This window comes from Microchirus variegatus (assembly GCF_963457635.1).
Source record: "Microchirus variegatus genome assembly, chromosome: 16".
NCBI classification, from domain to species: Eukaryota; Metazoa; Chordata; class Actinopteri; order Pleuronectiformes; family Soleidae; genus Microchirus; species Microchirus variegatus.
Window position 1 is genome coordinate 6770993 of NC_139817.1, and position 114682 is coordinate 6885674.

At 41.1% G+C, this 114682-nt stretch overlaps 10 protein-coding genes across 13 annotated transcripts in view; 6 read left to right on the plus strand and 4 right to left on the minus strand.

The window, feature by feature from the left end:
* The window catches only part of slc40a1 (solute carrier family 40 member 1), a 9467-nt gene extending 2226 nt beyond the window's left edge, over positions 1-7241 (plus strand). Inside the window, exons 3-8 of the mRNA XM_083903049.1 lie at positions 265-424; positions 688-803; positions 3136-3262; positions 3584-3829; positions 3915-4541; positions 5287-7241. Of these exons, the coding sequence (XP_083759175.1) occupies positions 265-424; positions 688-803; positions 3136-3262; positions 3584-3829; positions 3915-4541; positions 5287-5603 (1593 nt within the window). The 3' untranslated portion in view covers positions 5604-7241. The remainder of the gene's footprint in view (positions 1-264; positions 425-687; positions 804-3135; positions 3263-3583; positions 3830-3914; positions 4542-5286) is intronic.
* Positions 7242-11010: 3769 nt separating this feature from the next.
* On the minus strand, positions 11011-22498 carry wdr75 (WD repeat domain 75). Its single transcript, XM_083902429.1, has 21 exons — positions 22390-22498; positions 21720-21849; positions 21463-21528; positions 21053-21152; positions 20735-20859; positions 19981-20051; positions 19718-19834; positions 19471-19559; positions 19216-19374; positions 19042-19101; positions 18452-18567; positions 18134-18309; positions 17858-18015; positions 16840-17020; positions 14695-14789; positions 14475-14570; positions 14019-14188; positions 13495-13554; positions 13050-13193; positions 12852-12943; positions 11011-11414 (listed from the first exon to the last, which is right to left on the minus strand). Exons 1-21 carry the CDS (start codon positions 22473-22475, stop codon positions 11189-11191), a joined length of 2517 nt encoding a protein of 838 aa, XP_083758555.1. The 5' UTR covers positions 22476-22498; the 3' UTR covers positions 11011-11188.
* Positions 22499-23223: 725 nt separating this feature from the next.
* Positions 23224-49764, plus strand: stat4 (signal transducer and activator of transcription 4; the record flags this gene model as incomplete). Its single annotated transcript, XM_083902931.1, has 45 exons — positions 23224-23351; positions 23989-24124; positions 28284-28382; positions 29497-29589; positions 29674-29752; positions 29865-29950; positions 30031-30182; positions 31044-31202; positions 32213-32305; positions 32832-32891; positions 33002-33022; positions 33825-33918; positions 34081-34125; positions 34235-34318; positions 34408-34506; positions 35158-35293; positions 35480-35532; positions 35653-35747; positions 36435-36571; positions 36684-36875; positions 36961-37006; positions 37082-37187; positions 40292-40416; positions 41076-41220; positions 41329-41424; positions 41795-41872; positions 41980-42058; positions 42147-42229; positions 42568-42719; positions 42932-43084; positions 43180-43272; positions 43631-43690; positions 43797-43826; positions 43940-44030; positions 44127-44168; positions 44519-44596; positions 44718-44819; positions 44941-45076; positions 45325-45362; positions 45934-46010; positions 46112-46251; positions 47029-47205; positions 47343-47406; positions 47496-47553; positions 47646-49764. The coding sequence occupies 45 exons, from the start codon at positions 23224-23226 to the stop codon at positions 47799-47801; spliced, it is 4446 nt and encodes a 1481-aa protein (XP_083759057.1). The 3' UTR covers positions 47802-49764.
* Positions 49765-51035: 1271 nt separating this feature from the next.
* Positions 51036-78062, minus strand: glsb (glutaminase b). 3 transcript variants are annotated; one of them, XM_083902426.1, is made up of 18 exons: positions 77677-78062; positions 73860-73953; positions 73648-73769; positions 72771-72900; positions 70674-70753; positions 69420-69583; positions 67737-67795; positions 64464-64496; positions 63750-63808; positions 63177-63243; positions 62563-62613; positions 61857-62033; positions 61584-61715; positions 61106-61198; positions 53301-53362; positions 52507-52583; positions 52238-52301; positions 51036-52141 (listed from the first exon to the last, which is right to left on the minus strand). In XM_083902426.1, exons 1-18 carry the CDS (start codon positions 77982-77984, stop codon positions 51994-51996), a joined length of 1920 nt encoding a protein of 639 aa, XP_083758552.1. In that variant the 5' UTR covers positions 77985-78062; the 3' UTR covers positions 51036-51993. The 3 variants fall into 3 exon arrangements, with proteins under 3 accessions (XP_083758552.1, XP_083758554.1, XP_083758553.1); XM_083902428.1 differs by lacking the exons at positions 51036-52141; positions 52238-52301; positions 52507-52583; positions 53301-53362 and adding an exon at positions 54470-56487; XM_083902427.1 differs by lacking the exons at positions 51036-52141; positions 52238-52301; positions 52507-52583; positions 53301-53362 and adding an exon at positions 54470-60048.
* Positions 78063-78593: 531 nt separating this feature from the next.
* fkbp7 (FKBP prolyl isomerase 7) lies at positions 78594-81836 on the plus strand (the record flags this gene model as incomplete). Its single annotated transcript, XM_083902932.1, has 4 exons — positions 78594-78808; positions 79627-79778; positions 80785-80912; positions 81675-81836. 4 exons carry the CDS (start codon positions 78594-78596, stop codon positions 81834-81836), a joined length of 657 nt encoding a protein of 218 aa, XP_083759058.1.
* A 586-nt stretch (positions 81837-82422) lies between these two features.
* On the minus strand, positions 82423-85729 carry osgepl1 (O-sialoglycoprotein endopeptidase-like 1). Its single transcript, XM_083902126.1, has 7 exons — positions 85391-85729; positions 84411-84798; positions 84131-84335; positions 83785-83933; positions 82937-83067; positions 82776-82847; positions 82423-82539 (listed from the first exon to the last, which is right to left on the minus strand). Exons 1-7 carry the CDS (start codon positions 85600-85602, stop codon positions 82455-82457), a joined length of 1242 nt encoding a protein of 413 aa, XP_083758252.1. The 5' UTR covers positions 85603-85729; the 3' UTR covers positions 82423-82454.
* A 307-nt stretch (positions 85730-86036) lies between these two features.
* alkbh6 (alkB homolog 6) lies at positions 86037-87692 on the plus strand. Its single transcript, XM_083902799.1, has 2 exons — positions 86037-86093; positions 86781-87692. Exon 2 carries the CDS (start codon positions 86786-86788, stop codon positions 87488-87490), a length of 705 nt encoding a protein of 234 aa, XP_083758925.1. The 5' UTR covers positions 86037-86093; positions 86781-86785; the 3' UTR covers positions 87491-87692.
* Positions 87693-88229: 537 nt separating this feature from the next.
* On the plus strand, positions 88230-89258 carry adat3 (adenosine deaminase tRNA specific 3; the record flags this gene model as incomplete). Its single annotated transcript, XM_083902933.1, has 1 exon — positions 88230-89258. One exon carries the CDS (start codon positions 88230-88232, stop codon positions 89256-89258), a length of 1029 nt encoding a protein of 342 aa, XP_083759059.1.
* A 128-nt stretch (positions 89259-89386) lies between these two features.
* Positions 89387-93922, minus strand: ormdl1 (ORMDL sphingolipid biosynthesis regulator 1). 2 transcript variants are annotated; one of them, XM_083902944.1, is made up of 4 exons: positions 93821-93922; positions 92584-92763; positions 91461-91612; positions 89387-90595 (listed from the first exon to the last, which is right to left on the minus strand). In XM_083902944.1, exons 2-4 carry the CDS (start codon positions 92755-92757, stop codon positions 90460-90462), a joined length of 462 nt encoding a protein of 153 aa, XP_083759070.1. In that variant the 5' UTR covers positions 92758-92763; positions 93821-93922; the 3' UTR covers positions 89387-90459. The 2 variants fall into 2 exon arrangements, with proteins under 2 accessions (XP_083759070.1, XP_083759069.1); XM_083902943.1 differs by lacking the exon at positions 93821-93922 and adding an exon at positions 92978-93015.
* Positions 93923-94325: 403 nt separating this feature from the next.
* pms1 (PMS1 homolog 1, mismatch repair system component) lies at positions 94326-110243 on the plus strand (the record flags this gene model as incomplete). Its single annotated transcript, XM_083903273.1, has 13 exons — positions 94326-94378; positions 94991-95134; positions 95223-95405; positions 95490-95592; positions 95788-95951; positions 98533-98649; positions 101552-101674; positions 101770-101916; positions 102090-102850; positions 106372-106836; positions 107359-107489; positions 109804-109964; positions 110043-110243. The coding sequence occupies exons 2-13, from the start codon at positions 95003-95005 to the stop codon at positions 110241-110243; spliced, it is 2688 nt and encodes an 895-aa protein (XP_083759399.1). The 5' UTR covers positions 94326-94378; positions 94991-95002.
* Between the last annotated feature and the right edge of the window lie 4439 nt (positions 110244-114682).

Consider the following 114682-nt stretch of genomic DNA (forward strand, 5'->3'; position numbering starts at 1 on the left):
AACTATCAACATTGATCGCTGAATGAGTCCCATCGTCAAGGAATTCCATGAATTCTATTAAAATAACAACTATCTAATAAATAATTAGTTTGTTGGCATCTCTGGCTGAGAGGCACTATCCATGGTACTGAAACGGCATTTTCATTCATATATAAAGTATATGCTATGGTTCGTATTTTTTTCAGGGCATGCAGCCCAAGAAAGGTCCTTTTTTATTATTATTATTATTATTAATTAAATAATTCAAATTATTTTAATCCTTAGGGCGACCGGATGTGGAACTTTGCCGTGGCCGTTTTCCTGGTGGAGTTGTACGGGAACAGCCTGCTGCTCACGGCCGTGTACGGACTGGTGGTGGCCGGCTCTGTGCTGCTGCTGGGCGCCATCATCGGCGACTGGGTGGACAGAAACCCGAGACTCAAAGGTAACGGTTACACCCCCCCCCCCCCGTTCAGACTGCTAAACAGGTTTTCAAAAGCCGGGGTCAAAGGTTTTTGGCTCTGATCAGCGACACAAAAACCTTCGTCTTCTTCATTTTTAGCAGCGAATCCCTGCATCCTGATGAGATGTTAGCATGTGACAAGCCACTAACAGCTTCAATCCTTTAACTTTTACTCGCAAATACTCTTGTGGAAGAGCTCTAATGAACTAGTTTTTCATAAACGCTCCATCACTGTACTCCCACAGTGGCCCAGACTTCACTGCTCGTCCAGAACAGCTGCGTCATCGCCTGTGGGGTCCTCCTGATGGTTGTGTTCCAGTACAAAGAACAGCTCGCCAGTCTCTACAGTGGATGGATTCTGGTGAGTAATCTCCCCCACCCTTAGTCATGTTTGAGGATAAAGACACACCTCCAGGGCAAGAATGAATGCATTGTTGGCAACTGTTGCGGAGTCCTGAAAGTGCCCAGGTGAGTGTGTGCGGTTTGACGAGGGGTGCGGTCTGACCCATGAGCGCTGATAATGTCCTGACGGATACTGGGAAACTCGTGAAACGCGGCCGTTCCGAGTATCCGCAGGTAAAGTGTTTTTTACGAGCGTCACGGGGTTGGCATCGAGTTTATTAGTGAGCTCACTGTGGAAAAAAAAAAGATCGTAAACAGTTTTGATTTCTTGATCTTGGCGTTATGTTTTCAAGGTTTCTTTGCACAGTAGGAAGTGCCGGTGCTCGACTGGAAATCGCCACTGACAGGAAGTAGATAAAGCAGATATAACCCAAAAAATACTGCCCTGTGATTGGCCAAAACCTCTTGTGACACAGCAGATTTAGTTGTTAGGTTGCACACACAACATAAACGGAGGTGTTATTATGTCAATAGTACAGTTATATAGTATTTTATAGTTTGATTTAATGGTTTAATGTTAACTATCTATCAAAACAAACCCTTTTACTTTGAAATTGTGTGCCATATCATCCTAAATATTTTCAAAATCACTAAAGAGTTAATTTTCTCCCCCCAAACCGTCACTTTTGTTCAAGTTCACTGGCCTCCAGGGTCATTCTGAGTTTAAAAAGAAGTTTGCTCGGTCACGTGGGCCGGGACAGTAAACCTGCAGTGTCCAATCACGAGGCAGATTTGTACAAAGAGGCGTTTCCTCTCTGAAAAAACCCTTGACAGCAGCTTCATCACAAGGAAACAAAGCTCGAGCGTAACTTACTCGCGTCCGTGTCGGGGTTAACAACGGGACTTGCTTAAACTTGTTGACTTGCGCAACCCCGAATACGACTCTCCCTCAGCGCCCGAGCACCGAGCCCAACTGGCGAGGTCGGGCGTCCATCACAGGGTAGAAGTCAAGTTAAAAAACACAAAGGCTTTCTGTTGATGGGGAATGTGTCCAGAGCGCTGCCCTCTGCTCATGTGGGAAGGCGTTGGGTTCCCAGAGAAGGGGGTAGAGGAAAGTGTCGAGGTGTTCTTTGGAGGAGGAGATTGAGTTTCTTTGCTCGAAGAGAAGTGAGAAGTCAGCAGGTTGTTCAAGGCCCGTCGTCACATGACACGGCGCAGAGTTAGAGAGGAATGTGACTCGGCTTGTTGGAGAATGTTTCTGTGTGCAGCTGCATTATTACAGTGTGTGTCGCCGCCCGAGACCCTGTCCTGTGTCTCATAATCGGGTCACTTGTAGTCAAAATGATGTATGGGTTACAGTTGAAGTCACATGACGAGCGTCACATGTATAAGCAGCTACTTTTCACAGAATGCTATAGATTTTTTTTTTCCCCCACAAGAACTTGATTGATATTTTTTTGTTTGCACAAGATGACATGTGATTTTTTTTCTTTTTTTTTTTTTTACTTTTGGCAAAAACATTTGTGTGGAAACAAGTTTAAAACTGTATTGTTTTTAAATGTTACAGTTAGAACTCATATTCCATGGGAATAATACACTCCAACAACTGTGACCGTATAGATCGATTTAGAAACTGTCCCTGTATCATGACTGGTTTTGATCTTTATCCTGTATTTTATTGGTTGGATGCTGTGTTTAAAGTAGACATATTATACCCTATTTCTCCAAGTTAACCTAGTTCCCTAGTGTCCTAATGAACATGTCTGTGACATGCTTTGCTCAAAAATCTGTTCGGAATGCTCTGTTTAGTAGTATCTCTTTAGGTCCACCTTAAAAAAAAAGTAAAACGAAACTTAAGGGACAGGAAATGACATCAGCCACAGAGGCTACTGGGAGCTAACAGCAGATAGCATTTGGAAAAGTGATCATTTGCAGTCTCTAACTGGCACAATGCCGTCATATATAACATGTCTCGACTGGACAGTTAAATCCTCTGAGGCTGGAAGTTTGTGTAGAACTCTGCGCTGCACTGTGCAGCCAAGAATAGGAATTTTTGCGCACTTCCGGTTTGCGTGTTTCGCGGACAAGTGGAGCTCCGCGAGACAACAATTCCAGGAATTTAGGGCATTGTGACGTCCCAATGAGTGCGGAAGTCAACATCGCGTGTTTTATCTCCTGTACTTAGACTGAGGCGGACCACAAAAACATCATCTTTTAGGGTAGGGCCTCCAGAGTCCCAAATATAAGGATTTAAATGTTGATTTTGCATAATATGTCCCCTTTAAATCATTTTATGTGTTTAAAATGGTACCAGAACCTGAACAGGCATGTTTGTTTTTATTTTCTTTTAGACCATTTGCTACATTCTGGTCATCACGATCGCCAACATCGCCAACCTTGCCAGCACGGCGACGTCCATCACCATCCAGAGGGACTGGGTGGTGGTCGTGGCCGGTCAGGACAGCAGCAAGTTGGCAGGTTAGTCTGCACGGATTTCTTGGCCACATGTGACCTGTTATCTGAAAGTGTTTCAGTGGAGCAGACTTTGAATCCTGGACGCTGACTCACTCTCATTTTTAACCTCTTATATGGCTACAGTTTCCCCTGATTGTAAGCCATTTAAAAGATTTGCCCTCATGGTGTAACACATTCTCAGCAGTTATGAAGCCGGTCGATCCTTATCAGTCTTTTAAGTACTGTTGTTCCAGGAAAAAGTGCTCCAATATGATTGTGTTTAACTGTGACAAATTAGGAGGACCCATTCATTTAATACTGTCCTGTATCCTTTGTATCAAACAGACATGAATGCCACTGTGAGGATTATTGACCAGTTGACCAACATCCTGGCTCCAATGCTGGTGGGTCAGATAATGGCCTTTGGCTCACATTTCGTTGGCTGTGGTTTCATCTCTGGATGGAACCTGTGCTCCATGTGTTTGGAGTACACACTGCTGTGGAAGGTCTACCAGAAGACGCCGGCGTTGGCCGTGAAGGGTGGACAGAAGGAGTCGGAGCAGGAGATGAAACAGCTCAATATCCAAAAAGGTAGCTACTAAAAACCTGCATCTTAACTTGGATATGGAGGGAGGTTGCTGACTTCCTCATTGATTTGTCTCTCTGTCATTTGCAGACTTGGAGAACGGCCAGAATCCAGAGGAATCTTCTCAGCCTCTGATGAACGAAGCCTCAATGGTGGAGAAGCCCGACTCTTCCAAAGAGCCGACTTGTTGCTACCAGGTGACCGAGCCCCTGCGCACTCTCAAGAACGGCTGGGTGGCTTACTACAATCAGAACATCTTTCTGGCTGGGATGTCCCTGGCTTGCCTCTACATGACGGTGCTGGGGTTCGACTGCATCACCACCGGCTACGCCTACACACAGGGGCTCAACAGCTCAGTGCTCAGCCTGCTCATGGGAGCTTCGGCTGTCTTCGGTATCTGCGGCACCGTCGCCTTCACTTGGATTCGCAAGAAGTTTGGCTTGATCCGCACCGGCTTCATCTCGGGCGTGGCTCAGCTGTCCTGCCTCATGCTGTGCGTCGCCTCCGTGTTCGCGCCGGGCACCCCTTTGAACCTGAATGTGTCGCCTTTCAAGGACCTCTACACTCACTTAATGGGAGAGACAACCCTGCCTGACCACAACATTCATGTGGGTGTCAATGCCACCAGTTCTTCCCCGTCTGAAGAGCTGTCAGTACTTCCGGAGTCCTACATATCCGTCAGTCTGTTGTTTGCTGGCGTCATCACCGCGAGACTTGGTGAGTGAAAAGGTTTTGTTGTCTAGATCTTGTGGTAGCAGTGGTTGTCCAAATACCTGTTGGACTTGATGTAATTATACTTTGATGATCCACACTCTTAGAAATAAGGGTTCCAAAAGTGTTCTTCTACAAGGGCTGAGGTTCTGCCTGGAACCATTTGCTTCTTTCCTGAAGAAAGGGTTTTTCAAGGGTTCTTGGTAACACTTATGGTTCCAGTAAGAACCATTTTGATCCAGAGAACCCTTTAAAACCCCTTTCCCGAATAAAGGACTTTAAAAGGGTTCTTGGTGGAACCCTCCAACAGGGTTCCAGGTGGAACCTTTATAAAAAGGTTCTACATGGATCCAAAAAGGGTTCTCCTATGAGGACAAGCCGAATAACCTTGTATGGTTGCACTTTTATTTCTAAGACTGCATTTCCTAGAAAGTGAAGTCAAAAAGTTGCGGTTTGTTAGTTTTATCTGAATCGAGATTGTGACGTTTTCACGTCCTCTCATAAGATCGTAAAGGTTTGTCTTCCAAATGATGTTCTTGAGGGAAGTCAAGCAGGTTCAAGCAGGTTGAACTTTTTAACAAGTCATCGGAATTTCACTCCACATCTGTGGATCCGCCAGAGCAATATCTGCGACCTTTGGCGCCGGTTATATGGCCTGATATTTCCTGTGACACCGTTCTGTTGAGTTCCAGTCATTTTAATGTGGCTGTAAAACTGTCATCAACGCTGACTGTTGATCTCTGTCCTGCAGGACTGTGGTCCTTTGACCTGACGGTGACCCAGCTCATCCAGGAGAACGTAATCGAGTCGGAGCGAGGTATCATCAACGGTGTCCAAAACTCCATGAATTACCTCTTAGACCTGCTGCACTTCATCATGGTGATTCTGGCTCCAAACTCCGAGGCCTTCGGCCTGCTGGTCATCATCTCCGTCTCCTTTGTGGCCATTGGTCACGCCATGTACTTCAGGTTTGCTTTCAAGAGCCTGGGTAGCCGCCTCTTCTTCTGCTGCTCACCAGAACAGAAGGTGGAGACGGTGGAAAGCCCCTCACTTCCTACCACCGTCTAACCCCGTTAAAGAGACTCTGTCCAGGGTACATATTTCACGAAGCCTTAGCCAAACCTTGCATCTTATTTATCCTACTAACACCATCGCTTGTAGCTGGCAGAATGCTAATGCTAATGCTAATGCTAATGCTAATGCTAACGCAAACCAGAACTTGACATGTTCTGCACTAACAAAGCATTAATCGTGAGCAGGCGGCGAGTAGAGGTTACAGTCCGAAAGGAAAAATAATCTGTAGACATTTTTCTAGACGCAGCAGGGGTTTCGCCAACTTTCAGCCTCCGCCTTTTATCTGTCACTCCATGCTACGTAGCAGCACATACGTCCACAAAGGGTCCGGTCTGAGGTTTGTCGATGGATTCTTCCGCGAACAACAGTTGCAAGACGAGGGAGCTAGCTAGAGCTAGCGCGTGCTAGCGGCTAGCCTGCGTCAGCTAACGTGTCCATGCGTGAAGAGCAGGTTGTGGACGTCTCTTTATGCGAGCGAACACAAAGCTGGGATTCAGTCTCTTTAATGCGTGGTTATAAGGGTTATGCAATTAACTGTATTTATTCAGGAAGAGCGAACGGTGGTTGCTGTTTCTTTTATTCGTTTTATTCTTTTTTTCTATATATATATAGTAACTGTATCATCAGTATTGCCGCGCGCGCTCATGATTGTGCCATAAGAATGCAAAAAAAAAAAAATCCTATGCACCCTTATCACATTTTATCTCACTTACCAAAGTCTATGTGGCATAAAAGGCAGTGAAAGGAAAACCAGTTATCTGTCTGAAGCATTCCAAATATATCAATATATCAGGGGAAAGACGTGCAAGTTCAATAATGCTTCCATATAACCCTCGGAATTACGTTAACCCACTCTGAGATTGTACTCCCTGGTAGTTTATATCAGTAGTTTAATTTTTATCACCCTTTTATGATTTGTTTCTTTTGAGTTTTGTTTGAAAAAAAAAAAAAAAATCATGATTGTTGTTACACAGGCACTTTAAGTGATTGACGCGTGTCATTACACCCACTGCATGATCAGGTATTTGATCAATGTTTTTGCACAAGGCAGAAGTCCTGACCCACCCACCCGTTTCAGTCATTCATCGTTTTTATTCTCCAGTCTGTATTCAAAAAAAGGCACATAGTGGAACACTCTGCACCACACAGAAAACAGAAAAACTGCCCCTATGCCTCAGGAAGTTGTTATTTTTTATTTAAAGTAGTTTTTTTTAACGTTGCATGAGGTAAAAGCTGATTTTAGACGCTCAACAACAGACATCCGCTTACGTTTGAAGCTCAATTAACATAGTATTTGTTGTTTAAACTCACCGTTTTGACAGTCAGACCCCTCCACACCAAAGCCCATGGACAAAACCGGTGATTTTACATCACGGCACCGAGGGGGTTTTGTTGCTCCACCGCTGCCTCCGTCTGTGAATTAAAACAGAGTTCTTTTGTCACTTTAGCGTTTGAAATACTTTTTAATTTTATCCAAGTGACACAAACTTACCTAACGAGGCAGCAGTGGACCGGCACCTCCTGTTTCCCTCGAGGGAAAAAAAACGCTGATTTTTTTGCTTGGGCTTTGGTGCGGGAGAGTTACACAGGGGATATATATATATATATATATACACATATATATATATATATATATATACATATACATTTACATATTATAAATATATATATGTATATATGTGCATATATTCGTATATATATACATAAAAACATATATACATTTGATATATAGTGAAATGGTGCCAGATATCTTAAATATATTCATATATATATATATATACACACATATATGCATATATATATATGCATATATGTATATATAGGTGTGTGCATATATACACATACGTGTATATATGTATATACATATACATGTGTGTGTATATATGTATTTACACATACATGTGTGTGTGTATATATATATACACACACACATGTATGTACATGTATATATTATATATATATATATATTCACATGTGATGTAAAAAAATGTAAAAGAGTATATAAAAATATGTTGAAAAATAATAACCATACCTCAAGAAGAGAAGTGCATTGAAGCGATGGGATTTAACCGATCAGACGTCGCTGTAGTAGCCCCGAAAAATTGCCGACGCGGGGAATTATTGTAATTATAAGCTCGGTTTGACGGCTGTCGAACGCACACACACGCACACGCACACACACATAAGTGGATACTTCCAAGAATGAACAGCCACACCCCGAGTCTCTGTAGGGAATATTTGGGGGGAAATGGCCATGTTTGGTTTGGACACGGATGGAGCGGCAGCAGGTGTAGGGAAACAGAGGGGCTACTTTTTTTAGCCGCTCATTCTCACTGGTGAAAAAGTGGTGGGAGACGTGGTGCTGAGTCAGGAGTTTCATGTTTTTTTTTTCCTGGCGTGAGAACAATGCCATACAGTTAAAGTCGGCTGATTCAGGAATATCACACACACACACATATATATATATGGCCTTACATACAGGTTTAATGTAAATAAATGTCAGTTTGAAATTACATGAATATACATTTGTAAAGAAAAAAAAAAAATGTCATGTGTTTTTTTGTACGCGTTTTATATACTTAGAGTTAACATGTTCTGGAAATTGTTTGAAATGTGTGTATATCTGTTCTCGCACACACATCAGTGTTATAGCTAAATCACGAAAGAAATCAAATTCATATTTTGACAGTAATCGCACTCCACTCGATATAAGGATGTCGGCTCTGCTTGTACATTTCCTTTTCTTTTTTTTTTTTTGAATAAAGACAACCTTCACAATCACCTGTGTGTGTGTGCGTGTCACGTTTCATGTTCTCACTTTGTCTGCTGACAAAGACGTTCGTTTTTAATTCCTCTTTCGATTTTTATCATTGTAATAGTGGACGTAATGTTTGTATGTTTTTTAGATGCATCATCACAACTTAGTTAATTGTATTCCTACACAATGGCAATAAAGACTTTATCAGGATTCATATTCATGCATAATAAGTCTTGTTTTCATTATGTTATGGCTAGTGGGATTGGTGTTTTTTTGCGCAGGAAAATTGATTTATGGACAGATCTGTACGATTTTCTGCTCAGATACTCGTACTTTTACTAAGGATTCTAAAAATATATATATATAATTTAAGCCAAAATTGCAAGAAGGAAGTTGAGAAAAGGAGACTTTGGGGTGTTTAATGAGGAGAGCGTTTGAAGTGATGCGCAGAGGATAAGGGGTTTCAGAATGACTCGCAGTACATGTGGGTTCGTCTTTGTCGTATCGATTGTGATGACAACTTACTTACTGTGTATTTTACTGCTTCTTTTATCTTTATTTCAGTATCTATGTAAAGCACTTTTTGGCGGCAACAGAGGTTATGTTTTCACCGGAGTTTGTCGGCCAGTTAGCAACATAGCTTGAAAAGTCACAGACGGATTTGGATGGAATCTTCAGGAAACGTCCGCAATAGGACCAGGAACAAGTCATTCAATTTTAGGCGTGATCCGTAGACGCAATCCCTAGTTTTAATCGCTATTTTGTAGGCACTGAGCTGCCTTGTGTGGAGGTCTGTGCTCTCCGAAGCCTAAAAAAAAACATTATCCTTGACGACTCCTTTAACCTGACCACAATTCAAATCTCAGCCCTTAGAAACTAGCTTCTTCCCCATCAGGACCAGGTTTCGGTCTCCATGCGGACTCATGTCAGTGACCTTAGCGAAAGTCCAATGTCCACAGACGGGGAACTGGGACCAAAGATAAGTGCTTACAGTCGAGATATCACTTCTGCAGCATGTAAAAGACAGAGAGAGACACGGAGGGAGCGTGAAGTCCAACAGTGAATGTGCAAGTTTGCTCTGAGGTCGCTCAATTCCAAAGTGTCCAAGCTTAAGAGTAGTCGAGTTTTTTGACCGCAAGTGAAACGAGAAGATTCCGACCGGAGCTGGACGTGATACGAGCAGGAGTTCCATAAAAGTGGAGACAGATAAAGAGCCGAGGTGATAAGGACATACAGTTACAGGTTGACCCAGATAGGTCACCAAAGCCCCCACGAGGCTGAGATTATGGAGAAAAAAAAAAAAAAAAAAAAAAAAGAAATCAGCAGTAATCTAGTCCTGCTGACGGAAGAAAGGAAGTGAACCGTCTCGTCCGAAACACGTGGGACAAACGAGACCTTCTCAATTCTCTCGCAGCTGACTCAAGAGTTCACGAGTCAGGAGTTACTAAAGACTTTTATAAACTTCAAATAAACATAATGAAGTCCTGCATGTTCTCAAATTCACATTTACAAAAAAATCCAGATTCTGTGTGAAAAAGCGGTTACATGCGTGTCATAGTTCAACAGCAGCTTATACAACCATCACCCATATACAGTGTGTGTGTGTGTGTGTGACCTTAACTGGTTTACACTTTGGTTTAATTGCGTCACACGGCACCGACGGTGGAAAAAAAAAGAAGAAACGCAGAGCGTGGACTCTGGAAGACAAAGAGGTACGTGATGAGTACATAAAATCTGATTGCTTTCTGGTTTCTTTGCTTCCTAGAAAAAAAGAGAAATCATTAAAACGGAACAGTTGCGGACAAAACGATGACTTGATTAATCAGAAAACAATTAACAGGTTAATTAAGTCGTTAGTCGCTGCCCTACTGCGTAACATTCAACTATTTTTCATTCATCGTTTCTATATGGAAACAGAAGCTTGTGTCGTTTTGGAAACAGCTCACTCTTCCACACCAAAGTCCATGCATAAAAACATTGATTTTCAGAACGTGAGCCTTTTTGTTTGTCTGTTTTTTTCCCTGATGTTTTCACCGAGCGTGTGCACATGCACTTTATACAACCCTCACAAGACAAACCCTCCGTTCAGCGACGGAAACATCTGCGGTGAAGTCACACAAGGTCGATCGCGTATATATGTGTGCGTAATAAAGAGTTGGCTCAAGGTCATTTGTCTGAAAGATTCAGGCGAGGTTGTGTTTTCTTTTTTTGTTGTCAAACGTTTTAAGATAAACTGTCTGGTTTTTTTTTTAATAATTTTTCTGACAAAATAAGTAATCCCTTAACCCTTGGAACACGGAGCATTTAGGCTGCTTTATACAGTATATACATAGGCTATAAGAATGTGCAATATAGTGTCTTAAATCCTTTTTTTGCAGCACAACCGAAGCAATCTGATGACATTTTTGAGCAAAAAGTTATTGCTTTTTTATATCAACAACAACATAAGACAAAAAACAACATTTTTTAAGCCTGAACATGTGACCTAGTTTTTTCTCCAAATTCTGGCTTTTTTCGGGCCACATGTAAAAAAAAAAAAAAATAGAATTTAAGAAAGAACGTCTACAGTCGAGAAGACAAACTGCTGCTCACACACGATCGCTGTGCAACAGTTTTACAGAGAACTCTGAGTTTATTGTTTACATCTGTAAAACAATTATTTGTACAGTGATTTTTGTACTAATTGCTTGTTTTGTCCTGGCAGATTTGTTTACACTGATGTTTCTTCATTTGGAAAATCACTCAAATGGTACAAAAAGAATAGAGAATATGGGTATGGACACCGTGTCTGTGTTGTTTTTTGTTTAGTTCGTGGTCACATTCACGTGTCCATGATGCCCGCGAGCCAGCTGTAGTCGAGTTTCTTCACTCTCCTCAGCTCCCTAACCTGGGCTTTGGTCAGAGACGGAGCGGCGGCCTCTGCTGACCCGGCTGCCTGTGGATGAAGTGACGCCGTCTCAGGTCTCGAGGTGCTGGATTCCATTTCCCCCTCCGAATCGTCTTCCTCTTTCTCGCTCTCCATTTCCTCAACGTGTTTGTCTTCCTCCCTTCGGCCATGAGAACAAACATGGGAGAGAACGAGAGAGAGAGAGAGAGAGAGCGAGAAAAACATGTTAACATGACTCGGCACATTTTTCCAGAGATAAACAATAGCAGAAGTTCTAGTTTCAACCAGGATCTCAGGAGTCATAACAGACGAGGTGCAGCAGTGTTTTTTGGCCGAGTCAACAGTGACGAGACATTTTATTTGAATTCCTTTACCCTGCTTCTTCATGACAAGTAGAGATAGAACAAACGTTGATTAAATGTTACTTAAAATTGACTTTTTCCATTATTTGTTGTTTGTTGATGACCTGTTTAAGGTATTCAGTATTTAATTTACACATTATTTGTACTGGAAATACAGCATTGGACAGGCAGAGAGACCATTCGTGTTTTATTTGGCTGCGTTCCCCGATCTCTAAAAACAAACCCATATCAGTCTTTTTTGATTAAACAGATAATCACTTCATCTCTCCAGTCAAACAATGGTCCTCGTTAAAAGCAGGAAACGACCGGATCAGGCGTGTTTCTGCTGTGCTGTTATTTTTTTTTTTTTGATATGTTATGTTCTTTTTTTATCTACTGTTGTGTGCAGTGGTTTGCTGATGTGAAACCATTGTTATTTTGATTCAAATCCCCCCTCCCCTTTTTCCTGTCTGATACTGAACTGGCTCTGAACACAGATAAGACGGAATCAGCTGACCTGCAACAACAGCTAATGGAAAGTTAAGCTTAAAATTTGTGGTGACGGCCAGTAAATACGGTGCATTCTCGCTGTGGTGTTGTTAACAGTAGCTAGCCCTAGATACGTTAGCATCCATGTTTTATTCTGACTTCTCAATCGATGGAAACGTCACTCTCGGTTTCTGACTTCCAAAGCGAATGGAGCACACCATTAATCATGTGTACAAAATGCTTTAAAGAGTACATTTTATGCTTTTTCTACTCATTTTATTATTTTTATATTATTTTATTATGTTATACAAGTGTTGTTGAGTATGTAAATAAAGAACATGTCACAGATAACCACAATAATTCTCAATGACGATAACTTTGTGAGCCCCCTAGACTATCTAGTATCCATATACGAGTAATGGGGCATGAAACTTCCAACACCAGGAAGTGGTTGACCAATCACAGTTCAGTTTCCGACTGGCCAATCAGAGCAAAGTAGCCGTTCAAGAGCCCTCTGCTGAAGAAGATGAGAACGCTGATGCTGGTGTTTCATCTCGTGACCTAAATAAAGTATAAACTCGAATTGGGCGCAAAATAGGACCTCTTTAAAACCACACTTTGCCTTTTCTAACGATATAATTGGGTAAAAATTGAGTTTCAAAAGAGCGGATACAGCTTTGTTTTCACACTCGACTCTTCACGTTACATTAATCCAACCATCTGACATTAACAGAGGACATTTATTGATGCCTCTGTGCACGACTGACCTGGGCTCTGCAGTGGAGATGAGCAGAGACTTCACAAACATGGAGCAGAGGAAAGCGGTGGAGGGCAGCACGTGGGCTGGAGTCTGCAGAAGCTGTGAGAACGAGAAAGAAAAGTGTCAAACACGGAGGTAAAAAACTGACAAAAGTCTGAAACCCCTTAAAACGTAACTTCTTAAACATGCAAAATTGCCAACTGACCTCCTTAACAGCAGCAGAGGCCTGTGGCAGAGGTGTCCTCTCTGCAGACAGGCCGCTCAGTGTGTCTTGATTTTCCTGCTGCTGCTGGCGTTTCCCCAGCAACAGGCTGAACGGCGTCATGGCGACACTGTCATTGATCACAAGCTTGAAGAAGGGGGGAGAGAAAAAAAAAATTAACGCCAAAGACAAGAGGAAACGTCGCACATTAATAGCCGAGCTGGGCGTTCACGGTCATTCGCCCTCTTTGCTCCTTTCAGGGGGAAACGCATGAGGCGACTGGATACAGGCCTCAGTCCAGCTCACTGTTTGTTCATTGGTGATCACGTGGAAGTGCTGGCTCACTATTATTAACTTGGTCAGTTGAGTTCAGAAAACTGCTGCAAACATCCTCGTTAAAAAATGTATGTTTCATTATGGTATCTCTCGGAGGCCGAGCTGACTGTACCTGTTTGCTGGACGCCATCAGTCTGTCCTCTTCTGCTTTGGTGGTAAACGTCAGTAAGTCCTGCAGGGAGAGGACACAGACGTCAACACCAACAACAACATAAAAAAGTATAACAGTGACATTTAGATTGTATGACACTTAAAGCCAACACAAGACCAGCTATTTAGTGTAGGCTGAAGTTATGTTCACTTAAAGACATAAATACTGATAAGACGATGAGGTTGCCCTTTACTAGCAGATTAATAATACATTGATAGACCTGTAAATGAAGCGGGCACTTTGAAACAGAGGTGTGACATTGAATTGAATAGGTGTTTTTGAGGACATTTGATTTGATCTGGACACCAAACAACATCTGTGTGACCGATTAAAAACCAGTGGGTTATAATTTTGGCCGTGGAGTTTGCAACATAACAGCCACCAGCCTCGCGGTGCAGTCCATGTCACCTAAGGACAAATACATACTGCCGTTTATGACAGCATCATAAAATCTTTACTGTCAGCCAGGTGAATCTTGTGTTTACCATGTACTGCGTGAGGAAGTAGAGCTGGGAGCGGTTTAGCCACTGGGTGCTCTCCTCGCAGCCCTCCAGCATCTCCTCTCTCGGGGCGAAGACGGCTCGAGTGACCCTCCCCGAACACACGGCCTTATGGGAAAACAGCGGCCGAGGCTCGTTGGGCTTAAAGACAAACACTGAAAGAGAAGGGGTAAAAAAAATACAATTAGCAAAAGGAAACATATTAATTCCACAAGACGCACCCTCAACACCTATATATGTACATATACAGATGTATACATATACGCACATATATATATATATACACATATACGCACATATATACATATACACATACATACACATATACATATATGCATACATACACATATACATATATATACACACACATATACACACACACACATATATATATATACACACACACACACATAGAATTTGGACACGAGGTCTGAAACTTACAGTCTGTGCATTTATCCTGACAGCAGAAGGCAACCATGTTCTCAGAGAGAGGGTCGGCCAACAGCAAGCTGATGTCCATGACGGTGCTCCATTCCACTGATAGAGACGACAGGTGACAGAGGAAAACAGACAGACACAAAGTGAGTTAAGTATCATTATATTTATAGGAAAAAAAATCAACTTTAAGTGGAAAAAAATATATATGTCAAAGTGTCCTCACAGGAGCAGGTGAGGAGGTTCCAGCAGCAGAGCAGGCCGTTTTCAGTGGTTCCCAGGAGATACTTGGAACAGCTTAGTCGCCCAAAACAAAGATCCCTGAGAGAGAGAAACAATGTCTCTTTATTTTCCCTGTGACTGTAGAAAAAAAAAACCTCAACTACTTCCCATCCACCCAGCTCCGCACACCACACATATTTCACAGGATTAGCTTTCCTTTTTCTTCTTTTTGCTTTGGTGGTTGGGAACATGTAAGCACAGCCTGGACTCCACAAAGACCCAGTGACAGATGATGCAGTAATCCACTCTTCAAGACTTCAAATAGCTAAAAAAAAAAAAAACTATAACTATAAGAACGCTATAAAGAAAAGGAATTATAATGTGTTAATATAAACTGTTACTATTGCACCAAATTTCGTTTCACGCAATACAACAACAATAAAGCCTATTCTTCATAAGCGTTTTGGCCAAGCAATCCTGTGAAAAATGCATGAATGACTGATTCAGGTCCAATTCATCAGCCTTCATTGTGTGAAGAGTGGAATGCTGGTGAGGTTGAAGGTGAAGTACTTGACCCTGCTCTTCACACATCCATATGTGGTAGTTACAGTATATAATCGTGGGCACAAGGCACCTGTCAAAACAGCTGCATTTTCCAGTTTTTCCCTCCCACCGTCGACGAAAAAAAAAAAAATTCACGTTCAGCTCCCAAACTACACAGGAAACGTCTGCTCCTTTGAAGACTGAGTTTTCAGGTTGAGGCAGACTGTTGGTTTTGACGCTTTATTACGACGAGCTTACATTTATTCAAGAGGTAAAGCAAATAAAATTCTGATTTCCAGGAGACTTCTGTTACCTTGAGGAGAAGTTTCCATCTTTATTCTAAAATCTTAACATGATGAGTCACGGCCTCGATTGCAACTCGTCACGTTTTGCTTGCCCACACACTTAATAAGGAAGACCCTGTGTTCCAGTGCTTGTTTTGGAGAAGTGGTAAAGAAACTAACAGCAGCAGTTTTGTGTCCTCGTTGACCTGACCGGCCCCCGGAGGGAGAGTGGTTGACATTTTTGCAACATTGCGAAACTGCAGCACTTCTACATATCCTTTTTTGTTGTGAAAAAAACAACAAAAAAAAACAGCACATTCCCACACCTCTGCCAGCGTAGCTTCTCATTCACACAGGTCACAGATATCCAAACGTTACTGAATCAGTAGCAGCAGATGTACACAAAATCTACAAGTCCAGTTGATACGGATTCAAAAAAACATTTGACATCCGTCACTGAGAAACCTCGACAGCAAATACACAAACTCTGAATCATCTGGCTGATTGCTCAATCTCTCCCTCTGTGCTTCATCACTACTATTTGAACATAATGAGTTGTTATGTCTTTAAAAATAAAAACAATTGCAGGAAATGAGAGGAAAACATTTACAAAAAAAAAAAAAAGGGACAGTGATCACTAAACAAACCATATTTACATCACAAATTACATGTGAGAGTACATTTTCACACAGCCATCATTTATGAGGCTGTTTACAACACATTTGTGCCGAGTCATTTCAAAGTTCTCTAACTGTGTAACAAATATTGTTCTCCCAAAAAAGGAGAATTAACAAGCACAACCATGAATCAGCTAAAATGCTTTTGCTGCCTTTTTGCTGCATTTTTGCAGTCTGTGCATAGTGAATAATGCTGGGTTTTTGGATTGTACATATTTATTGATACTGACTAGAGCGATTCATTGAGAAAATAATCAGCAGATTAATCGCTTACAGAAATAATCGTTAGTTTCAGCTTTAATACTGACCGATACCGATTCCCATGCCTAATGCCTCACTATCATGAACATGGGCTTTGGTACAAGGAGTGAGCAGTTTTCAAAGCAACAGAAACTTCCCAGTTGGAAAAGACTGTCTTACGACAAGATAAAGTGGCAAACATGTTCTTAAGATAGCATGTACTGAAACCGGCGTAGAATTTACATGGTGAACCTTCTGATAATTGGCTATCAGAGGTTTTTCTGAACTTAAAATACAGTGAAGATAAATTTGGCCCCCTATGTACAGACACTACAAAAAAGCTATGGCACCCTTCTTCTGATGTTGATGTTTGTGTACAGTATGTGTGCCTGTTTATGCTCTGACCTGATTGCTCCAGGCGGCTGAGACAGTGTCGTCAGGAGCTCCCAGGAGGACGGGCTCCACACAGTCACCACCTCCTTGAAGCTGACTGCCAACAGAGAGCCGTCGGTTGAGAAACAGCAGCGCTGCGGCACCAGCCCATGATAGGATCCGACAAAATCGCACGCCCAGGACGGACCTTCATCTGCCGGGCCCGTTCAAAGGGAGGGAGAGGGGGAGACAAGTTAGGATTGAGAGAAAGAATTTGGTTAAATCCTAAAAAAAATCCACTGTTGGTGTTGAAAAACTAAAATGTGCTAAATCATTGTTCTTCAAAGCACTTTGGGTAGAAGCTTCCACCGTGTGACACGAATGGCAGGCTGTGATTAATATGGAGTATTCAAAGCAGGGTTCCCACACCTTGGTGGACATCAAATTCAAGGACCAAATGTGCTGACACACTTAGGATGGGAGGACAACTTGTGTCCAAGTGCTCTGCAGATTCTTGGGGTCTTGGACAAGCAAGTCTTTGTAATTTTCTTTGGTAAGACGGAGACCTTGGAATTTGCATTTCCGAGACATCACGTAATTTACGCTCTTGCTTAACGTTAGCCGCTCATTGTTATGCATGGAATCTCATGTAAATGCAGAGAGAGAGGGAGAGAGAGAGAGAGAGTGGACAGTGCCCACAACACCGCTAGTAATTATGACTCGATGTTTGTCTTGTGTAGGCCTAGTCTACGTACATCAAGCAACGCAGGGCATGGAAACAGTAGGTGGCGTCGTGACACACAAGGGAGACATTTAACTAAATATCTACTTAACTTCTAAAAACTAAAAGTAACAAAGCTTATATAAGAGTGCCCCCTCTCTCTCTGAATTACCCTGTGTCTATTGTCATGGGCAAGATTGTGAACAGAACCCAAAAGGAGAAGCAGAAGTTAATTCTCTCTCAGATCACTTTTTCTGATTATTATGGAATTATTGGCCAAAAAAAAACATGTGATCGACCACAGCTTTAAGGAGATGCAAGCGTTTTTACCCTCTGTGTGGGCTGCTGCGGCAACCTGCCAGGCTTTGAAGTGCCCATCCTTACTGGTGGAAACCAGCATGGTGGTCTGGCTGTCGGCGACGTGGCATAAGCACATGTCTGTAATCTGAGCCTCGTGGGGGGCCGAGATGGTCGTGTTCAGCATAAAACTGTAAATGGTTCGGGAAGCAGAGTTCAAGGTGGTGGGTTCAGGTTCAATAACAAAAAAGAAAATGACGACTAAAACCTCTTATGATTATTATTATTACTGGGCTGAAGTGTCTGTACCTCTGTGTTTGTTCATCAAATGCCCACAGTTTCAAATTAACCTCCAGCTCATCACTCTTCTGTTTTCTTTCTTCGACTGTTGCTAGCCACTTTCCAGAGCCATCGAAGGCCGCTTTGGCCACCTCAAACTGCTGCAGGCCGACCTCATGAATGTACTCCTGCTGCACGATGTCCAGCTGCACAAAACACACACAAACGCTCTCTAAATAAGATGATTTAATGCAATCACAAGAGTCTGAATTAGCCGAAAAATAGCATTTAGTCTATAAAAATGTGTGATTATCTTAATCTCAGCTCATAGAGCAGATTAATGCTTACGTTGTACAGCAGTTTGTCTCTCTGGAGAGAGTAAAACTGCAGGTGTCCCGGCTTCCCGTTCAACACCATGGCTTTGCTGCGTGGGTCCACCATCAAGTCTGTTTTGACACAGTCTCCTGCACCAGAACAGAGTCACAATGAATTATTATTTATGCATGGTAAATGCAGCCGACTACTGTCATTATCCACCGTATTAACATCCACCCATGAATTAACAAAGATTAAGTGACTTTCTTTCAATGCAAAGTATGATTCTACTTAGTGACAGAATGATGATAAAACCAAATAAACACAATTTCCTTTCAAGCTCATGGCTCTCATTCGTTAGTGAAACACATTTTTGTTGAAATCCTCCACAAGTCCAGACAAACCAGGAACAAATATTAAAATTATGGCTTTTTATTCGTGATCCTTCCGTAGCTGTGTAAACATGACATGAAAATCCACCACCGCAGGATTGTTTGAGTTCCTTAATCTGTCTGATGTCGTTTAGTCATGTGTGATTTTTGTATTTTTCCACTCTCATATAATTTGCCGGTACTTAAATTTAAATTGAAAGCTTCTTTTATTATAATCAAGATTTTCCTCACCTTTGACCAGGCCCTGAATGATCGCCGATACTTTAACACAACTCTGGATGATGGTGATCTCTGCAACAAGGAACACACTGGCGTGAGAATCAAATACCCATAATGTGTATGGCAAAGGCCTAATTTATAATGTGTGCCATCTTAGTGCATATTACAGGAAGATATGGTCCTTACTGTTGTCACTGTGTGAGGTACAGAACAGAGCTCCATCAGGCGAGACAGTAACGTGTGTGATGGCAGCTCCCAGGCGGGGCAGGAAGTCCTTATCGTTCTCTTGGGTGTATCGCCACTGGACGAGCACCGCCTCCACGCCGCCGCTCAGCAAGTTAGTGCCTTGATAAAACAGAAATACGACAGTAAAACACAAATCTAGGCTTTTTCAGTAATGAAATGAAACAGAAGATAAGGTGTTGGACAAAGCGGGAGTACCCTCTGGAGTGAAGCACAGTGAGTTGACAGCGTTGTGATGCCAGTGTAGAGTCGAGTATGTGTACTCCTTCTTCTGATTGAAGTTTCTCCTGAAACAGAATTCCGTCAGAATAATACAATTTCACCCTCACCAAACATCCAAAAGACTGCAGATGTTTAGTCCAAAAAAATACTGTGCAAAATCATCAACGCGTGGCTTTGCGAGTTTACGCAAGTCAAGGTCATTCTCGTCTCGCCCCACACTCACCACAAGCGAATCTTGCCATCTTCATGCCCCGTGGCGATGCAGTCATCTTTGGGGTGACAGGCAAGACACGTGAATGTGTTCTTTCCTCCCTTCTTGTTGTCTTCTTTGAGGGGAAACCTAGCAAACCACACGAGAACAGCATGAATCTCTTCGTCAAATCTCTTCAAAAAAAATTTCCCTTGTTCACATAGTTTTAAGTTGAAAAAGAAGAATATATAGTGAGCATCCACTTCTAATGATTGGTCGGTGATGCTCTGGCTCACCTGTATATCTTCTGCTTCTTGAAGAAGTAGACCTCCAGCAGCAAACCTTTAGCTGAAGCAATATGCTGCCCCTATGAGGATGAGAACATTCGATGAACATCACATTCAATTTAGAGACTGATGCAAGTGCGTTGAAAGTCAGTGACAGTCTTAAATGGAAGCTGTCCTATTATATATCACGCAAATAGAAGTAACTGAGTTTAGGGCCAACAAAAAAGTATGTTTTTCTGTTTTTGTCCGTCTGTGAGCAGTACAACTCAAAAAATTAACAATGCATCTGAAAATGTGTATTCTGGATTTTTTTAAGATTCATTAATGGCACTCCCTGTGTTCCATGTACATTTATTCTACCAACATATTTTACTGGTACTTTGAGGACCATATTTATCATATATTGGCTATGGTACAGTTTTAGTTTAACACAGCAGAGGGAGAGCTTTCAAACCAATTTCCCTCTGATACTAGGGGTGTGCACAAGTGTGGTTTTGTGTTGTATTTAATCCTCTGACCACTAGTTAAGCACCAGGCATTTGGCCTCCCCCAACTCCTCTTACTAGACAAATACTGTATGGTGTTTATACATTGCGGTTTTAAAATATTTTCTTCTTTTAACCATATAGTATCCCAATACTTAATATTGTCATCCTTGTATCAGTACCAGTACAGCCCTGTTTGATAACTTCACCAACACTATGCAGGGGATAAATTTCAGCTTTAGGAGTGTAACAGTTGAACATGGTGTGTTGGTTCATACCCCTCTGCCGAAGGCAATGGTTGCTGGGTTGGAGCTGACATCACTGAGAACAGCAGACAGCTCTCCGGCCTCGACCAGCTGTTCTCCGCTCTGCGGCAGATGTAGAGCAACCAGCTGGAACAACTCTGTGTGCACACACACACACAAATCTATCAGTTACACAGTCTTACCCAATGACCTACAACCCAGTTTCTCGTATGCTGAAGCCATAGTGGGCGATTTGTATTTGGATCTGCTGCCCCCTACAGGTAGAGTTTAAAAACAATAGTTCCAACTTAAATAAACAACAGACTCAATCAATTATACAACTTCACATACCAGATCTTTGGTCACCAAGTGGGGGTGTCACAATAAAGATGATCCCTTCATGGTGTGCAGATGCATAGAGGGAGTAAATGGGGCATCCGATGACATAAGTCTGGAAGAAATCATGTTTTGACATGTCACAGAAACAGTTGCAAGGGGTCATACATATTTTCAACAACTTTTGAGTGACTACGTGAATTTTTATCATGTAGTCTCTAGAATGTCTGCATTAAACAATAATAAAAGTGTATGTCAACAAGGGGAAAATTACCTAATGTAATGTATAGTTGTGATCCATTATTATACTGTATGTGAATCAGATCGGCATGTGGCTTTTTCATGACCGCAGGAATGACACTTATTCACTGCTGAGTTAGCAACAATGAAATGCCTCGTGTCTACCGAGCAGTAAAGCGCTGTACCTTAATGAGGATACCATCCGTGAAGTCCCAGAGTCTGACAGTGCCATCTGTTGAACAGGAGTAGAGCTGCAAACACAACAAAAACACATTAGCTCAGTCTGGAATGAGAGGAATGGGTGCTGCAGAACAGAGCGTCCAAAAACAAAAATGTATGGAAAACCTTCAGGGAACCCCATGGCGTAAACAATAAGATTTGTAAATTCTACCTGGTAAACTTCTGGAGTGTGGTGTCAGGTGTACGTATATTTAGTGCGTACCTGCAGGTGGTTGGTGGGTTTGAGCAGTAACCCTGTCACCAGGTCGGTGTGTCCGCACAGGTCGTGGAGACACTCTTCTGTGGAGGTGCTGAACACTTTCACACATTCTCCCGAGGCGCACAGGAGGAATCTGCCATGATGTCAAAACACATTTACACTTAATAATAATAATAATATGTATTAATGATTTTACTCCACTACATTTCACATAGGTAATGGTCTGCATTTATATAGAGCTTTTATCGTCTTGATGAGCTGCTTTACACTATAGTTTTGACATTCACCCATTCAAACATCTTTGATACCATTCACATACTTCAACATGGGGTTAAGTGTCTTGCTCAAGGACACATGCAGTCTATCAGAGCCAGGAATTGAACCTGCAACCTTCGGCTCAATCACAACTCTACACTTTGTAATACTTTTACATATCAGAAAATTACTTTAATGTCATACACTTTCATGTTCTGGTAAGATACTTGTACTTTTACTCAAGTATCTCTTTAAAGTAATAAGACTGCTAAACAGTCTGGGTGACCAGGGCAACAGCCTTGTGTTGCTAATGCTAACAGCTAACACTCCCATCTTTAGCTCATAAAAAACCTCCAAAGGCCGCGAAAACGTCTACCACCCAAAACTGAATATTAGCGGTTGGAAAACACACACTCACCTGGAGTCGTTGCTTATGACCGGCTCTCTAAAGTTTAATTTACTGCCACCACGGGGAACCACGCGGATTCCTGCGTGCTCAACCATGTTTTCACTGAAGCCACCTTTCAACTGCGACCTCACAGACGGAGAGTCAGAGGTTTACTGCCCCCTGCTGGACTGGAGGCGCAGTGCGCTCAGGCTCTTCTGTGTTGTGTTGTTACCACATTTCTCCACCAGGTGAAGCTGTTCGTCAAACAGCAGTGGATTACCAGATATTTTACTATTTTAACTAGTTTATAAGAGTTTTGGAAGACAAAACATTGTATTAGTTTAAATAATAAATCAAAACGGATGATATAATGTTTGTTTTTTATTGCAAATGTATTAGTTTGACTAATTCTGTCAAAGTTGTTGTTTTTTGTATTATATTATATATTGTATTATGTGGTCTGTTTTGTTGTGTGTTTTTTTTTTTGCTGATAAAATTATAAATTGCACATGTAGATCAATCTATTGGTTCAAACTCTCAAACCACAATCACCCCCCCCCCCCTCCCTCACTGTGTGTGTGTCTCCACCTCTTTCCTGCAGAGCTTGTTGAAAAACGAAAGTCACACAGAGAAATTTATAAGTGCACATGTTGAGTGTGAGTAAGACACAAAGAGAGAGCGTGAGTGAGAGAGAGACACACACAGACACACTGAGAGAGAGAAAGCAGCACTCAGGTAAAAACAATCAAACTATTTATTACAGTGAATGAATAACTAAATTTGTATATTTTCCCATACATAAGACACTTATTATTTCAGGTGATAACAGTCTCTCTGTGTGTGTGTGTGTGTGTGAGATGCAGCATGAGTCAGTGGAAGCAGATTCAGCAGTTGGAGATCAGACTCCTGGAACATGTGGACTATCTATACGACGATAACTTCCCCATGGACATCAGACAGGGACTTGCCAGCTGGCTCGAGGCTGAGGACTGGTGAGTGTTTCCCTCCTTTCACAAAAGCCTGATATGGTTTTTAGTAGAACATATGTTTAAAAAAAACAAAAAAAACATCACTCCTCACTTCTGGTTTAGGGTCAGATTTATGAAAATATGGACATGAAACTCTCAAACTGTGCAAAATATGTGAGGTATGAATGATTATATCTTATATAAGTAAGGGAATGTAAGTTATGTTATCATCATTGTTGTCACAACTTCCCACATTCATTAAAAAAACAGTCAATGCTGAACAATAACTTTGCCTTTAACTTAACCACTTCCTCTGAAATGAGGTTCTGCCTCACTGGGACCAGGTTTTGGTCTCCATGAGGTCTGCTGGTCCTGAAACGGTCAGCGTTTTATCTTGCTTTAATAATGAAAAATGCAGGTGTTCATCAGTCTAATTTCTGAAAAGCTCGGCCAAATTGATTGAATTGAACTGAATTAATACAAAGTTAATATACAGTTATTATCTTATTTAATTTATACTGTGCCTGCTGTCTCTTGTACCTCGTTGCACTGATCATTGTACTTTCCACTTCCAAGTGGCAGCGCTGCACCATGTACTGTATGTGAAACCATGGATCTTCTCCTTGGCTTTCCTTGCTCATCTTTCTGTGTGTGTTTTCAGGGACACGGCAGCCAACGAAGAGTCAATGGCGGCCACGCTCTTCTCCAGCCTGCTGTCCCAGCTGGAGAGGGTGCGCTCGCAAGAGCAGAACTTCCTGCAGAGGCACAACATGAAGATCATACACCAACAGCTGCAGGTGCTTCCATTTGTCTTCTCACCATCGTGTCTTTTTCCCTCATCAGCTTTCACTTCACAATGCAGGAAAAAATGTCAAAATACAACTGCAGCCACAGACACTCGCCCATGAAACACACCCGTGAAAAGACACGCCCTCTGGGAGGAGACTGAAACATTAGGGGTCAGGGTCAAGGTCAAGGTAAGGGTCAGAGTTACGGTTAGTGGGCATGTTTTCCAAAGTGGAAATCTTTCCCTTCTCGGACTCAACGCGTACACATCGCTGACATATAAGTCCCGCCCCCTGTTAATAGCTCTGCCCACTTCTAATCCCACCCCTTCTTTTGCAGTTTGCGTAATTGAGACCTAGCCCAAAATATAACCCTAATGACGTAATATCTATTTTTTTAAGTCTTTAATTTTCCCGACTTCTCGTGTGGTTCTGCGACGCGATGCTTTTTTAAAAAAAATCTTTAGTTTAGCTAACTTCTCGCGTGGTTCTGTGCAGTTTGGACAACTTGAAGTCCCGCCTACTTGTAGCCCCGCCCCCTACTTTGCAGTTTGCTGTTCAGTTTTTGCCAATAAAATCCACCAAATGTCACACAATCGATTGCCTGAACAACTTGCACTGCAGAATAATTGGTTTTACTAATCACTAATGACTAATAGCTGACAATAACATTTTGCACCTTTGGGGGGGGGGGCAATATATGACCACTCATTCATTCTGTAATACACAAATGACGCAAAACAGCTTTCACTCCAATAATCTCAGTATGAGAAAGCAGTGTGCTTAGACAGAAGAGAGCCAACTGAGGACGTGACAACATATGAATGCAAAAACACTAATAAGATTAAAAATAATTATATTCATCAATAGCGTGATGGAACTATCACCTTTTGCAGCAGCACATTTAAAACCTCTTCAATAAGGAGAAGTAGTTTTGTGGCGTGTACTCGAGTTGACGGGGAAGTTAAAAGAGAAGTCGTGGGTGTGAGTGTGGCTTCTATTATTTGTTGTGTTGTTTTCCTCGCTACGGCCTCAAGTGTCAACACGTAACATGTCACAGAGGATAAAAAAAAGTACATTAAAACGCTTAAAGTACATGCAAAGCACAAGCTTTTTCCTCTGTATTTATTTGGGCGCGTCTGCATGTTATTTAGCCGGAGCAGACGTCAGAGCTGGTTGACGTGGCAACCCTCACAATCAATGTGAACCTTTGCACATGTGAGGCGTGTGCTGCTGTTTCCTGTGCATCCGAATATGTGTGTGTGGGTGTGTGTGTGTGTGTGTGTGTGTGTGTGTGTGTGTGTGTGTGTGTGTGTGTGTGTGTGTGTGTGTGTGCCAAAGTCTACTCTTCGACAGAGGAAGTACTGTAGTCACTGTTTGTTGTGCGGCTCCTTGTTGTCGTTGTTGTGATGCAGCGTATGAACGGAGATGCGTGGAAGTCCGTCTTAGACTTTTCTGACTGCAAACTGTAGTCTGTGTCACTTTATCGCCCGCTCGCTCACGCCCCCTGCACCAAAGTCCATTCAAAAAATCATCTATTTTTACATCTCGGCGCACAACGAGGTTTTTGATTTTAAGTTTATTTTATTTGATAGGGACAATGCTCATTAATCAACAGACAAATTACTTGCTGTAAACAAGCCAGAGTCAGCTACAAGTGCTAGTTTCCATCTGTTGTCCCTAGCCAAATCTTAAAAGGCACAATAAAATGCCAAAAAAAAGCTTTATTTAAGTCCACGTTTCTCAAACTGTGGCGCGAGCTTCCTCTTGTGGTAAAAAACCTGTTCTACTGTACACTACCGTTCAAAAGTTTGGGGTCACTTAGCAATGTCCTATTTTTTGACGGAAAAACACTTTTTTTCAAATGAATATAACACTAAATGAATCAGAAATACACTCTATACATTGTTAATGTGGTAAACGACTATTAGCTAGCTGCAAACTTCTGTTTTTTAATGGAATATGTACATAGGTGTATAGAGGCCCATTTCCAGTGTTTGCTAATGTTAGCTAATGCTACGTTAGCATGGCTGAACACAGTTTTGCTGGTTCTTTGACGAAAGCAAAGCTTGAAGGGCAACATTTTGAATAAAAATCATTATTTCTAATCTTGTCAATGTCTTGACTATATTTTCTAATAATTTTTGCAACTCTTTTGATGAATAAAAGTGTGACTTTTAATAGAAAACACAACAAAATTGTATAGGTGACCCCAAACTTGTGAACGGTAGTGTATATACGTACACCAAGGTATAATAATTAGTCAGATTATCTCAATAGGAGAACCTTTACTACAATCAATTAAAATTACAATTATATTGTGATAATCACTGTTATTTTTGCTGTTTCATGGGAAATACCCTCATTTGTGTTTGACCTTCACTGGTTGTCAGCAGAAATGTTTAACCCTTTAAGGCACGCACCAAGAAAAAAGCAAAATTATTTATTTGCATTTTTTATTATTTTATTATTTTACTTACTTATGATAATCATAATGACAATCAATTTTTTATTTTTATTTTTGTGAAATTAGACCCTACAGTATTTCAGATAACGGTTGAGACGTCTGTTCATAATAAACCTGCTTTGCATAATTCATAATGTACAACATTCACAAGTCACATTAAGTGTTCGTGAGTTCAGCTCGATGCATTTTTCAATGAGATTTAGTGACTTAAAATGTGGTCGACCAAATGGTTGAGTAGTGCCTTAAAGGGTTAAAAGCAGGTGTCTTCAGCAGTCTGTTGAATAAATCGATGTAAAGATCTGTGCGCTTTGTGTTGGCCGCTGTGATGAAAGTGACTGTGTAGGCGCGTGTAAATGCGTCCTCAGTCGTCAGTCTGGCAGCGATGCTGACGCATGATAACTTTTAGTCAGACCTGGAGGCGAGACAGTGAGCGAAAGAGAGAAAAAAAAATCCTCTCTCTTCCCACAGCAGAACTGGTTGCACTATTCAAAGAAGGAGAGGATTTGAATTTAGCAAAAATAAATAAATAAGAGTCTGCGTCAGGGAAAGATGAAGCAGTCTGTGTTTATATGCATACATTAATGTGTAAGACGGGATAAATGAGTGGTTTTTGGGGGGATGTGGGGGAACTCCACTGAATTTACACAAAAAGGTCAGTTTGCCAGTCACAGGAAGTGGAAGGAACTGTGCACTATCTGTGTAAAATGTCTTCCTTCTGTCAGTCACACCTATGACATCTTCGCGAAAGAAAAAAAATATTTAGACGAAATTAACGTTATGGCTACAGGCGATAACGCCTTTTGGAAACGAAAGCGCTTGCTTTCACCTTTGATTTCCACGCTCTTCGTCACTGGAACCAGAATCAGGATGGACCACATTCCTTTTTGCCGAGTCAACGCATTAAAGCGATTCCCGTAAAGAAAGAAGAGATCCTATCGTTAAGGCCGTGATTTTACGGGAAACCTGATCAGGTTCTTCTAAAAAACCATTTGATAACAATTTAGATTAGGGAACACATATTCACCATTAACTAGGTGCTTACTAACATGCATATAAGTCGCATACTAGCCCTTTATTAGTAAATATTAAGCACATACACTCTTATGTCTTCTTATCTTATCTTAAATAAAAGTGCTAAGTAGAACCATATAAGGTTCTTCGGCTTGTCCTCATAGGAGAACCCTTTTTGTTCCAGGTAGAACCCAATAACCCTTTTAAAACCCTTTATTTAGGAAAGGGGTTTTAAAGGGTTCTCTGGATCAAAATGGTTCTTACTGGAACCATTAGTGTTACCAAGAACCCTTGAAAAACCCTTTCTTCGGGGAAAGGGTTTTTCACAAGCAAATGGTTCCAGGTAGAACCTCAGCCCTTGTAGAAGAACCCTTTTGGAACCCTTATTTCTAAGAGTGTATTAACACCTTATGTAGGAAACATCTTAATTCATGTCATAATAGAGGTAGAATAAGGTTAGATAGAATAAGGTTTTAATAGGTGCTTAATGATTACTAATAAAGGGCTAGTATGCTTATATACGTTAGTAAGCACCTAGTTAATGGTGAATATGTGTTGCCTAATCTAAACCTATTTATCCAAACTCTAATTGCAAAGGTTCTTCTTCTTCTTCTTTGTGTGATCTACCTATGCTGATTTAATGTTTTTGTAACGTGGAGTTTTTCTAATTGTTGTGTGTGTGTGTGCACACAGATGAAGTACGCGTCCAACCCTGCAGTCATGGCCAGAGTGATCTCCACCTGCCTGAGGGAGGAGCGACGCATCCTCTCCAGCGCGTGCGCGCAGGAACAGGTTTGTGTCACACACACACACACACACACACACACACACACACACGCTCGCTTTCGTGCCTCAGAGGGAAATTCCCTGTTGTTGTTGATCAGTGCTACCTGCTGCTGGTAAATCAGGCCACTACCAGGAAGAGTGCGCCGCTCAACATCCACCCCCACATTCCCAGTCACTTCAACGTATTCCCAAAGAAGCTGTGAGGAATGGAAAACTACAGTCACACCTGTCACTTACAGGAACTGTTGAAGTGTTGCACAAGACTTTTTTTTCACTTTCCCCGGCTTACACACATAATACAAACACCCTATTATTATTTTTAACCCTTAGAACACAGAGTATTTTGGCTGCTTCTTCATTACTACTTCATTACTATGTTTAAACGTACAGTTTATAAGTATGTCATTTTGTGACAAATGAATCATAACTTTGACTCGACGACGCATGAGAAGACGAAAAAATAACACATTTTAAAGCCTGTATATGTGACCTACAAACAACCCCCTTCAGAGATTAGAGTCAGAATTCTGAGATTAAAGTCAGAATTCTGAAAAAAAAGTCAGAATTCTGAGATTAAAGTTAGAATTCTGAGATTAAATTCTGACTTTTTCAGATTCTTAATTTGATCTCAGAGACTTTAATTTCGGAATCCTGAGATTTAAGTCTCTGAGATTAAATTCAGATTTTTTTCTTCTTTAATCACAGAATTCAGAAAAGTCAGAATTCTGAGTTTTTCTTTATTTTTTTATTCAGAATTCAAAAGTCAGAATTCTGAGATTGAATTCTGACTTTTTTCGGGCCACGTAAAAAAAAAACAGAAAGGCAGAAAACAGCATGAATTCTGAGATTAATTAATTCTGTTTTTATGAGCTAATTTTGTGACTTCTGCACAACTATCGGTACTATATATCACAACTAAAAATGCACTATAAAATGAATCATAATTTTGACTTAACGACAGACGAAAAGACAAATTTTTTTTTATTTTTAAAGCCTGTATATGCGACCTATAAACCCCCCCAGCATGTCCATATAAGGAGTTGTGAGCACGAAGGGTTAACTGACAAAGTACATAAATATAAGAGAATAAGAGAATTAAAAACTTGTCGTTTCTGAACAGGGTCCACTGGAGAAATCGATGCAGGATTCTGTGGCCTTTGAGCGGCAGAAGAACATGGACAACAGACTCGGGCTCATCAGAGGCAGCGTGCAGGTAACTGGAACACACCTCCACAACAGTATCGTTACACTTCATTCTGTTAAAATCAGTTCACAAAAAGACTCCGTCTGTGTCTAGTTGATGGACCAGGCTGTGAAATACATCGAGGACATGCAAGACGACTTTGATTTCCGTTACAAGACCCTTCAGTCCCGAGGTGAGACCTGGTGAAAACAAACACGTTCTTATCCCTGTGGAAAAAGAACTTGTCAGTGCTCAAAGGTGTGTGTGTGTGTGGGGGTGTGTGTGTGTGTGTGTACTTGTGTCAGACTCATCAGATAGGAACTCCGAGATGATGAAACAGGAAGTGACAAGGCTGCAGGAAATCCTCAACAGGCTCGACTTCAAGAGAAAGGTACGCGCGCGAGATGTTCGGAGATGTTTAGCGGAAAAACAGAAACCTTGCGGCTGTCGCTTATGCCTCTGTCTGCGTAGGAGATCCTGTCCAAGATGGACATCGTGGTGAAGGAGATCGACGACCTGGTCACCTCTCAGCTCAACCCCGAGCTGCAGGACTGGAAGCGCAGGCAGCAGATCGCGGCCATCGGCGGTCCACTGCTCACCGGACTGGACCAGCTGCAGGGCTGGTAACAGACCACATAATCGTACCATAAATGTCCAAAACATGTAGATATTATAACGTACTGCGGGATTTCAGCGGGCAATGGTTATGGACTTGCATAGACGTTGGGGGTCAAAGGTCAGCGTCAGGGTGACCACACATACATGTTTTTGTGGAAAAGGGGTCAAACTGAAATGTCCTGTGGACCAATGAGCATCTAGTCTGGTCAATAGGAGGCCAGTATAACACAATATTCCATCTTGATATCACAATTAAGTAGTGCTGGGCACGTTAACCGCGTCAAGGCTAACGCACATTGCGTTTCCATGACAACGGACTGGAAAAAGACGTACGTGGCGTCATGTCCAGGCACCGTTTACCAGTTAGCTCCGTTAGTTACGTTAGCTGCATTAGCGCCGTTAGCGTGCCTACAGTGGAACTGGAGCGGTCTGTTTATGAATCGAAAAACCGCAGCGCTACAAAATACCTGTTTACTGCGTATGTGCGCCTCTGTTTTTAAAGTTTAGCGTTACTTTAGAGACTAATTTTAACAATCGGGAATCACGTAAACATGACAGTTGTCATGGAAACGCGCCGCGCGTTAATGTGCGTTAGCGTTAACGCGCCCAGCACTACAATTAAGATATAGATGATGCTATTTCACAGATTTTAAAGTAAAAGTGTTTGTTTTGGTATGGCATGATATAATAAATCTACAGACATAAACAAAGTCATTAACATGATATAAGATAGATTGGGAGGCCGCATGTGGCCCACGGGCCGCCACTTTGACACCTCTGGTTTAAACATTATACACTGTATATTCACAATGGTTGTGTAATGGATGAAATATCTCTCACTTGTCCCCCCCCCCCCTCCCTCTCAGGTTCACTGTGACAGCGCAGAGTCTGTTCCAGATCAAGCGTCAGTTGGACAAACTGGGGGAGCTGGTCGTCAAGGTGACGTACGAGAGCGACCCGATCCCGCAGCAGAAACCTCAGCTGGAGGAGCGAGTGAAATACCTCATCTATCACCTCATCAAGAGGTCGGTGAAGACATTTGAAAGAGGGCAGACACAACCGATAGTATACAGAAACAGTCCTTTGTCCTTTTCTACCACGTAACGACATGAGGGTCGCCAATCCCAATCCCTCAGGACCAACACACAGAGATGAGCTACCATTCACACCAGTGTCCAATAATCCAGTGTTTATCACTGCCCTCGTGTGTCTGAGCAGGGAAAATCATCTAAAACATGCAGGGGTAGTGGGGTCCCGAGGACCAGAATTGAGAACAACCTAATAATGACCTAATCCCTAATCTGTAGAAGAGGCCAGAGTACTAAGAGAGAAGCCACGTGCAAGTCACTTTACCCGATTCAGCTGAAATTATATTATAAATGTGTATTTATTTGAGCGTACAGCAAACAAACAGGAGATTGAAATTCTTAATCTGGGTTTGACAGACATCTAATCCCAGATGTAAGAAAGCAGAATTTGTGGGATTTTGCTTGTTTCCAGTTACGCATGATTTCCTCTCCAAGTTCCTAAAGTGAGATCGATAGCAGGGAAAAAAATCTAAAACATGCAGGGGTAGTATAGGGACCCAAGGACCAGGATTGAGAACTAACGCAATTACCTAATCCCTAATCTGTAGACGAGAGAGAAACCACGCGCAAGTCACTTTACCCAGTTCAGCTGAAATTATAGTATAAATGTGTATTTCTTTGAGCGTACAGAAAACAAACAGAGTTTGAAAGTCTTAATCTGGGTTTAACAGACCAGGATTGAAAACACCCACAGTGACCCTAATCCCTAATCTGAAGAAGAGGCCACAGTACTAAGAGAAAAGAGGAGCCACATGCAAGTCACTTTACTCGATTAATCTGAAATGATAGCATAAATGTACTTCTTTGTGTGTGTGTGTGTGTGTGTGTGTGTGTGTGTGTGTGTGTGTGTGTGTGTGTGTGTGTGTGTGTGTGTGTGTGTGTGTGTGTGTGTGTGTGTGTGTGTGTGTGTGTGTGTGTGCGTGCGTGTTGTGTGTTTTCACTCTCAGCTCATTTGTGGTGGAGAAGCAGCCGTGTATGCCCACACATCCACAGAAACCACTCATCATCAAGACTGGAGTGCAGTTCACCACCAAAGTCAGGTATCAACAACACGTTATTGTCGCCACATTATTACGTTTCACGTCTTTTGTCAAAGCTGCCGCCGGTGAAATACCTTTGACCTGTAACGAAATGCCCATTTTTCCAGAATAACTCTCAATATCTGTCAATAATAGAAACTATGTACAGGTATTTTTCCAGTTTTCTCCTCTCTGGTGACAAAGACACTGATTTGAGTGAAATTACCGTAATAACCACACTTTGGCTTTGCTCATCTACGGTAATGCAAATGTGTCGTGGGTGATACGCTCGCTGTTTAAAGGGTTAAAAGCCAAAATAATCATTTTAGATGAATTACTGTCTTGATCGATGCACGTCTTCTTCTGCAGGCTGAAGAAAACACCGTTTCTCACAGATCTGCACGAATAATCGCACAGTAACGATTATAAATATGTTATTCGGATCAAAATGAAACATGTAGCATGACAAGAGACTTTGACCAATCACGGCACAGCTCCTTGAGTTAGTTTGTTGACGCACATTAATTCTCCTCCTGATTTCTCGCAGACTCCTGGTTAAGCTCCCAGAAGTGGATTATCAGCTGAAAGTGAAAACAACATTTGACAAGTGAGATTTTTGGACAATATGAACAAAAGAAATGACGTTATATACAGTATAGTGCTGCTCTGTCTGCATGATAAAAATCCAAATGAATATGATATTTTGTTTGTCTCCAGGGACCTCCCCCCGGGCAGAGTGTGAGTGAAGCACACACACAACACTTCGATACAGGATGTCGTACTGCAAATGTTTAATTTTAGCACTGAGATAAACAGGGTAGTCTGTAGTTTCAGGTTCAGGTCGGTCGGAGTTAGAGGAGAAAACAAACTGTTTGGACTGTTATCGTCTGAAAAAACCTTCAGTAACTACTTCCTGCAGCGAAACTGAGAGTCTTGTTCTGTTGTTCTACCATCTTTTAAACCCTGAGAACACAGAGCATTTCGTATGGAAGAGTGTAAGTGTCACATGTAAAAAAAAACAAAAAAAAAAAACAGAATGAATTCTGAGATTAAATTCTGACCTTTTTCTCGGGATTATGAGATTAAATTTAGAATTCTGAGATTAGTCAAAATTCTGAGATTAAATTCGGACTTTTTTCTGAGGATTCTGAGATGAAAGTCAGAATTCCAAGGGGGAATAAAGTCAGAATTCTGAGATCAAAGTTATAATTCTGAGATTAAATTCTGACATTTTATAAATAAATTCAGATTTTCCTCATAATTCTGAGATTGAAGTCTCTGAGATTAAATTTTGTTTTTGTTTTTTTTCTCGGAATTGTGACTTTAATCTCAGAATTTAAAACGTAGAAAGAAAGAAAGAACGGAAACAGCATAAATTCTGAGATTAATTAACTGTTTTTATGACCAAAAAAGAAAAGAAAATGGTCTAATTTTGTGTCTTCATCTTCTTTAAACTATTTGATGCTCTTGTCTGTTTTAGTTTGCCTTTGTCTGTGTTGTTATGTTCCTTTAAAAAGTGCCACGTGAACTCTTTTCTCAGAAGTCGTCAGTTTTTCATCCTGACAAACAACACAAAAGTTATGGACATCGAGGACTACTCTAACGGCTGCCTCTCGGTGGAGTTCCGACACCTGGTGAGAAAATTAACCCGTCCATCCATCCATCCATCCATCCATCCATCCATCCATTCATTCATCACAAGCCTTTCTCTCGCTGTAGTTCTCCGTTTTGTCTGAAAAGTGTTCTGTGACGTTAGATTTCCTGACTGATTTTAGCCGTTAATTTGTATCCCACAGCAGTTGAAAGAGAAGAAATACATCAATGGCACAAAGGGAACTGAGGTAAGATGAGCTTCATTGTTCTCTTGTTTATCACCTGGGTTGTTGATTGAAGTTCAGAAAGACAGATATATCAGCGTATCGGTCCCTGATGTGTGTGTGTGTGTTTCAGGGTCTGCTCTCCGTCACTGAAGAACTCCACTCTCTCAGTTTTGAGGCTTGCTTCACGGTGCAGGGCCTCACCATCGATCTGGAGGTCAGAGTCGGTTTTACTTATCGTGTTCCGCTGTGTTGCTATGGCGACCACTCACTCACTCACTCATCCACTGTGTTTAACCGTTTCAGACATGTTCTCTGCCGCTCGTGGTCATTTCCAACGTGAGCCAGCTGCCTGGAGGCTGGGCCTCCGTTATGTGGTATAACCTTCTGACGGACGAGCCAAAGGTGCGCAAACTCATTTCTAACACAGCCATTTCCGATATTTTTTTCGACCTGCGCCCTAGAAATGTGGGTGTGTACGTGAATTATACTTAGAAAAAAGGTTCATAATTTGTCCGGTAGATCACTTTGGGTGGCAGCCGCAAATCATACAAGAAATCGTATGATGGTTATATCCATAAAAAGTGCTTGTTTTCGCCAAATAAATCTTGCGTAGTCTCTTGTGATCTTGAGTAGTCTCGCGTGATCTTGCGCGGTCTCGCGTGATCTTGAGTAGTCTTGTGTGATCTTGCCTAGTCTCGCGTGATCTTGCCTAGTCTCGTGTGACCTGAGAGTAACTCAGAATACATGGTCGAATAAATGGAATTCCCCTTTAAGAACGCCAGCTTTTCACCCGAGAGTCGTAACGGTTAAAATTATTCACTTCTTGTGTGGGCAGCGCCGGGAATGTCACCGGGTGACACGAACACTGACAACGATTTGAATGTTACGAGACATTTTACATTTAAAGGTTACCCACTGCAGCTTTAACGACAAAAATTGACAAGTTAATAACACTTGTGAAACTTATTTTTACTGAACTCCAATGGCCCAGCAGGGGGCAGTGGCGCTATACTGATAGATTATTATTAATAAATCATCTCCATGTCTTCACAGAACTTGGCGTTCTTTGGAAACCCACCTCGGGCCAGCTGGAGCCAGCTCTCTGAGGTTCTTAGCTGGCAGTTCTCCACCTTTGCGGGTCGGGGCCTCAACAAGGAGCAGCTAAGCATGCTGGGAGAGAAGCTTTTTGGTATGCTTAACCATTTGGGAATAGCCGAAATGAGGCTGCACTAACCTCCCCATTTACCCTGCAATGCTATGTGTTGTCAGTGGCTAATTTACAAAGTTATATGAAGAAAGGCTTCCTTGACTTTGAACGATCGTGATTCATTTAGGTGTTACCAATTCAGTTTGTCTTGTGCGCATCTTCCTGCAGGTCAGCATATCTCCTGCACTGACTACCAAGTGTCCTGGTCAAAGTTTTCCAAGGTAAGGACTGAAAATGCAGAGACACACGCACAGTCTCATTTGAATACAATGGTGCCACCTAGTGGACGACTGAAAGCATTGTTTTTGACACGTACGCATGCTGTGTCGCTCATCTTCAAGGAGAACATTCCAGGGAAGCCCTTCAGCTTCTGGACGTGGCTGGACTCCATCCTGGAGCTCATCAAGAAACACTTGCTTCCGGTTTGGAACGAGGAGTAAGCTCTGCTGCCGTCATAGCACATTTCTGCTACGCACTGAAGGCTTTTATTGTGGAATCAATCAGATTAAGTTTAGACCAATGTGTTACAATTGCAGACGTCACTTTCATTTGATTGTTTCCGATAGATTTAATGATTCAAAGGTAATAAGATGGCTTAATTTATGGTAGAAATTAGAATCTTAGAAAAGTGCAGAGTAGAACCATATAAGGTTCTTTAGCTTGTCCTCATAGGAGAACCCCTTAGTGTTACCAAGAACCCCTTTATTCGGGAAAGGGGTTTTAAAGGGTTCTCTGGATCAAAATGGTTCTTACTGGAACCATTAGTGTTACCAAGAACCCTTGAACCCTTTACCGGAGAAAGGGTTTTTCAGAAGCAAATGGTTCCAGGTAGAACCTCAGCCCTTGTAGAAGAACCCTTTGGAACCCTTATTTCTAAGAGGGTAAAAGGAATTGGGCAGCCCAAAGGAACTTGTGTTCGACTTATTTAAACTGAAGTTCCGAGCATTAAATGTCCTTTCTTTCTTTCTTTCTTTCTTTCTTTCTTTCTTTCTTTCTTTCTTTCTTTCTTTCTTTCTTTCTTTCTTTCTTTCTTTCTTTTTCTTTCTTTCTTTCTTTCTTTCTTTCTTTCTTTCTTTCTTTCTTTCTTTCTTTCTTTCTTTCTTTCTTTCTTTCTTCCTTGTAGCTACATCATGGGTTTTGTGAGTAAGGAGATGGAGCGCACTCTGCTGAAGGACAGAGATTCAGGCACGTTCCTCCTACGCTTCAGCGAGAGTCACCTTGGTGGGATAACGTTTACCTGGGTGGAGCGTGGCGACAATGGTGAGGTCATTTTCAAACATACACCAAAGAAATGATCATGAATGTTGATCAAGAGGTACTTTTATACTCTCTCTAAAAGTTTCTTCTTCTTCTTCTTCTTCTTTTACCACAGGGGATGTGAAGTTCAACTCTGTGGAGCCATATACTAAAAACCGGCTGAGCGCGCTCCCGTTTGCCGACATCATACGAGACTATAAAGTCATCTCGGACGGAGTTGTCCCAGAGAACCCGCTCAAGTTCCTCTACCCCGACATCCCCAAAGACGAGGCCTTCGGTCGGCTCTACAACAGTCAGCCGAGCAAGGGTGAGTGTGCCATCCGAGAGGTAACAAGTTCAAGAGCTTGTTTTGAAACCGATTACATTGTTCTCTTCAATACTTCCATTTTCAGTCCATCCGTACATACCGTCTACACTGATTCCCATCTCAGAATTACGGTAAGTACTCAATATATGATTTTGCTGCCCCGTCACCTTTAATATTTATAATTACTGTATTGTATTTCATCCCAGGTCTAGTTCAGTCACCACGCCAACTTCTTGCCAGTCTCCTGAACCCCCAATGACTCCTGGGGAGTTTGACATGCTCAGCGAGCAGCTGTGTTTCGACATCGACTCAGTAAGTAGTGTTCTTTATGGACCTTTCTTGGCAATACTCTCCAGCTTATTTTTCATTATTATTATAAAAAGCTGCCATTAAAGTGCTCAAAAACCACAGCCTGGGTCTGCCACATTGAAATAATTCCTTATACCGCTCGCTGCTGCACATAATGTGTTTGTTGCGTTGACAAATCATTATCTTATGCTGCTCTCAATTTCCTTCACAGATGAGTTCTACATATTCAGAGTAAAGTGAGACGACGTGGAGCATGTTTTCCCTCCGATCAAAGACGCCAGTGTCCAAACAACACTTACATTTTGGATTATAATGAGTTTGTTTTGTCGGAAGTGGTGTCAGTGGATTCATTATTTGCTGTAGTTTGTTGCTTGCTGGTGTTGTTTATCCTACATATCACAATCACTTTTTTCGACATGTTTTCAGTTTATTACATATTTTTACAGCCTCTGTTGTACATACAACCATTTAAATGTGTCAAATGTGACTGCAATGTATCATAAACTTGCTATTTTAGTGAAAAAAAAAAAATCACTGGTATCACAGTCTCTTTTACCTAAATCCACCCAGTGTAGTGAAAAAGCAGCATTACACAATTGATTCTCCACGTTCACTCATTAATGATCAGCTCATGGTTGCCACCTATCGACCACGAGGAGGCAACAGGTGTGCTTTTATTTTGTAGCCGGAAGTAGCTATTTTCACCACTCACTACTTCTCACTTGACATTTCCGCATTCGGGACACTCCTAGAGAGTTTGTCGAGAATCACGTGATTACCGGAGAATGAGTTGGGCAGATACATTTGAAAATACATTAAAAAAACCTAATTAAGTGAACCTGTTTTGATACATAGAATATTATACTTATCTTAAGCTTCATAAAGTTTAACGAAAAGACAAACAGATTATGACCAGACAACGTTTTTATGTAAGAAATCTGCATGTGTGCACCCTTCACACATCTGAAATTATGTTATTATTCTTAGTTTAAGCTTACTGTATAAACATTATTGTGCAACATATAAACCATTTTATTTGTACACCCTAAGCATAAGTGCTGATCAAACGTCATCGACATTTATTTTTTTCAAAAACATGAATAATTTGAAATTATTGACTAACATGAATAAGTTTTAAATAATTTGCAAGTTGTCCGATTGCCTGTCTTAGTCCGACTACGTACTTAGCTCGATTAATCTGTGCATGTAAATTAAATACTGAGTGTAGCATTTAGTTGTGCTTCTGGAAAACATTAATTTTTTTCTGGATGTTTTTGATGTATTGCATCAAATATATGTATAAACTGAGAACTTTTTTTCGTTGCATAGCTAAACAAACACTTTTATTTTTAAATTCTGGCCCCTGCCCATTTATCTTGACCTTAACTAGACACTCCTAGTGACCCACACGTTATTTTAAATATAAACTTTAGTATCTTCAAGTCGGCCATTTTGAGTTCACAGGTGTCATCATCACTGCATTCTGTACATTCTGTACAAGGCATGAGGTAATTGTTAAAACATGCGTTACCTGTTTTAATGTTTATTTGCTTTGACAACAAGGGCAGTTACATAAGGAAAAAGGGAAAGTGTTTGTTTGTGTGTGTGTGTGTGTGTGTTTTAGACGTTTTTAAGACTTTATTTTAAAACTAAGACTAAGATTTTATAACCACTAAAAGCTGGAGTTCGTTTACACCACATTCGCAGCCGGAAAAAAAAACTCTGAAGGACTGTGTGGCACAAATAAGTGTAACAACAACCATTTTCTCCTGAAACCGGAAATGAAGACGGTGTAAAGACGAGTTGACTTGACCTCACTCGCTGGGACCATTTCTCGAGAATCACGTGGTTACGTGGGCGTTTCGGCGACTATAAAAACCAACCTGACGCAGAGGGATGAAGATTTGTCTTAGATGTCAAGTAACGTGAGGAATCACACGGAAACACACGCACAGACCAGTGATTTGTGTGGATTTATTTGATTTTTCTGTGTTATTTGACAGAGGACAGACATAACGGTGAGTCGCTGTGTTGTTGTCTACATATAGACAGATGAATAAAGTTTTTTTTAATGGCTTAGTCATAGCTAGGTTTCGGTTTTCGTGCTGTAAGTTAACGTCGAAAACAGAAATGAACGGTTGTATTTAACCAGTTGTTGGTGCAATAAACTAACTCACTAACTAATTACACAACAAGAATTTAGTTTTAAGCCGTTTATAGGACACTTATTGACTTCCATTCATTTAGTCAGCCGAGTAAAAGCCTACTGTACTTAACTGTACTGTAAAAAAAAAAAATTCGTTGTAACGTTTAATGCACCAACATATATGTTTAATGGTAAACTATAATCATTATTATTGTTAAACATGAAGTTTCAAACTTACTGGGAAAACAACAGAAAAAATAGTAAAGCAATTTGCATTGAACAGAAAATGTCGATTTTGTTGTCATACTGTAAATGTGAATGTATGCACTGTATATGTGTGAAATATATGAACATGTGTTTCGACTATGCATTACTTACACATAAAAACCCTATTTTGGAAACTTTATATATGGCAGAGTAATATATGACCATATAGGTCACAGTAGTTTCTTTATTTTTAACCAGACATTGACAAAAAGCAGTATCCTTATAGGTGCCATGTGTAAGAATGTGGCCAAAAACGGTACATTCAAATTCAAAATACCGAGATCTTTAAGTTTTCGTTTTCTGACGTAACTGACAACCTGTGGTTGCTCCGTAGCTGAGGCTCTACTGACTGCAATCATTGGTAGACGGTGGTAGGTGGCGCCACATGCCAAAACATGATTTTAAAACATAAGCATCATTTGCAGTCTGCAAAATATATTTTTTTAATCCAAATATTTTTTCGCTGTACTTTTATTGTTGGTGAGTTCAGCATGTTATATTGCATGAATACTATTCCTGAGTCTGACATATTAGGAGGATTTTATGGCCAGTTGCTTTAGATTTATTACATAATGCACCTTTAACCATTACCTTAACCATGACATATGTGGAGTGATATTGTCATATTTCACCTATATGTTGTATATAGTAAAGTTGATACATACAGTGTGTGTGTGTGTGTGTGTACTTACAGATGGCCCAGTGGGAGGAACTGCTGAAACTGAATTTACTCCAGGGCCAGTTGAGCAATCTCTACGAAACAAAATTCCCCAGACACATCCGTCATTGCCTGTGCTTCTTCATCGAGGGCCAGGACTGGTGAGAGAGCACGACGCGAATCATTCCGTCAGCCTTTTGTTATGCTTTTACTTGTGACGTTTAACAACAGATATTGTGCTTTAAAATAGTCCACAAAGGAGAGTGGTAAATACTGCATTTGAGGGCACTTTTTCCATCTTTAGAGCAGTGTATATAAGTGGGGACCTCAGTTAAAAATACTATAAATAGTTGCTCAAATAAACAGACTGGAGGTAAATGATTAAAAAACATGCTTTTTTTGTTCTCAGAAACAGAAAGTTGACATATTTCCTGTATTTATTACTCAGTTTATACATTACTTTAATTGGAAATACTGTGTATAATTGTACTAGTGTTGTTCAAAAACTGGTCACTGAAGTGAAGCAATTATTTGTCATCATTAAACAAATAAAAACAGATAAGTAATAATAATAATATTACAGATTCTGCATGTTCGATAACAACATATATTCAGGTTTCAAAAATGTAGTTTTTTCCAAGACTTAAGACAGGATCTAGCATCTATATCTAAATATAAAAGAATGACATAGACTATGCCTCCAAAAAAGGCAGCTCAATGATTGCAAATCGTCCATTTTGTAATTGTTTGATGCAAAAATCCCATTGAGACACAATTTCCGTTATTACCCTTTAATTAAATGATGATTTTCTCTCATTAGGGACTCGATAGCTGTGGATGAAAACAGAGCAAGTACTTGTTTCAATAATCTCCTCATGCATTTGGAACAATTGTGGAATCATTCTGTCCAGGGGGGCAACAGTCTGCAGGGACCAGATTTTCTAGGGATGAAAGACTATTTGGTGGTAAGGGAGTTCAACTTGCTATATGGACTCGACATTGTGAGGCATGTTTGCATGTTTGGATGATAATGGAAGCATTCTCATCCTTTTATCTTCTTCTTTTTTACTCAGAGACACTTTCAAGACAAGCCACTGCACTTGGCCATGATCCTCTCCGACTGTCTACAGGAGGAAAGGAAAGTCCTTGCTTTAGCCTCTCAGAAACAGGTGAGGTGGTCTTGACATTTTTTTTCCAGGGTAAATTACTTTTAAATGGGTCAGACTTGGTCAACAGTGGGAAAACTCTCTTTTCTGGAAATTTGACCATGGCCCTACAGGACAATTTACTGAAATTTACAGCTAACTATTATTTTAATTAATCTGGAGATCATTTTCTAGATTAACAAAGGACTTGTTTGGTCCGTAAAATGTTGATTGGTCTTTCCCAAGCCTGGGAATGATGATATTAATGCTCTCTTTGTTATATGGCGCAAATAAACCAAGAAAAGATGCACATTAAAGAAGCTGAAAAATCTGAGAGCTTGTTTTAATTACTAAAAAAAACATTCACTGACAGAACTCCCTTTGTTTGTATCAGAATTGTGGAAGTTTTTCTGCGGAAGAAAAATGGAGTGAGTTGGACAACAGAGTGCATGATCTCCAGAGACGGACTTTGGTAAACTCACTCGGCCTTTGTTGTGATGTCACAGGGGTTTTAAACATGCTTAATTATTCATTAATTAATTCACTCATTCATTTATCATTTCTAAATGTGCAACGCAGGAGATAAAGAAGGAGACAAAGTCACTGGAGGTCCTGTATGAAAACTATGACTACATAGAGAAGAGCTGGCCGAGCAAAGGTATGAGAGAAGACGTGAAGAAACACAGACAACACGTGGTGTGTGGTGCGAGTTCACGCTCTCATGTTTCTCTCACTGTCCTCACCAGCGGAGGAGTGCGTCGGATCGGCCCACGCTGCTGTGAGAGAGAGGTGTCTGAAGCAGGCCAGTTTTATCATACAAACAAAGCAGGTATGGACTCATCTGAGATTATTTTAAAACATTCAATTCGTTTCTTTACGCTCTCCTCAGGAGTTCAGCGTTCTGCTACTTTTAACAAAGACACTGGGGAGCAGAGAGACCAATAAATACACTAAGAAGGCGATCAGACACAAGTGAATCACAGCAGGGTGGGACAGGAAGTCAAACTTAACAAGGCAACCACACGAGGAAGAAGTACACAATAAAGCAGGAAATGAGGAAAAAGGGAACCATAGGAAAAACAAAGAGTCCAAATAATAATAACAACAGTCGCTGCAGCGTTGGCATCCTCACCACATGCGTGATATGCCTTTTTCCTGTGGCTGCAGATGGTGCTTGTGGACGTAGGGAAGATTTTACAGCAGGCGGAGCAGATCGTGGCGGCGCTCATTGACGTCGAGCTGCCCGAGTGGAAGCGCAGACAGCAGATGGCCTGCATCGGAGCTCCAGTGGACACGAGTGTGGACTGCCTCCAGAAGTGGTAAGAAAGTTGATGTGAATATTACATTAATGTTGTAAAGTGATGGAGCTGGATAACATACCAACACATGGTTATCATCTCACATATAGCCGACTGTGTCCATACAGAAAAGAAGTGATTTTAGCTTAAGGTCATTTAGTAAGTCTGTGTCACTTAGGTAAATCCGAACAAAGGATTTAAAACGCTGTGTGGGTCTGTGTTGTTATGTGCAGGTTCACAGCCGTAGCAGAAGTGCTCATACAAGTGCGTCAACTGCTGCAGAAACTCGAAGACCAGAACAAGAAGTACAACAGCCCCGACGCGTCCAGCCTCGCCGCAGACACCGAGACCTTTGCTCTGTCCTTGCTCACGAAGCTTCTCGCAAAGTGAGACATGGGCGCCTGGACTCGTCTTTGTTATACACTACACACACACACACACACACACACATTCAATTCTGACGTGTGTTTTTGCATTGCAGTGCCCTCGTTGTTGAGAAACAACCCGTCCTGTCAAAGATACAACGGCGACCTCTTATTCTGAAGACGGGAGTGCGGTTCACGGCGACAGTCAGGTGATACTGAACTTCCCACAATGTTATAAGACGTTTTAAGGGTTGATAAAATCATTAAAAAAAAAAAAAAATCAGATTATGGAATTATAAGTAGAATTTGGAAATTTAAGTAGATTTTGGAACTTGAAGTACAATTTGGAATTATAAGTAGATGTTGGAATTATAAGTAGAATTTGCAAATTTAAGTAGATTTTCTACTGTGGCGTGGCTCCACCTCTATCTGTGAGTCCTTAGATATTTTTTTCTCCTTACTTCGACAGTAAAATAGCCAATTTAATTTAATTTAATAAAGATAAATATGTCTGTTTTTGGGCGAGGAAAAATATTTGTAGCTGGAAATGTTCTTTATTATTCTCAGGTTTTTGGCAAACCTTCCTGAATTCAAGTGCCTGCTCAAAGTCAAACCGGTTTTTGACAAGTAAGTCAAGAAACGCGTTCACAAACTCAATCTTCCTTTTAAAAACAAAGGTTATTTTTCTCTGATCAATCTTTTCATGTCCCCCCCTTTTCCCCCTTAAAATAAGGGATGTTGGAGAAATCATGACCACGAATTGGTAGGTATAAAAGGCTTCTCAAATCTGTTTTTTTTTGTTTTTTTATAAAAATCTGTCATGTGAATCGATCAGTGATTCATGGTGTAATTTGTTTTTTTATTTTTATTTCGTAGCTTGCGTCAGTTCGATTTCAACAGGGACAACAGCAAGGTGATGGACGTGGACTCTCCTCAAAAAGGTCTGGTGGCAGAGTTTGCCCACATGGTAGGGAAAAAGTGCTGCTTTTAAATATTGAAGAAATGATTAAGTAATGTAGGTTTACATTTACAATGTTTAAATGTTTAAATGTACATTTTTCAGTCCGTGATGGAAATCAAAACAAGAACCAAAGGATCATCTGAGGTAAGAGAGAATTCAGTGTGATCACTAATAAAAATTTTACGAGGTTTGAACCTATGGAGGTCCAAAAGTGACAAAACAATATATAACATATATAATATATAACAAAAAATAAATAAATAAATGCAGATATAAATACATAAAAAATAATAGATTTTCATAATGAAAAGGGCTATTTCTGTATTTTTACACAGATTTATTAATTTGTTATTATTTATTTATTTGTCAATTAATTAATTTATACATTTCTATATATATGTATATATTTATTTTTATATATATTTATTTATTTTGTCATACATTTATTTCTGTATTTCCACATTTCTGTATGTCCATCTCCGTATTTTAATGAGGTGGGAGTCACCGAAGAACTCCACGTCATTAAGTTTGTGACAGAGTTCCGACACGCTGGAGTGAAGTGTGACATCGAGGTGAGTGAGCAGCGACCGGCGCGTGGCCACACGGCCATCGGGCACAGCCCACACACCGTACTACCGTACAAACCGAACCGTGCGTTCATTCATTGACTGGCGCCCTCTCGTGTTGGCACAGGCCTGCTCGCTGCCCGTGGTCGTCATCACCGCTACAACGCAGATTCCTGCCGCCTGGGCCTCCGTCATGTGGTACAGCGTATTGTCCACCAGCGAACCACTGGTAATAACGGCATCACACCTCAACACAAACAAATGTGAACTCGCTCATTCCCTTGTATACTTTTATACATTTTACTGATTTCTCTGCATTTATTCATCGCTGAATGCTCGTTTGTTTTTAGAACCTGCTGTTGTTCGTCAACCCTCCTCCTGTCACCTGGCAGCAGCTGTCGCAGGTCCTGAGCTGGCAGTTTTTATCCGTCGGCCAACGCGAGCTCGATGAAAACCAGCTCGTGATGCTCAGGGAAAAGATTGTGGGTGAGTATTTCACTGCTTTTAAATTCTCACTGAACCATTGTTTAAGTTTTAAAAGATCTGACGACTTGTATTGTGATTTTCTGTGCGACAAATACGACCAGTTAAGTTATAATCTGATCCCTAATGTGAAAATGTAAAATCAGAATCCTCCAATCCATGTTTTAATCTGATTATTACTTATGTACAGTGTCTTCTGCAGACTGTTTGTCTTAATCTAGAATATTCTGTATTTCTGTGTTCCCTCTCAGATAATCCCGATGGTCTTATTCACTGGAGCAAATTCAAGGTGAATGTCGAGCAAGTTCCCTCGTTTAAGAATTGACTTTTTAATGTATGAAAAAATCCTTTTTGCGGCCCACCAACATCTTTTAATCTAATCTCAATTTAATGCTTTTCCAAAAATCACATAAACCATACGAAGTGAGGACATTTTGGCTGACTCTGAGGCCTTTAAAGGCCTTTTTTGGTGGTTAGGACCTGGTTTTAGGGTTAGGGTTAGGGTTAGAATTCAGTTTAAGTTAGGCTTAGGCACTCACAGTTGTGAAGCGGCTAGGGAATGAATCATGTCTACGAGGGTCCTAATTCAAGTTCCCATAATGTAAACTACTACATTTTAAGTTGAAGACACAAAGTTAAGTAAAGGTTAGAGTCAGGATTAGGATTAGGCTAGTTGTAGTTCTGGTTCAGGTTAGAGGAAATTAATGTATATCAATGTAACGTCCCACCCTGAGCCTGATTCAGTTTTCTTTTTCTTCGTTTCTTTTTTAGAGTTATGAAACAACAATTTAAATGTTAAATGTTTAGCTCAGATGTCGACACTCATACTCATGATGTCTTTTTGCTTTCTCGTGTACCAGAACGACAGCGCCTGGATTTGGATCGACGGAATCTTGGATTTGATCAAAAGACACTTGACGGATCTTTGGCGGGACGGGTAACTCGCTCGTCACATCTTTTTCTTTTTCAACCTCACGCTAACACTCTGTAAAAAACTGTACAGTCTCTCACCACGTGACTCTTGTCGTCCTGCGCCAGGTGCATCATGGGCTTTGTGAGCAGGAAGACGACACAGGTCCTGCTGCAGGCAAAACAAACCGGGACTTTTCTGCTCCGCTTCAGCGAGAGCATCAAAGACGGGGCCATCACCTTCAGCTGGGTTGAACACAAAAACGGTGGTATGTTTCGAACATAAACGTGTCTTTATGTAGTACGTACAAGGTTGAATAGCCAACTTTAGTGTATAACTTAGTGCTACTCACGTGTGATAGGATCTTTCAGAGCAGAAGTTTTAAGTTCCAGGTGTGAACATGTATTTGTTTTTGAATATCTGGACAGAAAAAGAAAAAAGACAAAAAAACAGGACCACATAAAATTAGCTTTGTACAAACTGTGGTGGTGTGAAATGATAATCGAACGACGACATTGTTAAAACTGTATCAAGGCACTTTACACCTTATAATACAATATTATAAAGACAGTTAAGATGCTACTAAGGTGCTACTCCTACTACTAATAATAAGAGACTCACAACTGGATAGGGATCCTGCAGCCTGGGAGTCACATGTACCTGCACAATGAGGACAGGGAGGAAAAGCCCAAACTAGAGCCTGAACACAGCCTTAGAGGGACAGCAGAGAGGTGGGGGACATAAAGGGGGAGGAGACAGAGAGACATAAGACAGAAGACAGTTGAGATCAGTCAGGATGGTTCTAAATCGGTCGTGAGAATTCTTTTAGTATTTAGTTGTTGCAACACTGACAACAGTGCTACTATTAATGATAATAATAATAATAATAATAATAGACTCACAACTGGATCTGGATCCTGCAGCCCAGGAGTCACAGGTACCTGCACAATGAGGACTGAGAGAGAGAGAATGAGGACAGGGAGGAAAAGCACAAACTGGAGCCTGTGTGTTTGCTCACCTCTCTTCATCTCTGGATCCTCTGCAGAGACCCACGTTCATGCAGTTGAGCCCTACACCAAGAAGGATCTGTTGGCCTTGTCTCTGCCAGACATCATTTACCTCTACAGTCTGAGAGCACAGGGCAACATGACCAGGAACCCTCTGTGCTACCTTTACCCAGACATCCAGAGGGACGTAGCTTTTGGACGCTACTACAGCGCAGGTATTGTTTCATGTTAGACTTCCACTATCAAGAACATTTCATTTAACAGATTTATGTATAAATAACTGGGCCTGAAATGAGAACTGCACAGATTATCCACTTACTTTAACTTTGTCTAAACACCTTTGTTTTTACAGAGAAGTTGGCGCCGAAAAAAGACGTTAGCGGTTACATCGACAGAAAAATGGTCCCTTTCTCAGTGTAAGTTGCATTCTGACATTTAACATTTGAGTTCGTATGTTTTTGCTTCCTGCCGCACAATAAAACGGTGTCGTTGTTTCCACGTACAGCTACCCTACACCACCCTCATCGCCACCTCGGAATATGGAAGTCGACTGGGACAACTGTGTGGGTAGACGTTTTCTGCCGTTTTAAAAATGGAGAAAGAAGCGCGTTCTTCTCTTCTCGCGTTTCTCATCCAAACAACGTTTGTCTTGCAGGCCGAGGACAAGCAGCTGATTCAGGATCTCTTCAGCGACCTCCTCAATTTGCCCGGATCTCCTCTCATCTCGATGTCTCCACCGCCAACTCAGGTCAACTTTCCTGACCACAGCGGCCCCTTCTGGGGTTCGGCTGAATCACCGACTGCACAATAACATAATAGCGCACACACACACACAGTATGTTAAGTTTAGTTGTTACTGCCTTCAAATTTCTGGTCTTCTCTGTAAACTGTTTGGATGACCTGGTTGTTGACTCTCTAACTAGGCTCAGTTCCACTTCAATTTGGTTCAATGAGGGCTCCTTTTAACTCAGGTTTATGTCACATGACTGTTGGTGTGCGAGGACACGACATGATGTCCTCCGAGTCCCTGCGGTCGCTGTGAATTCACGCGATGCGACTGAGCGACAGTGCCGGGCTCACTTGCATAATTATCCTGTGTATAATATATTGTCTCTTTACTCAGCAGTTAGTTGTGTAAAGGGTTACAGCGGCTAAAGAACACTTTTATGATGATGTGCGTACATGAGGCCGGGTCACATCGGAGGGAATATGCAGAATTTGAATTCATTTTTGTTTTGATGAAGTTGATTCAGGTCAAAAAGAAACTCAATGGACGTCACATTTTGCACTCGCTAAAGTAACACAGTACTAGCTTGTGTTGCAATGTAGCAGCTAGCAGCGTAGCTTACTACATTTGATACCAAGTAATATATGCACTATTTCTTTTTAAAAGGAGTTATAAGTGACTTATGAATCGCTGGTGACGAGTGACGAAGATCAGGATTGATTTTAGGGCTGCAACTAATGAGCGTTTTCATAATCGATCGAATTGGTTGATTATCTTCTCGATTAATCGATCGTTTGGTTTACAATAAGCGTCTTATTTAGTCCACAAGCCAAAGTTATTCCATTCTAAAGTCTAATAATTAATCGTAATTTTATCGAAATGGGGATATTTGTCAAAATATCATTTTAAATCGTCTTAAACTATACACGTGTTATTACAGATATTGAAGAGAACACGTTTGTTTCTCACCGATCTGCACAAATAATCACACAGAGATCATTTTAAATATGTTTTCCCAATAAAAATGATATCACAAATCCCGTCAAATGAATCCCAATTATAGATATTTATTCAGGACTTAAAAACCGACAATTCGATGATGAAATGACTTGTTGCAGCCCTTTTTTTGTTCGAATCATCTCATTCCCAGAGGTCACCTGCTCCGCTTTGTGCTGTAATCGTATATTTACACTGTCACGCTGCTGCTGCTGTCTCTGAACTAGGCTTTACCCCCTAAAATTTGATGACTTTTATCAGTGTTTTCCCAAACTTTCTTTCTATAAAGACGGTGAAGGATCATGACCCAAATCAGTATTTAGCAAAAAATTTGCAGCCAAGTCTGTAAGAAAAAAAACAACAACGATTTGGTCACCAAATCAAAATGTTAGGTTAAGAGATGTTTTGTTAATGAACTAAATAACAGAAAATGCTGCTCATTTTCTTTAGGGACACGCAAAAAGTCTTTGGGACACTGATTTAGATGAAATGTCAAGGTGTAAGCAATGTTGGGAAATGTAATTTCCTCTCAGGTATGAAGAAAAACAAGACAATGCTGTACTACAGATGATTTTTATTCACTTTTTTGTAACTTTGTTTAATAAAATAAACATTTGAATGCCTTCCACTTCCACACATTTTGTTGTTATTATTATTAATAGTAGTGTTATTTTAGGACAAAAAACATTCATTGGTCAACTGCTAGGTTTCAGGAATGTGGACGAAAACTCACTTCCTCTAAAACTCCACTACATGTTTTCCACACAACTGCTACACTACTAACACACGGACTGAAATATACTTCGTTTTATACTTTTTATATATATTGTTAATTCTGTTCGATTTTGACCAGCACTTGCATAAATAAACAGCAGCTCCATAAGCAACGCGCGTCACTAATGGTAAACCTGATGAGGAAAGATGGTTGTTATTAATAAGAAAGTGTCAGAAATGACAACAAAAGCCTCAAAACGACCCTGAGAGGCAATGAATGCTTCAAGTCTGGTCAGTAGGGGGCAGTCAAGTGACAAAAAGTCAAACTGCGCAGGGAGAAAAACAATATTCCATAAATGATGTAGCACATTTTTTTTTTACACCGTTTAAAAATAAAAGTGTTTTGATATCTTACAATATGAGTCACAATAAAAAATAACGTTCATTGTGGAAAATTAACCTATAAATATCAAAAACAAACATTTATGCAGAGATTGAATAATTAATGGAGAATAAATAAGATAATTCCAAATTCCTTTTGAAATTGTTTTCTTTGTTTTTTTACTTAAAAATATTTTTTAATCATTGAAAAAATATTTTGAAATAAACCTGGATTTTATCATTTGTTTTGCTTCGGTTTCAAAATAAAGGAGTTTTGTTTTGATACACAACAATATATGATTCACAACTTTAAAAAAAAACACATTTATGAAAAAAAAATCTGCTATAAATATCAAAAGCCAACATTTAATTGCTGTGATTAAACATAATTAATGGGGTTAAGAAATATTAAAGACTTTTTTTTTTTTTACTTCAAAACATTTCATAATTGAAAATAGATCGACTTTAACCAGATTCTATCATTTCTTTTGTTCTTGTCCAACATACACACGTGTGAGTCTATCCTAGTATGTAACTACAGCAAAAATAGAACCCCTATTATATTAATAATACTATATCTTAATTACAAACACAACAAATAACACGCTCTTATATCTAAATAGAATTATAAACATTGAAAGGGATTCCTGTGAAATAAATACACACTGCTTCTATATTGCGAGTGAATTCTGAATCTAAATAGGACAATAATCTGTCGCTGACATTAAAGCTGCTGCTGATCGCCTCACAACATTCAGCAGAACGACGTGGGCATAAAAGAGATTTCCACGCAGAACCTGCTGGTTTGTCTTAGAGGTCGAGCGATTTCATCGCATTCTGCCATTTTTGTTCCACGTGACGTGTTTTTGTTCTCAAAGGTCACTCAAGCTTGATTTTGTACGGAAGAGTATTAGTGCCACATGTAAAAATAATAACGAATGAGGGAATTCTGAGATTAAAGTCAGCAATATGTTAAAACATTCTGAGATGAAAGAAAAAGTGAATTGCCAGATTAAAGAAAAAGTGGAATTCCTGAGATTAAAGTCAGAATTTTGAGAAAAAACTGAATTCTGAGATTAAAGAAAAAGTGGAATTCTGTGATTAAAGTAAAAAATCTGAGAAAAAAATCTGAAATTCTGAAATGAAAGAAAAGTCCATTGTTTACTTTAATCCCAGAATTCTGAGAAAAAAGTAGAATTCTGAGATTAAATAAAAATTGGAATTCCCATATTAGTTAGAATTCAGAGGAAAAAAAGAATTCCGACTTTTCCCCTCAGAATTATGGGATTAAAGTCAGAATTCTGAGTGGAAAAAAGTAGAATTCTAGAATTAAAGAAAAAATGGAATTCTGAGATAAAAAAGTGGACTTCTGAGATTAAAGAAAAGCGGAATTCTGAGATTAAAGTCAGACTTTAATTTGGCCCTAATGCTCTTCTGTAATTTTGTCACCCAAAATTTTACTTTTCTTTTTTAGCGACGACTGTTACAATTCCTCAAAATCCAGCCAATGAAAAACCCATAGTCATCCGTCGACCTCTACTTTGTTTACGTTTACACAAACAGAGACACGCCATAATTTATACCCATAATTTACACACACGCACGCACGCACACACCTTACTATCTTACAAAACTAGAACATTTAATTTTACCTTTATATTAGCAGGTAGAGAGGGGAATAATGAACTAACGTGTTTACAGTACTGACAGTAGGTTAAATATATATCCTGTAAACATCTGCATCATCGTAGATAATCCAGGGGCCTCAAACTCAAATGACCTGGGGAGCCAATGAACTAACCTGAATAAAATAAATCCGTTGTTCGTGTTATTTATCGAACAATCGACCTGTCAAATTAGCGTTTGGCTACAGTCTTCTATATTAGCACTTTTTAATTTATAAAGTCTGTCTCCATCTTAAATAAATAAACTTTAAACTTCTGTACATTCAGTAGTTCACAGAAAAAAAATGTATGCATAATTTATGGTGCAAAATTAATGTAGAAATGACAAAAAAGACAGATGGCCGCAATCTGGGAAAAAGAGCCGTGATTGAAACAGCCAGAGAAAGTAAGAGCCCACCAGGTGAGTGAGGGAGGGGATGAAAAAACATTATTATTATTATTATTATTGTGATTTGAAATGAGTGACAAAGTGAGTCCAGCAGCAGCAGCAGTGAGCGGGTCTACAGCAGACTGTCCAGGCTCGTCTCACCGCTGCTCTTCTCATCAGTACCAGCAGGGGGACAGTGTCCGGCGTAGTAGTTCTGCAGGAACGCGATCACGTCCTGGTGGCCAAAGTGCACCGCTTCATCCAGGGGCGTGTTTCCCCATCTGCACACAGGAAACAAGTGATATACTTATATTATAATAATAGTAATAATATTTTCATCAGTGATTCATCTATTCACATTTAAGAAGCCGACTCACCTGTCTCTGGGAAACGGGTTCACCTTACAACCCTCCAGCAGGAAGCGAACCACCTCTGTGTGTCCTGAATGAGGAGCAGACGGAGACGGAGACACGTGAGTGGACATGAAAATGTTTCTCCTTATTGCGTTTCACGACTTCGATCATCTGTAGCCGAGCTGGGTTCGACTCGTTTCCTTGTGAAACGTGACAGACTCTCCCACAGAGTGAGCCATTTTAAGCATTTCCTGTAATATAATCTCCTGTGGAAATTTTCAAACACTCGTCACCTTCAGCTGCTGCCACATGGAGCGCTGTCCTGCTGTCGTAGTCCCTCTGCTCCATGTCCATGGAGGACAGTGCAAACCTACACACAAAGGTGATGCCATTAATGGACAATGTCATCATTATTAACCTTCACATGTTAAATTTGCTGCTTCATTTCGAGTCTTAACCTTCAAGTCTTGAGTCTTAACCTTCAAGTCTCGAGACGAGTCTTAACCTTCAAGTCTCGAGTCTTAACCTTCAAGTCTCGAGACGAGTCTTAACCTTCAAGTCTCGAGTCGAGTCTTAACCTTCAAGTCTCGAGTCGAGTCTTAACCTTCAAGTCTCGAGTCTTAACCTTCAAGTCTCGAGACGAGTCTTAACCTTCAAGTCTCGAGTCGAGTCTTAACCTTCAAGTCTCGAGTCGAGTCTTAACCTTCAAGTCTCGAGTCTTAACCTTCAAGTCTCGAGACGAGTCTTAACCTTCAAGTCTCGAGTCGAGTCTTAACCTTCAAGTCTCGAGTCGAGTCTCAACCTTCAAGTCTCGAGTCTTAACCTTCAAGTCTCGAGTCTTAACCTTCAAGTCTCGAGTCGAGTCTTAACCTTCAAGATTCGAGTCTTAACCTTCAAGTCTCGAGTCTTAATCTTCGAGTCTTAACCTTCAAGTCTCGAGTCTTAACCTTCAAGTCTCGAGTCTTAATCTTCGAGTCTTAACCTTCAAGTCTCGAGTCTTAACCTTGAATACAGAATTAACTCTTCAGTGTCTTAAGAGATAACATGAAGTGCTGAGGTGAGAGTGTGACGTGTCGTTTCAGCTCACCTCCTCAGGGCGGACACGTCTCCTGTGTAGGCAGCGAACAGCAGGTTGATCACAGACTTGACCTGTGAGTAGACATGAGTGAACACACAGACACAGAGACAGAGAGAGAGGACATTTGCACTTGGACCACAATCATCAACCTGTTCACTGAAATCGTCATCATCAGCAGCAGCAGAAACAATATCCAAACTCATCGGAGGAAAAAATGAGACAAATACTTCCCCATCTCTCTATTAATTCAAAGGACATCCGTCTGTCCATCTGTCCATCAGGCTTCACATTCGGCAGGTGACTCACTAAGGGTGTCCAGTGTCCACTTTGGAAGGTGTTTGGACGAGACGAAATGCGACAGATATGATCGATCAACGAGAAGATTCCCGTCTCGTCTCACGTGGAGACATGAACGGGAGACGGACTGTCCTCTGATCTGCAGGTGGGTTACTGCGATATCATAAACTCTACCGATATACCGATGCTGAACTGCGAGACGCACACGTTTGAGATGAACGACAGGATAACGTGACGGTTCGTGAAGACGGAAAAGGCCAACATCGGTCAACACTTACCATCGCACAGGAGCGAGTCAGCTGTTTTGAGCTAAACTGGAAAGATTTCCGATCTGACAGACAGAAACTAAAGTCACATGTGCAAGTCTGGAGTCTTAACCTTCAAGTCTCGAGCCGAGTCTTGACCTTCAAATCTCGAGCCTTAACCTTCAAGTCAACGTTGCGATTCAAGCTGTAATTTACGTTACTCAGTAATTACGAAATGTTCAATGTTTATCCATCTTTAAATGCGAGTAACCGACTACTAATCGCAACATTGTTTAACAGAGTGAGTCCTAAAGTGAAAGGTCATTAAGGTCATTAAGGTCATATTGTTTTTCGAATTAAATTTAAATTGCTGTAAAAATATGTACGAGGGATTTAAAAAGTCTCTGGAGCCCTCTGTTGGTCATACTGTACTCAAGTGTTAACTTCATTTAAATTCTGAATTATTTAAGTTGAAGGATAACGAACTCTCCTCTAAATTCTTTGACCCTGGTAAATAAAAATTGCGATTCAATAGCCAGGAGAGCATGACGATGTTTAAAAACAAGCGTGAAAGGTGGTGGTTGTTGTTGTTGTTGTGGCCACAGAGGACGACATGTTACATACCAGTGTTTTCTTTATTGGACTTTAAACTGTACATCACCGTCACACGTCTGCAGGTTCATCACAGCCATAAATAGACGCGACGCGAGTGTCTCCGACGACATTTACATACAGAATTATATAAAACGTGTGGACAGAGAAAACAAATCAAATGAAAAAACAGAAAGGTTTGTCAATCACATCATGAGCTTGGAACTGTATGGTTATTCTTCTCCACTGCCTATTTTCCTTTACATCCCAAAATGGCAATAAAAGCCGCGTTTAAAATTGGAATAAAACAGAACCTTACAGTTCCAAGGTCGCCATATTTCAAATGTATATGTCACAGAAAAAGAAACGTATGTCCATGAATCAACAAATCAACAAAAATGAAGACGTGTGACAGGAAATCAAACTTAAAAGTGATTACATTGGATATAAAAAAAATAGGGCTGCAAAAATTAATCGATTTCCTGTTTTTTTTAATCCATTTAACGAAGAAATCATTAAAATCGTCATTTTGATGCACATTTCTACCAAATTTTATGCACAAAACAACCACCAGATTAAACCATTATGAGAATAATTGTGAGTTGCAGCCCTAGATTTAAAAAAATAAATCAGCATCAGCGACATAAAAATCATACAAGAATGCGCATGCATGGAGAAAAAAAATTCAGACAGAAATATAAAACAAAACATTACAAACAAGAGCATAATGTGGGGATTTCAATGGAAATGAAACTTTAAAAAAAAGAGAAAGAAATTCAGTTTGATTGCAGAACAATAATCACATTTTGAGGAACAAGTCAAGTGTGAACGTCAAGTAACAGTGCAGCTCATTGACCCAAGTAACCAAGTAACAGCAGGTTTTGATTGGGGATTCCCGAACAGGTGAGACGCGACTACTATTGGCCGAGACGTCGTCTCACGTCACCGTTGGTCTGGTCCCGAGTCTTTAAGACACGCGAGCTGGGGGGGGGGGGTTATTGACATGACCTCTCGTGATCACGTGTGAGGTAAAACTGAACAAATGCTGATTAGTTTGTGCTGCTGCGACACATCGACTTTGTTTTCATGAAGAAAATATATATATATTATACACACATGAGTGTCGCTGCGTTTAGAGAACATACCATGACCGGTATAACTGTTGAGATTACATAATCCTTAGGATTTTAGCTCCCGACGCCGGTTCACGGTGTGAGAGAATGTTTGAGCCTGTAGAGCCTCCAGCAGCTGAGCTCCAAAACAAACGCCATTTTGACAGGAAATGGCACTTTTCCACATATGCATTGTCTCTTCACCACCTGTTTTCACACAAAGGGGTGAAAAAACCCCATCTCTATGTCTAGATCGTTAGCTGAACAAATGGAATGCTCCATATTACATATGTTTAGCATTAGCATGGTTTACCAGCTAGCTACTGTAATACATGTTGATTTAATAGCTGCTAGCTGAACGTTAACACCATAAATCTCATCAAAACCAACTTGGGGTTCAAATAGTTCAGGTTTCTAGTAATCATCTGTGATGTCATGCAGGGGGCGTGGCCTATATAGCCCTGCCGTAAGCCGTGTGCTAGCATGTGCGATTGAGGAATTTGACTGTATTTGTACAACAAATCTGACCGTTTTAGTCAAAGATTATGAGATTATTAAAAGATTCAAGTCTTCAATTCCTGTTAATTTTCCACGGACAATTTCAAATTTTGCAACCTCGGCTCAGAATACAGTAAAGCTTTACATACATTGCACTATGACTGCAAACCTGGACGCCAACTTCAGCGTCGTTAAATACTAACAATGACAAAAATTTTGTTTATTTTAAGTGCTCTTATTGCTACGTGCAAGTAAAATGGGGGAAAGTTTATCACAATGTTGATCTATGTCGTAACGCTGCAGGTCTGGAACCATGTCCACTCCGTTTATTCTCCATGGAGTCTCGTCAGGTTTGGTGATATTTTTGACTGGATATTTGAAGCCAGCACTGGTGCCGCTCATTTCCCCCAAGGAGCTTTTCCTGCCAACATGGCGTCCGGAGCTCTACAGGACCTAATGGTGAGGAAGAAGATCCATGGATTGAACGAGTCAATAATCCAACTCAACTTATCGTATAGTGAGGAAAACACTGCTGCAGTAAGACAAAGACTTTTTCAATGCTTTGTGCATCGTAACAAATAAAGAGTCCATGACATAAAAGGACTTAAAACAACATGGATAATGATGGAGGGGCTTGAAGCTCAAGTCAAACACCACACACCTGTTCAGTTTCAACACTGAATGAAAGACAAACAAATCAAAACACCGCTCCCCCACCTGTACAATCACCTGATTTCTGTTTCCTGCTATGAGACGACGATAAGAATATGGAACGTTTGAAGTGTAATGCTCACAACACAACTGTCCGCTACGCTGCTGCTATTCGCGTGCAAAACCCGAGAAGGATTCACGCGCCGGCGTCCGTGTATAGTCAAACGTTAAAACAATATGGCATATTTATGGAAGGTAGTGGTAACACACCGACTCGGAAAAGTAACACTGAGAAGTTTCAAAAACAATACTGGGTGCATGTCCTGCCCTGAACACAGTTGACGCTGCCATACACACCCACACACACAAACACTCGTATTTATATCTTAGTGAGGACACGGCTCAAAAAAGCCTTTTCAAATTGTGGGTCACAGACCAAAAATGTCCCGGCAAAGATATATCTTTTTTTAAATTCTGGACCTCACAAAGCTATAAAAACAATTCCACACATACACAGCCGTGTATCCTTTATAATCTGCCTATAAAATACATACATGTATACATTTTCTGTGGCCACACTATAAAGATACCTTTGAGGTATAAACATGTTCTTAGCATTATAACAAAAGAAGCCACACTTCTTGAGTATAACAGTCTATAAAAGTCCTTTCAACCCTTTAACCCACTGAATACATCGATCCCCTTCACCCATATTGCAACTGCACTGCCCATTTTTAACACTCATGCAACCTGAAGGCCCTTTGTTTATATACGTTATTTTGTTAATTGGGAAATAGCCACGATTATTCGCCTTACATAGACAAATTGTCCCCTTTATATCATGTGGATGTATGATTGTGGCATCATAAAAATTAAAATGTATTCTAATTTTCGGCACCGAGAGGGAGTAAGTGACATGACGCAAACAATAACAATAAAAAAAAGACTCCATGTCATTGGTAATCCGTGACATATGCCTGGTTGTGTTTTCCCGCCAAAATAAATCTAATGAATAAAAATTTTTTTTTTTTAAATATTGCATATTATGCGTTAATTTTTGTGTTAAAATTATAAAATTATGAATTTCATTACCTCCTGAATCAGGAGCCAGGTCAGCTCTACAGAATCCACCATTCTGTGCCTCCGTGTTTTTACAGTTGCCCACAAATGGACAAACTAAACAGCTTTTGGTGTTTTGATGCTAACTCAAGGCTACGCAACGATTCTCCATCACATTTGGAAGTTCTAGGCGAGAGGTACGTTTAAAAAGATCAGGAGTGATGTTGATTTAAATAAAAAGGTTTTTAAATGGAGTGTAAATGTCTTGCACTTTTTTTTTTTTATAAAGGTTGCATGAGGAGGTTTAAGGTTACGCAAAAGTAGTGAGGGGTGTGGCTTGTGTTGGGAGCCAATCTGGGGTGACGCTGGGTAAGGGGGCTTGTTATATTTGAATATAAGAGCTACATGGCTCTGACTGAGGCGTTCCTGTTCCAGCACAGTGCAAACATGCCTCGATGGTTTTGGAATGCAGCCAAGACGAGGCCTGCAGTCAAGAGATCATCGGTGACCTGAGGGCACAGCAAAAAAAAAAAAAAACGAACAAAAACACCTCACTTATCTTCTGTGTAACGCTTAGTGTAGTCAGAAATACATGGACACACATTTTTCAGCACGACGTCATCGAGCCTGTGCCTCCTGAGAATGAGGACAATCGAGTCAAGCAAGTCTCCACGAGGAGCCTCAAATCACGGCTCCCTCTCATTTTTACTGCTTCTGCTGAACGAAAACACCCACCTCATCAAAACAAACCAAAAAAATAACCCAAGCATCCATATATCCATCTATACCGAGGCACCTGGATTTCAAAGTTACACTATTTAATATTTTACTATTAAAACGGACTCCGGCACATTGATGTGTGCAAAATTTGCTCTTATAAAAAAAGAAAATAATCTCCTGCAACTCTTTTTGCATATGAACTGGTTTGCATGTACGCATCTCAGTGGCAGGGGTCATGTCAGTCTGAGGGTGGAAAGATTAAAGTGACAGTGACTCAAGAAGGTTTTCAGGTTGGTTTTTTTGGTGTCATTAATTAACGATAGCGTTGCGTCGTCATTCGGCCGTCCGAGCTCTATATAAGATATTTCGGTAATTCAAACGGGACGCGATACAACCGATTTGCCTAGCATTTGGTGGAAAATAATATATCATTAGCCTAAAAGCATAATCGCCCAAGTAATTTTTTGGTAACTTTACCAATGTGCTTGCTTAAAAATGTGTTTTCCGAAAACGTTCAAATATGACTTAGGCAACTATGCTATTAGGATAACGATATTAAAAAATTAATTCCCTACAGAAGAGCGTTATTTTTTTTTTTTTTTTTAACGAGAAACTAAGCAAAAGCTTTGCTCTTACATTCACAACTAAGCCACGCGCTAACGATATTCTTCTTTGATGCAAACGTTGAGGTGAAACAATTAATCGTCAACTATTTTGATAATCGGTTCGATTTCTGATCGTTTTAGCTTCGTAAAACTGAATCATTTTGGTTTGTGGACAAAATAAAGACATTCGAGAACGTCGTCATTTCCAGGTTTGACAAACACCGATCAACGTGTTTTGGTTTTTTTTCATTTTCAGGACCAAACCATTAATCGAGACAATGATCTACAGATTAATCGATTACGAAAATAATCGTTGGTCGCAGCTCTAGTTTACATCAGTAGTCCAAAAAACACACATCGTCCTCTTTGATCACATACATCACAGTTGACGCACTGATCCGTTAAGTCTTTAAGCCTGAGTGTGAGCTACATTACGCGTTTGAGGTCGGTCTGAGGGTCACACACACTCTTTGTTTTTTCCTTTTTGTTAATTAAAATAGAATTCAACAATTCCAACCGAATTGCCAAAATTCTCTATATTCACACACTAAGGCAACAAAGCAGGTGGCTACGGGTTTTCATGTGCAACCCAGAGAGGAGAATGAAAAGCAGTAACAAAACACACAAAAACAAAATAAAACTTCCCCCAGTCCATCCACACAGTAACTGCTTCACAAGCAATAAATAATCCTCTACAGTTATTTTCATATATAAATATTTAAGGGCAAGGAAAGATGGCGGTGTTGGTGGTGGTGTTGGGGAGAGAGATGAGGCGAGGTGGAGGTGTGGGTGTGGGTGGGGGGGTGAGCTGGGTAAGAAGGGGGCTCCTGTTTCACTCGCTGACATTGTCCATCCTATAGACTACAGTGGTGGAGCTGTCCTGGTTCGACTCAGTGGGTGAAATCTTTTTCCAAAGAGGGGCGGACAGAGCGAGCTCTTGTTGGAGGCTCTCATAATCCATGGGTCCGACGCAGAGTTGCTGTTCGACACGGATAACAAATTAGTCTCACGGTTTCCCGTATTCAGCCAGTGTACTTTTGATGGGGTTAGTGGACACATAAATCTGTCAACGTCAGAACCAAAACATATCTAGTGGCACTTTTCCATTATGTCGTACTATAGTAGAGCAGATTAGCAAAAAAAAAAATGGAAATAAGCACCGACATTTGACTGAATGTTCCTCTTGGGTCATTTTGAAATATCCAATTAGTCATGTAAATTTCAAAATGGCAGCCATTTCAACATTTTGAAATTTACGTGGCTAATGGGATTTTTCCAAACAATGACCCAAGCGGTACATTCAGTCAAATCTTGGTGCTTCTTTCCACTTGTGAAAGATTATCCTGAAAAAATGCAATAATCTGCTATACTACGAGCACTATGTAGCTCGACTCAACTCGTTTTTTTTTGCATTAGCGTTAGCGATAGCACCTGGTGCCAAGACATGAAAGATTAATCTAAAAAGTAGACCGGGCCAATATTATTTATCAATAATCAGCACTGGCCAGTTATAATTAATTAATTAATTGCCAATATTTAAAATTGGACATACTTGTTCTCAGAAACTTAAAATTCTGCCTTTTAATTGAAGGTTTTTTTTGATGACCTGTCTCAAGTATTAAACTATATTAATTTATACATCTTTTTTTTAATTTATTTTTTTTATTATTAAATACTGTACATATTTATTTATTCTTTTAAAGAAAGTTGACTAAATGTACGAGCAAAAATATAAATAATACGGCCATAGGCTGCCGTAATTCATACGAAAAATCAGCATTTGGCATAGAAAATATAGGTAAGTCTCTTAAAAACACTGTAAGGATGTCCACAAGACTAACAATAGAGATGTTCTGTTTTTTTCTTTAGTCGGTATATGAGGTGGTGAAATATGGAGCTACATTTATATTACAGCCACACCTAAAAAAAAACAGCAGTCAGCAAGATATCACCAACATTCTTGGTGAAGGCATGTCGACGTAATTTCTTTGGCCCCGCCCCCCCTCCCTTCACAACAAAGTGAAGTTTGTCCTTACCCGCTGCTCCCCTCCTTCCCTGCGAGGATCGTACTTCTTTGCAAAGTGCCTCAGGTTGTCGTAGTTGTGGAAGTTGAAAAGCTCCACGAGATCCTGAAATGAGAAGATATTTAAAAGACATTTGTTTGGCATCTTTCTTTAAAAGGGAGGATTTTAAGAAGCAAAATCACATCAAAAATTAACTATTTTTTCTTGAAGCCATTGTGTATTTGAGATATTTCCATGAACCGAGTTTAAAATGCAAAAACAATTCAAAAGCTGCTTTCAAACGCGCAGTGAAGTCCAGACACGCATGGATCTGGAAAGATTGCCTGAAGGGGCTGCGAGCGAGAGCTAAAAAGGTTGCTCTAGATACGCACTGGGGCGTTTACTGTCAGTTTACTACAAAAAAATCTCTTGATTGACAGTGACACAGTATTCTTAATAAAGTTTTGTACATTAAGTCGTTTCTGCTCTCCTGTTACATGACACCACGTACCGTGCAGAACTGTATCCCTCTCACAGAGTTGCCCAGCTTGTCAAGCGGAGGCGACCAGCACATAATACCCATCACGTTTGGCACGACCAACAGGATTCCCCCCGACACTCCTGACTTGGCAGGCAGACCGACCTGCAGAGCAGAGCAGACGTGATGTGTCATCGGCGTGGTAGCAACATGGTGCCAACAAAAGAAAACCAGCAACAATTAACGCAATTAGCCGGGATTAGCGCTCGTTTGCCGCCCTGCGCAGCTGCGTCACCCTCTACTCACGTGGAAAGCAAACTGTCCCGAGAAGTCGTACATGCCGCACGAGTGCATCAGACTCAGCGTGTTCCTCACGGCCTCGGGGCTCAGCACACGCTCGCCCGTGATTGGGCAGATGCCGCCGTTAGCGAGAGTGGCTGCCATGACGCTGGCGCTCTCGCAGGTCACTTCGATGGAGCAAAGCTGGAAAGGACACAAACACACACAATTCGCATTATTTCATTATCTACCACTTTAATCTCCACCAGAGGGTCGCGGGGGTGCTGTGCCTATCTCAGCTGACATTGGGCGAACATTATTTTTAATCTGGTCAATGTCTTGACTATATTTTCTATTCATTTTGCAACGCTTTTGATGAATAACAGCGTGACTTTTAATGGAAAACACACAAAAAATTATATATATATATATATATATATTGTATAGGTGACCCCAAACTTTTGAACGGTAGTGTACAGCTAGATGTGCAGCTTCTTAATTTACCACTGCATGGTTAAGAAGCTATAGATAATAGCATAAACGGTGGTAAAGATTCAAAAAAATAAACAACAGAATGGGAGAAAAGAGACTAAAATGTGGCTAAAATTAGTTAAGAAGCTGAAACAGGATCTCTGTGACTCGACGCTAAAGATCCATATTGAAAGCAGAGCAGCGACAAAGCAGGAAACCCGATATTCAGCCGTTTGTGAGAAATGTCAGTGTCCGGACTCACTTGAAAGTACAAGTCCAGCACGGATGTCATGTCTGTCCCCTCAGGAAAACACTGCAGAGACACAAGTGTGGAAAAAACACAGAGAAACAAAAGGTGAACACAGAGTACAGGACATTTATCAACTACATTCCCATGCTGCTGCTGCTGCTGCTGTTAGAGCTCGAGATAACCACATTTTTTTCTGTTAAGGATCATCTGCATTGTGAGAGATACGGATGCCTGCTTTTCTTTCCACTTAAGATAAAGGCAAACTCTAAAGTTACTACTGGATTATGTCACATAATATCTTGAGCCCACATAAGATCAGTGCAAACAGTCAGCAGCTTCATTGAAAATATGTAGAATGTAACTTGAACCATCTCTATTTATAGCAGTCTTCTACCAGCCCAACTCAGACACTGGTTTATTTGAAACGTTTTAGCGAATAAAACAAGATCTCTGACATCATCAGCTGCTCTTAGTGGTTCCTAAATCGCAGCTGAAGCTCAGACAGGATCAGGCTTTTCGCTGCCGCTAAAATGTGGAATGGACTGCCGTTACACATTGGACAAAAAAAATCTTGTTTCGCTCTCAAGCAGAAATGTCAGCAATGATTCACGTCTCAAAGTTCAAACCTTCTTTTCTTTCAGGTAGTAGCCGATGGCAAAGTTCCTGTCTCCTGACTCACGCTCGGACTGGAATCTGACACACAAAAGAGAAAAAAAAAAAGATTTTCCTTTACACAGAGGAAGCTGTGTGTGTGATGGAACTCCATTCTCCACCCACGCGTGTGTGTGTCTGTGTACAATACACTCGTGATATCATGTGATCGCCGCGGCGAACCAGCAACATGAGTCTTTTTCCACACGTGTTCTTATGCTTATGGTGTCATCATAAGTCACGCATGCACAAGTGACCTTTAAAGCACAAACACACACTCACTCGCACAGAACAAGAACTACTGCTGCCGTGTGGCCTCTTGGGTTCAAAACTGCACACATTACACCACGCGCCCCGAGTGTTCTCCGATTTCATTCGCTCGCGTCGCAGAGTCGGTTAATATTTTGTGGCTTAGTGGAGTCGCTTGAGAAGGAAACGGAAAAGAGTCTGAAGCTTAAATGAAGTTGATCAGTGGTGGAGTGGAAGGAGGGTCCAAATATAATTACACACAGGCCAGAGTTTGACACCATTGATGTAGGGGAACTTACGTGGCGTTGCTGAAACCCACATACTCGTTTCCTGCCATATCCTTCAGATAGTTCATGATCTGGAGGGAAAGGAGAGGAAGGGATACGAGTTACAACAGTGTCCAACAGTTGCACAAGGGTTTTCTAATGATCCAATAGCATTCTAACGCGATTAGCAAACACAATGTACCATGAGAACACTGGAAATGGGCCTCTATAGACCTATGTACATATTCCATTAAAAACCAGACTTGATGATTAATTTAATGTTATATTCATTAAAAAAAGTGCTTTCCCTTCAAAAATAAGGACATTTCTAAGTGACGCCAAACTTTTGAACGGTAGCGTATAATCTAAAGGATCAGATATGCTCAGTCTGTTTTAGAGCTTGAATTTGTCATTTCTTGAGATGGTTTTCCTGCCCAAGGTCCAGAGTGGGGCTGCAACTAACCTTATACTACCTCTATTATAACATGAATTAAGAAATTTCCTACATAAGTTGTTAATACATGCTTAATATTTACTACTAAAGAGCTATTATGTAACTTTGTAAGCACCTAGTTAATGCTGAATATGTGCTCCCTAATCTAAAGGGTCACCGATTGCTTTAATCACCATGTCACTCGTAAGTTCACGGCTGCTACGGTGACAAGAAACTGTACCCTGAATAGTTCTGTTCATCACACATCCCTTTCACAGAGAATAAATTATGTATATTTGACGTCTTATACTCACATAGTCAAATTTCTCCGCAGTGCTTGTACTTTGCTGTGGAGAGAACAAAAAGAAGAAGTTATTAGTTTCCTTCGTTTGCATTTAAGAGATGTTTGCAGAGGTACAAGTACAGCATCATTAAAAAATAATAATAATAATTAAACACTACAATGAGAATAAGTTCTACTGACAAATTAAACTAGAGAATTAGAAGATGTAAATAGATTTTATTTCAAATAAAAACCACAAGCTTTGCCATGAATTACACAGGTAAAAAAATATTAATATGATTGGCTTGCAGGTAGGTTACAAAAGGAGGACATCTTTTTGGTAGCGAGAGGGAGATTTTAGTAGACATGTGTGCTATCAGTTTAGCCGGTTGAAGAAAAACATGTCTCACCATTATGTCTCAATTATTTGATATATGTACAGTACATACATTGAATATGACTGCACAAAAATGTGGCCGTATGGAGGCAAGTTTGTATTATGGGTTACCATAATGCAGGTGTGCATATATGGGCAAACACAAGTCACCCGTGCAAAGACTGTTGGCCCAAACAATGAGGGAGGGAGGGGGAAAACGAGGAAGGAATAGTCTTCCTCTGAGAATAACAGCTTGTAGCTCTGTAAACATTATCACAAGCTAGATGATGCTGCCTTATTTAACCACACAGTAAAACACAGCAAAAAGGAAAAATGGACACGCATGCACATTTTCAGTGCTATAGCATTAGATTCAGAAATACTCTATTTGCAAATGGGTTTTAACTTTACACAAAAAAGGCGTATGGTTCATGTATGACTGACGTACATTTCAGGCTGTACACTTTTCTGTGCAGGAGAGGAAAAAATATATAAAAAAGAAGTGACTGATGGAGGTGTTAAAGAGTCACTAGAATGGGATTTCTACTGAGCTTGATTGGAGGAGAAAGAGAGAAGAGGTAGTATCGGGGGGGAAAGGGGGGAGGGGGAGGAGAGAGTACGAAGAGACAGATATGGAAAAGGAAGAAAAAATTACCAACGTCATTTGACCTGCAGCAGCAGTCATTATTTCCCACAGTTCCTAAGTCTGGAAAATATGCAACAACATACACAAACAGCAACAACATGTAGCCTTCAAGCACCATGAAACAACAGTTTGGGGGGCAAGCCATCCATCCCATAGGTTTCCCCCCCATCAAGGTCAAAGCTAACCAGGCAACTTGACCAATAGCTTCACATTAGTACTTCAGTTAGAGAAAAAAAAACTGGTATGGATTATTGGGGGCCGACGCTGACATTAATTAGATAACCCGTGTATATATAGACTGCACGTACACATACATTAAAAAAAACACAAATACAACCAAAATACTGTATAAACAAGCATTCTTGGCATTTGTAAACATATTTTTTTAATGAAAAAGACACTATAATTTGCATTGTGTAAAACAGCACAAACACACATACCTACAGTATATGTCGGTGAATAATAAAACCTATGCACATAATAACTCCACATGCTGCGTAATAAATCTGTCTCGACTTATAATAATAATAATAATAAAGGGTGGAGGATCTTCTTTTACTGTGTGGTGTTTCAGATATGTACACAGGATAAAACAATTAGCAAATAGAGACTATCTTTAATACTGTGGGAATTAATAACTAACACTCCCGTCTTAGCCAGGAATATTAGTTTAGTATTCACGTCTTAATCCAACCTCCTTTCTTCTTCTGAGTCAAAGCAAATAAGAATGTTTGAACTACTGACGAACTCTCGTACCATTGGCTGTGTGCGATAAATAATTTAATACAGAGTGTTTTCACAAAATTCTGACAAGTACAGGAGCTGTAAATCCTGGAGGGGATATTCTGTACAGCCATTTAATAGCTTTCAGCAGTTGTGTGCAGAAAAAAAGTTGTCTCATAGCAGAATTAGTCTGTTCCAATCTGCAAAAAAATGCCTCATGTTTCACTCTGCTTCATAATGCTGTATATACACACACACACGAGGAACACTGTGTAAAGTGTAACTCAGAGAGAATGTATGAAGTATTTTTAGAGCTGAAACAATTAATCGATTACAAAATGAATTGTCAACTAGGGATACACCGATCCACTTTTTTTCATCTGTCGATACTGATACTATTCCGATATGGATGCCCCGTTTGCTTTAATATTATTATAATCATTATTGTTGATTTTCTATAAGGCTTTAATAAACTCCTTTATAGAGTCAAGTATGATACGTCTCACTAAGACACGCCTGCGTTCAGGAAATCCATTCCACTTTTTGCAGCCAGCTAGCAGAGCAGTCAGGGAATCACTTGTGGAGACATTTCAGCAGACGACATTAAAGCACAGACGGATCTGTGAATTATGGATCAGGCCCATCCTTGTCGTCAACCATTTTGATAATCGATTCATTAGTTTTAAGCTTTTTTGATGATTAAAACAAGATTTCTGATTGTTTTAGATTCTTTAACGTGAACATTTTCTTTGCTCCACATAACAAAGAAATCATTAAAAGTGAATTATTTTGCTTTGTGTGGACAAAAGACATTCAAGAACATTGTCCAGGTTGACAAACACTGATCAACTGTGACACAATAATAGGAGCGCGTGTGTGTGAGTGTGTGTGGTCTAATAACTCTAGATCAAGGATAAAAATGTTGACCTCAGCATCCATAAAGAGCTTAAAAACCTGACATTTCCAGCAGAGACCCACATCAACAGAGCGGGCACTTTACAGATTAATTATTTTATTTCCATCGCTCTGGTGGAGCGATGAGATGGAGAGAGAATAATCAGGTGGGGTTTGATTGGATTTCCAATTCACTTTTGCTGGTGTATGTTGTGGTGTGCACCTGCGTTTGACTTGCCCTCTGTCTGGGTTATTCTCAGCAGGAACAATAACAATGTGTGCCTGAGAGCAGCTAAGTACTCTTCAGGAAGGGATTATTCACCACAACGAGACACATGGCCGTGGACGACAGTAAACTTAAGGTAATGACCTAGAAATGGTTCCAGGTGTGTCATAAAAATGTGGACATGCTCAGAGCTCTGTGCTGATAATCTAAGTCCAGTAAGTTTCCTTTTAAATCAAACTTGAGTGGGTTAATTACGCTTATCTGCAAGCTTTGTGTGGTGTTAACCTCCATTCTTATCTGCTCAATAAAAACAGCTCAGTGACACCAACCATTACAGGAATTCATCAAGTTTTTCAGCGGAAATGACACACACAAGACTGGACGTTAAAAATAAAAACACACACACGGGAGGGAAAAAGTGAAGTGATTCTGCTTTTACCTCTATCAGTGAAGTGCAAACGATAGCGCCGGCGTTCACCATGGGATTATGGGGCTTATCTGCAAAACAACAACAACTCGATGAGCGTACTGTGTGGAATCGTCTATTCACTGATCAAACGGTATCAATAAAAACACTTACAGAGCACATGCTGAACCAAGATATGACAGATCATAACATCAGATTTCTGGAATGCTTTTATGACATTAGATTTTGTATGTGTAATTTGTTCTCCAGCAAGGTTGGGTTCAGGTTGCACTAGTTTCTCCAGGTGTGACAGGGTGGATGGCAGCAGACTCAAATAAGGGCCGTCAACTGACAGTCGTTCAAATAATTAACGCATGTTAAATTGTAAATTAATCGCATTCTATTCGTTGTAAATTCACCCTGAATGGATATTTTTCAGGTTCTATGGCCAATGTGAAACCAACTTCACAATGCACTCTTTTCATTTACTACACTGGACAAACCTGATGATAAGATACTGAACAACGCCCCCATTTCATGCCAACATTTCTTCTGGGAGCCTGAGACATTGTTTCATATCAAAATATCCCATTAACACATTCGGTTAAAGCCACCAACTACATTTACTGTAATGTGGAAGGCCAGCGTCTGACTCATTCACAGCTCATTAACAGCCCTAACCCTCGGTCACTGACGACAGAGCTAGAATGCCAATGAGCACAAATGAGTCACTAAAGCCTCTGCAATAAAATCGGAACCACTGTATCACTGTCACTATCCTCTGTGGTGCCTTCTTCTGATTTCAGAAGGCACTGATTTCTGGTGCATTTGCATTTGGCTTAGTCACAGGAATGAGAGAGAGAGGAAAAAAAACCCCTCAGGCAATAGGAAAGTAATCTGGTGCACACTAAGCAGGTAACCTGTCATTTTAAAAAATAATTTGTATAACGGCATATACAAAAGTAGGCAGAGAGTAAAACTTCTACACACACAGTTACTGTATGATTCCATTCCATTCGTTGTTCACACAGATGTTGAAACTTTTCTTTCACAATTCTCTCTTTGACCTCATTACCGACAACGTTATTGTGTAAAAAAAAAGGGAAACACTGCCTTCCTTAGCATGGTAAACTCCCTGTTGACAACACACTTACATCATCAGGTCATGGAGCGGAAAGAAAAGAGTGCATGAGCTCATTTTTCAGGGGAAGACGTACAATACCGTTCAAAAGCTTGGGGTCACTTAGAAATGTCCTTATTTCTTAAGGTAAAGCATGTTTTTTCAATGAATATAACATTAAATGAATCAGAAATACACTCTATACATTGTTAATGTGGTAAACGACTATTCTAGCTGCAAACGTCTGGTTTTTAATGGAATATAGGTGTATAGGGGCCCATTTCCAGTGTTCTAATGGCACATTGTGTTTGCTAATAATGTTAGAAGGCTATTGGATGATTAGAAAACCTTTGTGCAATGATGTTAGCACAGCTGAAAACAGTTTTGCTGGTTCTTTGACGAAAGGGCAACATTCTTATTTTGAATAAAAATCATTATTTCTAATCCATGTCTTGACTATATTTTATACTCATTTTGCAACTCTTTTGATGAATAAAAGGTGTGACTTTTAATGGAAAACACCCAAACATTGCATAGGTGAACCCAAACTTGTGAACGGTCGTGTAAAAGAGAGAAAGAAAGCTGTGACGACTCACCGTCATCATCCAGGAAGAGCTTATTAAAGCGCAGGCCACTGGGCTCCTTTCCAATGAAACTGTGCACGTACTCCGTGCCATGGTCATGGATTGCAACGGCATACTTCAGAGGCTTGACACACGACTGCAGACAGAAAGGGACCTTGGTGTCTCCTACTGTGTGTCTATGAAAGGAAAAAAAAAAAGAAGATAAGTTATCTTCAGAGGCGAAGCAGCGGTCTTAAACAAGTCAGAGTGAGGACACCGGTGTCAGTTCTCTCACAGAGAAAACAGGACTTCAAACCAACTTCAGTGAGGGAGCATCACAGCATGATAACGAAACTACAGTGTTTGTTCTGTACAGCCGTTATCTTTATGACTTCCTCTTGTTACGCAAACATAACAATCCTGAACACAATTTGCAGCTAGCTATCAGGAGGACAGGCCGATCCAAACACCTACCTGCGGACATTCGTACACAACACTTGAATGTTTATACACAAATTGGGGCAATTTTGTAAACTGATAAATCCTGAAGGGAGTGCAATCAACAATAATTAATTAATCATAATAGGTGACTTCGCTCGGCCTATTTACACCACTGTGTTTTTACGTTAGTGTTTTTAATGGTGTTACTTTAAGGGCTCAATATTTTGTCAGGTGGTACTACTGATAAAAAGTATGAGAACCACTGGTGTAAGTCGTTAATTGTTGCTTGCAGGTGATGTCGATGGACACGTTTCTGGAAAACTTTCGCATTCAAGCAAACATTCAAAGACTAAGGAAAAGGATTAGAGCAACACAGGAAAACATTTTTTGAGTTCTGACTTAAAACTCAGAATTCTGAGAATAAAGTCGGAACATTTTTTTCCTGTGTGGCCCTAATCCTCTTCCGTCAAACACTTTCAAAGACTTAGTTGTGTCTCCATGTTTTCTCCCTATAAGCAGAACCATATTTGGCTAACGTGAGTTTCAGTGTGTGATTCATGGGTTTTTGGGAAGTCAAATACTCAATAATGTGAATTTCCAACAGCAATATTATACATTATAATGCCCACCTCTAAAACTTTAATGTCTTGCAATCATTTAAAACATAAGACATTAACTGAATATTTGCTTTGTTACGCCATATTTTTATGTATTCACTGTCAATGTGGTATGGCTTTGTTACGCCATATATTTTATGTATTCACTGTCAATGTGGTAAGTTCAGTGGGTTCAAAGTGACACAAAATTAAAAAAAAGAGATTATTTTTGCACTCAAATATTTCTCACCTCTGTCCGTCAACTGTGCAAAGAGACACAGCCCACAGGTCGGGGCTGAATTTGGCGAGCTGGGGAATGTAGTCCGCCACCTGAAAGAGAGGTCATCCGCCTGTTAGCGCTGAGCCACAGTGAGCAGTTTACCTGATACCGCTGACATCTGACAAGACTCGGGTTTCAGTGAAAACTTGATGCCAACACAAAACACAATAACAAGGACTGACAAGAAGTCAGTAAGGCTTCGTCTTAAGATTAGTAAAAGGGAAAAAAGCCACCATCAGAACAATAAATGGCTAATTAAATCCAGAGGAAGGCGATACTGTGACATTAAAAGATGCCATGAAACACCACCCCCAACCAAACGACCAACCAACCAGAGGAGGCAAAGGCAGACATAAGGAATACGACAGAGGCAGTAATGCAACATTACACATGCTATCTGCCATTAAACACCAGTAGTAGTTATAAATGACTAAATCAAGAGGAAGGCAGTAATGCAGCTTCTTCTTTGGTATTTTACAGCAGAGGACATTCACAATATCACATTACTGCCTCCTTATGCATCTATATCCCTGTTGCATTACTGCAGTACAACACCACCTCATTCCAACCAACCCGATACTCGTATCATAGGAGCTACGGTTTACTTTGGGTCCTTCATTCCTGCACAGCCAGTGCATGTAGGATGAAGATAATTGGTTGTTTTCCTGTGTCAACAAAAACAACCAAAAAAAAAAGTAGCGTATGGATAAACACTTGATATTTTTGGCATGGGTTGAGCGTTACTGTACAGTAATGACAACAGAGGACTCGCTGAGTAATCATGGGTTGGAACGTCGTGGCCTCTAGCTTTCATTATTTGTTTGCTGTTTTTCCTACTTCTTCTTCAGTGATTAAACAATTTTGGAGCAAAACACCTACTAACGCACACATGGGCAACATTCAGACTCAGGCCTGGATGGAGCTCATGAGTATAGCCTTTGAAAGGAAATTACCCCCAAAATAAATAAAAGGTGGCAGCAGCAGCGGCAGCGGCGGCAGCAGCATTTTGTACATAAGGAAGCTTAGACACGTGTGCCTATATTGGCAAGCAGCAGCAGTTTGATCAGTAAGCAATTATAAAAGGACACTATCTGTGCAGTCGTATATAATTAAAAGGTCCAGTGTGTAAGAATTAATGACATCTAACAGTGAGAATGCACCATGGAGTACTCCTCAGGAAACGACAGTGGCCTTTGCATACCAGATAGGATGCAAACACCCTTTCAAAACACAATTCCCCTCTTCCACTCTCTCTGCAGCCTCCTCATCTTTCTTCTGCATTGCCTTGTGTCATTGCCTGGTGTCATTGCCTGAGGTGAATACTTTGATGATTGGACACATGCGAATAATTTGCACGGGGAAAAAAAAACCCCGCTGTGCACACGCCTTAAGGCTTTGTTTTAAATCATCCATATGGCTGGTATATTAAATCTCTGCCTCACACACTGGACCTTTAACACATAGATTGCTCTGTCGTGACATTAAAAGCAACTTGACTTTCTTTTAAAGGGGCCACAGAGGGTGTTATATTACCGTCTACAACAACATATTTGCAGCACACATTGTTTAAACTCAAGGAGTCTTTTTTCCTGCTCTCCACTGAAGGCTCTTTCATTTATAGACTTAGTTACACATTACACTAGCTTCTTACATTTATAAATGTCACTGTTCAATGTGCAATTGAAGGTCTGCTGGGGATTAAAAATGCAATGTCATAATTCCCGGCCTTTATTTATGTCAATACGGCCCTGTGCAGCAAAAATGTTGCTCAGCCCTGACCTAGAAATGAAATGACTCACCGCACAGAGAATCCTGCATCAATATGCAAAAATGACACCCAGGCTCTCTGCTGCTGGGAACACTAATATGAGACTTTTAGCACGGCCCATTTCTGGCTTTGTCCTTTAGCTCGTGCTAGCTTCGATTCTGAATAAGTAACCTTTGATACCAGACAGGCACAACAGACCGATGGTGATGAATGGACTAAATAATACTAATGATGCACAGGCAGAGAGAAAGGAGAATAGAAGGAAAAAGAAAAAAAGAGTGATGGATCTAAGGACACACCTGTCCTTCCGAGAGATTTTTGGCAGTTTCATACAGCTCATCAATATGGGAGGTGAAGGACTGGAAGTCTGGGATGACGAACTTCTTGCGGAAGGCCTGAGTGAGCAGGACAATGTTGCTCTGGACACACCTGATGAACAAAACCACAAACAGCATGCTCAAACATTGCCACTGCATGCGCTTCAACCAAAAGTTTGCCAACCAAGTTTGGGAAAAACCTTCAAGTGTGACAAACTTCCGTGAATGCTCAAGAGACGGATGATGACGACGCTTCGTCAGAAATTGATCATTTAAATTCATCTATTTAGTGATGAATGATCATTTCCACACCACCAACTGTTGTCAGTGTCTCTGACATTTACAGGATAAAAAACAGTTATCCCTATGACAACGTTTCTTAGCTTTACTTCCTGCTGAAAAAAAGGGGACTTTGCGTCCATATTTGGCCTGAGGACATCTTGGGATTCCCCAGGAAGGAAATTATTGCAGAAGGACAAGAATAAAGAATGTCCTGATTAGCTGCTGCAACCACGACCCAACCCCACACGGGCAAAAGAATAGTTGAAGGAATCACTAATAAATCTGATCTCACGTTAAATACATGATATTTAATGAGCTTCATGTCATATTTCTATTTTTAAAAAATGCTTATCTGCTGTTTGATGGATATTTTTTTGTTTTGCATTTATGCAATACGCAAATTTATACATTCAAATATGTTTAAATTTGCTAATTTAAAAAAAATATATGGTCATCAAACTGCATAATACTTCAAGCTGAGGTGGAACATGTTTATGGGGAATGTGATTTCAAATCAAGCGACCATGATTGGAGATTAAAAAAAAAAACACACAAATCAAGAAAAGGCAAGACTTACTTTTTGAACTGCTGCCTGTCCAGAGTCATGCCATCTGGTGTGTTCTGTAGAGTTTCTTTCAGGGTTTCCATGCATTCTTTCAGCCGAGGATCTCCAGTGCGAAGCCCTGTGGTCTTAAGTGCCTGCAATAATCGAATTAAAAGAACAGAAGTAAATATAACAGCCATTACTTGCATAAAACCACAATGTGGCAATGAATCCGAAAAACTTACCGAGAGAAACTTGTGAGCGGTAATCGTCTCTTGGCCTTCTGCAACCGTGTAGAAGAGCAAATCCTCCAGACTTGGGAGGATGCCGGCATTTCTTCTTCATGGGCAGAGAAGTGACAGAGATCAGTAAAAGACAATGCACTTATAGAAATGTGACACTAAAACACAAAGAAGAAGAAGGGAAACATGGTATTAGCATCAACAAAAAAAGATTAGCAGGAAATTGTGCCAAGTTATTGTGAATTAAAGGAACCATTAGGCCACGGTAGCAGATGCCATGTTTATTGGTGATGACACTGACCTTTAGCATGAGCCTCAATTAAGCCTATTCCCACCTGTCTTGCCAGTGTAAACACAGCTTATCTGAAGTTAGACATGTCTTATCATGTGAGTGAGGTATTTCAGTGACACATGCTGGAAATCACATCATCACAAAAGAGGACAAAGTCTTCATTGTACATAAACAAAAATGTATGACTTCATGTTTCTCACTGGCTTTTGAACTTGCCGTTAGTGCTTTACACGGTGTCACAGCTTCCCTTTACAATACCTACAGTTTTCTCCAGTGTTTTGTGGAGTTAGGCATGTCCATATCCAAAGTATCACAGAAAAGGGAGCATGGAAACCCCGTTTTTAAAACGGGGATACACGTTCCTCTGTGCCATAAATTCAGCTGCGATTACATTACAGTGGTTTGAATGAACGACGTGGCCGGTGAAAAGTTTGGCAGCTGCGTCAGGGTGTCTGAGTTTGTCCAGAACTGAATTCCAGAAATTCTCTCGTCTTTACTCTGTCCAGCCATCTGTGGCGGTCGGATTAATAAAGCCAACAGCGCATTCAGTCCAAACGCCGTTCATGACGGAGCAGCAAGAGCGACAGAACGGCCAAGTGAATCACCAACTATTTTGACAATAATGAATGGATTTGAATGTCACGGTAAATGTGAATATTTTCCTGTCATTATAGAAATCATAATATCAAATAATGTAGAGATTAATCGATGATGGTAATTGCAGGCAATTACATGGATTTAAAGCCTCGTATTATACTGGTGGAGGTAAGAAAGCCAGGAAAATGCCTGTTCAATCCAATGCTTATTTGCAGCAGAAGCAGTAATCCATTGATTTACATTCATGGTTAATCCCGCAGTAATCTCAGTGTCCCATCTCAAAAGAAATGCCGGTAAAAGCCAATCTTGAAGTTACACGTGAGATTTATTGCTTCGTCACAAACTCAAAGATGGTACACGTGTGCTGCACGCTGACCACTTGAGCTTTTAAAACTGCAGGATTCCGTCTGCAGTTCCCTTCCTCCATCACCTTCCCCCCCCCTTCCTCCATCACCTCTGCTTGGTGCATCTGTTCCCCAGAGCAAACACTCTGCACAGAACCAAGGTAACAGAGCCTGAACATGAGCAAACAAACCAAGAGAAACTAAAATGCTGTCTGTCAAGCATGGCTAATTGAGAGCGAGCGTTGGTCGAGCATAAAACGGCACTCGCATGTAACAGCAGGTGCAGCCGCACACCACAGAGTCACAAGTCGACAACAATCCCACAAATCCAGGCAAAGGCTTACCTGTGCATTTGCATTTAAAGAATGTTTGCCAAATGGGCCTTAGACATGAATGCTTAATGCCGATGGCTCACGCCGTTTATTTGTGTTCCTGGAGTGTGTACTTTGTATTCGAATACGAGCAAAATGACCTTACTAGCATGTTGTGCTGCCACATGGTTCAGCATCGACATAAAGAGTAAATCTATTCTGTAATAAAGCTTCCCTCTGTGCCAGAAGACATTGAACCACGGTCATCATCACAACCTCATCCTAACACTTTGTTTACAGTTTCAGTGAATTATTCTCAGTGAGAGAACTTCATTTACCAGAATCCCTCATGAAAAGCCTCCTGCAGTATGATGAGGCAGATGAATGAATGAACACATTAACACAATCCTGGTGTCAGTTTGACCCACTTTCACGTTTGCACTTGTGACTCGTTTTGAGGGTCTAAAAACTACATGAACCGAGCACATTGGAGTGTTTAACCTGCACAAACACACCAGGTGTGGACGTCGCCTACGACACAATTTTCTCTGAATTTGTATGTTTAAAAATGTTCACAGGCAGATGGCTCTGTCCATTTGCCTCCAAGTCACTGCTCACAGAAAAAAACAAAGCACTTCAAGAGTTTCCTGGATGCAAGAAAAATCCTCCACTGACCTTCGGAAAATCTGAGCCTTTGCTTAAAAACTCTACTTTATCTGTGGGGAAGTTAGTACTGTCGTGTCAGAGAGTTGCGCTACAGAAAACATCCAAAAGGGAACGGACGCTCTGCCACAGGCAGATGACAACACTGAAAGAACACAGAATATAGCAGACAAACTGTGGACAGACAAACAACATATTTACATGCAACTTGAAAGTATGACTGGCCTCCACTTCAGGCAAGAAGTTAGCTTTGTTTACTCCTCAAGTTAAAACCTTCAGCTCATCGTAAATGGGTTTATGTTGCAATAACCCTAGAGACTTTTTCTCCTACTAGAGCTTTATCTGTGACTCAAGACCTGTGTTATAAATGAATCTTACAAATGAACATTGTAAGGCTTTGATGATAGGTTTTTCTATACATTTCCACTGTATATAGTAAAAATGTATGCTCAATTTCCTGAAATATTAGTGATGATCACAGCATGGGCTTCTTATTTAGCCCAACAAGTGGAAAAGGGTACATCTTAAGAACTGAAAGTGTTGACATATTTTTGCAGGAATTTATCCATAATGACCACCAGCTAAAAGGTTGTGTGCTTAAGTGAAAGTGTTCCATATCTCATCATCTTCCTTCTGTGGAGAGAGGCTATCAGAAGGTGGAAAACTACTGACTCTGAGGGGGGGAATCTGCCAATTTGCACACCGGCTTTACATAAGAGCAAGCCCATACCAGGGTCTACATATCTAAGTGATGACAATATCCTGTCTCTGTAAACTCACTTATCAGGATAGCCTTCAAAAACAAACACTGACATTACTGTAATCTTAAAGATAAACATCACTTCACTTATATTTTTCATTTATAGGCAGTTGGCTGAGGAGCAACAGAAATGACACATAAAAGAATATGTTGACATGCAATTTGGGGCTGCTACTAACAACTAATTTAATTAAGAAATTTTGGACTGGATTATTATTCAACTAATGTAATCTTTTATCCATAAAATGACACAAAATGGGACCAACCCTCAAGCTGAAATCACACCTTTAATTTAGTTGATTATACAACTGGATTACAACCTAATAACATTAATATAATACTAGTGTTTGATCAAACAGCAATCATTAGTGCTGAAGCCACGCACACATTCAAGGTGGATATTTCCACATTCTCTGAGCTGGAGGACACGGGCTGTCGTGGGCCCACAGCAGCGGGCAGATCAGGTTTCACGGACAGGGGGAGGTCACGACAGAAACCGCCAGAATCTGACCTCCAGACACGCATTTATCATTCTGATAAGAGCCATACTGTCATTACAGCAGTTGTAATTAGCTCGTCACTGACACTTGGTTTCATTTTGACCTTCTTCTACTATATTATACATGGAGTTAATATTTTCCTTTCACTTAATACCTGACCAGACAACAACACAAGTTTCACTTTCAGTTCAGTTCCCACGTTTTGTATTTATCTCCACAGAAACACATGGTTATCACACGTTTTAAGGCGTCGTACTAGCGAGTTCTTAGGAACGCGTGCTAGCTTAACATGTCAATGTGTGTGTGTTACGTTATTAAGAGCTAATTCACCAGCAAAAGTGCGTGAAACCTACTTCTCGCTTGCCGCCTCACTGGCTTTATCGTCCTTCTTGAGCTGCTCCTCCAGCTCCACGGCACCGTCCGTTTTCACGCAGTAGGAGCGGAACGGGGTGGCGCAGGGCGCGGCGCGCAGCAGCGGCGGCCGGTGCGGAGCGGCATGGAGGAACCGAGGAGCCTCAGCTCTCGCACCAGTGGCGGAGGCGGCGCCGAAGCGGCAGTGGCGGCTCGGCAACCAGCTCCTCTGTCTACAGGCGGGCAGCGGACGTTTGAGGGTAGCTTCAGTCAACTCCTTGAGCACTGTGGAGAACCGAAAGTGTAACATCTCAATCCTGTGGAGCAGTTTGAGAGAAAATGGTGGATCCACAGGTAAACGCGAGTGAACGTGAGAGACTGGTGGACACGACAATCACCACCTTGACAGACGAAGAGGCGATGACTCACGAGTGCCGACATCCGGAAATAAATAGCCGCGGGGACACGCCTACTGTGCCCTTATTGGTGCATAACCAGTGTGTAGTGTGACGTATAAGGCTTTCAGGTTGTCTATTGGACTGAGTTCATGTCAATCAATTCAACGTTTTTTTCTTAGCTCGTGAGGGGTTTGACAAGAGACTTCTGAATAAACGTATGGCGTCTTCTTCTTCTAACACTCATTCCCGGTAAGTTGTACACTGAGAGGTGAAATACTGCCCTCCAACGGAAAAACAAAACAGTCCTCCCACTGTCCGGTTCTTAAAGCCTTTCATTAGTTCTATAACGCCACTCGGTATGCAAGAAATACCTGCGTTTTTTTGCCTCCATTTTGCGCCGCCGTGACGTAGCTGTGACGTAGCTGTAAAGAGAGCGTCAACAGCCGCTTTCCAGGCCACGCCCCAACCGTGGCGTTCACGTCGCGCTCCGAAGTTGCCACGACTGCACACACAGCAGAAAGATGTGGAGAACACCGACCCGCTCGCTCCTCGTCCTCGTCTCCTCATGGCTCTGTCTGTGGACACTTTGTGCCGCAGCGGATGATGTGGAAGAAGAAGTAAAGATCGAGGTCCTGTTTAAGCCCATAGAGTGCACTCAGACCAGTAAGAAAGGCGACCTGGTCAACGTGCACTATGATGGCTACCTCGCCAAAGATGGGTCCCAGTTCTACTGCAGGTCAGTGATTTCACTAAAACACACACAATCTGTTGCATTTAACATAATCTGATCTTTGCAAAAAAAAAAAAACATTTTGGATGTGTAGTAACTCTAATCCAGCTTTAAGACAGACCTAAGGCGGTAAAGTTATGTCATTCTCTATGGTAATCACAAAGTTAAGGCTTGGTTAAAAACAGTGGAAATGTGTCTGTGACATAAGAGAGGATGAGTTGTAACTTTAAAATATGATAATTATCATTTTTAAATCACGATCAGACTGACAGCCTATAGTTATTCTCATTCCCAAGCTATTACCTTGATAATACTTTGAAAATAACATGTTATTACTGTAATATGATCTGCTAATTACAACCCAATTATGTTGTTGTTATTATTAAGTAATTGCCTGGATATTATGTTGAAAATAACATGGTATTACTGTAATATTATCTACTTATTACAACCCAATTATGTTGTTGTTATTATTAAGTAATTGCCTGGATATTATGTTGAAAATAACAAGGTATTACTGTAATATTATCTACTTATTACAACCCAATACCATTGTTATTACCAAGCTGGATGTTGCATTAGAAATAAGATGGTATTATCATAATAATAACCCTATGACAAATTATTAGCATACTATAAGTGTGTTATTACTATTCTGTTATAGCATAATAAATAAAAAAGAAAAAGACATGCGTTACAGTGACAATAATATAGAAATATAAAGTTATTCAACTATACAGTCCTTCTCAGGATCATGCAAATGTATAATACCCTGTAAATCTAATGGGATGTTTTGTTCTGTTTATGTATTATTTCCTCCACAGTCGTTCAGACAAAGCGGGGCATCCTCAGTGGGTCGTTTTAGGCATCGGACAAGTCCTCAAAGGCCTCGATATTGGGATGATGGGCATGTGTCCCGGAGAGAAACGGAAAATAACAATTCCACCTGAGCTGGCATTTGGAGAAAAGGGAAAAGGTAAAAGTCGGTGGGAGAGACGGTGATGTTTGTTTGCGCAGGATAATGGAGGAAAAATGTTGAAAAGCTTTGGAAGTGAAGCTTTTAAAGTCACTTGCATTGTTTGTTACAGTTTCTGTGTTGGAAGAAGCACCATCAGTCACGCTGTCTTGTTTTCTCTTTTCAGCGCTTTAAGTGAAAGAGCATCACAACCTTCACTGCGTTTGCTTCTCATCCGCTCCCATGGCATGTCCTGAACGCATGCACAAAGGTTCAAAGGTCTCTGCTCTTCTTTCTCGCATGCTTTGAAGAACTTTCAGGAAACTAATAACAATTGACTTTCCTATTGACTTTCATTTTTCCCTGTCAAACCCGTTCATGCTGATGTTCTGAATCTGCTGTATTAACACAGTGAAATGCTTTTGTTGCTTCTGTTTACAAACTGAGATTCACTCACACCAGTTTCTCTCTTTTCCCCACTCAATAACAAAATAAGCACTTGAAATGCAAGGTATTAAATCACTTTTACAGGTTAGATGTGGTTAAATACTGGACAGTAGCTGTAGGGACTAGAAAAACGCGGCTATGATGCTGAGTTGACCCTTAATTTTAAGTTTATGCATTTTTTTGAAAATGACAACCTGAAAATGATTGCTGACAAACTGTTACTAATGAAAAATAGTAATATAATACAAAATAAGATATGTAATGGATAATAATGATGCTATTATAAATAACCAAAATGAAAACACAATTAATTACTAACCATAAATGCATCATGTTTGTATATAATGTAAACATAAATGCACATCTTATTGTATTATTGTAACTTCTAGATAATGTATGCCACAAGTTCAACTGTGTTCTGCATTGTTTATTCTGTAAAATAATAGGCTTTATTGGTACTTTTAATGAATGATGGATCAGTCTGGGCCCTAGTTATTACGCCCGAGTGGTGATTATGGCTTTATACCTGCGTGCAGACACCAGTCATCATCATCATCATGTTTCCCTCCGGTGTAAACAGACCCAGTGCCGCCCAATGCTACGGTGCAGTTCGAGGTGGAGCTCTTCACGGTGTCCAGAGGGCCGCGCAGCATGGAAGCGTTCAAGGAGATGGACCTGGATGCGGACAACATTCTCACAAAGGCTGAGGTAACTGTCAGTCACAGTCGCTAAATGATTGATGATCATGTAAAAGAAGCTCAGACAGAAAACGAGTAAAGGCGGCAGCAGCTAAAGCTCGATGTTGTCCCCATCAGTTTTGTCAGAGTAATAAAGTTGCTGACTGCTGCTGTTAGGGCTTAAGTATTTAAGTCTAAAACAGTCCTAAATGTTACAGATTGGACCTTTAATTACTGTACTTACTGCATACAATCACATTTATCTGTGCCACTTTGCAGTACAATGATAAATATTTACATTTAGGCTATTATTAAGGTTATTAACACTTTCTAAATGCTATTAAGGCAATATGATACATCATACTGAATTTACAGAAAAGAATGCAGCAGATGTGTTGCATGCCAAATAGTGAGCCCTCATGCAGAACGGTGAAGCCTCAGACTTCTCGTCTGTCACCCTCATCAGATATTAACACATTTATAGCAATTGTGTTTAAATTAGCATATAAAATACAAACAAGTCTTTGCACTAAGGCCTGTGTAGTGTTGTTCATCTCAACATTATGATGTATTTTTTATAGATGGAAAAAGTCCACTAAGAAAAAGGATGTTGAAAGACAATAAATGCATGAAAACTCATTTACAGAAAGAAATCCTTGTTGTAAATGTATCTTTACATTGTACGCATTAAACTTGAGCCTGTAAGAATGAGTGTAGCAAAGGCAGAATGTATATATATGTGAGTTATTCTGCTTCCGTGACTAATCGAGTGTGCCTTTCCTTTGCTTTTCAGATAAAAGAACATTTGAAAATGTCATACGAGAAGGGAGGGAAGCCACGCGACGACCCACACTACGAGAAGGTCATCGCCGACATTTTCTACAAGAGCGACTCCGACAACGACGGACTGATCAGCGCAAAGGAGTTTAATATTTATGGACACGATGAGCTCTAGTGTCGTTTTTTAAAAAACTTTTGGTCAGGTTGGATATGCAATTAAACATGAATGTGTCAAATGTTGTTACACTGTTAGACGTCTCTTTGAGTTTGATGTTTTATCTCATCCACTATACACCTCATTATCTTCAGTCTATCTTCATCGACCACTTTATCCTCCGCATTATGCATTTGCACAAAAAAATGGTTAAAGGATTAAAGAGCAACTCTGAAAACTACTTTCCACCACTTACACCAGCACAACTTTCCAAACCAGCTGGTCTTAAACTATGCAAACCTGTAAAGATGTTTACGTTTATTTTAACACTCAATCTTAGTATCAAACATGTTTCAATCCTTTTCTTCAAACCACAACCTTACACAATGTTAAGTCAGTGGGTTTGCAGTGTCGCACCAGAATGTTAAATATCAATAAACGTACATTAAATTGAACGTGTTTATTGACTGAATATAATAATAGTTTTTTGTGAGCCAAAAACCAACAATAACAAATACATTTTTTAAAAATGACATATTTATTCATAAATAAATATGTAATAATGAGCTTTATACATATTTAAAATAAGGCTATACACAGTATATATGCTTTGAACCTGGAAAATGGTCCAGTCTCTCATCAGCTGTGGATCTTCTTCCTGACTGAAGGCAACTTGATCTTTGCTGCCTTCACCTCTGCAGTCATATCGACACCTAGTGGCGCCCTGGAAAACAACAGTTAGGTGGATTTTTACCGGAATCAAAATGAAAATGGTTAATAATATGCTGTTAAATACTTTGTGCTTGCTGGCTTTTTCCAGTTTTTTAACTGTTAACTGACTCTTAAGAAGTAATTTGAAGAAAACCAAAGTCAATTTGCTTCTGATCTTCATTCCTGAGGATACTGCATTTGCATAAAACATGTATAAATCATATAAATCACAGACGAACGGCGACTTACTTTGGCTCGTAGCGGACATCCACATCTGGAGACAGAATTCCTTTCCCCTCTCGCAGGCGTTCAACGCCGTTCCTGGTTAAATCCACAGAACCATAAAATCAGATTCGCCGTCATGAAGCTTTCACTGATGATCCTTACAACACACATACATAGTCACACACCATGCAATCATGACTCCATTGTCAGTGCAGAACTTGGCTGGAGGACAGAGCAGCTGCAGTCCCGTCCTCTCAGCGATGACGCTCAAAGCCTTTCGGATATACTCGTTGCTCGCAACTCCTCCGGACAGCACCTAAAAGAAACGTCGACATATTTGTCAATTTCCATGGGCACTGTAGATTTGAGTTATTCATAGAGGAAGAGGAATAAGTAAACATTTTCAGCCTCATATGAATTTTGTACAAAGATAGTTAAAGCTGCAGTCGGCAAGATCACAAAAAAATTATTCACTGGTGTTTAATCCACAAGAATGTATAATATTGACACACACACGACCCCGAGGCGAGCTCTCCTTTTTCAGGTATCTGGTAGAAAATTGTTGCAAATGCTGGAGAAGGTATGTGTGCATTTGTCTTTATTTATTATAAGCAAAAGGAGGTGCAGAAGTGTAAGTCTCTCTCAATTATTATGGAATTACTGATCAATAACCCCCGAAAAGGTTGTCTACTTTAAAGCTTTCTTGTTGATTATAAGAAAAGAACTCAAATAAAACTGTCCTGATGTAACTTGTCACTGGAGCAAACGGTGTGATGATTTCATAGTCTTTTAAAGTGACATCAGTTCAGCTTTACTTGATTGCTGGACCTTATTCTGACAGTTTGAATCTCCAATCGTCATCATGTTACACACTTCTTCTTCCTGTCCACTCACCAAACTTACAAAGAGTAAGGACAGAGGAGTGGATGCTTTCAGCATGCTTGTACACACAAGGTGATGATGTTAAACCAGTGTGAAGAGAACAGGAGTAAAATTACGTTAAAATACAACGTGGAGTGAGACACTCACTCACCAAGGTGGGACTGTTAGATGGCAGCAGGCCCTTTTCCTTGCAGAACAAGATGGCGCGGTGTGTGCGCTTGGCAAGATGAGAGGCGACCGTGTGCTGCGTGGCAGCTGCGATGTCACTCACACATGACAGTAAAGTCCCCTCTTCTACACCTGCAGAGAAAGAGCATTTAAGTTACTACATTTTTTATATAATGAGGAATGAATTGAATAACATAATTCAACATAACATTCCAAACAAAACACAGATCACAACTATATACCACAGAAAGACATAAGAAAATATCTCTTTTTTTTCCAATACTGTAGTCATAGTTGCGACAAAGATGGTCATTCAGAAAACCTCATACCTTCCTCCGCCTCTTTTTTCACTATCGCCATACGAACTTGATTTCGTAATCCAGAAAAAGAAAAGCAGCAGTCGAGCATTTGGCCCATGGGCGTCATGAACTGAAACTTTGTCCTGTCGCCATTCTCCGCCAAAAGCTCTATAGCTTGTCCTCCACTGAGACTGGAGCACTGCGGGTGTTTGATGAGGGACAAACGTCTCGCCACCTGTGAATCCACACAAAAACTTAATATATTTCAAACTCAGCAACAACAGACGGACGTTAGTTTTAAAAGTGTTACTTTATCCAGTGTATCTCCAGGAGCTTCATCCAGAGTGTAACCAAGAAGCAGAAAGTCATCGACTCCTCGGGCCACGGCGAGAAGAGAGTGACCGCCAGACACGAGCAGGACCAGGAAGGGGAATTCAACAGGATGAAGCATCCGGACCGTCAGTGCGTGAGCTTCCATGTGGTGGATGGGGATGAACGGCTTGTTGTGGCACCTCACAAAACTCCGACTGAACTCGAGGCCGATGCCGAGGCTCAAAGCCAAGCCTGGCATCACTGTGGTGGCCACAGCTGTGAGCTGGCTCGGGTCCACGCCGCTTCTGTCCAACGCCTCCTGGACAACACGCTCGATGTTTTCCCTGTGGAGGCGTTGTGCCACTGTTGGGATGATGCCACCAGTCCTTCAGAGTTTGAGAAGGAAGAATTTATGAAAAATAATAATAATAATAATAATAATAATAATAATAATAATAAATAGCTATTTCATGATTATACTTTTCTTTAATAAAAATGTAGAACTCATGAATAAGCTGAATGGTTTGTGATTTTGTTAAAGTAAAACAGTAGTTTTAGGGACTTTATTTTATAGGAACAGATACAACAACATAGACAATACATGTAGGTATTGACAGAGGTCGATGATGGTAGTGGAGGAAGTATTAAACATACATGAAAAAAAAACCACATTTAAAAACATTACATTCAACATTAGCAATGGACTGGACATGCACGCAGGTTTGTTGCGGAATCAACCAGGATTTGGTAGCTCTCTTAAAAATGTATGTTTGCAGCGGATTTCAAATGATGACGATGTAAGAAAGTTATTTAATCACAAATATGATACATTTTCATATGCTTATTTATTGCAATGTGCATTAAAATCATATGTTGTCTCATCCCTGTGAGGGGGGACCTTTTTTCAGACACTGTCTGAGTGGAGACCCACAGTCTCAACCCTAAATATTGCCATTCATAACAGTTCCAGTCACTCACATCAGATGTACTTGTTTCTGTGAATGCAGACTCTCTCCCAGTATGGCACCCGTCTCGTCCAACACAGCAGCTCCAGTGTCATCGCAGCTCGTCTCAATGCCCAGAACCAGCGTGGAAGAGGAGGCTGTTTTTCCACAGGCAGCTGAGAAACAAACTGCTTTGTGTCTCAACTGCAACAGCCTCTGCACACAACTCACTTTCGAGGAGAACATGGCCAATAATAACCTTTAGTTCGTCACCTTGAGTTAAAACAGTCATGTACTCACGGTCACCTCACATCTGTCCCCAATAAATATCAACCCAATAGAGGACGTAAATGAACATAATTCCACTAGTAACTCTTCAAGTTTTCCTGCAACAAACCAATGACAGTAGCATGGCGTTGTTCCGGTTTGCTCTGACGATATCCGGCCGTGTTTCGTGCAAATAATTCCGTGCAAAGGCAAGCGTGGGACCCCAAATCAATTACTCGAATTTAGCACAAATATTTTAAAAGTCACGTTAATTTTTTCTTTTAACAATAAAACTGTAAATTATCATTTAAAAAAAAAAAAACTCGATTCGCCTGATTCCAAACGGTTTTGTTACTATTTTTGGGGGGACATTTTAGTTCGGTGCACAAGTACACAGTCATGGAGTCCAGATGATAAGGCAGCGTTTTTAACCAAATGGTTCTTCCATCAACGTGTTTATCCAAAAAAAGGTAATACCTGCTCTTATATCGTGGATATACTACACCAATTGTAAAAGTATGCGCCCGAAAGTGTGTTAACGAGTGATCTTTGCTGCCTTCACGTGTGTCTGAAATATCGTAATTCTGATTACTCACCACAATGACACAGGAACAAAATGTTTTTAGGATTTTATTTTTATTTTATTTATTTATTCAGAGGAACAAGGTCGTTTCTATGTCAGCGAAATTGTAAATTATCGTACGCTAAGTTTGACGCTAGTTTTTTCTTATTTTACTCGGTTTGAGGAAGCTACATTTTCCTTATGCTATTAGCATACACATAAACTAGGTTTGGGCAGGGTATTGCAATGTGGCAAATATTTCATATATATATATCGATATAATGTTCATAACACATGGACACTTAATGTTTTTATGTCACACCTGTGAGCTGGTTAATAAGTGTTTCTCATGTTCTGTTCATATATACGTTTGAAAACACAAAGAAATTGTATTTTCAACTTTCACCCATAAGTAGAAATCAATGAAAATACTATGCAGCCATTATGAGGTGTTACTCGTCACTTAATCTTAGACAAACAGTACAAATGCAGCTGTCAAACGTGGCTGTCATGCTTATTTAACCACGGAGCTTTGCCAGCACTAGCTCTTTTGAGGTTGGCTTTTAACAAGAGTATTGTGTTGACTTTTCTTAAGGAGACATGGAACACCCAACTTGTGTTGTGGAGGAAATGAAGCGGTTTGTCGTACACGGTGCTCCACCAACAGTGTATTACATCCCAGATTTCATATCAGAGGATGAGGAGTCCTACCTTCTGCAGCACGTCTACAAGTCTCCAAAGACTAAATGGACTCAGCTTTCAGGACGCAGGCTACAAAACTGGGGAGGGTTACCTCATCCCAAGGGCATGGTGGCAGAGAAGATGCCAGACTGGCTCCACACGTACTGCGAGAAAATTTCCTCTCTTGGTCCATTCAGCGGGAAAACAGCCAACCATGTGTTGGTGAATGAGTATAAACAAGGAGAAGGGATTATGCCCCACGAGGACGGCCCTCTCTACCACCCGACTGTCACCACGATCAGCCTGGGCTCTCACACCTTCCTTGACTTCTACACACCGGTCAGCACCATGGAAAACGAGGCCCCACAGACGGATGAGAACCGTTACCTGTTCTCCCTGCTGGTGAAGCCGCGCAGTCTTCTGATCCTGCAGGATGAAATGTACCAGCGTCTCCTTCACGGCATCCGACCATGCGATCAGGACACCCTGACCGACAAGGTGGTGAACCTGTCGGCAGCTGGGGCCACGCCAGGGGAGATATTGACACGGGACACCAGAGTGTCACTGACTGTACGACATGTGCCTAAAGTCATCAAGACGAAGCTTGTACTGGGAAGGAAGTGAAGACAGACTCTGTGTTGCCCTTATAGGTTTTTACATCACAACATATTGTCAGAATAAAGAGCTATTTAACATGGATTGTAACTAAAGATTTCACCAACAACAACTTTGACTTGATACAACACACTGTATCTAAAATAGACATGATATAATTATACTGATTGATCTTGGTGTCATTTACTATCTTGATTTACTTCACAGTAGAAAGCCGATGCAAGCTTTACAGATATTTGGTGTTTGCGGTGCAGACAGGCCAAAGAGGTTCATTTAAAAATAGTTTCATATGTCATCATGTGTACCCACAAATGTAAAATTTGTCTGGTCAGGACATAATGTCAAATCCAATTCTCTTAATGAATGATCAATTCCTTCCTTATTCGTCATAAGTTGATAAAATGTATTGCTATCACTTTTTTTTTTTTAAACATGTTCTCTGCTTTATTAAAATATCTTTGCAAAACCATCTATTTGTGTCAATTTGTTCCAAATCAAATGCAGAATGTTGGTGTTATTTGACACTTCTGATTAACCTTGCAGAAAACAATAATAGGTTTCTCATAGGTTCACTGTCACCGCTGAAGTTGTAACGAACATTCTGTGAGCGATGAAGCTGCAGAGGAATTCAATTTCTCGTCATATCTCTGTAAAAACACAGAAAAGATGGTTTGTGTCATCACTAACGTTGTTTCCCACTTTGGTGTGAAATCATATTTCTCAGCAGGACACCAAAAAAACAACAACAATGGAGCCACAGGTGAAGCGCTGGAAAGGGTCGTCGTGTGACGCCGACTCCTGGGTCGCCTATCCCGTGCTGTCAGACGAGCAGTCGCAAGACATCGAGCTGATCGAGGCGTTCGCTGCACCCGTCGTCAACAAGAAGGAGACATCTCGACTCGTCAAGGAGCTCAACGGCCTCTACCCATTGAACGGCCTTCAGCACGTCAGGAGGGTGCGGGCGTGCAAGGCGCAGGACAGCCCTCACCCTCTGGAAGTCCTTGTCTGCCTGGTCAGCGATGTGCCAGAAACAAAGACAGTCGGCATCGACTCTCTGCTGTCCTCAGACGGAGTAAAACATGACGGATTGGGCGAGCCTTTTATTGTGAAGGTCCCTTCTCGTCCGCCCTTGACCCGACGCCAGTTCGAGACGGTGAGCAAACACTGGCCCACCTCGTTTCACGAAGACAAACGGGTGACCGTCGCTCTGAGAGGAGAGCTCTTCAGTCCGTCTCAGAAAGCCCACATGCACACGCACATGATGTCTGCTCTCACTGCCGCCAAAGCCGGACAGGAAATGGGGATGGAGGCAGTTGGTGCTGTCGTCGTCGACCCGGCAACGCAGGGAGTCATCGCAGTGGGTCACGACTGCCGAGGCGACCACCCCCTCCATCACGCTGTCATGGTCTGCATCGACCTTGTTGCTCACAGTCAAGGTGCAGGCTGTTACTCTTTTGACAAATACCCTGCTTGTGGATTTACGCCGCCAGACTCGGACACACATGGAAACGCGCCGGATGCAGAGGCGAGCTCTCTGCCGTACATATGCACCGGTTACGACCTTTACGTGTCCCGAGAGCCCTGCGTCATGTGCGCCATGGCGCTGGTCCACTCGCGGATTGGCCGCGTGTTCTATGGGACTGCGTCTGCCGATGGGGCATTAGGGACTAAGTTCAAAATTCACACCCAGAAAGATTTGAACCATCACTTTGAGGTCTATAAAGGAGTCTTGAGCACACAGTGTGAGGATCTGAACAGACTGGACGACCACAAATGACAGCAAAGTGGAGAGAAACATAGATCCAGTCAGTGAGTCCAGTGGGCTCATGTTTTTACAAAGCAGTTGTTATAAATAAAGTATTTTTTATTTTTTTGAAAACCAGAAACAAGGTTTCCTACCGAAAAGCTTAAACTTGAGACAATTAGAGAGAGGAATATCAGTGAAACTGAAGCCTGGTTGAGGACACAACATGTTCACAGCAAATGTTTTTATTTCTAAGAGGTGCTGCAAGAGACAGAAGGCAGAGCTGCTCTCTGTACAAGTGTCCAGATGAAGGAAGTATTTTTTTTTATTCCTCATCAATCGGAGGCAAAACTGTTTATTAAATTATATTTTAACTCATGGTAATCTGAAAATAAACACAGAACTACAGTCTGATTGTAAATGTTGAGATTTGGGGATTTTGTTGTTGGGCTAAAGAACCTTTTAAAAAATGTACACAATGATTTTTCGTGTACAACTGAAACTATGTTGTATAAAATACATTTTTAGATGAATGAACAAAAAAAAGGTTTTTCAAACTTCATGTTAGCCCTTCTGATTTGTTACAATATCCAGTTAACACAAGTTTTTATCACAATAAACCACAGACTTCCCTTACTTAATACTTGACCTAACGACCACGATTTGTCTCATTTCCATATAGAGAACTTTTTTCTAATCATACAGAACAAAAACATTCACAAATAAAACTGTACAAAGAAACAAACAAAAAAACAAACACTGCCCTGTTTTGACTGAAGTGAGAAAATGATTCACATACCAAGGAAATCATGCAAACAAAAGATTATGATTCCATTCTTTGCTCAGCACGAAAACAAGTTTTGACGCCCATTACAAAATTAGAGTGTAATAACGAGCCACAGGCTCCAACCCTCAGGGAGTAAACATCTCTGAAAAATACACTGGGGACAACTTTGTTGGTAGAGACAAAGTCGTAGTGAATTAATGGCAAAGAAAAATGGAAAACCTGAACTTAACCAAATGCCTGAAAGATGCCTGGGCCAGCCCAGGTCAATGCAGGCCAAATATACATCATTAAATATTCACATAAGGTCGTAATGCATATGGCATCCTGTCATCTACAAACATACTCGTGGTTTCCAAACATTTCATCTTCAACCCAACGATTCTGACAACAACGGTGGCGTTTTTACACATCGGCGGTACAGACTACGTGGGAATGAACTACAATATCTTAATACTTGTTGATGCCGAAAATTCTTACTCCGTGTAGCTGCGGGAGCTTGGGAATCAGGACGCTCAAAAGTGAGGCAGTGTTTATGACGAAGTGCGCCGTGTCGTACTTTGTGTAGAAACTTGCCAGGAAGTATCTGTAAAGAAAGACAGAGAGACTCGTATGACGTAAGAGAACGACTAAAAACTGAAGTGCATAACTTGCATATAACCTGGGCACCAGGTTAACGCACGACGCGTTTCCACGGCGACTGACCGGAAAAGACGCGCATGACATCATGTTTACGTGCTGTGACACCGGAATCCAGGCACCGTTTACCAGTTAGCTCCGTTAGCTGCATTAGCGCGCCTAGTCGAACTGGAGCGGTCTGTTTATTAAATGAAAAGAGCAGCGCTACAAATGACCAGTTATGTGTGCCTCCGTTTTTAAAGTTTAGCGTTACGTTAGAGACTCGTATTAACAATCCAGAGTAACGTAAACATGAAGTCACATACGTCTTTTTCCGGTCAGTCGTCATGGAAACGCGCCATGCGTTGAAACACTTGGCGTTGACGCCGTTAACCGTTGCTATCGCGTTTACGCGCCCAGCACTAATATAAACAAATGTCTGTTAGAATCAAACCATTGTCCAATGAGTTCAGTTCACACAATCCTATCAGCGCCACACAACTATCTGTGTTTAGTTCTCATGTCACCCGCCAACACTCACACACTGCACACAAGAAGTGATTTGTTTTTATGTCCAGACAGTCGGAGGCATTGGCAACAACGCCTACACACGTCAATAAAATGTGTTTTATTGTGTGAAATTCAATAAAAGTCTTTAAAAAGCAACAACGCGTGTAAAGCTGCAAACAATATGTATGACTAAAACTTGAATTCTAGGGTTTAAAAAACAGTTTGCCCCTGCACTGCAACTGTATACACACAAACGCTCCCTCAGTCGGCACTGACTGTATTGCTTGTGATGGACGGACAGAATCTGGTGATTTAATACATACAGAATGATCGGTGAGATGGTGAAGAACTTTCGAGACGAAGTGAACTGCACGCCGTAGTCGAGCTGTTCCCAATGGGTAAGAAGTCTGGCTTTTCCTTGGTCTGGGGTCTCAAAAGGCGTTCCTTTCACTGCATGCATGAAGACGTACATTCCCTACAGAGATGGGGGGAAAAAACATAGTTAACAGTGAAGTAATTACCCATAGTTTAATTTGTCATTCTTTTTTATTTAAATTACTGTAGTCATTTTTTAAAACGTGTAACTAAATCCCCTCTTCTGCAGCTCCCTGATTTTGAAAAATGCCAAGGTGTAAGGCTGAGAGCAGAGTGAGGGAGAACGAGTGAGGGGCGTGGCCTGGTAGTGAAATCCTGCTGCTGCTCCAATAAGGAATTGCTCAAGGGGGAGGAGTCTGGGATAATGAGCTGGGATAAAATAGCAGGAACAATACAACACAGTCTTTTAAAAAAAATAGACTGACTGTTGTCTTCTCGATTTGTCGACAGATAGCCATCACTTCCATGTGACGATGCAGAGAAAGCTCGCCTTCACGTGATGAACAACCAAGTGCCAAGAATAAAGAATACATAATGCTGGATGTTCTCCATCGTCACCCTTTGTTTCACTGCATCGCATTCTTTTCTTTGTGGAATTTATTTGCAGGCTACACACTGTGTCACACTGACATGACGAGCTATTTATGTCGCTGCCAGGTCAGGGTGTACCATTCCAAACTGAACTGTGGCGAGCTGGCACTGCAATGTACGGTAGAAATTAAGCTTAAATACTTGAGCAAGTATTTCACTGACAGCAACTTTGAATAAAACGTCTTATTATTGCACACAAATGTAGCAATCTTTTTTTCCCCCTACGAGTCGTGTAACAATGAAAGGTCAGTTTTGTCTACAGACCTTATATGGAGCGAATACAAATTATCATAATGGGTCACATGTCTGGCAGCCACAGGGCACAGCCTCCTCAAAATAGAGGCACGCACAAGAAGAGGCAACGGCAGGAGATAAATGAGTTTCTGGTTTTCCAAATGTCAACGAAGATGTATTTTGAGTTGTTATTTGGTGACAATGTCCTCGGTTGTGAGAGTGACAGTGTGGGAAGAATACACTTACAAAGTTGTGAATGACATTCGTAAGAGTCCACACCACTGGTACGCTGAAGAAGGGTATGCTCAAGAGCACGATGTGCAGAATTCCAACACCAAGTGCATAGGTCAGCCAGATCCCTCGACTGTTCATCACCCGGGTGTTGGGGTTCACCTCACTGTGTGCCACACCCACATTCATTCTGGTCTGTGAAGAGCAAACATCAAATGTTATACTTGACAAATAAATGATTATTTGATGATTCACTGCAGCCCTCATTGTTGCCTGTGGTATTATTCTCTAATCTGGCCATCATCTAAAAAACAACACTTGCAAATACAAATGTATAGCCATCACTACATTTAATTTCCTCATCTCCACTTACAACCTTTAACTTAAACTGTGACAGTGCAAAGTTTACCATTTGTCCTTAGTTGACATCGCAGAAAATGATAAGACAGTCTACCAACACAGCACTTTGCTCTCCCCTCAGAGAAACAACAACATATTGTGCAACTCAGCTGAACTTTGCCCTTTGGCACACATTCAGCTGCCAGGATGGATGGAAGAGGGAGCAAAGATTAAGTTGCAGCTGTTGTGGATATCATGACTTCAAACTTCACCTTCCCAACAAACACCCACATTTAAGCTTTACTATGTTATAACCCAATTTACATAACAGCAGTCTGCTGTTAATAAAGTAATTGTTTACTGTATCAGTGAATGACAACATGATATTTTAAGACTGTTTACAATATGCTAATCTCGTGCTACATTTAGATGTGAGATACAGGTTCTACTCTCAGTTCATGGACAGACATTTACATCTGATAATCATTACTTCAGTATAAGGATTTGCACATTGACACAATCCTCGAACAGGTTTTTGATTGTAAGTTACACCAAAATGAAGAGTCACTGGCTGCGACTATTTGCTGCGTAATTCGTAGCAACAACAACCTGCAGGATTATTGACGTAACCGGGTAAACAAGCACACGAGAGAGCAAACTGGTTTTATATCTTGCTCTCGTACTGAATATATGCATTGTCTGGTTCATAATAACATCTATGGTAGCAAACTGTGTGAATGTGAACGCATACAACGCTCGTTCGGCTGCTACTCGTTTCCAGCACGTAGCCCGAACCGATCTCCCACTCTCCGCAATACTTCTTTACGTAGATGGCAAACGTGAATGGCGTTTGCGTATGTGGGTTAAAAAAGTGTGACATTAAACACAGACACACGCAGCGTTGCTCACTTACAGGTAGCAGCGAGCAGTGGGTAGTATTTACAGAGGCGAGATGCTATGGAGAGAAATTGTTTATCCCCCTGTGGAAGTGTCCAGAGCCGCCGATGACAACACGTCGTACGTATGCGTACGCTGACCCGACCCGAGCGGAAGTATAAGAAGTTTCAAGGCATCTCCGTGGTGTGTTGAATCTCCTTGGTTTGCCTTCTCAGGCTCAAGTGCCTCCCGCTGCAAAATAGCACAAACCAGGCGGTTATTTTCTCGTTCAAATCACAAAAAGTTAATATTCAGTTTAGTTACAGCCTAATTTATTTAGCTTCGCCGAATCGAAACCACGTCACGCTCCTGAAAGACACGTGTCTCGTGCTGCCTGAGTAAATGTTATACCTGTAAGTTTTCACTCGGGACGAAACTGCTCCACGAGTGATCACGAACCCGCCCTCGTGCCACTTCTGACCAATGAGAGCGTTAAAAAGGGGGCGGGAATCACGTGGTTTCCGCTCCACTGGTGTTGTGTCTGGTGTTGTTGGTTGAAGAATCTGGACTCTGGGAATCAAGTCGACACTTTCAAGTCAGTATTGTTGACAATTATCAACGTGTACTTTGATATACGGTCACAGTTTCGCCACGTATGTTTTTAAACGCAGTCACGACTTTTAAATTGAGTTCAAAGAGCCGACGTGACCCGTTTAAGTTTCAGAGTTAAGTTAGCAAACGGTTCTCCTGTTTATCGAATTGTTTCTGACTAAATGGCTAAATGCACTTGCTCATAACTGTCATATAACATTTTAATATATCACGTGACTCCGTGAAAACAATATGCAAGCATCCTATAATACCATCTGCACATAATATGTCCATGTTGCTTATAAGAGGGTTAAACACTGTGGACATTGTCGATATTCTGCTTGTATTGTGTCTAATAATTAATATTTCCTGTTTCCGGTTGTGGCCATAAAATAATGTTTGTATCTATATATTATGTCATGAATCGCAGGGTAAAATAACGGTACACCTATACCAGTCATATCACGATACAGCGATTGTGTGATAATCGATATATTGCAAGACAATCATGTCGCGATACACTACGATATCTGTCTAACTTAGGGGAGAAAAAAACCATGAAAGTTAAAAGTGCATCAACATCAACTCAATCTAAAACCTGACTTTTCTCCCACAGGTGTCAGGAATCATGAAGCAGTTGCCTCCCGACACGGTGCGGCTGCTTTCGAGCTCGCAGGTCATCACGTCCGTGGTGAACGTTTTGAAAGAATTGTTGGAAAACTCTCTGGACGCTGGGTCCTCCAGCATTGACGTTAAACTGGTACAGTGTCCAGATTACAGATTAAGCGTCTCGTTGGACTCAAATGGACAATAAATGTTGTTGGTTTACTGTTGCTCAACTGTTGCAGGAGAATTACGGTTTGGACCGCATAGAGGTACGCGACAATGGCCATGGAATCAAAGCTGCCGATACTCCCGTGATGGCTGTGAGACATTTTACGTCCAAGATCTGCAGCCACGACGACCTGGAGCGACTGCAAACCTACGGCTTCAGAGGAGAAGCGCTGGGCTCCGTTTGTGCGGTGGCCGAGGTGATGGGCATTTTAGTTTGTTCATTTATTTACATGTATTTATGTATAAATAACCTGTATATGTGATGTATACTTTTCCTTCAGGTGTCCGTCACAACAAAGACGGCGGAGGATGACGTCAGCATCCAGTACGTGCTTGACTTCACGGGGCAGATTGTTTCTCAGAAGCCGTCTCACTTAGGTCAAGGTAAAGCACTGCAATTTATACATTCATTCGTTGTATTGGCTGCATTTGTCCCTCTCTTATTCTTTCTTTTTCCCATATGTTTGCCTTTATTTTGAAAAGCGACAGTGCCAAAGGTCCAGACAATCTTCTTTCTTGTCGCGAAAAGTGTGGGTTTTTCCTCATCATCACTCACACACGTTCTTGTGTGTTTTACAGGCACAACAGTGAGTGTACTGAAGCTTTTTAAGAATCTCCCCGTGAGACGACAGTACTATTCCACGACCAAGAAGTGCAAGGAGGAGCTGAAGAAAGTGCAGGACCTGCTCGTGGCATATGCCATCATCAAACCTGAACTCAGACTCACACTCGTCCACAATAAGGTCAGGAATATATCGCTTTTTTAAAATTTAACCGAGTGCTTGAATCAGAGTGCATTTACTTTTAATAAATCCACTGAAAAGTCGTACAGTACATCCTGTTCATACAGTACATTTACAGTACACACACACACACCGACCGCTAGGTGTCCTCATTCGTCTTCAAATGACTTAACATGACTGCTGCAGGAAGCCTCTCTACAACTTCTAGTTACTGTTCTATAGCGTTGTATTTATTTATGGCAGCATATCTGATAACAATAATACACAACAATGTATGTGTGAAAGCACTTTGAGAGGATTACGTGCATGTTATTAAGATTAGTGGCCACATATGAATTTAAATTACATGTTAGCACCTGATTCATTCAAATGTTTGTTACTCAGCATCCTGATCCGTCTACTATTTCTATCCCCGTTAGATAGATAGATAGATAGATAGATAGATAGATAGATAGATAGATAGATAGATAGATAGATAGATAGATAGATAGATAGAGAGCTTGTGAGCTAAAATGATAGCATACTAGCTGATAGATAGATAGGTGCTGCGCTGACACATTTGACGCCGATTGTGTAAAGCTGTTAAGCCGAAATTTGAGTTTGGTGGATTATTACCCTAACACTGTCACTGTGTCAAGGCCTCCTGTGTTGTTTGTTGTCAGTACTAATGCGTGTCAGTGAGCTATAAAGTGGGCATGATGATACTGATGGGAATGGTTTGTGGGAACAACACGTGAACGTTCTGCTTCAGAAAAGTTCAAGTCTGTTTCACAGACATTTAATAAGCTGAAATTTGGTTATTTATTTGGCAAATGACAAACTGAATTAACCTTTTTATACCCAAATTAGAGCTGGAAATTAATCAATCGTAACATTCAACCACTAAAACTTAAGTTTTCTGTTCAGGAATGCAAGTAAATAATGATAATTAGACAGTAACAACAATGTGCTGTGTCATTTCAGTTAAAGAGCTTCTACAAAGTGGTGTATTAACCATTACAGAAACATAAAGTGATTTTAATGCTGTTCATTTACGGCAGCTGTGGTCTAATACAAATTTTGTTAAGCGCTGAGCGTGCGGCGTACATAATAAAGCAGCCAGTTATTGTCGTTTGGCTCCATTTCACATTAAGCAGAAGTCGAATTACTGAGCAGTTGACATTTTCCTCCGTCGCACCGCTTCACACTGCAGCTCCGCGTAACTAACTGTCAGGTGCCCCCGAAAACACAAATATGGCTGCTGAGTAAGTCGCTGAAAACACAGCTGCAGGTTTAACCCCAGATTGGGTTTCAGGCTGCAGCCACTTTGTACACACACACAGAGAGAGAGAGCATATAGGAGGTGTGGGTCACGCAGGGGCCACACGACCACCCTATATTACGCATTCATAGAAATCAGGTTGGAGGTAGTAAATCTATTCCGCGCAGTCAGCGCTCGCTTGCCCCTATCCTTTATCTCCAACGCTGCTATATGGGCGTGTGTCATGTTTCACAGCTTCTTCAAGAAATGTTTACAGGAGTGATCCATTTACATGCGCTGGACCGTGTATTCAATAGCTGACACATGCTCTGCAACAGGGTGCATGCTTTTAGAAATCAACACCTGGGAGATGTATTCACTGGCAGACACATACTACAAGCGCACTCATTGGTGTCATCATACAGTATTTTCTTACCCTTTTCTTTTTTTTTCAAATGTATGCTTATGTAATATTAATTTCTAAACTAACGAATGTATTGTTTTTAAATCATCGTATATCACATTATAGGAATAATTCGGACTTAAAAGTGTTGTAATCGTGCACAAAATCAAGTATAAGTTGGTCCTGCAGCTTTGGTTTACATTGTTTTGATTGGACTAGTCTCATCAGTTAAACTTTGGTTTAGTTGTTTGTTGCTTAAAACATCAAAATGGTGAAAACACAAACTAAATATCGAAGAAAACCAAATGATGGATGATAAAATAATGTTTATTAATTTAGCTTTTGCAGCCCAAGATTAAACAATTTTCACTGCAAATGTATTGTAAAGGTCCAGTGCAGAGCTGCAACAAACCACTATTTTCATAATCGATTAATTCGAGAAAATGTCGATGTTTCCCAAATTCCCAATTTCATGGTGATTTTTTTTATTGTACGGAACAAACAAACCGGAAAATATATCAACATAAGAAGCTGAAAACACTTTAAAAAGTGTCCGCTGTACACAAATTAGTGACACAAAGGTGACGGAACTTTTCCCAAGACAGTCGGGGAACTACGGTGGTTTCACATGCTAGAAACCATGAAAGGCTGTTACCTACTCTTTTTCTGCCAATAAAACCTCATAAAAGTCACACACAGGACCTTTAATTAGTTCAGTCATTGTACTATTTTGAACTCGAGATGAGGTTTTGCCCTGATAAAACTGCATTTTGTGTCCCATCACTTGCTGAATCACTCCACAAACAACTTATACACCGCATGAACTCCAGATTTATTGGCAGCTCGGTGGCCCAGTTACTATCTTAACAGGTGTTAATGCGCCGTGATTCGCCTAATGTGTGCACTCATGGAAGTCGACTGGTGTCATATCGTTGCAGGTGGTGGTCTGGCAGAAGGCCAAGGTGGCTGATCTCAGAAGCGCCCTCCATGCGACACTGGGGCCCAGCGCTGTTGCCAACCTGCTCCCATGCCACTATCACCAAGAGCAACCAGAGGTTAGTTGAGGGGGAAAAAAGCAGTGATGAGCGGAAAACTCACAAACAGAATGTCATGGTTTGTAGGCCTCAGGATTCTTGGTCAGCTGTTGTGTTTTGCTGTATCTGTCGATTATTTTCTCCATTATTCGTTTGGTCCATAAAGTGTCAGAAAAGGTTGCTTGGTGTTTCCAAAACTTCAAAATGGGGAAATAAAACCATAAAATATTCAGGGATGAACGATATTGGACTTTTTGCAGATATCCGATATATATCGGGAGTGCTTGAAGCCGATAACCGGTACCGATATTTACTTCAGAGGTCATTAAGTGTCTTCTGTAGTGTAATTAACATACTATTTTTCATCCTCGTGTTGCAGAAGTCCAGGAGATAGCAGCTCATTCAGCCCACTATTTTAGTCAGCGGTCATATTGGTGGATCTTGCGTGTGTTAACCGATATCCGATAAAATAAATTTTAAAGCTAATATCTGCCGATATTGAGCCCACGAATGCAGGGCTGGAGAAAACGGGATTTGAGATCCTTGGCAAGCGATGGAGCGAATGTGAGGAGTAGAGCTGCAACTCACAATTATTTTCTGTGAATCTGTCGATTATTTTATCGATTGATCGTTTGGTCCATAAAATGTCAGAAAATGTTAAAAAAAAAACATTGATCAGTGTTTGTCAAACCTAGAAATGACAATGTTCTCGAAATGTCTTGTTTTATCCACAAACCAAAATGATTCAGTTTTAATGATTTCTTCATCGATCAGAAACCTTGTTCATTAAAAAAGCTTCAAACCGATGTAACGATGATCAAAATTGTTGACGATTCATTTAGGAATCGATGAATTGTTTCAGATTGAGTGAGGAGACGTGACCCGAGAGCATTGCACCCTGATGGTTCAGCTTGGCACACAGCCGCCCTCATCTCATGAACACACATTTGCGTCCCGCTGTGGCTGCCATGCCACGTTGACCTTTATTAGACGGTCAATACGGCAACAATTAAGACTTAAAACGGATTGAAATCACGTCAATTTTGTGTTGTGGAATTCGTTAACTTGTTTCAGAAAGGACTTATTTTAGCCGTCACTTCTACATTTATTGTAGTATTGTTGTTGTATTGTTCTTGAAGGTGAGCTAATAACCTCGTCAGGCACGCCTGGTCTGAAGCCAGTCAATGTGGTCAGCTGGTGGCTGGCCAATTTCTTTGCCCTTTTCTTTCCCTGATGAAGAGCCGATTATCTTTGTTCGTTAAGCTTCGCAGCGCCGATTGTAATTGAATTACTGTCGAGCGGCAACTTTCTGCTCGGTCAAGGTAGGTGTACCTGCTGCCAGGCCCCTCCACCCAAATTAATCAAGCCTGACAGATATGGAGCAGCCCTTTCCATCGTGTTTCTCTCTCATTTTCCCCCCTTTGTTGTTGTTATTTTGCTGTTGGACCTTTGTGCCCGGTTATGAGAAAAACCTTTCTCCTCGTACTCCCTCATTCGCAGTGAAACTTTCCTTCTCTTTGTCCCTTAGACCAACGCTGAGTTGCCAGGTTGACAATTTCTGCTCAGGGAGAGTCGTAATAGCCGTTCCTCTGCAGAAAAACAAAACGTGACACTCGTTTTTTTTTCTTCTGTTTTTTGGCAGCATGACTACGCAAAGCCTCGGCCCTTTGGGGGCCAGAGGTGCCATTCGTGCTCCCATAAAAGTGACCCTAATGAGCACAAACAGAGAGAAGCATATGTGCCATGACCTGAAACAGCAGTTCATTTAATAACTTCATTGGCGTGCGGCGCTGCTAATAATGAGCCTTGGGCCATGTGGGGGAAAAAAAAGCGTTCGCTGTGCTCTGCCTGCAATCTGTAGAACATTAACAACTTTCCATCATTTCTTACTAGCTTGCATTCGTAACGGGAGTTTCTTGAGGACTCCCTCTGGTGGGATTCTAGGGTTTAAAGGTTAAAATTTATATGTGATGCAACTGTGAGAAAAAGAAAACGTGTAACATCAGCTTCTTGCTCGCGATCACAGCGGAGGCCGAATGTCGATACGCGAGGGAACAGCTGTTCTCAAGTGGGGCTTCTTAAACTTGTTGGAGCCAGAGAAAATGAAGCATATGCTCACAGGCGTTTATGCTCCTCGAAGACGTGAAAACTCTTGGGTTTTTCCTGTCTCTTTAACCCCCTGACGTCTCTCTCTGCGTCTTAACTTAATGACAAGAGAACCATCACACTCCAGAGTGATACAGCAGTCCAAAAAACATGCAATTACAGTGTCTTTGACAATAAAATTGCAATCACAGCTTTGGTCATAACAGAATGAAGATGTTCTTCCATGATTTTGGATACAAACTCCCGTCAATATTAAACGTTTTTTTTTTTAGCAAAAAAAACATTATCTATCCGCTCTTTCAGCCCAGCATTGCTAGCAGGGCGTCAGAGCATCCTGGAGACCCATAGTACTGAAAATACTATGAAATTAGACACCCTACTTTTAGGCAGGACACCCTAAAGACGCCCTATTTATTCCTTCCCTGTTCTTCCGTGAATGTGCTCCAAACACAAAAATCCTAGCTAAAAGCGTAATTGCTAGTCATGAAAACACCTGCCCGATAAGGCATAATGTGTTGGTTGGCCACTGGTTTAATTGAATTTCCAATCCAAATTTCAAAATAAGCATTAGATTTCAAAGGCTACGATTGATTTAATCTACTTTTGATTGTTCCATGTGCTCTGCAAATCAGAAATGTGATCCAGGAAACTTTGATTTCCTTGCTGTAGAATATATAAAGAGTGGTTAATATTTGAACTGTGTCATGTAATAATGCTCCATTATCTTTTGATTCCATTAATATTATGGATATTGAACTGAAGATCTGTCAGATGTATTAATTACTTTTCCTTAAATCTTCACCACTTTGTCATTCAGATCTTTTTAGACGGCTATTTTCCAAAGCCTGAAGCCGATTACTCCTCGACAAGTTCATCTCACCCCGATAAAACCTTCATATTTGTCAACAACCGGCCTGTCCACCATAAAGATATAATGAAGGTAGAATCGCCATTTGCAGGTTTTCATTTTTCATACAACAAATACTTTTTTTTGTATTGTAACCGCCATGCTTTTCCCTTTTTTTGGTGCATTAGCTGCTGCGTCAGCACTACACTGCTCAGTATTCGGAGGACCAAGCCCACAATCGCTATCCAACCCTTGTGCTCAAAGTTACCGTTCCACCCTCTTCAATCGACGTCAACCTGACGCCGGACAAGACCCAGGTTCTGCTTCAGAACAAAGTGAGTGTGTACAGTATGGCGTTCAGGCTTGAACAGACACCACCTGTTCAATATCTGCCTGTTTGTCAAAGTTGACACTGCATACAGTGGTGCCCTTGACGTGGGGACAAAACTGTGGCCAAGAAGATGTGATTGGAAAGTAAACTGTGCATTGTCATCTGTCTGGCATGTAGGAGGCTGTGCTGACGGCAGTGGAGGCGCTGCTGGTTTCTCTATATGGCTATCAGTGTGACAACGACCCTCCAGCCGAGAAGCAGCTCAACCACGAGGTATTGCCCTCGCCATCCAGTCCTCTGCAGACAGACCACCTTGCCCCTAAGCCGAGTGCAAAGATGAATGACCGTGTAACCAGTTCTAAAAAAGCAGCTACATGTAGGGACACAGCTGATGTTGCACTGCACCAGCAGGCCTCCAACAGCAGCTCTTCGTCCGTCGCAGAAGACTGGATAGTCAACCAAATACCTGTAGCGCTTGAGTCTGACTTTTGTCTTTATGACCATGAAATGGCAACAGAAACGGGCTCAGCAAGCAAATCCAAGGACACACCTGAGCACAACGCAATGCCGACGACGGACACAAGCAAGGAGCCGTTATTAGCTGAGGACTGGAGCCGCGGGACGGCCGTGAGCGACCCAGTGTCACGAGAACCTCTGCAGCCTGTGAGAGTCCTTCAGCCCTCGAAGCACAGTCTTTCTGACTGTGACGAGTTCGAGAGTCAAAGCAGTTCGAGCAAGAAGGCGTTTAACGCCATAACAGAGAAGCGGGACACGCTGACGGCCTACGATCTGATCAGCAACCGCGCAGTCAGGGCACCGCTGTCCAAGAAAGAGACCAGAGCTGAGGTCCTCGGGGAGGGAGCCACAGCCGGTCTGCAGGACATCAGTGTCGCTGTTCGACAGAGGTGGAAAAATCTGAGGGAGGAAGAGCAAAAGAAGTGAGTTTCCAGACCTTCACCTTTCCAAGCAGTTGTTTCCACTTCTTGTTATTTGCAAGGCACAGAGCGAGAGAGAGAGTGGGGAAAGTTTGACCTGTCATTTGCATGTGAAACGCCTTGTCTGGAAATTGTGTTGACATGAGCTGTGTTTCTAATTTCCTGACAGACGAGCCGATAGTGTCCTGCAGCACAACAGGTGTCACTGACGCTGGCGTTTCCTGTATTTCCAAAGCAATCCATCTATCCAGAGAACTCGCGTGTCCAGTTCATCTTGGGGCAGAATCGAGTTCAAATGTGTTCAACATTCAAACTGCAGCGCGTGACAAATCAAGTCAAATGAATCAGCTCCACACGTCTCTCTGAGTCTCTTCGTATAGCAGTTTAGTTTGTCTCGTGTCGCCTGGTGACACTCCCGCAACAGCAAGTTAGTAAGACACAAAGGAAAACGAAGAAGCGTCCACAGAGTTTCAGAAGTTAATTCTACTTTTCAAAAAACCCAGTTGTAAAGCAGTTTGATGCGATCAATGCTTCTTGTGCTCTCCCACCCTTGCTCTGCAGGTGTATACACACAAATGCTCCCCTTATGAAATCATACAAATAATAGTATGCCGTTACTTTAGACCAAACAGAGGCAGAATACACCAAAAGTTACGCACAGTGTTGCCAGATCAGATCTTAGAACCTGCCCAATCCAATAAAAACCATCCCAAACCAGGAAGTTGCACCCGCGCAAACCCGTAAAAACACATCCAGAGTTTCATATCTGCATCAAATAACCACACATAAATGATAGATAAATAGGTTTTTGCCAATTACTAACCAACAAGAGCACCTTAAATCAACCATAGGTTACACACAAATGGTGCAATTTAAGCCGTGCAGGCATAATACATTTCATTATTGACATCACAAATGACCTGTATGAGGACTAGCAGCCCAAATTTTATTCACCCGCCTGACGTAAACAAAAGTAGCCCAATTAGGTGGAAAACCGCCCAATCTGGCAACACTGGTTACGCACTGCAGCTTGAAATCATTTCAGAATCTTTTTTCCCATGATTACAGTAGGTAAATATAGGACAATAAACGCAATAAAACGTGTCAATATCAGTCATGTGGAGCACAGGACACACTAAAAATTGTATTATTTTAATAATCGGCAGATAATAATCAACAGTTTTTCTAGCAAAGTGCAGCTTTGATTCAATAATTGAAATCACGGGACCTCAACTTAAACATTTCACATCTGAATGACCTGTTTCTGTATTTATACGAGTCTCCTAGCCCGTTTAAAAAAGAAAAATCCTCACCTCCTCTTACTGCATAAGTGTTGTCAGGGGTGACACATAGTTGGCCTGTCAAGACCAGCGTTGGCACAGAGCGGGGATTCAGAGTGATAGGATTTACATTCACGAAGGCAACGACAGGAGAAAATGACAAACAAAAAAGTGATACGGTGATCAGATGATGTGCGTTTTTCAGGGGTTGGAATAGTGCATCGACACGTATCACACGCAGCTGGCTGACTGCACAAGAGCGGCTAACGAAATAGGTAAAAGGGTAAATGCTGTATGTTGTTAAGTGCTCCAGTTGCACATGGTGACCTCAGTTGAAAAAGAAAGTACAAACTGTGCTACTACCTTGTGATCTTTGCCCGCTGAGCGACTCGGCTTTACAGTATACTGCGCCCAATTATGTTCAATGACGACATGCCGATGTAAAATAATTACAAGGTTGGAAAATATGTATCAGCAGAACTCGGAGGACTTATATAAGGTATGGGATAAGTTTATGGAAAAAGACATCTGTTTGGAATCCTGCCTCGCTGCACTGCTGCTGTCTTAAACGTAAAATAAGACGTGGCTAAGTACTTGGTCCCCTTTTCACTTCCACTGTTAAGTGGCACACACCACTTCTAGGAATCATACTTGAAACAGGTCATTTGAATAATGGGGTGCTGAAGTGCTTAACGCGTGAAGATCTATGGAAACATGAGTTGGCAACTTTGCTGAGGAAAGTACACCCACATATACTGTATCTATATATATATATTTGTATACTGTATATACATTAGATTCTCAATGATGTTCCCTGCATGTACCACAGTTACTTGGAATCTAAATTCTTATTTTAGAACATGCCCGCGAGAAGTCGACAGCAACACATGATAGCTTAGCAGCTGTGCTTGCACAGGGCAGCGGCTAAAAGACGCAAATAATACAGCAATTATGCTTCGCCGGAAAACTTTCGAAGCTAACGTCCCCCGCAGACGTTTGGAGAGAAGTCTGTTATGGGTAACGCGCTTCTTCTTCTTGCAGAGAGAACGACATCTCTGCAGAAAATTCAGCTACCTGTAAAAATACAGCTGGACCTTACTCTACTTACTTTAATACAGTATGTCCACCTGTACCTATGATTTAACGAAAAAGACTCCAGATGTTTGAGACATTTGAGCTGCGTTCAGATATGCACTGAATTTATGCTCCAACACATAATTCGGGATTGTATGCGTGGAAATAAATGTCAGCAGACGTTACTCTAATATACAGATAATGTCCAAGCGCCTCCCACACAATCATTCTAAGGCGTCACCTCCTTTTACACAGATCCTTTAGAGATTATCCTGCTGTTGTGAATGCATCTCACTCTCTTTCTCTCCTACTGCCTCAGTCATATGTGAACTGCAAACTGCGGAGAATGTCCAGACCCAATTCTCTGGGCAGTGTCCAGAGGTCACGTCTGTCCCTGCAAATGGCTTTTATCAGACAGAAAGGGACCCTGACAGCTCATCTTTCTGTCCTGTGTGGACAAATGTAGATATTTGAATCTAGAGACTAGATTACCTAATCTGGTCATTGACTGCAGTAGACAGTAGTTGACTAGATGACTTGATCTAATCTGTACGTCAACTAGATTACCTAATCTGGTCATCAACTAGATTGCTTAAAATGGTTGTCGGCTAGATTACCTAATCTGGTCATTGACTACAGTAGATTACCTAGTGGCAAGGTCAAAGTAGTTGACATGATGATTTAATCTAGTTGACAGTAGACCATATTGCTGACTAGATTACCTAATCTGGTCGTTGATTAGATTACCTAATCTGGTCGACTAGATGACTTAAACTAGTTGACAGTAGACCAAAGCTGCTGACGAGATAACCTAATATGGTCGTTGACTACAGTAGATTACCTAGTTGACTAGATTACCTAATCTAGTTGACAGTAGACAAAAATTGCTGACTAGATTACCTAATCTGGTCGTCAACAAGATTACTTAATCTGGTCGTTTAAGTAGTCAACTACTTTGACAAAGGCAATGTCAAAGTAGTTGACTAGATGACTTAATGTAGTTGACAGTAGACAAAAATTGCTGACGAGATAACCTACTCTGGTCATTGACTAGATTACCTAACCTGGTCGATGACTTAATCTAGTTGACAGTAGACAAAAATGGCTGACTTTGTTGAGTAAAAACTGATTTAACTGATTTTAATGTATTTGTAAAATGGTAATCTGCAGGTCCGAGGATCAGGCGAACGAGCACCAGGAACAAAGAAACAAAGCGGCTTCTGCTGATGTTCCCAGAGAGCTCAACGTGAGCGCCTCTAAGGGAAACGTGCGCGGCCACAAACGCAAAGCACCGCCGTCCAACCAGCAGCTGCTGGACGAGCTCTTCGCGGCACAGCCGCAGAAGAAAATGAAGAACGCCGCTGCACCAAAGCCCTCGCAGCCGCTCTCCTGCAGCATGGCCGCCCTCCGCCTGCAGCTCCAGCGCCTCTCGTCCCAGAGTAGCGCAGCAGCGCCGCGGGGCCTCCGTCTTGTAAATCGCCTGGCCTCTCAGAACACCTGGGTCATTTTATGTGGTCAGAGGCTCATGTTGTTAAACCCATTTCGAGTGGAGGAAGCCTTGCTGTTTAAGAGACTTCTGGAGAATAATATACTTCCAGCTGAGAGTCTGCAGAACCCTATACAGCTAACAGATGGGTAAAGTATCGCTCACCTCACTCACTTTGTTTTCTTTTTGGGGAAAACTGCACAGTCATCCAATTTATTGTCCATGTTCATACACTATATGGACAAAAGTGTTTGGCCACACCTGTTAAGGATTGAATTCATGTGTTTCAATCAGGCCTCTTATCTCCAATGCAGGACAATCTTAAAGGTTCAGTATGCAAAGGACATTTTGGACAATGCTACGTAACAGTTTGAGGAAGACCCTTTTCTATTCCAGCATGTGCACTAAGCAAGGACTATAAAGACATGGTTTTGACGAGTTTGGAGTGGAAGAAGTTCTGACCTCAACCCCATCTCATTCCTGACCTCATAAATGCTCTACGGAATTAAATGGACACAAATTCACATAAAACACTTATAGCGTCAAAAGGCGTCAGGTGTTTTGTCCATATAGTGTATATGTATGACTCGTTTAAAGACAAACACATCCCTGTGCTTTGCTTCTATCTAATAAAGAAACACAACATCTTTTTTTGTTGTCTTTCGTAATAGAATTCTCGGAGGAGCTGAATATGCCGACGCTTTGTGCGACATGGAGAAACAAAAGCCGGAGCTGAACGGACAGGTGATCCTCTCTGATCCCAGGCTGGTGGCTAACGGGTTTAAAATCAGACTCACTCCAGGTACAATGTGATTGACACTAATACTGAACGTATGTAGTGTTTCCGTGCGTCTCAGTATGTGAGGCATGTCCTCGGCCTAAGAACAAAAGGGCACAAACATGGTAGGAACATGAAACTGAACAGTACATCCAATCAATCAGAAAAAAAACAAGGATTTCTTATTTTTATGAGTCATGCTGTTTAAAGGTCTACTGGATTTTTTTTCTTTATTTAACAAATGACATTTGAAAATGTCAAATGCCCAGTCCCTGGTAACTGGATTACTAGCAGGTTCTTCTGACTCTGACTATATTACAGAGTTATAGTCCAGTACAGAGCTGGAATTAAAAACTAGTATCGTATCTGAAGTAACTGTGTAGAGCTGAAACAATTAGTCAATTAATCATCAACTATTTTGATATTGATTCAGTGGTTTGAAGCTTTTTTTCATGATTAAAAGATTTCTTATTGTTTTAGCTTCTTAAATGTGAATATTTTCGGGTTTCTTTGCTCCATATAACAAAGAAATTAGAGCTGCAACTAACCATTATTTTCATAATCGATATATCTTTCGATTAGAAAATAATCGTCTGATTAATAGATGAATCGTTTGGTCCATAAAATGTCAGAAAATGTTGATCAGTGTTTGTCAAACCTGGAAATGACGATGTTCTCCAATGTCTTGTTTTGTCCACAAACCAAAATGATTCAGATGTAATGATTTCTTTATGTGGAGCAAAGAAACAAAGAAAATATTCATTAATTAAATTAATAATCTATTCATTGTTTCAGCTCGAAAAGAAATCATTCAAAACAAATTAATTTTTGACAAGGTTTGACAAACACTGATCAGCTTTTCTTTTTTTTTTGCATTTTCTGACATTTTATGGACCAAACTATTAATCAATAAATCGTGAAAATAATCGACAGATTAATCGATTATTTGCAGCTCTATTACTGTTATGGCACCACTGGCTTTGTTGTTTTTTAAAATGTTCTTACTCGAGTTAAACTCAGACAACATGTCTTGAATAAGCTTTTTTTCTCCGACATTTTCAGACACAGCTTATACTATTTTACTATTAATTACAGTTCCACTCCAGGTTTTTGAGAACTTTAAGAGGTTACTGCAACCTCCACTGTCATAGAGGTTGAAAGAAAAAATAAATATCCTCTATCACAAATTATTTGGGCATATTAATTAATTTCAGTCTTCAGGAGTGCTGGACTAGAGCACCACTTCAATAAAAAAATGAATAAATAAAACCGAATGAAGACTAAAATGCCAGCTCCTCCACTATCACGGGGACAGTGTTGGCTGTTTTTGTTTTTGGTTCACCTCGGTTGACACTGGCTCTCTGCCCAACAAGCATGGTCTCACAGTAGGTTTGTACCCCAGCGTGCAGGTGATGAGAATGGTTGCCCTTTAAGAAATCCGAGGAATTTTCATTTGGCACTCGGGCTGCCTCGGTGGGGCGTGCGTGGGATTGAAGGGAAGCGGGGGCGTGTATCGGATGGTTGCTTTTGCACAATCTCTTGCTATTATTAATATTATTATTTTTCGTTAGTTTGAGGTCACTGAAAAATGTCCTTATTTTTGAAGGAAAAGCACTTTTTTTTGCAATGAATATAACATTAAATTAATCAGAAATACACTCTATACATTGTTAATGTGGTAAATGACCATTCTAGCTGCAAACGTCTGGTTTTTAATGGAATATGTACATAGGTGTATAGAGGACCATTTCCAGTGTTTCTAATGGCACATTGTGTTTGCTAATCGCGTTGAAAACAGTTTTGCTTGTTCTTTGACGAAAGGGCAAGATTATTATTTTGAATAAAAAATCCTTATTTCTAATCTTGTCAATGTCTTGACTATAATTTTCTATTCATTTTGCAACTCTTTTGATGAATAAACGTGTGACTTTTAATGGAAAACAACAAAAGTTGTATAGGTGACCCCAAACTTTGGTGTACGGCAGTGTACTTGCACGAGCCGCAGAGAAATCTTCAATATCTGCATCACCAGGTTTTTTACATTCGCCGTCCTGACTTCGTTTTCAAATCCAAAGTCATGTATCAGAAATATAAATTGTCCATGATTTGTAGTATTTCCTCATGAAATGAGAAGCCATCATTCTTCCACCCTACAAGACAACTTCCTTCCAGTCTGCTGGGGCTTCTATTAGTCATTTAACACTCCATTTGGCCCCTGGCTTGTTTGACTTGGTCATCAATCCGGCCGTAAAGCACAATATTTATTTATTATTCTTTCCTGGAGATAGTAGCAGCGTCTGGAGTATATTAATCCTTGTTTTCTGCTTGTTTTGGCCAGGAGTCACGTCGGCCGAGAGACATCTGGAAGTGTCGGCCATGGCAGGTTGCGTTCCTTTCCTCGGCGTGGACGACCTCAGGGAGATCCTGACAGCAGTCGTTCACAGGAAGGCCAGGGCCGTGCGAGAGTGCCGGCCGCTTAAAGTCACAAACTACCTACAAGTGAGTGATGCCGTGCGCGGAGAATAAGAGATTCCGTCCGTGTAGCAACTAAACATTTATATTGTGTGGCTTTCACAGGGTGAAGCTGTGCGACTCGTACGGCAGCTGCCTACAAATCTGTCCAGAGAAGACGTGGAGGAAACTCTTGAGCGCATGGAACGGCAGCTCGGTGAGAAGAGCAGGTCCTGCATCCACGGACGACCCTTTCTCCAGCACCTGTCTGACGTGCCCTCCACAGAGCAGGAAGCTAAGGCTCTGCTGAAGCCGTTAGATCTGTGAAAAGTAAGCGCGTCAAAGGGAATGTTTCATGAAGTCTCAGTGTCTTCAACCAGAAAACAAAAATAAAGCTATTCTTTTCATGTTTTTGTGATTCAATTTGTACATATTTTGTCAACCTTGAACCGCTCATCTCAGTCAATACCTTTAAACATTAAAGTCATTAAAGAAAGTGTTGCAACATATTGGAGCAAGTAAAATAATGTCATTTAAATCTATTTCCTTACAGTAGAAGAAGACGCGGGCGGGACAGGAACAAGCAACGGATTTCGTGGTTAACTCGGTAAATAATGACATACAAGTCTACACAGCAGTTATTTACATTCCACTCACCTTGCTATTTTTAGCCGGTAAACCCCAAAGTCGCAAAGCCAGATATCGTGCTTTTTTTTGTTTGTTTCCATGCTCTTGTAAACAGTCAGTGACTCTCTGGAGTAAGATGTTAATCAGGAAGTTGAAGGATGTCAGGATATAGCAGGTCCGGAATAATAATGTTATATCCACCTGTTTGCAAACTCGGAAAAATCACGGGGACCGAGTCACGTGAGTTCCGGAGCTCCATTGTCATAGAGGCCCGCAAAAGACGGAGACAGACAGAGCCTTTCGTTCTTGCTTTGCGCTCATTTCATTTCATGTCATTGTGGTTTGATTCAAGGGCCGATCCAGCCAAGCAAGTTATCAAAAGTTGCCGGTGACTCTGGAGTCAGGCAGTTCTGGAATAACGTCCTCTCTTTTTGCGCTAAATCGGTCAATGTCTGTCGATTTAAAAATGCGCGGTGAACTCTAGCACCGGTCCGGTTTCTGGGGCTTTCTGGCAAAGTGCGTTGCGGCGGAATTACGGGAAATATTGAAAAATGCCATTCCGACGACCTGCGTTCAGTGCCACAAAAAACGATTCTCGATTTCAAATCAAGCACAGTACAAAACACTTGACACTCGATTTCAAATTAAGCACAGTACAAAACAAGGCAATCAGAGATGGCAGACTTCACCCCATTCACGCAACAAGCCTCTGGCGGCCTCTGTTGGTCATGTTGGCAAGTGGGGAAGCACAAACAAACAGAACAGTTTCACTGACAGGATAACCTCTTCAACGGTCGCTATGTTTTCTAATGCCTGCAACTTCCTCGTCCTCGACACTCCCCTCTAGAGGAAGTATTGCGTATAACGTCCATGCCATACATACGGAGGCGTGTAGGGTAGTGATGGACGGACGTAAAACCGATGAAAATGGAGTATAACTGGGCCAAACAACAGCAAAGCGACATCCGACTCGATATGAGTCCACACAGAGCGTCTCACTGCCATTAAACCCTCATTGTGGCACCGCTGAACTGGTCTATTGGCAAGCTCCGAGCCAGGGAGACGCACACCGCGTGCCAACTGCTACCCATAATTCATTCCCCTCCCAATTAGTGCCAGCTGCTCTGCCTTTAGCATTGACAGATACTTGCATATTATCCCCGGCTGCATTAAATGCTTCGGAGATTTGCACTGTAATTTCAACCGCAAAGTTTAGCGAAACCTTGATGCTGCGCTAACTTGTGGTGGTGCCACTTCCTGAAGACATCAGCCTGTTAGTGGGTGAGTGAGTTTCCAGAGGGTCAACAAAACCAGTCAGGCTGTAAATAATAAAGTGAAGGAATTCAGAGGCGTTTTTTTCAAGCCCCTTTATGATTTATTTTCTAGATTATTTTGCCAGGAATTGATGTTGTGAATGAAACTTGGTCAGCACAGGTGGATTTTTGATTTAACCACATTCGGATAACGGTAATCCATACAGTATTGGGCCCACAGGGGGTTTTCAGTCATCGCCTTTTCGTATGGTCACTGAATCCCGCCACAGGGGAGGAGAGCAATCCGACCCCGCTCGTCTTATCATAATATTATAGTTAGGCCCGTGAAAGGTCAAACCGCAGCACACGTCTTGTTTTACGTGGTCCTCTGCTGAGAGGACCCACACATAGCTCAGGCTCGCTCCTGCACCGACGCGAGCTGTGGCTGGCGTTTTTTTTTTTTTAAACGTCACCACTGGTGAGATACATGCTCCCCGGCGGCTTGTGTTCAGAAGTGCGTGCAGCAGCAGAATCTACCCTGTACGACATGTTGCCTCTGGCACCCGAGGGGCATATCAGAGTAATTGGGGAGGATTAAGTGATGATCATCTTTTGACCATGTGACCACAACGCTTGAAAGGTCAGCATTGGCTCCTTTTTTGCCAGCTGTCTTTAAAATCACCTGTCGCGTTCTTTGTCGTAACATCCCCCCCCCCCCAACCAAACTGAGGTATTTGCTAACGATTGAGTCAATTTAAAGAAAAACGTGAACATCCCCCCCCCCCCTTCCCCCGATTCCAAAATATTCAGTTCACATACAGCGTCATCTACATAACTTAGCCGCTCTCCTGTTACTCCCCTAATGTGCACAGCTACTGCTTGTCAGGTCGTACTCAGCAACTGTACACCACTTTCATAACCCAGAGGTAACCGTGCACTTTAACACAGTCATCAAAACCAAAATAAAATCGCAGGCACTATAATTAGCTCCTTTCCTACTCTATTTTTTTTTTTTTTTTTTTTGGAGCTATTACAACAAGTAGTCACACAGAGAGAGAGCCACGACCAGTAAAACATGCACCAACTGCTACTGTTTATACACTACCCTTCAAAGGTTTGGGGTCACTTAGAAAAGCACTATTTTTTCAATGAATATAACATTAAATGAATCAGAAATACATGACTATTCTCGCTGCAATAGTCATGTATTTCTATACACCTAGGTACATAATAGAATGTGTACCTAGGTGTATAAAGGCCCATTTCCAGCGACCATCCCTCCAGTGTTCTAATGGTACATTGTGTTTGCTAATCGCGTTAGAAGGCTATTGGATGATGAGAAAACCCTCGTGCAGTTATATTAGCACAGCTGAAAACAGTATATTTTCTTTGTTTCTTTGCTCCATAAAACAAAGAAATCGTTAAAATTTTATCATTTTGGTCTGTGGACAAAACAAGATATTGGAGAACGTCGTTGTTTTAACATTTTATGACGAAAATAACCGTTAGTTGCAGCTCTAGGAGACACCAGAGAAGTCTGGGGATTCACCACACACACGTGTGTGACTGGACAGAAGCGTCCAATAACTCTTGTTTGCTCCGAGAACCTGGAATCCTGTTCGCTATTCGCCGATCAAATTCCACCCAAACTGATAAACTGCCACGGCCGCTGCAAATCACCTGCATCCATCGCTCGCCGTTACTATATCTATAACTGAAAAGCGGCGTTTTTTTTAACGTCGTCTGGAAAAGTCACACAGACAAATGGTTGCAATTAAATGCTCATAAAAGCGATGGAATTCGTAAGACTTGGAGCGCCGCGGGATGGACTCCGCCCTGCGAAAATACCTGGAAAAATAACCTGAGGAGAAGAAATAACACGAGTAAATATTTCACTTTTTGCACATAAAAATGACAGATGCACAGAATCGCTGCACCTGTTCAGTATGATTCATACCTCCCCATCACAGAAACAGGCTTTTTACTGAAATAATCTGGAGAAATAATTGTCCTACGTTACATACGTATGCATACATCGCTAAAGCCAGGAATGTGTCTGCTACTTAAAGGTTATTCACAACAATAATATGTTTTTAATACGCCTGTATCCTCAAATGAATGATGGGACTCTTTAGTATGAAGCCAAGTATCAGTCTGTCCTGTCAATATTTCACAGTTTAAAAAAAAGGACTGAAACTGAAACCCTCGAGTTCTTTTACTTTGAAATGTAAGGTATGTGTTGTGCTTGCGACATGTTTACCAGATACAGACATTGAAATTGTGATCAAACATCATTTTTTTAACCATCTAGTTTAATATTTTTGTCTTTTATGATGGTCACGACCATCAGATTATCAATCGCAGTGGCACAGATTATTGCCGTGTCTTGTTACGAGGGACTGGCAACGCTACAGGTCTGACTTACCGACCAATCGTCGTTCACGACACTGCGCAAATTATCAAGGAGGCGGGGCATGGAGTTGCTAATCCTGACTCTTCGTAAGGATGTCGCTGAGCGTCCCAGGCGCTAAAAACTCTCACACTAAACATCCGTTCATCGTTCCCGAATCAAATCAAATCGCTTGAAAATCAGCCTCAATTCATGTGGTCTGATCCCGACATTAGACACTTGCCTGAAGACGGCAGTGTGGCTGCTCTAATCACAAAAATGAAAGATCAGACACTGATGTCTTTTTTCCGGCTCTGTTTTCGTCACCATATAATCAGTAGATTATTGATTTTATTTCGCTTCTTTCACGGAAATCCTGTTGTCATCTCAGTGCTGAGTATTACTCAGGTTTTCTAGCAGCATGCTAGCTATTTACTAAAAACGTAAACATGACCCTTCACATGCGGGAAGAATTGAGAAAATCAATCAAAACATGA

What these genes read in the sequence shown, in the direction of transcription:
- glsb (XM_083902426.1), bottom strand. Translation starts at nt 77,984, where the DNA reads ATGTTACACTTTCGGTTCTCCACAGTGCTCAAGGAGTTGACTGAAGCT. An exon ending in GACAGGCAGCAGTTCAAAAA is followed by an intron (nt 72,901 to 73,647) that starts GTAAGTCTTGCC and finishes TTTGTTCATCAG; the next exon opens with GTGTGTCCAGAGCAACATTG. An exon ending in GGGAAGGAGGGGAGCAGCGG is followed by an intron (nt 53,363 to 61,105) that starts GTAAGGACAAAC and finishes GTCTACTCACAG; the next exon opens with GTCAAGTCTGTGATCAACCT.
- ormdl1 (XM_083902943.1), bottom strand. An exon ending in CGAATGTCATTCACAACTTT is followed by an intron (nt 91,613 to 92,583) that starts GTAAGTGTATTC and finishes CCATCTCTGTAG; the next exon opens with GGAATGTACGTCTTCATGCA. An exon ending in ACCATCTCACCGATCATTCT is followed by an intron (nt 90,596 to 91,460) that starts GTATGTATTAAA and finishes CTTTCTTTACAG; the next exon opens with ATACTTCCTGGCAAGTTTCT.
- osgepl1 (XM_083902126.1), bottom strand. Translation starts at nt 85,602, where the DNA reads ATGTTCTCCTCGAAAGTGAGTTGTGTGCAGAGGCTGTTGCAGTTGAGA. An exon ending in GAAAAAAGAGGCGGAGGAAG is followed by an intron (nt 83,934 to 84,130) that starts GTATGAGGTTTT and finishes CTTTCTCTGCAG; the next exon opens with GTGTAGAAGAGGGGACTTTA. An exon ending in AATGGAGTCATGATTGCATG is followed by an intron (nt 82,848 to 82,936) that starts GTGTGTGACTAT and finishes GGATTTAACCAG; the next exon opens with GAACGGCGTTGAACGCCTGC.
- wdr75 (XM_083902429.1), bottom strand. Translation starts at nt 22,475, where the DNA reads ATGGTTGAGCACGCAGGAATCCGCGTGGTTCCCCGTGGTGGCAGTAAA. An exon ending in GATGGCAAGATTCGCTTGTG is followed by an intron (nt 19,560 to 19,717) that starts GTGAGTGTGGGG and finishes ATTCTGTTTCAG; the next exon opens with GAGAAACTTCAATCAGAAGA. An exon ending in GAACCTCCTCACCTGCTCCT is followed by an intron (nt 14,571 to 14,694) that starts GTGAGGACACTT and finishes CGTCTCTATCAG; the next exon opens with TGGAATGGAGCACCGTCATG.
- alkbh6 (XM_083902799.1), top strand. Translation starts at nt 86,786, where the DNA reads ATGGAACACCCAACTTGTGTTGTGGAGGAAATGAAGCGGTTTGTCGTA.